The 105,949-nt window shown below is 46.2% G+C and overlaps 4 protein-coding genes and 1 long non-coding RNA gene across 7 annotated transcripts; 2 read left to right on the top strand and 3 right to left on the bottom strand.

Moving 5' to 3' along the window:
* Window positions 1–7,398: 7,398 nt before the first annotated feature.
* zswim5 (zinc finger, SWIM-type containing 5) lies at window positions 7,399–54,651 on the top strand. Its single transcript, XM_060059062.1, has 16 exons — window positions 7,399–8,065; window positions 37,055–37,242; window positions 38,124–38,292; window positions 39,951–40,099; window positions 40,564–40,714; window positions 41,517–41,693; window positions 42,107–42,286; window positions 43,462–43,608; window positions 43,996–44,133; window positions 45,559–45,710; window positions 46,020–46,122; window positions 46,571–46,706; window positions 47,686–47,843; window positions 48,422–48,585; window positions 49,569–49,650; window positions 50,008–54,651. Exons 1-16 carry the CDS (start codon window positions 7,534–7,536, stop codon window positions 50,868–50,870), a joined length of 3,489 nt encoding a protein of 1,162 aa, XP_059915045.1. The 5' UTR covers window positions 7,399–7,533; the 3' UTR covers window positions 50,871–54,651.
* LOC132463120 (uncharacterized) lies at window positions 22,024–28,396 on the top strand. Its single transcript, XR_009526969.1, has 3 exons — window positions 22,024–22,526; window positions 23,004–27,214; window positions 27,689–28,396. It is a non-coding gene; the product is annotated as an uncharacterized LOC132463120 (long non-coding RNA).
* Window positions 54,652–63,123: 8,472 nt separating the features above from the next.
* Window positions 63,124–68,378, bottom strand: urod (uroporphyrinogen decarboxylase). The gene is made up of 10 exons (XM_060059061.1): window positions 68,219–68,378; window positions 66,924–67,036; window positions 66,522–66,601; window positions 66,166–66,228; window positions 65,660–65,857; window positions 65,268–65,429; window positions 64,822–64,956; window positions 64,524–64,624; window positions 64,024–64,090; window positions 63,124–63,634 (listed from the first exon to the last, which is right to left on the bottom strand). Exons 1-10 carry the CDS (start codon window positions 68,239–68,241, stop codon window positions 63,470–63,472), a joined length of 1,107 nt encoding a protein of 368 aa, XP_059915044.1. The 5' UTR covers window positions 68,242–68,378; the 3' UTR covers window positions 63,124–63,469.
* Window positions 68,379–68,752: 374 nt separating this feature from the next.
* lyn (LYN proto-oncogene, Src family tyrosine kinase) lies at window positions 68,753–83,739 on the bottom strand. 2 transcript variants are annotated; one of them, XM_060059059.1, is made up of 14 exons: window positions 83,561–83,739; window positions 82,241–82,341; window positions 80,635–80,773; window positions 80,288–80,333; window positions 79,837–79,942; window positions 78,606–78,704; window positions 77,022–77,122; window positions 76,662–76,811; window positions 75,596–75,748; window positions 73,564–73,746; window positions 73,005–73,081; window positions 70,755–70,908; window positions 70,085–70,216; window positions 68,753–69,771 (listed from the first exon to the last, which is right to left on the bottom strand). In XM_060059059.1, exons 1-14 carry the CDS (start codon window positions 83,609–83,611, stop codon window positions 69,569–69,571), a joined length of 1,695 nt encoding a protein of 564 aa, XP_059915042.1. In that variant the 5' UTR covers window positions 83,612–83,739; the 3' UTR covers window positions 68,753–69,568. The 2 variants fall into 2 exon arrangements, with proteins under 2 accessions (XP_059915042.1, XP_059915043.1); XM_060059060.1 differs by lacking the exon at window positions 82,241–82,341 and having other exon boundaries at window positions 83,561–83,718.
* Window positions 83,740–84,900: 1,161 nt separating this feature from the next.
* LOC132463115 (cAMP-dependent protein kinase inhibitor alpha-like) lies at window positions 84,901–89,694 on the bottom strand. Of its 2 annotated transcripts, none has more exons than XM_060059058.1 (3): window positions 89,356–89,694; window positions 87,245–87,446; window positions 84,901–86,744 (listed from the first exon to the last, which is right to left on the bottom strand). In XM_060059058.1, the coding sequence occupies exons 2-3, from the start codon at window positions 87,405–87,407 to the stop codon at window positions 86,671–86,673; spliced, it is 237 nt and encodes a 78-aa protein (XP_059915041.1). In that variant the 5' UTR covers window positions 87,408–87,446; window positions 89,356–89,694; the 3' UTR covers window positions 84,901–86,670. The 2 variants fall into 2 exon arrangements, with proteins under 2 accessions (XP_059915041.1, XP_059915040.1); XM_060059057.1 differs by having other exon boundaries at window positions 89,352–89,674.
* Between the last annotated feature and the right edge of the window lie 16,255 nt (window positions 89,695–105,949).

Here is a 105,949-nt window from a genome sequence, read left to right as displayed (position 1 = left end):
GAGTAGTGCCGGTCCATTGTCCCACACACACACACACACACACACACACATATACGAGTGCGCAAATACACAAGCACTCGCCGATGACCACATCAATCACACTTTTGGAAACAAATACAGAAGTAAACGCGTGTTAAGAAGTACACACATACACCCAAACACACAAGCGGGCACGGTCACACTTAGCGGTGGGCCCACAAAACAAAACCACACACACACACATGTAGACAGATGGTTACACGCAAGCTAGCTCACATTAGCAACACATTGTGCTGACGTGCACAAATGCTCATGTGGGCACGCAAACATGACATGTACACAAGCACGATGCCTACTCACCCCGACACACACACACACAAACACGCCATTTTTCAGACATTTGTGACTGATGAGACCATAAGGCCTACTGGGTGTGAAATTACCCCTCTGTCACACACACATACAAACACACTGATGTACACACTCTCTCACACACACACACACACACACACACACACACACACACACACACACACACACACACACACACACACACACACTTATGCACCAACACACATTAATGGAACCTAACGCACACACATTTACACACTTCGAAACCTAATTTGAAACAGCTCAGAAAACATGCAAACACACACACATACACACACCATTCTTTCTTATTTACTCTATCTCTTTCACCCACAGACACACAAACCATACACACTCACACACACAAACAAATACACTTCAATCAGGGTTTGATGAACCCCATGCAGTGAGAGCAATGTGCTGAGAGAGAGAGAGAGAGAGAGAGAGAGAGAGAGAGAGAGAGAGAGAGAGAGAGAGAGAGAGAGAGAGAGAGAGAGAGAGAGAGAGAGAGAGAGAGAGAGAGAGAGAGAGAGAGAGGGAGGGAGGGAGGGAGGGAGAGAGGAGGCAAGACAGTGCTAGAGATAGGGATAGAGGAAGGTATAGAGATGGAGAAGTAGGAAGAGATAGGGGGAGAGCTGGAAGGAGGAGAGACGGGGAATAGAACAAGAGAGAGGATGAAGAGGGAAGAGACATAGGGGAGAGCAATTGTGAGAAAAGAAGGGACAGAGAGATAGATAGAGGAGAGATACAGAGGGATATGAGGGGAGATATAACGAGATAGATAGAGGAGGGATCAAGGGAAAAGGGTAGAGGAGAGCTATTGGGGAAGACAAAGGGGCGATAGAGAGATAGAGGGAGAGGTTTTACGAGGAAGAGAACTCTGGCTCTCTCGTCACACCTTTCCCTCTATCCCTCAATCGGATGGGTGATGAGAAAGTGAACAAGAGTTACAAAGATGACAGACTGGGAGATTTCTGAAGCATGGCAGTAATGTCAGCAATTTATGTGACTTGTGTGTGTGTGTGTGTGTGTGTGTGTGTGTGTGTGTGTGTGTGTGTGTGTGTGTGTGTGTGTGTGTGTGTGTGTGTGTGTGTGTGTGTGTGTGTGTGTGTGTGTGTGTGTGTGTGTGTGTGTGTGTGTGTGTGTGTGTGTGTGTGTGTGTGTGTGTGTGTGTGTGTGTGTGTGTGATGTAATCAAAAGAAGCAGGAAAAACGTCTGAAATCAGAGAGAAGGGCGAGAGTGAATATTTCGGGAAGATTTGGTGGGAAGTCTTGGTGTCATTTGAGGTTTTGGCAGATTTTCCAGTTAATCACTCAATCATACTGAATGCCATCTCCCGCATGATGATGTAACAAACCAAAGGTAGCGACTAAATCTGGTTGTTTTGCTAGCATGATGAACATGTAGCCATTGTGATGAACAAACTTGATACAACACCTACATTCGTACAAGCATTAAACAGACGGTGACAATCAATAACACTTCATGTGTTGAAGGAACACCAAGCACAGCTATCAATAAAAGATATTGGACATACACAATTATAATTAAATAATATAATGTTATATAGCCTAACTGTTCCTTTGTCATTTTAATTATTGTTAATGAGTGATAAATTACTGTTCCTTAATGCATTGTATCATTACAGAGGTACTTTAACACACGTGTTCAAGGCATCGTCATAGTGGCTTTAGTGTTTTTCCTGGACATAGGTCCACATTTGTCCACAACTCCATGATGGCGCATGTCTGCTGTTATTTTCTCTATATCTGATTCATGTGTGTCTCTTTCGCCACTCGCAAACACACACACACACACACACACACACACACACACACACACACACACACACACACACACACACACACACACACACACACACACACACAAACCCACACACACACACACACACACACACACACACACACACACACACACACACACACACACACACACACACACACACACACACACACACATACACACGCACAAACACAGATACACACCCTTTCTCACTCTCTCATCTTACTCACAGCCTTTTCTTTGTGTTTTGTTACTTCCTGTTTCACTTCCTGGTGCACACTTTTTCTTCCTCTGGTGAATTGATCTCTTCTTTTCGCTGCTGTTTTTCCTTCTGTCTCCTACCTCCTTCTCTTCCTGCCCATTATTATCTTGCATCCTGCCTACTCTCTTTTTCTCTACACACATCCCCTAAACACCCCACAAATACACACTCAAACATACGCACACCCAAATACACACAAACAACTGCACACTCACACATGCGCATTCACAACACACACACACACACACACACACACACACACACACACACACACACACACACACACACACACACACACACACACACACACACACACACACACACACACACCACACACACTACTACCCTGAAGTGTGGTTTCTTTCGAGTCCTCTCCTCCTGGACATCCTATTGTGAATGGTAGTCTCCAAAAACAGAAAGAGAGAGAGAAAGAGGGAGAAGGAGAGAGTGGGAGAGAGATGGAGACAGGGAAATAAACAGAAGTAGATAGGAAGAGAAAGAAAGAGAGTGGGTTGTAGGGTGGGTGGACTAAAGAGTTTGAAAGAGAGAGAGAGAGATTGAGAGAGAGAGAGATGAAAGAGGGAGAGAGCACACCACCAGAGCTTTCTACAGAATGAAGACAGAGGTCGAAAAACAGGTAGAGACGGATGAAGCAATAAAGAAAGAACAAGAGGAGATTGAGTGAAGAAAAAGAGATGTGTTTGTGTGTGTGTGTGTGTGTGTGTGTGTGTGTGTGTGTGTGTGTGTGTGTGTGTGTGTGTGTGTGTGTGTGTGTGTGTGTGTGTGTGGTGTGTGTGTGTGTGTGTGTGTGTGTGTGTCCTGTATCTGTGTGTATGTGTATGTGTGCGTGTGCGTGTGCGTGTGTGTGTGTGTGTGTGTGTGTGTGTGTGTGTGTGTGTGTGTGTGTGTGTGTGTGTGCATGTGTGTGTGTATGTACGTGTGCATGTGTGTGTGCATGTGTGTGTGTGTGTCTGTGTGTTTGTGTGTGTGTAGTGAAACGAATGGGTAAGTGTAAGCAGGAGTATAAGTATGAGTAAAAAGCCTCTGGCACCACTCAACACATACAACTGGACTGAATAGTTGTGTGTACACTTGTGTGCACATGTCTGTATGTGTGCGGCAATGTTTGTTATTTGGACAAGAAGTAATTTCTACGTGCAAAAAACACTATCCCCCCCTTCTGCTGACACACAGACATCCACACACATGCACTTGGTACCTTAACACACATACTTATAAACTCCCTTAGTGCGCACACACACACACATGCTGCCAGGCCAATCAACAAGCAGCTTGTTGACGCCTCAATCCTAATCATCACCTCTGTGTCGGGGTGACAAGCCCCCCCCCCACACACACACACACACACACACACCCACCCACGATCACAACACCCGTCATCCATTTTGACACCTTTGCTGAAAGTCGTTTAGCTTCACAATAGCAGCACCTTAAAGACACGGCAGGTCTGCAACCAATGTCATTTATTTCTAAGAGTCCAGGCCAGTTTTAAATAATAATTTGGGAGGGGTTAGAAGAAACAACATATATATTTTTCAGTTCTTTATTTTCCTCACTTGTTGCTACAACTTCTCTTGAACCTCGCTGTAAGACTAGATGAGTGGGAACGGTCTTTCTATTCACACCACCACAATACCAAACCCGCACACACCGCATTGTTCGCTTCACAAACAAGGACTTGTATGGGGAGGTATCGCCGCTGGAGTGGATAAATAAAGAGACATTCTTTAGGTACACACAGCTCAAAGTACTACAAGAGGGAGGATTATTTGGCCCAGAAAAGGAAGGAAACAAATCAAATCCTAGGCAACTGGATTCCCTCGAAGCAATGAATGTCCTATTTTAAGGAACATAACGTCACACGCTTTAAACACTTACATTTGGAAGGGGAATATTGAACATCCAATGGCATTACAAAATAAAATACTCGTTCACACTACACCGAGGAAAATCGGGTGAAACCGATGGGACGTGTATTTCCTTGTTTACACCTGCAGTCGACACACAACACACACAACACAACATGGTTCCTTCTAACCTGTGACAGAGTGAGGGGATCAGAGGGAAAAACAGAAGACCACTTCCAGAATCCAAGCCCATTCAATTTAATTCTGCTTGATATTCCCCATTCATGTGCACAATAAGCGGCCTATGCCTGGAATGAGAAATGGCTGATAAAAGGTGGGGAAATTGAATTGATTTTCCCCATTAGGAAACCAGAGCGAAGGGCAGGGAGGGAGGGGGAGGGGGGCGCTGAAAGAGCGGAACGGAATTCAATAAAGTGGAATGGAACAGAGTGGAGCGGAGTGCTTATTTGGAGGGCACGGCGTTCCTCCAGTTGCAGGCAGACTCCCCCTGGGGTTACCAGGATACTGTGAGACCAATGCAGTGTGTGTGTGTGTGTGTGTGTGTGTGGTGTGTGTGTGTGTGTGTGTGTGTGTGTGTGTGTGTGTGTGTGTGTGTGTGTGTGTGTGTGTGTGTGTGTGTGTGTGTGTGTGTGTGTGTGTGTGTGTGCGTGCGTGTGTGGGGGTACTAATGCACACCCCTTTTTTGTCAGGCAGTGTGTCATCCTCGCCTTAATGTCCCGGGACAGAGTATCGTTCAGTCCTGTGTGTGACCTCACAGTGAGTGTGTGTGTCTGTGTGTGTGTGTGTGTGTGTGTGTGTGTGTGTGTGTGTGTGTGTGTGACCTCACAGTGCGTGTGTGTGTGTGTGTGTGTGTGTGACCTCACAGTGCGTGTGTGTGTGTCTGTGTGTGCATCTGTGTGCGTGTTAGTTAACGTGCTTTGATTATTTGCGGGTGCACACAGATGACTATAAATAGCCCACGACTGGGAAGTCCCCCCTGCTGCGCAGTGATGCAACAGACCAACTGATGTACAGAGAAGCAGGGGCGAGAGACCCTGACTCAAAGCCAGAGTGTTGGAGAGAGAGGGAGAGGGAGAGAGAGAGAGAGAGGGGGGGGGGGGGGGGGGTTGGAGATAATCAGTTATATAATAAACATTTACAAACATTAACTTTGAAACTAAACTTATTTGGGCTAGTTCTTACTTGCGTAATAAGAGACATATAGAGGGAAGGCTGAAGAGGGTAGGAGAAGAGATGAGCATCTGAACGAAAAGCCGGGATGCATCAACAAGTCATTTTTAATCCCAGATACACAACACATGCTGTGTTCCACTGTCTGCCATGAATTAATCTCTCCTCCCTGGATCTCTTTCTCTCTCCCTTTGTCTCCCTCTCTCTTGCGCCGTCATCCTATCAATCTTTTTCCAATTACCTGCCCTGTCTATCTGCAAATCCATCATAATCATTTCCATGGCAACCGCTTGCATCCTTCACAAGACCACGGCCCCATTGTTCAATATAATCATGCACCAAAAGGAATCTTTCTTTATAGCGGGGAACACAAAGGGAGGAAAAAGAGTGACTTAACAGCTTGGGCAAATTTCCCCCCGACCATCGTTTTAACATCCAGAGCCGGCTGCCCCTCCCTGGGGACGGTCTGCTAAAGGAATGTGTTAGACTACAGTTAGACTGATTGAGTGAACGTATCCACGCTGTGTGCTTGCTCTGAATACTCCGGCTACGACCGGGCTGCCAACAGGCTTGTGAAGCGGCTTGGCTGGAGACGGTATGATGTTCTGAATCAACCCCGACCGGCAGTGGGCACGAGGCTTTTGTTTTAATTGTCTCTGAGAACAAACCCAAACCTTGAGACGTCTGTCTCTCTGTGGTGTCGGATGGATGAATTCACTGAATGTGTTTCTCTTCTGTGAAGGCTTGCACCAATGGAATTTGAGGTATTATCTGAAGCTTGGGCTAGGCCTACTTTTATTTTGAACATTGAGACTTTACTGTAGCCTAACACGCATTAGGCCTATGGGCTAAACAAATACAGTTGGCCTCAATAAAATATACTTTATTGTAGTTATTTTACAAGTCTGCTCTACATTCAATTGAAAATGTAACTTCAAGTCCATGAGCTTCTTCAATTTCTTTATTTCAAGAAAAAACAACCAAATCCTGCGTCCAATACTTCAGCGACATGTTTAATGGAAGACGTCTCACCATTCACCAAAGGGGATTTTTTAATATACGACGGCCTACTTTTTCCACTAGTCACACAGAAACAGACACACACGCATTCATGTGGGAGTCCCGCAATCACAGACATGTAAACACAAGCAGTGTGTGTCTTTACTTGTTGTGGATGACACAAACTTTCCCCTCTGCTCAATTTCTTGGTTTCAATTATGATCGCGTGTACAGAGCGATACAAAGAGAGAGAGAGCGACACACACACACACACACACACACACACACACACACACACACACACACACACACACACACACACACACACACACACACACACACACACAAGCAGACAGAGCAGGCAATGGAAAGTCAGGGGGAAAGAGAAAAAGAAAGAGAGATAGAGGGTCTTGATCATTGATAATGACCATGTCAGACGTTTGGTCGACCCGATGAGGGAGGAGACCATGGACGTTACTTTAAAAGGATGTGTATTTGCTAGCTGGGCGTAATTGACATGTATCGGCCACGTAGTAGTGTGAATCTAATTTGCAATACAGTGGCTTTGTTATGCGCAATGATCACGACAACCGCGATCATTATCTGCAAAGAAACGCACACATAAAGGAGTAGGAAGAATGAGAAAGAATAGGGTTCAAGATATGGCGTGTTCAAAGGAGGAATGACGTGTGTTATTGATCACTGCGAGTCGAGATGTATCCTTTTCCCATTTGAGAAGTTGTCTTTGGCCGGATAATAATCAGCTTTATAAAAACAAAAAACAAAAAAAAATGAAAACCTGAAGTCAAACCTGTCTAGGAAGACCTATCGGCCGCGGCTGATTGGGGAGTGTTCTGTTATTGTATGGTTTAGTGACGTAGTAACCCCCCCACCGTACACACACACACACACACACACACACACACACAGGACACCCGCCGCAGCCGCCTCCTTCCCCCTCTCCGTGTGTGTGTATGTGTGAGAGAGCGCGAGTTGTGTGTGTGTTTCCTGTGGCTGCTCGGTTGCCCGTGCTTCGACACACTCAGTGTTTATCGGCTCGCCATGGCGGACGGACGCAGAGAGCTGCCGCCTCACCTCTCCCTACCCCCGGCTAGCAAGCGACCCTGCTTCCGCCCAGCACCCCGTGGTCCCGGGCCGGGGCCCGGCCATGGTAGCGGATTTGCGAACTCTCGGTACCGCTCACCGGAATCCCTTTTGGATTGCGCCGCGAAGGCAGTGGCGGAGAAATGGGCCTTTGAGAGAGTGGAGGAGCGCTTCGAACGGATCCCGGAGCCCGTTCAACGTCGTATCGTGTACTGGTCTTTTCCTCGCAACGAAAAGGAAATATGTATGTACTCTTCGTTTCAATGTCGAGTCGCCGGCGAGGAGGGGCCGTCGGCGGCTACAGGAGCTGGGGCCGCTGGGTCTGGATCTTCTACCAGCGCTGGTGGTGGTGGCGGCGGCGGCGGAGCCTCTGCCGCTGGCACCACGTCTAGCGCCGTAGCCGGAGTGGTGGGGACGGGGGACGGACTCCCCTTCCGCCGGGGTATCAGGCTACTGGAGACAGGCTGTGTGGAGAACGTTTTGCAAGTCGGTAAGTAAAAATAGTTTGTGCCAAATGGCCGGATGAAGCGAATTGAGTCACACTTTGGATCGCATTCAACTGTCGGTGTGTTGGGGTTAGGGGGGTGGGGGGTGTGATTGATTGGAAGTTTTGTGCACCCGCGTGGAAAGTCTGCTTACCACGGTTTTTCTCAGTCTGAACTAAATATCGACCCATACATAGTTTATCAGCGCTATAGGGACAACGAAACATAACATTTTGTTTTTATTTTTGTTTCAGTTTTAGCTCTCAATTTCGGAGGTTGCCAGATTGGTAAAAAGGGAAGCGAGGATAACGCGTAGCTTTTAGCAGCAGCTGTTTAAAAATTAAAGGGCAGCCAGTCGGCTTGTGTATTGTGGCTGATCATTACAGCGTAGCCCTGTCCCAGTTAGCATTTTACCGAGCCTTTCTTTTGGGGTTGAAGTGTCACTTTATGGTCATACGACGCAGTATGGAGTCGCTTAACATTGGGTTGTTAACCCCGGAGAAGGTGTGTGTGGGTTGGCAACTATCAGCACTTTTCCTCTTTCCATCGGCTGCTCGTCGATGACTGGAGCGGCGCTGGGAAGGGGGGATGGAGGGGTTGACAGACGCGTATACAATAGACCAAGCGGAATAGCGTCCGTTTTTCCTCAATTACTCGTCGCAGAAGTCTGTTTTAATGAATTTTCCATCGGTTTATGTGGGTTTAGATTAAGAACAAAGACTGTTATTGGTCATCTTATTACGATTAATCTCGATGTTAATCCGTCTTGATCCAAAAAACGCGTAGCTTTTGTTTATTTGATGCACTCGGACAGGACAAAGAACCCGGAGCCACCAGCGTGGAAAATAATGACTGGCGTGTATAATAAACCGCGCATGTGACGCCAGCGTTTTTTATGTTCTGGTCCACTACACCCCCCCCCCCCAAAATGCTACTTGTGATATGTACAAAGTGGTCGTATTTGTGCTCGGAAACGAAGTGTTTTACAGCCTCTCTTGTCTTTCGCAGTACAATAGCCTTCCAGTTCAAATGATCGATACGCGTCTCGCGTTTCCACCGAGGCAATCATCGGTGAAAAGGCACCACTGTGGTCTATTTTCAAACAAAGGACCATTTCGCAAAAAGCCCCGCATCCGTTCAAATTCTCCATTTCATCTGTGTTCATTCTAATGAAAACGAACCAGCACAATTAGGAAGGGGCTTATCTTCCACAAAAACACTTTTTGTCCGACAGCGCGTTTTTTTTTTTTTCACCGGGGCCATATGGTGAGATCGGTGGAGCTTGTCTGTGGTTTCAAGTTGCTCCAAGACGCACGAGAAACTGCACGTGATAGCCTCGCAGTTTATACTTTAAGTTTGCTTTGTGATTGTGAGAATTGTAATGTTAGATGAACTGGGGGTTTGAGGGGATGGTTGGGTTTGTCATCTGATAACTTTTACCACGTCCTACCCTTTATGGTTTCTGCAAATGCATCGGTGGATGTTTGGATGTCAGTAGGCCTGTTTGACAGATTTTGGAGTTTTGGAATGTACTCCAAATGGGTATTTTAATCTATATGAAAGTAGGCGCTGCCTACTTTCAGTAAAGTAATATAAACGAGATCACCAGGTGATCATGGTTGTTAAAGTTACTATGAATTTCCCTTTTTATGGGCATGGCACACCTGGCCAGGTTAAGCTGCTTTGGGTGATAACACTGAACATGTATTTGAAGGCAACTTCTTTATTATCCTTCATCTTGTTTGCCTAGTTCAAATTACATTGATGTGGAGTGACTTTAGCACAGGGATATATGGTGATAGTAAAAGTAGATTGACAGAAGTAGGCCTGCTTCAACTTAAAGGTTATGCCCCCATAGCAGTTGCACCTGCATCCCCAGTCATACCTGCCTTGCCTGTGACCCCCCCCCCCCCTTCAAGGTCAGTCCAACACACAGGTTTGTCTGTCTGTCAAGAGACTACCAAATAGCCCAGAGCCAGAAACAAGATAGGGTTTTTAGTGCACCCTTGTGTGTGCCACAGGGGTTTTCACTGCAGACAACCTGAAGAAACCGGTTACGGTGAAAGCCTCTGCTCGATGACTCACCGGTCACCAATCTCCAGTCGTAATTAATAAATAAACGGCTCGAGAATCCTGCACCTGCTAGCATTTTCACAAGGGGGTTACCAACTGTGCGCACAAAAATAGTCATCTACGTACACTTTACCACCGACACTGTAATTTCACCACTGTTGACATTACCATTTACATACAATTACATAATCATAATCAGCCCTAAGTACATAGCGCCGTTATTTTTGTTTTTGGCTTTGGCTTATTTTGGGAGGGGTGGTCATACAACAGTGGCAAGGTAGATTATGGTCGACTCCGGCTAGCTTGCACATGTGGCCGACCCCAAAAAGGCACCGGCGGCGGTGGAAGTAGCGACAGGGCTAAAGGTAGCATGGAAGTGTTTAATTAAAAGCCAGAAATAATAACGATTAATTAATAAACACCAACATGCACACATTTTCATTTGTCAAACTTCCAAAACATCGGACACAGCAGGTATAGCAAATCTAACGTTGACTGGGTAATATCTGGATTTTAATCTTTGAGTTTACTCATAAACATCGAAGTTCTTATCTTCAGACTGCGCTGGCACCAAAACATTAGCCATTAGTTGGCTCAGGTGACTTGCTAATGGGGGGGATTTTCTACACGGCTGCCTTTGGTGAATTTGGAGTCCGGGGGTCAAGCAGAGTTTATGTCTGTGTAGACTTAGCATAGCTAGACTTAAGGTTGCTCCCCCAAACCCCCACCGAATTGGGCATCATATGTATCCATTAACTGTATGGTTCCGGCCCAATGTGGTGAATTCCACCCTGTTAATTAGTCTGATCCAGCTCTGTTTTCCGACAATGTCCCCTACTAGTACATTCCCAAAGATCTGTGTGCGATGGTGAACCGCAAACGTTGCAATGCTAAATATTCTTATCCTCTCTGAGATTTTACACCCACAGAATAGAAAGTTGCTTTGTTTGTTTTTATACGAACAAACAAGCCGAAACCGAAAGCAACAAACTACCGGTCTGGAACGGAGTTTGTTATGGAATGGACACAAGTATTCCTGGAAGTAGTCATCACACACACCACCCCACACCGTGTGTGTGTGTGTGTGTGTGTGTGTGTGTGTGTGTGTGTGTGTGTGTGTGTGTGTGTGTGTGTGTGTGTGTGTGTGTGTGTGTGTGTGTGTGTGTGTGTGTGTGTGTGTGTGTGTGTGTGTGTGTGTGTGTGTGAGTGAGAGACTGTCAGGCCTGGTTAGCGCTAACGCGGCAGGACCTTGGCGTGACAGGCGCTCATCAGCAGCTCATTGGTCCGTGCGTTTATTCCTAATCTAGCCGGCGCTCCCAGTCATAATTAGAATAATCAACGCTAAGTGTGTCCTGGGTTCGTTTGTGGAGCCCCCAGCACACCCCTCCACCCGTTCCCAAAACACACACACATGCCCGCACACACCCCCACATATAGCCCCACCCTTCCCCTGCCAAAGCTGAATAAAGTCTTCAGAAACAGGGTGGGGGAGGAGGGATTGTGTTTTAGCCTTGAGTCAAGCGTTGGGATTATGGAGACATGCTTTGTTACTCAGCTGTAGAAAACCGTGTGTGTGTGTGTGTGTGTGTGTGTGTGTGTGTGTGTGTGTGTGTGTGTGTGTGTGTGTGTGTGTGTGTGTGTGTGTGTGTGTGTGTGTGTGTGTGTGTGTGTGTGTGTGTGTGTGTGTGTGTGTGTGTGTGTGTGTGTGTGTGTGTGTGATAATCTGCAGACACAAGTGTCGTCTTGATTTAGCGTTTGCTTGAGCTCGCCTCCTCCTTCCCTCCCTTCTCCCCAACCTGGTGTTGGATGAAGCAATAATGGGCCCCTGATGTGAGGCCATTTTGAATATATGGCCACTTGAAATTAATATTATTTTAGCAATTCAGGCATAGCGTTCAGTGACTGGATGTTCACCTCCCTCCCCACTTTCAAATGAAAGAAAAATCTTTCATTTGATATTTTCAAAGTAAAGGGGCCTCTTAGTTTATGGGGGCCATTTCTAAGTCGAATGAAGCCTGGGGGGGGCATGAGGGTGGAATACATTTTTTGATTCAGTTTGGTTGACTGCACCGTCAAACGTGAATGTTATCCAATCGTGTGTGTGTGTGTGTGTGTGTGTGTGTCATACGGTTTCCTTGTGCAATGTGTGTGCACGCAATCGATTACCCGTTCACCCCCCTCCTCAAAAGACAGACAGTGGCTCGATAGGGAATTAGAGAGGGTGTTTTGCGGTGAGGCTGGTATGATGTCACATCACCGAGCAAGGGCTGAGGTGGTCATGTGACATCGGCTCCCACTCCACCTGCGTGCCAAAGAAGTGTCCGGCCATTCGCTCAAGTCCCGCTCAAGTCGCTCCTCCTCAAGTTGTTGTCGTCTCTTCTTCCCGCTCTTTTGTTGGTCCGTCCCTTCCAGCTGTCTTGTCTGTCTGTTCCACCCTGTCCTTCTCTTTCCTCACTCACTCACTCACTCTCTTCCTCACTCTCCGTCTCTCTTTCAATATCTGTCGGTCTCTCTCTTTCAATGTATGTCTATCTCTCTCTCTCTCTTTCAAGGTCTCTCTCGCTCTCTCTCTCTTTCAAGGTCTCTCTCGCTCTCTCTCATTATCTATCTGTCTCTCTATGTGTCTCTATCTCTGTCTCTTCCCCAGCCCTTTACCAGTAGAAACATTTGTAAAAGGATCACTGTTCGATTTGATTCCTGCCCCTCCCACGCCATTTTAGACCAAAAAGGATTTCTGCTGTGTGGAATCCTCCTTCTTGAGTCTGTGATGATGCCGTCCACGAACACCCGCAGCACACACTGAACATTTTCACCCCTGTGTGTGAGGGGTATTGATTGGACCTCTTAGGGCTGACCAACTTCTGAGTTTACACCAATCAGCGTCCGGTAAGCTGGGGGCGGACGCTTTTTTCTGAAGGCTCGGTGGGGCCATTCTGGCTCGGCTGGTGTTTGACTTTGAATTAGTCGGTCGGTTTGTAGCGCCGGGCCTCATTAAAGTCTGCCTAATGTTGTGAATGCGACGTGTCAAGAGTCTGAATAGTTTGCACATTCTTTAGTCTTTTATGAGTGCAGGCCGTGGCTTCAAGTTAAGTGGAACACTGTGGGCCTTCTCCAACTCCAGCGGCCATCTTGGTTCCAAACTTTAGCTGTGGAGGAGGGGGGGGGGCAGACACTAAAGCCAAGACACACGGCTAATGTTTAGAACCAAGATGGCCACTCTTGAGTCCCATTTTGGTAAATAATGCACAATGCATTAGGGTATGATTCTTAAAACCTGTGTTAATCCCTCCGATGAGTAGTGTCTGTCCGTCCGCCTTTTACTCCCGCTGTCCGTCTGTCACTCTTCTCTCCAGCTTTCAGGGGGGGGGGGGGGGGGGGGGGGAGGGGGGGGCGCAACACGCAGTACATTTATTTTGCCACCAGAACACACAGAAACACACGCTCCGTCTGTCTTCCGCTTCCTTTTCGTGGCGCATCCAGACGGACAATATTTAATCAAGGTAATTAATTTCATGGCGGCTCCTCCACTCCAAACGCGGGAAATCAGGGGAAAGGATCATCAAGTGAGTCTTATGAGCTCTGACAACAGACGGGAGGGCGTGCGCTTTGTTGTCACGTTCATCAAAGGAACAGGCACCTGTGTGTTTGTGTGTGTGTGTGTGTGTGTGTGTGAGCGGTTTACACGAAGAATTATGAATCGGACATGATGGTGTTACCGCTTTTGTTTGCCGGGGAGAGCACTAGGAACCCCTTATCTTCCAGAATCCTGTCTCTGTTGAATGCAGGAGCAAAAGCATAGTCTTCAACCACTGTCGCACAAGCTAGAGGACTGACTAAACTAGCTAAGCGGCTAGTCGCTAGGCTAACGGCTACCCGTACACCCAGTCTCTCCTAAATAAGGTGGGTGGGTGTGTGTGTGTGTGTGTGTGTGTGTGTGTGTGTGTGTGTGTGTGTGTGTGTGTGTGTGTGTGTGTGTGTGTGTGTGTGTGTGTGTGTGTGTGTGTGTGTGTGTGTGTTCACACATTTGTCCATGTCTATCCCCTGTGTATGTGTCAGAGGGAGAAAGGGAGAGGGATAAAGGGAGGGAGGGAGGGAGAGCCGGCCCACTTAAAAGAGAGAGCTTGGGCAGACAGCCCTATTATGTCCTCGTTTGGTTGTAATTGCCTAACAAATGTTGGATGAGTGGATAGGGAGAGGAGAAAGACAGGAAAAGAGGGAGAAAAGGGATAGGATTGGGAGGCAGGGGGAACGGGAGGGGGTGGGGGGGTTGACATGCAAAATGGAGACAAATCATGCCATTTGTGTAGGTCAGAGCCATTTTCTAGCCTCATCACATGAAATGGAAAAGGCTTTTTTTTGTGCCGCAGCCAGGCGTCCAGACTGGCCGTGCAGGAGAGTAATGACACCAGACGGCTCTCTGATGCCAGCAGAGTCCTGTTTCACTGCTGCACACGGGCTGCAAATGGACGTTTGCTCTTACACCAAAACAGCATACTACTCTTTCTCCCCCCCCGCTATAACATTCATGATTCGAGGAAAACACACACTTATTATTTTGTTGAAGGCTGAATAAAATAATGGTTGTTCATTCGCCAGACAGCGAATGAACAACCCAATGTGTATTATTCCATTATTACTTTTTTTGTGTTGCTGTTCTCATTACAGCAGACCTCTGCTCATCCAATGAAATGGGATTATGTGATGACATCATTGTCTGATGACACACCTCAATCAGAGACCAGATCCCCCCCCCCCCCCCCCCCCCCATGGCCATGGCTACGATGGGGCCCAGCGGGGGGGTTGGCCACAACAAACGTGGTTAGACTAACTCATTTACAAAGAGGGAGAAAGACACAAACAAAAAAATATGTTTTCTTAGGAAGAGAAGCGACGGTTGCTACAGTTTCACATCGACTCGGCCATCTTGCTTTGGGTTATACAGTCGGCTTAGGCTATATTGTCTACATATTGGCAGATATTACACATCATGAGATGGGCAAGCCTAGAGAAATGGAAGGACGTGGACGGCCCGATAATGATAGAAAATATATAAATAGGGTCCAACCTTATTATTTTACATTGGTGAACATTTTTGGAGCTGAACCTGAAACCAGCCAAACCAATCACCTTCCTCGCCCCGCCGGCTTCCTCCTACAGTGGAGGATGACGGAGACTCATACAGCCCTCCCCACCCACCACCACAAAGAGGGAAACTTTTCCTTTGAGCGGCCTCTGAGAATAGCATTCTTCAAACAACCTGGCCCTCTGCTTTTAAACACGGCTCCTCTCCACCGGCCCATCCATCGCTCGCTGGCTTGAATAGAACTCACTCAAGCGCAGGCCTCTCTGTGTGTGTGTGTGTGTGTGTGTGTGTGTGTGTGTGTGTGTGTGTGTGTGTGTGTGTGTGTGTGTGTGTGTGTGTGTGTGTGTGTGTGTGTGTGTGTGTGTGTGTGTGTGTGTGTGTGTGTGTGTGTGTCATCTCTACGATTTTTCTCTTCCCCCATAGGCTTCCTGATCCTTTGCTAATTCAACTTCTAATTGTCCCCGCCCCCTCCACCGTGGCAGCCTAGCGCTTCACGTATGGATCAGCTCGCGCTCACGTCCCAGAGGCAATGGAGCCAATTAACCATGAGAGAGGGGGGGGGGGGGGGGGAGGGGCTAAGAATAAATCAATCAATCAAGGGAATTAGAGTCCTGTGATTGTCTATGTGAGCTTAGAGAGAGGGGGACAGAGAGAGAGAGGATGAGGAAGGGAGAGAAGGGAAGTAAAGGAAAGGAGGGGATGAGGAAGGAAGTAAGGGAAGACGGGGGTAGAGAGGAAGAGGTAGAGAGGGATGGGAAAGAAAGAAGGAAGGAAGAGGGTAGAGAGGAAATAAAAGGAACTGGAAATGGGGAGATAAAAGGGAATAAATTGAGAGGGGAGGATAAATAGGGAAATGGGGGGGATGGGAAAGAGCCGAACTATGAATCAGTGAGTGTTTCTATTGAAATCTCCTTGGCTGTTAGTTCAGATTTGACCTTTAAATATTTCTACACCGTTGGAGCCCAGCCCTGCGTTCTCATAAGTAGCCTCAGATCCGTGCTAGTATAAGCTAATGGCTGACGCGCACGCTTTTATATATGGCACCAGCATGTTGTTCGTTTCATGCATGTAAGTGGAACATCTTTGTTTGTAGTAAATAAATACAAAAGATTAGCGAGTAGGCTGATCCATTTTATATGGATCATTCCTGTGGTCTTGCAACACCTATACAGTTCCCTCTCCTCCAAGAGACGAGCGAGGCCTGATGGTACCCGGTTCATTCATCCTCACTATCAGCCGTGAATGGGTCCTTCTCCGTACCTTTTTGGTCCCGGCTCTGTTGGTTAGAACCCTGAGGGGGAGCAGAACCTGACGTTTTCACCGCAGGTCATTTGGATTTAAATAGCGGCTGTGGCCCATCTCCTTGGAGACACGAGGGTGCGCGCTGGCCTCTTGAGGGGTCCTTGCAGGTGGGGGGGTAGTCCATGTATTGGAGTGTGATTGGTCAATTGGTCGGGAAATAAGCAATCTTCTCCCTCTGTTTTGCTTTATTTTGCCGCCCTCTGTGTTGAGAACCCACTTCAGATCCCCACTGACCCACTTGTTAACCTATTGTGCCATGTCACTCGGACAACCCCAATTTATCCACCCGCGTTAACACACAAACACACAATCTGATATACACACTTGCACAGGTTATAGACGCCTGTGTCAACATCTGTGTGGGTGTATAACAAATGTGAATTCTTGTTTATGTGTGAAAGTCACGGGATGTTTTATCCTTAACTTTTCTATCTCACTCACTAACTCATATATTTGACCCCCTGTCATTCTGTGTGTTGTCACGTTTACCCTACGCTGTGTTTCTGCTAAACTAAAGCTTCAAGGCCTGGAGTAAAGTTACGACGGGATGCTCATGAGGGCACAAATAGAGGAATGCAATTCAATTGATTGTAGTCAGTGCAGCATGCATTGTCACACGCATGGGGCAAAAGAGGACACTCACTCACTAACTCCACAAGATTAATGTGGTCATCGCTCAGTAAGCCATGGTACACACACACACACACACACACACACACACACACACACACACACACACACACACACACACACACACTATTAACATCGTCTCACTGGGTAACTGAGGACAGACACGCACACACACACTGCAGTTTATTCACAAACACAGTGTTGTGTGTTTGGGAATAAGCCGATAGAACTCGCTGACATCACCTCCAGCGTCCTCGTCCTCTGGATTGACTAAAAGAAAGGGGTGGGACTTGGGCCAGGTTGTCGAGTGAAGGGTTCTTACCTACAGCCTAAACCCATTCTGGAGATAGTGTGTGTGTGTGTGTGTGTGTGTGTGTGTGTGTGTGTGTGTGTGTGTGTGTGTGTGTGTGTGTGTGTGTGTGTGTGTGTGTGTGTGTGTGTGTGTGTGTGTGTGTGTGTGTGTGTGTGTGTGTGTGGCCATGAATAGCGGGAGTCTAGTAGGTGACACGCTGTAACAGGATTAGCTGCCCTGTGGTGGCGTGGTCAATCTAGGACTAGTGGGGTGTGTGTACTTAAGGCTCACGGCCCATTGATGGAGTTTGGGGTCCAAGGAAGCACCAGCAGGAAGGACTTACCCGCACATACACACCCGCAGGAGAGGAAAATTCAAAGTATAATGGAGATTTAAACATGCTATAGTCTGCTTTCTGAGGTCTGTCTTCAGAAAGACCAGTGACTGAGTATAGCTTATTCATTATAGTCCAATAGATACAGTGCACTGTTTAAAATGCAGGAGTCCTACGTGCAAACTTTTGTATCAACAGCATTATCAAAGGCATACTTAATTGGGAAATCACATTGAAAGTGCAGAGTTCCAACCCCCCTCACTGGAAAAATCTCGACTAGCAGCAATCTGCATATTTCCCAATATCGAGTGAATTTTTCGAGTTAAATTTCGTGTGTGTGTGTGTGTGTGTGTGTGTGTGTGTGTGTGTGTGTGTGTGTGTGTGTGTGTGTGTGTGTGTGTGTGTGTGTGTGTGTGTGTGTGTGTGTGTGTGTGTGTGTGTGTGTGTGTGTGTGTGTGTGTGTGTGTGTGTCACGATAAGCACTTTTTTCTGCTACAACAGCAAGAAAGGAAACGTGAGTGTGTACGTCTGCGTGAAATCAGTGTTCAAAGTGTTGCTGTGTTATCGTTTGAGGTGGGGAGGGGGTGGGGGGGCAGCCAGGGTAACAAAAGGATTAAAAGCAGCCAGGATAAAAAGAGCAATTATAAAGCCTTATCTTATCACATCTCTCCGCTGGCATGAACAGTACTGTCACCTCTCACCAGGCCCGCCCTCTCCACGCGTCCTCTCCTCATTGGTGGGCTTGGTATTTTAGTCTCATTGACACTTCTTATCTGTTTGTTTCACTTTGTCTCTGCTCCCCTTTCTCCTCTGTTCTCCTCGACGGTCGGCTCTTATTTTTTCTCTTGCCTCTCGTTTTCTCTCTGTCTTCCTCCCGTCCTCGTTACCCTTGTTAAAGAAAGTAATTCAGACTAATAGTACCTGCGGCCATTACCGCCTCTATTCTCTACGGAGACAGGAAGAGAACAAAAGACCCCTGCCCCCACCCCCTACCTCAACTAACCAAACACAAGGGAGCACTCGTCGGCCCTCAACCAATAGGGAGAGTTGGACGGAGGACTGGCTGGGAGAGGGAAGGGGTTTGGGCGAGGGGGGCTGTAATTGGGAGGCGGTCCGTCTAGATAATTTTCTTTGATTGGACTCATTCTCTCTCTCCTTCTCTCTCTCCCTCTAATGCATTGTAGACTGTTAGACTAAATTTGTCCTTTATGTCCTCTGTGTCTCTCTCTCAAGACCTGAGGTTGATATTAAAGAGCTAGTGTGTGTGTGTGTGTGTGTGTGTGTGTGTGTGTGTGTGTGTGTGTGTGTGTGTGTGTGTGTGTGTGTGTGTGTGTGTGTGTGTGTGTGTGTGTGTGTGTGTGTGTGTGTGTGTGTGTGTGTGTGTGTGTGGGGCGTTGACAGTGATGACCGAGGACTCAACATTGCCGGGGGTGACGCTGGACACATTTCTGTTCACCAAAGAGATTTCTAGATAAAGGTGGCTTCTCCAACCTTATTTAATATCATGCCCTTCATTTCGGTCCACCTGGGACCAGCAAGCGCATTCATAGCGTGCAGCGATAAACTCCTAAAACACCCCGACCGCGACCCACACAGGGGGAGAGTGAGTGAGTGTGGTAACCGACCCACGGTGGGACGGCTCCAGGGGGTTCCCAGGGTATTTAACCACCGCACGTCCTGCCTCTCGCTACGGCGGAGAATGGCACAGCTTTTTCTTTTTTTTAACACTCACAAAGAGCATATCTGTTGGAAGCCAGTGGTTAGCAAGACCCTAAGGCGTGCTCGCGTGCGTGCGTGTGTGCGTGCCTGTGTGTCACGGTGGGGGGATACCTAATGACTATGATCAGTCCTTCCCCCCCCAATTGTCCGTCCCTCTCCCTCTGTCTCTCTTCTTTTTCCCTCCCTCTCTCGCCCCTTACCTATCCCTCCCCCTCTCCCATCCACTCCTGCTTGTGAGCCATTGTTTTGCCCGCCTCTGTCCAACAGGGTGTCTTTCATGGGGAATAAGTAAGGCGGCAGCTAGAATTACAGATCAACAAAGCACATAGACTAAGAAGAAAAGCGCATACTTTGCGATCATATGCGCAAGTATAATCACGTTCCTAAGCAGAACACACATTGTACCTGTGTGTAATGGCCCAACCCCTCAAATACTGTTCTTTTTTTCACTGTGTACTTTATAAACACTGGGATCGTGGAGAAGAAAACTCCCTTGAGTGTTGGAGTTTTGTTTCTTCAAGTCAACGACATGTGAAACACTTTCTCTGTGTGCTCTTTATTATGGTTCCCGGGGCTGATTATTACTGAGCTGTTTTGGAGCGTAGAGTGCAGTTATTAAACGGCAAATCACCAACACTAAACCCCCCAAAAAACTGTCCGATGTCTCTTCTCAGAGGCAAGCAAAGAGCAGAGATAGCGTGTTGCTATGCATGCCACTTTGTGCTGCACTCACCCTAAGTGCTGACTCACCGTAGCTAAGCCTGTGTGCCTGTGTGCCTGTGTGCCTGTGTGTGCCTGTGTGTGTGTGTGTGTGTGTGTGTGTGTGTGTGTGTGTGTGTGTGTGTGTGTGTGTGTGTGTGTGTGTGTGTGTGTGTGTGTGTGTGTGTGTGTGTGTGTGTGTGTGTGTGTGTGTGTGTGTGTGTGTGTGTGTGTGTGTGTGTGGACAGATTCTGGACAGCTGAATAGACAGCGCTTCAGAGGTACAGGCCCAGCAGTGAGCAGAGGCCTAAAGAATGTGTTTGATACCCAATACCGCTGCTAGCAAGAGAGAGAGAGTCATCTCTCCGGCGGACGCACAGGGCTAGCGCCGCGGCAACGTTAAGCTAACATGTGTTTTCTCGTCAGGAACCTAAAAACTAGCGATGTCTGCAGTGCGTTTGTGTGTGAAGAGTTTGTCTGTGTTTGTGACGGTTGGAGTCTGTAGTGGGACGACCAGGACTATTGTCTTAAGGACAAATGTAAAACCCAGTGTAGCTTTATGCAAGGCGTACTATCTTTGTGTGCTAACAGGCTTAGCAAAGTGCTGAGCGATGATTTGCTGATGAAACTGGAGCGACGTGCCGTTTCGTGTGCTAGTTCCCTGTCTTCTGCGTTTTAACTTTTTCCCCATTTATTGTTGTATGACTCTCTTAATGTCTATCTCTTTTTCTGTTTCTGTATCTTATCCATTCCCTCTCACTTGATCTTTGTATGTCTTCGTGTCACCCTCTTTCTCTTTATCTCTTTGTGCCTCTAGGTCAATCAGAATTCTAAGTAAGGTTATATCATGAAGCTTCTGGAGATAGAAGGGGGACTTTCCCCATATTCTTTGTCTGTTAGACAGGTCCTCAGACTGAGATAGCCGTCTCCCCATTATTGTGTGTGCGTGTGCGTGTGTGTGTGTCAGACCTCCCTGACACATCCAGTGAGTTCAAAGCAGTGCTAGGGAGTGTTTGTGAGACAAGAAAGTGGCAAACTGGATCTTGATGTCATCAACATGCACATGCGGGTGAACGCTGGTGTGTGTATCAACCAGAGAATCCCAGATACGGCCAGTTCGCCTGTGTTCTGGCGTCACCACAATAAATGTCCCTCGGGCAACAGAACCCAATATCCAAGCTCTTATTGTTGTAAGACAGTCAATGGGCTTTGTAATTTACACGCACATTGACACACATGTCCAAGATGCAAGAACAGGTTTTATTTTTACATACATACATACATACATACATACATACATACATACATACATACATACATACATACATACATACATACATACATACATACATACATACATACATACATACGCAGCCACATACATCATGCATTTCAACGGCTGGGCTGTAATGTCAGCTAAATGTCTGTCCTTTACAAATCAAGCTATTATGGAATTTAAGTTTTGGCACAGCAGAGAAGTTTTCTCAGTGTGTTCCCTGCCCAAATCATAGTGTTCTCCCATGTGGCTTCTAAAGTAGGCCTGTGTATGTGTGCGTGTTTTCTTTGGTGTCGAAGAAGAAAGGTATTTTTATTCAGACAGGGTGTGAGTGTTCTAGAACAACACACACACACACACACACACACACACACACACACACACACACACACACACACACACACACACACACACACACACACACACACACACACACACACACACACACACACACACTAACATCGAAATGGGTCCACCGACTGATATGCTGCAGTGCACTTTGGGACTGTGTGTGTGTGCTCTGCTTTGATGAAACAGTAAAACAAGAGTCATCCTCTGTCCCCTCCTACTTTGTTCCCCATATAACTGCAGTGTTCTCTTTCTCTCGCTCCCCTGCTCTCCTGTTTTTTTTTTCTTTCTTTCATATATTAACGAGCTCCCCTCCCAATTAGGAGTTAGCAGTCTCCCCTGGAGGCTGTTTGCTCAGGTAACATACCTCATTAGCATATCTGATGGATCAACCTGCTGTGTGTGTGTGTGGGTGTGTGTGTGGGTGTGGGTGTGGGTGTGCCCGCTTGTGAAATGGGTTATCTGCAGAGGAAGGTGTATGAGAAGATGTGTGTTTGGAAGGTTGTGTCTGGGTTGTTTGTGTGTCGGCATTAGTCATTGATTAAGAATAAATCCCCACCCCCCTGTCGCTAGAAGAGCAAAAACCTCCTCCCCCCTACCCCATTGGGGCTCTGAGGTGTCAATCAAACCAAGAGCGGGGGCGGAGCCTGCTGTATTTGTCTTGGCAGCATGCTGCCGGGTCAGACCACGGGAGTTAGCATGCAGGGCAGGTGCATAGACATCTTATATGATAGACGTAGCATCGAATGCTACCGCCTACTGGCGCTGACGAGACGCGGGGCCGCCATCTTGGAGTGGTCATCCGCTCCACTCAGTGCAATCCGTTTGGCTGGAGCAATGAACTGTCAGCGCATTTAATTAATCATACCTCACTGAATACCACAGATTTTCATCTGTTTTTTTGTCATACGTGTAGCTATGATAAAGGCCACATGGTTTGCCGTGTTTTATTATTCAATACTAATTATACCAATAGTACGGTAATGTTAAATCTTGCTTGTGAAAAGTAATCCCCCGATTCCTATTATGGATTGTCCGCCGATTTGAGCAGGAATACGCTGAACAACAGCCCGGCATCCTGTTTCTGCTGCTGTTGCTGCTCCCGGTTGACCACTCCAAGATGGCGGCCGTATTTCTCGCGTCCCAGCAGCCAATGCTCCGTCTATCTATAAGATGTCTATGGGCAGGTGCACTGTGTGCCCATGGCTGAGGAACAATGGTGGCTCTCTCTTCCTCTGCAGCTAAACTAGTTTGGAAACATTGTTGGACGACATTGCTGCTATGTGTTCAGGCTGGGTGCACACGTGTTGGTAAAGCGTTTCAACGGTGGTGTAAGACTGGCGTTCAAAAATGCCCTCTATGATTTTAGATGTGTACGACGTACCACGCAACATACATATTAGTAACTCGTACATTTGTATCCTCAAATCTTCTAAATGGATGTGGGGAAAGGCATTGGATCGATATAGATGTGGGGTTGTCGTGTGAGTGGTGCAAGGGGACGTGCTTAACAAGAAGTGTCTCCTCTGCTGTCCTTGTTCTTCCTTCATTTATCCATTCACTCATTCATCTCTGTCTTCGGACCAAGATAACAGGATTACTTATCCATGCATCCACTAAGGGAGAAGGGGGAGATGGAAAGCGAGAGGGGGAGAGGCACTTAGAGAGGTGGAGGGACAACCAAGCCAGACCTGTGTGTGTGTGGGGGTGGGGGTGGGGGTGGGGGTGTGTGTGTGTGCACTACTTGCCACCAAGGAAAAAAAAAAAACGTCACAGATACACTATGCAAAGACACTCTCTTTCTCTCTCTGTGTGTCTAGCTATCTCTCTCTATCAATTACAAACTCTGGCCCCTCCCTGGTATGAGCTAGCCTGGTCCTACTAAACTCGCGTACTTCATTTCATTTGCACAGAGAGTCTGGACCTACTAAATTGACAAACGTTAACTCACTTGAAGGCGGGTGTCTGTTGAAGTTTAAAGCTATTGGATCTGCCCAGTGCCACTCTGGATCTGCCATAACCAATTGCTAACATTTGGCCGGGAATCACTTTGCGCGCAGGCTGTAAACAAACCAAACACCGTGCGTGAAGATGTCTGTCAACGAGAGCTGACTTTGACGTCATTGTTTCCAGCCACTCCCTCTGTTCGCTGATTGGACGCAGAAAATTTGGAAGGAGAAAACCAACTAACATACCTCAGACCAAGACCAAGTAGGGAAATCAAAATTGAGCGGAGGTACTTAGGCGGGCGGGCGGAGCCAGGCTAGGTATGAGCAAAGGGGCTGATTTTATTGGTCCAAGGCAAGCCCCATATTCCATGTCCCTCTCCAGCTGATTTCCATGATTCGGGAAGCCTTGACGCCTGACATGTCGGTCAAAGAACTTGCCGTTGCTGCCGACTGAGATCACACGCTAACATTTCACCTTTCGGAATCTTACGAAACTCTTTTCGCCTTAAATGAACGGTTCAAAGTGTTGGAAGTTTACTTTTCCTGGCAATGGTGAAACGCTGCGGTAGCAGGGATTCCCAACGGTCACTGAATCAATATTAATAATATTTAAATATAGCTGTTGAGTGTAATGTCAAGGATCAGCCCGGTGATGTAATTCAGTTGAAATGGGCTCGCTCTCGGCCTGGCGCTCTCCATCCATCAGGAATTTTGTCTGTTGAAGACCGCATCAAATATGGCGTTTCTGTCTAAGAAGTTCTCTAAGTCCATCTTTTTTAAGTCGTCGTGTTTCTACTGACTTTACACTTGAGTTATTTTACTTTAGTTAACTCTTGGGACTTTGTGTCTCTACCTATCACTTTCTTTCTTTCTCTCCCTCTGCCCACCCACTCTCGCTCTCTCTCCCTCCCCCTATTCTTCTCCCTTCTCTTTTCGATGAGGCCGGTATACTCCTCTGTTGTTGCCGTGGAGATGTGGGCAACATGCGTCCCTGGAATGTGACGACTAGCATTCCGACACACACACACGTCCTCACACACACATGCACACACGCACGCACACACACCCTGTGCCCTGCCAGCTCGGCGGGTCGTTGCATTTGGCACGTGGCCATGGTCTCCCCTACATTTTGAACACACTCACACACACACACACACACACACTCTACTCTAACACACACACACACAGACACACACGCTCGCCCCCTGACTGACTCTTGCCTTGGCAGACAGCTCCTGCTGAGTAAGGAGGCTCTCCCTCTCTCTCTCTCTCTCTCTCTCTCTCGCTCTCTCGCTCTCTCGCTCACTCACTCACTCACTCACTCTCTCTCTGTCTCTGTGTCTCTCATTATCTGATGGGGCTGTGCACTTGTAAGTCAGACACACACACACACACACACACACACACACACAAACACGTCATCTCTCCTTACTGGATGTGAAGCCTTGGGGCCTTTAGTCATTCCTTTTGCACACACACACACACACACACACACACACACACACACACACACACACACACACACACACACACACACACACACACACACACACACACACACACACACACACACACACACACACACACACACACACACACACCCCTACCTTCCGTCACCACAACCCCTTACATTTTCGACCAGTAGCCTGCTAAACCGTTGCACTAGGAAACAGCTTCCTATCTGAAGGTGTGGCGGTGGCTATCGGACTCAGCCAGCGTTTGTTCCTTCCTCCCATCCACAGGCTGATTTTGTATTTATTTTCCGCAACACTGTCGCGAGATTGTGATCTCTCTGGGCCTGACCCATCCATGCTAGCGGGGGTACTCTTCCTTCCGGGACTGAAACCCGCCCGACGACCAACGCCGCGGTACGGTGTGCCAAACGCGGCGCCCACTTCAACACACGCACACGCACATACACACACTGTTGCGTGGGATTGATAACAGACAGGGGATTAGTAATACTCATGATTCACCCGTTCAAACATGCATTCCTCCTCAGTACGTTTGTGTATTTGGCCGTAGCCTTACACTGTCCCAGCTTGCATAACCCAGAGGACTCACACACACACTGTGTACATCACACACATACGCACACACATACACATAGATACATTACACACACACACACACACACACACACACACACACACACACACACACACACACACACACACACACACACACACACACACACACACACACACACACACACACACACACACACACTGTACAATGCATACGCCTACACCTCCAGGGCTCCGGCGAGCGATCTGTGCATCGAATGGGGAGCTGAGTCACTCGGACAGCCACTAAGCTGTTTGCATACAGTAACCATACAATGACTACTGTTGTGCAGGCTATAGGGATAATAACAGTATTCAGACGCAGCCATGGAGGAGAGCAGAGGGAGTGGGGGAGAGAAAAGACTCTGTCTCTTGTCTGAGCTGGTTGGACTTGCTCACCCCTGGGCACATTGTTCTGCTGCAGCTGGGGGCACAGATATGGTCCGCTCCTATTGAGGGGCTTTAGCAGATGCTTTTGTCCGGTATGGCTAACGATGAGCGCGTGGTGAGCGACGTGTGGCTAATGAGCAGGTAGTGGCTGAGGGGGCGTCCTGCTCAAGGGAGCCTACAGGTGGGCGGCTTCAATCCCGACGCGATCATCTAACCTCTGAAACGGCCCGTCCACCTGACCGCCCGTTTCCTTTAGAGGCTGTGAATTCTGAGGCCAACGGGGTTGGTGGTTCACGGTTCGAGCTGACGGCAACACAGACACTGTTGTGCATCTGGTTTTTGGTGTTCCACCGCATTCGTCGGGCGGCCCCTGTGCTCTGCCTCGTGCCTGTTTTGCATCCCATTCTCTTGACGACCGGGTTCCCAAGTGTGTGTGTGCTTAACAAAAGGCCTTGTTGTCACGTTGAAGTGTCGCCGGGGGCTCAGCTAAGTTAGCATAGCACGCACCTGCGGGGGATGGCTGTGACTTTTCTGTTTGTGTTTAGCTTGGCTTCTCAGCATGTTTAGCCCTTGTTTAGCCTGAGTGGCGTTTGCTGTTGGCTAGTTAAACGTTGAAGGTGCCAGAGAGCCGCCTGAAGGGGCTTTAGGTGGAGAGGTGACGGAGGCGTTCATAAGAGGCTTTTGGATACCTGCGTTAGCATGGCACTCTTGCTCATAGTTAGCTTGATGTGAACCTTCGCCTAAGGTGAAAACACCTGATATAGGGTCATGGTATGATAGCATCGTGTGTGTGTGTGTGTGTGTGTGTGTGTGTGTGTGTGTGTGTGTGTGTGTGTGTGTGTGTGTGTGTGTGTGTGTGTGTGTGTGTGTGTGTGTGTGTGTGTGTGTGTGTGTGTGTGTGTGTGTGTGTGTGTGTGGAACACTTGCTGCCTCATTGTCGTGCTAAGGACATGCCAGTGTGGGACCAATCGGTGACCTCGCCCTGGGTTCCAAGTAGGGATGCAAACAATTAATCGATTATCGATTAATTGTCGATAAGAGATTACTCGATTAAAATAAATTACTTGCAATTAATCGCATTTTTAACCCGTAATTCCCCAACCGTCCACGTGAGGGCGCGCTTGACGCCAGACGTACTTGACGCACACGCGGGAACACAAGCGGGAACACAAGCGAAGCAGGACAAGACAAACGAAAAGCGGGACACTGACACGATGAAGAGGGTAAAACGGAGTGCAGTATGGAGCCACTTTAAGTTGGTTAATGACGACAAAATATGTGGAAGTATTTTAAAGTACAACAACTAAACGACTTTGTTGAATTACCACCTAAATGTGTCACATTCAGAAGGAAATTCAGCTTCTCAGAAGAATTGCCGCTTATCAATTAATCGATCATCGATCGATAAGATGAAACAACTATCGATTAATGAATTACTCGATAATTTGCATCCCTAGTTCCAAGTAGTGACACGCTGTGCGTTTGTTGGTCACCCATCACCTTACCAATTGCTGTGTCCCACAACCACTAAGTAATGGAAGCACATGGAATTAAGTCTAAAATGTTTGAGAGACGGGGAGGGAGAGAGAAAGAGAGAGGGAGAATGTGTGTCACACATTGGTGTCTAGCACTAGAAGCCCCTGCCAGATAGCATTGTTGTTTACAAGCCTGCTTCTTTTGTGTGTGTGTGTGTGTGTGTGTACGTCTGAAACACCATTGGATCATCGCCTCACCCCTCATTGACTTCTGTGCTTGCCTGCGACACGCCTCTGTGTGCACACACCAGTTGACATCGTGTGTGTGTGTGTGTGTGTGTGTGTGTGTGTGTGTGTGTGTGTGTGTGTGTGTGTGTGTGTGTGTGTGTGTGTGTGTGTGTGTGTGTGTGTGTGTGTCCGCAGAAAACAGTTGGGCTTATCTCTGAGTTGAATTTGTTAGGTGTGTGTGTTTTGCATTATGTGCAGTTTGTTTCCTTGTGTGACAGAGTTTGGTTAATCGTTGGTGTCCCAACAGGTTACCGTTCTGAGGTTAACCCTTGTCTGCCCCCATCAACGGGGCCTCCGGTTGGGCCATGTCTTGGGTCAAGGCAAAAGTTCTGCGTATTACTCAAAAGTCTCTGAATGACTTTTCATTATTTCGCTTTGACCTATTCTTTTTTTGCTCATCTTTTTATTTCTCTATCTTCCTATTTTATAAAGTATCTTCTCCCAGCGAGCTTCTGCCGATGCCCCCCCCCCCCCCATCACAAGGGTCCACCAGGCCTAGTCTGCACTGTGCCGGCCTGCCCGCCCCCCGCTCACCCTTTGTGGGCTAACAATGGCAGGCGAGGCCCCTGCCTCAAGGCCCCTGGCAGTGGAAGAGGGTGGGGAAAGGGGATGTGTGTTTTGGGGGGGGCTGGGGGGGTTCCGGGGGAGAGGTAGGGGTGACAAGAAGCAGGTCACGCACAGATTAAGGCTTCCAACGCGCATCACGCCCCTGTGTGTGTGTGTGTGTGTGTGTGTGTGTGTGTGTGTGTGTGTGTGTGTGTGTGTGTGTGTGTGTGTGTGTCAGCACAGCAGTGTACTGTTGCTTGTGGGCGGAGCTAGTAAGTAATAGGAGCTCTTGAGAGAGAGACATGGAGAGGCAGAGAGAGAGAGAGAGAGACCCCCTGACAGTGTTCCCCTTCAGCTGATCGGAGCTGAAGGCAGCTGAACACACCTTGGGGCGGTTTGTGTGTGTTACTGTGTGTGTGTCTGTGCGTGTGTGTCATAATGCATGCAGCACAAAGCTGGCTTGGCCATGCATGCATCCTTTGTGCTAGTGTAGTATTACGGGAGGGGGTCTTATGCATACACTCACACAATCACACACAACCCCCCTCCTTCCCCCCTAGCATGTCCCCTGTCCCCATATGGCCGTCTGGCTTGATGAGAGCTAGATAGTCAACCAGAAGTGTGTGTGTGTGTGTGTGTGTGTGTGTGTGTGTGTGTGTGTGTGTGTGTGTGTGTGTGTGTGTGTGTGTGTGTGTGTGTGTGTGTGTGTGTGTGTGTGTGTGTGTGTGTGTGTGTGTGTGTGTGTGTGTGTGTGTGTTCATTCTTGAGCAATATGTATAAAAAAAAAATCTAATCTGCTATTGCTTTCCAGCTAATGGATAAATTGTGTGTGTGTGTGAGAAGAAAAATGTGTGTCTTCTGTAGATTGGTGTTCAAGCTGTTTTCATTAGTACATTTCATTATTCATGTTTCATGCATGATTGGTCAGGGGGCGGGTTGGGATTTGGGTGTACTGGGGGAGGGTCGGGGTTGCTTGGTGATTAACACGTTGTCGTGGCGATCATCTAACAAGAAGCTAAGGTTACCGCCCTCATAGTTCTGACACCTCTGGGTTTGCAACTAGCGGTGTTGTTTTTTTTTTGTCGTTTTCAATGATGATTGAAAACATTGCTTGTCATTTAAGAGCTGATCGTACTGGTTCAACTGACACACGCACCCACATTTTCAAGCTTCAAACGTTCTAATGCACACACCCACCAACCCAAGTTCTTTGTGTTAATTGTGTCGTTTCCTCCCGTTCACAAGTATCTATGAGGGCGACCGGCTCGTTACCATAGTAACCGCTAATGGGCCAATCTTTGATATTGTCCAAACCGCCCATTTTGTAGCACAAGCCATGGTTTTATCGGTCCTTGGATTAGCATTGGATCTGTTCTTCAAGGCCTTTTATTTAGCATTAACATTTGTTTGTTGTGTTCATGGTCTTGTAGCTAGCATTAGCAATATTTGGCTGGGTCCTGTAACGTTAGCATTGGATCATGTGTTCAGGATCTTGGAGCTATCATTGGCTGTGGCCGTCTTATTAAGTTAGCATTTGAGATCAATCTGTTGTATTCAGCATTAGTATTGGGTGTGTTCAAGGGCTTGTAACTAGCATTAGAGTTGGTCATTTTGGTCAAATAAGGTTAGCCTTTAATGGAGCTATGCTCATTTGTTTAGCAATAGAGGCTAAAGCTAGCAAAACATCATATGTGAGGTAAATGCAAAAATTGTAATGTTAAATGTGTGTTTACAAACACACACACACACGCGCGCGCGTACGTACGTAAACCTAGTTACGTATTTTTCTACAAAATTTGATGTGCCCAGTCACCTTTGCAACGAGAGCGGCCATGTTACCTCAGCGCAGACGGTTGAGATCATTTTAAAGAGGGTTTTAAGATGCTCTGCTGTGGCTTTATTAAGCACCGATCACAGTCTCTCCCGCTTAAAGCTCTACAGTGAAATCGAAACAATCCTCAGATGCACAACTAACGCCGTCGTTATCGTTGACATCCTGTGGTGTGTGTCTGAACGTTGCAGACAAAATACAAGTCGAAAACTGTGTGTGTTTGGAGGACAATGATCAGTAGTTTTTCTTTTCCCACGCTCCTTTTATTCCTTCTCATCTACCTCCTTTCTGTTCACACAGACTCCCACGCTACAAATGAAGCCATTTTATATTTGTCAGTTGTGAAATGCAATTTAATCCTCTTAAATGCATACTTATCTCGCCCTGCAGTCCACGGTGTAGTTGAAGAACAAACATTCACAGTGTGTACACACACACACAAGCTTGCGGACACACACATGGCCAAGCTTGCTGACGCACAAACAGACACGCTGACACACGCACAGAGACACACACACACACACAGAGACACAAACACACACAGACAAAAAGAGGAGCATGGGTTGCCGACCACGGCAGCGTGCTCAGGGGCAGATGGTTGATCCTATGAGTTCCACGACGACATTAGTAGATGAGATAACTCAAGCCCAAAGGCAGAGGCCTGGCTGCTGTCTGGAGGGCCTTGGCTGGAGGGAGGGATGGACAATTGATGATTAATGGCAGTGGAGAAGACGGAGACGAAAGGTTAAACAAGACGCATGCATTGCAAACACACACACACAGACACGGACGGACAGACACACATGGACGAACACACACACACAGACGGACGGACACACAAACACACCCGGATGATCTCCAGGTGTGTGTGTGTGTGTGTGTGTCTGCATGAGTTGGGACATCTCTTGGAGGTCCCTAATTCTCAAGGTTTGGTGACGCTCACATGGAGACGCATCTCTCGCTCTCTCACTCTCTTCTCTTCCTCGATCCACAGATTAGTACGCCATCGCTCCACATTAATCTCTCAGCTTAGCCACCAGGAATACAGCTGCCAAAACTTTGGTGACACCTCTGCCATGTCGTCATGGAAACCTTACCCTGTCAACACTTAGCCACTGACGACAAAGACTTGGAACGGAAATTACACTCTGTCCCCTCCGTTATTGCAATGCGTTTGTGATAGCAACCCCACGTTTCTAACCAGTTAGCATATGTTGCAAGCCAGTATGCAGGAAAATGCACTGTTTGCCTCTGTTGCTAGACAGATGGTGTACTTTGCTTTGCTATCCATTAATCACACAGTTTGCATACATTGCTAGTTGCTGTATGTGCTTGGCGCTCATCGCTACCCAATAAGGAACCATTGCTAGATAGTGTGTCTATGTTGTTGGCCAGTTAGCATGCAGTGCTAGGGACTTAGAATACGTTGTATTGAAACGGCACCTCAGGATCCTCCGAACAAAGACAACAAAAACCATAAAACGACTTCAATATACAGAATACATTAGTTTTATATAATATTATACAATATTATAAAGGTTTGCAGTAATGGCTAACCGTGACACAATCTCATCCCAATGCCAGAGTCGAAACTTCAGGGTTTTAAATTTTGCTGAAACGTTTTCTTTTTTTCTTTCTTGTTGCGTTTGTCTTTTGTGAGTCCTGGCCACATGCGGCTGCGCACAACACTTTCTACCAACTGAAAACATCTTATCTCTAATATAGCCTTGGGTTTTTACATACAGCACGTTAGACAATGTGACACACACACACGAGCACACGCACAGGGCCGAACCAAGGCCTTTCCTGTATTTGCATTTTGCAGCTTTGTATTGCGCATAATACCTTTCTTGCTTTTTTTGTTTAGTAGCCATTTGCAAGCTTTTTTTGCGAGCAAACACACACGTACACACTGAATAGCAGCGGGCCGTCCATCTGTGCCAGTGTGTGAACATAGGTGTGGGTGTGTGTGTGTTTTGTTTACATCTATTCAACTTTTCATCCTACTGTTGAAGGCTTCCTTTTCATTTTGCGATTGGCCCTCACACACACTCTCTCACGCACACACATGCAAACAAACACACACACACATGGCAGTGAGCGTGTGCTCCACCTCATCACGCTCATGGTGACTGCCGCCTTGTGCTTTAATCCTGTGTGTATGAATTCAAATCGTAGCTAGGATGCCGCACTCATCTCCGTCATCATCCCTTCATCTTCTTCTCGTTGGTTTTATCTCCCCGTGGTCTGCGGGCTCTGGTTAGATGTCGGGACTAGCGCTTGGGGTCTGTGGAGGACTTGTCAGGACTTAATGGATGTGTCTTGTAACCAGGTGGAGAGAGAGAGACCGTTATTATTTCGGTCTCCGTCTTTCTCTGTCCCCCTCTCTGGTTCTCTCTCTTTCACTGTCTCTCTCCTTCCTTCTCCCTGGTGTCACAGAGCAAAATGGTCCAAATCATAGAATCAATTGAGTTTGATCAAGACAAATGACTCCCCACAGTCAACCAGGATGTGCACGTGCACATGGGATTGACACGTGTGTGTGTGTGTGTGCATCTCTTTATTCGATCTAAATGGAATAGAATCAGGGTCCAGTGCTCTTAACACACACACACACACACACACACACACACACACACACACACACACACACACACACACACACACACACACACACACACACACACACACACACACACACACACACACACACACACACAGGGAGGGAGGTCTACTGGGAACTGGCAGATGAATTGATCACCTGTGATCAAATCAGCAGATCCTGGTTATCCCACACAGTGGGAGGGAGGGATTGAATGGCAGATTGATGGTCTATTAAGCTCCACTGCATCAGTGCATGTGCATGACGTCTGAAAATGGGGGAAGAGTGGGAGTGGGATGCATAAAGAGAGGGGAGGGAGGGAGACATAAAGAAAGAGAGGGGAGGGAGAGGAACATAAAGAGAGGGAGAGAGAGGGGGAGTAGGAAGGGAGTGGCCCAGTGTGTTAACCTTGGGAGATTTTCTGAGCAGATGGGAGATGAGAGAAGGCTTTTGAGATGAGCAGAATGGCTTTAGCTGTGGCCCACTCACACTTCTTGGTTCCGGAGCCAAAGGGGGCGGGGCCTCAATAGACTTGCTTCTGGAATGAGTGGGCAGAGCCTAGTGTGAGGACGTAGTGATTGGTCCTATTTTTTATTTGTTTTTGGAGAAGGCGGGGAGGATTATTTTTAATTATTTAAATTTTTGTTAGAATTTGTGTGGATGAGGATGCCTGGCCTTATTGAATTTGTCTTGGTCTGAGATAGACTTCAGAACAGACGTGGATAATGCTTACTGGCAGGATTTATCCAATAGTAAATCCTAAATTATTTATTTATAGAGAGTAATACATTTACTGAATGGCAAATATTGTTTGAGTAGTCTGTTAACTTTGAAAATAACATTCAGATGCATTTTATTTGTACCCAAAATATCCGACAAACAGGAAGGCAAAAGAGATTAAACAGTTGTGCAAAGCCGTACGCCAAAATCTGTTGCTCTTTACTTAAAATGTCTTCAAGGCACACTGTTAATCAGCTCCAATCAAAGCTGGGTTTAGGTGCCAGTACTTTTAAAGTAACCTCAGGGCATAGTCTGGAGGAAGCACCACATCAAGGTTACATTAAACTTGAAACACTGTTTCGTCCCTAGTTTTAACCCTTTTTCCTGCCAACATGGCTGCCAGCACAGGTTTCTTCTCCGACTAACCCACCAATCGATGTTTGTATTCAACTGCTCCCAGCATCACTCGACCCCCTACCGCAAGCCTTTCTTACTGTCGATTTGAAGCGGGATGTTAAAATTTTTTTGTGTTTACATGCCCTGGAAGACTCCCGGTGGAGGAACTCAATAGCCAGTATAACTTCTTGTGGGGGTGGGATTCAAGAGGGGGATATCAAGGTTACCACGGTGACGGGACGGACCAGACTGAACATGACCCTGATGAACCCATTGTGATGGGGGCGGCAGCAGCAGCTGCCTAAGTGCGTGTGTGTGTGTGTGTGTGTTGTGAGGGTAATGGACCTTTTCAGCATCATTTTTGCACCAACATACACTTATGCATATATGTGTCGGGAAGGACGACATACTTTAGTTTCTTTGTTCAGTGATGTTGGCAAATTGCCTGCAAGGAGAAGCTGTGGATGAGCCTGTGTGTGTGATGGTCTGCACGTCTGTCTGTCTTGTGTCTGAGCAGCAGAGCTCATCCCCCCCCCCAGCTGATTAGGGGTTAATGGCCTTACCGCACTGATCTCCCTGCCTTCTGATTGGACGACGGCAGTCTGTGTGGGCGGGGCTGACCGCGAGTGACAGATGGCATCCAAAGAGGGAGGCTCGAATGAGTGTACATGGGAGGGATGAGATTCAATAGATTTCTTCTCCTCTTCCCTCTCTCGTGTGTGTGTGTGTGTGTGTGTGTGTGTGTGTTTTAAGGCTAGAGCGACCTGATTGTATATCTGTCCTCAAATCTAATTTGTTACAACTACATCTCTCTCTCTCTACCAATCTACCACTCTTTGCCCCCAGTTCTTTCTCTCCTTCTCTCCCCCCCCCCCCATCTCTCTCTCACCCTTCATTCACCTCTGTGAGATATTCATCTGTTTAGCCGACTCACTCCTCCAGCTACCGTGTGTGTTTGTGTGTGCAGAATGGATTAGCATTCCGCAGTGATGAATATCGGTCTTGGTTGTGTTGTTTCATGGTGGCATTAAGAACAAAAGCAGTGACCTTTCTCTCTCACACACGCACACACAGCCACCATCTTTGATATGTGCGAGAGAGAGGGAGAGAGAGAGACACTTTAGGGTTGATTGAATGAGAAAAGAGCAACACAGGCATAACACACACACACACACACACACACACACACACACACACACACACACACACACACACACACACACACACACACACACACACACACACACACACACACACACACACAAAGGTAAATTAATGAATAGTTGGAGTGAGTTGGAGAGACTGAATAAGGGAGGAGATAAGGGGAGATGGGGTGTGTCTAGGGGGGAGTGTGTGGAGGGGGCAGGACACTAAAAGAGCAAAAGGGAAGGGGGTTGACTGCTGGGGTCATTGAGTACACAGGAGAGAGAGAGAGGCAGAATCAATCTCTGTGTGTCTATCGCAGGTCTCTATCTCTCTCTCTCCGTCTATTGAAGGTCTCGATCTTTCATCCTGCAGTGGTTTGATCCACACACTATATATTACCTCTGATCTCCCTGCCCTTTAAAACATCTCCAAATGTGTGTGTGTGGGTTGAAGCAATACTTATATGGAGCATCTGCTGTGTGTGTGTGGGGGGGACTGGGGGTGGGGGGACGGCTATGTCTGTGTGACTAATATGCGTAATAAGACTTAAAGCCATCTTTTACAACACACGCACGCACGCACAGGCTGGGAGTTGATGTGTGGGTTGATTTACGGATCAGCTGGTTTTATGTCTCGGTCAGAAGGTTTAGGTGGTTGAGTTATGGTTGGCGAGGCCAGACGAGACGTTTCATATCATTTAACAAGCTCGTTGGTTTAATCGGAGGACGACATCTTTATTGTTGAGGGTTAGGGGTTTAACGGCCCTGAAAGCACTTCCAAATATCATAGTTTTCTCCTCTTTCTCTGTGGCGGTGTTGCCAGCTGAGAGGCACTGGATTTGAACCCTATGGTCCCAAGCCTACCTGTAGGCCTGGATGAGACTGATGCCCTTGCTCCTCAATGACGTGTGTCGGAGTCCCCTGAGTGTCTATGGGTAACGGCGTCCTCTCAAGGAGGAGGATGTGAATACCTTCAAGGTTATTATATACCTGGATAGGTGGATGTAAGCTCTGTGTCTCTGCCAAAGCTGGGGAAATATGTTTCAGTTTGATCCAGTCAACACACATACACCCCTTGCCTCATGAATAATTGACCCATCGCATTGAGACGAAAGGGCAAACTTTCCAGCCGATATGCCCTCTCTCTGTCTCTAGTCCTCTCTTTCGGTCTCTCTCTTTCTCTCTGTTGGACTCTCTTTCTCTGTGTTCGGCTCTTTCTCCCTCTCCCTACTTTCCATCATGTCCTCCATCCATCCTGTCTCCAGTTGCTCCTCTGAGCTCTTCCTTCATCCCTCTGTTCTCCTATCGTTTGTATTCTCCCCCTCTCCCTTCCCTCTGTCTCTCTCTGCCTCCCCCTCTCCCTTCCCTCTGTCTCTCTCCGCCTCCCCCTCTCCCTTCCCTCTGCCTCTCTCCGCCTCCCCCTCTCCCTTCCCTCTGTCTCTCTCCGCCTCCCCCTCTCCCTTCCCTCTGCCTCTCTCCGCCTCCCCCTTTCCCTTCCCTCTGCCTCTCTCCGCCTCCCCCTCTCCCTTCCCTCTGTCTCTCTCCGCCTCCCCCTCTCCCTTCCCTCTGCCTCTCTCCGCCTCCCCCTTTCCCTTCCCTCTGCCTCTCTCCGCCTCCCCCTCTCCCTTCCCTTTATGCCGTCACCTTGTCCTCAGACCTGACGGGACAGAGATCTATTGAGGACATGTATTTATTTTCTGGCAGTTCATCCTCACGATTCAACACTCTAAAAAGCATTCGAGACAAGGCTAGCTGTCCTCAGCTTTCACACACTTGCTTCCTCGAATGTACCAAACTAACCCCCCCCCCTTCCCATTGTGTTCTCTGCAGGGTTCCATCTGAGCGGGACCGTGACGGAACCGGCCGCGGCTTCGGAACCCGAGGTCACCCACAAGGTGGCCATCAGCTTCGACCGCTGCAAGATCACCTCGGTGACATGTGGCTGTGGAAACCGCGACATCTTCTACTGCGCCCATGTGGTGGCGCTGTCGCTGTACCGCATACGCAAGCCCGAACAGGTCAGGAAATACTGTGTGTGTGTGTGTGTGTGTGTGTGTGTGTGTGTGTGTGTGTGTGTGTGTGTGTGTGTGTGTGTGTGTGTGTGTGTGTGTGTGTGTGTGTGTGTGTGTGTGTGTGTGTGTGTGTGTGTGTGTGTGTGTGTGTGTTGTAATGAATTGACTTGTCTAACAGGATTTTCCATACAAACTATTCAAATTGTTAAAATGTAGGATGGTATGAATGTCATACACATTGAATCCCTGTTTCCGATAAAATGCTGAAATAATCGTAACTTTTCGTATTACTCAATTTTTTTTAGTAAATCGAAGTAAATCGAAATTTGGGAGAGCTCCCCCCTGGTGCTTAATGAAAAAGAGGACAAGGAACATACATAAACAATATATACAGTATGATAAATAAAAAATAAATAAAACACTTATATATCTAACTAAAACTAACACATCTAATATAAATCTAACTAAAACTGAGTTAAAGTGCAGTTGAACGACTTGAAAAAACAGTCCTTAGAAAATAAATAAATATTTAATATAATAATATAAATGAATAGATAAATAAATAGATTGTTCGAAGGGAATTGCAGAGTTCCCCAATAGCTGCCACATGTTATGGGCGTGTGCGTAATAGTACAAGGTCAGGTGTTGGCAACGTTCAACGCCTGTATGGCCCTGGGGTAGAAACTAGATACAAGTCTGTTTGTCCGTGCAGCCATAGCCCTTATTGAGTAATACGAAAGTTTACACCTTCCACTGCACAGAATACATAATATGAAATAAACCACTGTAGATGTTCATCATTCACAACGGCGAAACAAACAAAGTTTGGCAACAAGAATGTAGTAGAACGTCTTGACATCCTGCCACCCCGCGCGCGCCCCCTGCAGGTGAAGCTGCGCCTGCCCATCTCGGAGACGCTGTTCCAGATGAACCGGGACCAGCTGCAGAAGCTGGTGCAGTACCTGATCACGGCCCACCACACAGAGGTGCTGCCCACCGCACAGAAGCTCGCCGACGAGATCCTCTCGTCCAACTCGGAGATCAACCAGGTCCACGGTGAGAGCCACCGGCCATAACGTTCTGGGTTTGAACCCCCACGACGGCCACAGTCGCACCTAGGCATACTGGCACGCAGGAGATGGATACGAATTAGAGAACAGATCGGAGGCAAGGCCCTCTCGTGGTTAGGGTGTTGGACTCCCAGCTGAGAAAACCTAACGCCTGCAGTCAACCTGCAGCTGTCCCTGAGCAAGATGTGTAACCCATATCTGCTCATTAAAGACATGTATAAAAAAAAACAGAATGGAAAAAGCTTAGGGAATAGACTGGGGAAGTCAGGGGGGAGGAGAGAAAGGAAGGGGAGGAACGGTTCACAGAATGCGGGGAAGAGAGGATACTAGGAAAGGGTTTAGGAGGGATTAGGATCAGGGGAGCTTGTGTAGGGGGCTTGTGGGTTTCAAAGTGTCCAAGAGAAAGGTTACTCCTACTCCTCTTCATCATCCCTGGGTTGAAGTGTTGACATTCCCTCCATTAGCCTTCCTTTACACAGGAAGTCCTGTGCTGTGCTTCCTGTCTGCGGAATCCAGCCCCCACAATTCCGCCTTGTCAAACAGTCAGTCAAGAGTGCGGGTGTAAACTGGCGGAGGAACAAGGGTGGGGACATTAATTTTGACAGACACACACACACACAGACGGTCGGCACCGACCACTTTGCTAGGTTGTTTTGTCTGAGCCGGGCGTCCGGCTAGATCAAAGAGCGCTTTACGAGTGTGACGCCACTTCCTCCGTAGACTTCCATGGGAAAAGTCACAGAGACGCACCAAATAACCGAAACACTCACATGGGCGCTCGCATGATCGATACACTCGAACGCACAATGTACACACACACAGGCAGTGGGTGGTTGTGGTGGTGGGGGGGGTGTTTAAGCTCTTCATGACGCCAGCGGGAGACTGAGGGGGCTTCTCAAAACGGCGGCCCATTTCCTACGCTCAGCGACTGTTTGTTTGCACAGGGGTTGGTTTCGAAACAGGAATAGGAAGTGACGGTTCTTCCCACTGTTTATCCAAACTTCAGAACAATCCCTTAGAATGGATGCCAAGTAAAAAAAGGAAGATTTGGCTTTTTGTCTTCCTTCAATTAGTTTTTGTACTTTACATCAAGGGCTTCTTTAAAGGTTGTATCAGCGATTCTAGGCTGAAACGTAATTCTTCACGTTCATCTGATCTTTCCTCACGATCCGCTAGTGCCAGCCCCATAAGCAGGCCATCAAAAAAACGCGTCTCTGTAGGCATCCTATGCTCTGAGATTGTACACCAGCATAAATGTTACTACCCACCACTCAAAACCAATATAAATAGTATTCCAACCAATCATCGACAAGGGGTGGGTGTTGTGGGGGTTTGCGCTGCGTTCGTGATCGGATTTACTGGATGCACGAAACACGGAAGGGAGGGGCGAGCTGGCTTTCTTGTTTTGGAATCTCGCTTCAAATACCAACAGAACGTCAACAGTGACGTCAACCACATCGCCGATACAACCTTTAAGCCATATGTGTGTTCCACTAAGATAAACTTGTATAATTAATGTGTGTGTGTGTGTGTGTGTGTGTGTGTGTGTGTGTGTGTGTGTGTGTGTGTGTGTGTGTGTGTGTGTGTGTGTGTGTGTGTGTGTGTGTGTGTGTGTGTGTGTGTGTGTGTGTGTGCGCGCTACAGGTGCGCCGGACCCTACGGCGGGCGCCAGCATCGACGACGACAACTGCTGGCACCTGGACGAGGACCAGGTGAGGGAGCAGGTGAAGCAGTTCCTCTCCCAGGGAGGGTACTACGGCTCGGGCAAGCAGCTCAACTCCATGTTCGCCAAGGTAAGATCCCCCCCCCCCCCCAGTCCACCACGGCCCCCTGGGGCTTCATACTCACAGTTGCCACGGGGCATTGATGTCCAGTGGGATTTGTCACTCAAAAATGTCACGAACGTTGGCAACATTAGCAGAGATTGGAGATTAAACATAAGCAGGCATTTGCATCTGCTCAAATGTGAGACTTTAGTTAACACCGGTAAACATTTACTAATGAAGCAACTAGGGCTGTGCAATTAATCACATTTTTATCGATATTACGATTTTTGGGTCAAACGATCTCCAAACTAATATAATCGATTTGAAACAATTTTTTGGAGAGAAATTATGAATAAATGCATCATGTTTTCAAGCCCATTTTTTTTTTTTCATAATCGAGCAGGCCTAGTAGCCACTATGGTGAATGTAAGCTAGCATCCTCGATTTTTAATCACGTTAACACCATGTTGATTGTCTCCCCCCTCCCACAGGTGCGCGAGATGCTGCGAATGCGAGACTCGAACGGCGCCAGGATGCTAACGCTGATCACAGAGCAGTTCATGGCTGACCCTCGCCTGTCGCTATGGAGACAGCAGGGCACGGGCATGACGGACAAGTGTCGACAGCTGTGGGACGAGCTGGGTAAGGATCCTCTCTCTCCAAGGACTTTCTCTCTTTAAAGAGCTTAGCCCCGTCCTCATGGGAGTTAGCCTTGCTGCTAGGATCTTTTTTTTTTGGCCAGCAATGATTTCAATATATGTGGGCAGTTGGAACTTTGTCTTCCCTACAGCTGTTAACCAAGTCAGGTTATTTGATCAGTCAGACAGCTGGTAGATGATGGCTACTCCTTCCTCTCCACTCTCCTCCTCTACTCTCCTCCTCCTCCACTCTCCTCCTCCTCTACTCTCCTCCTCCTCCTCCACTCTCCTCCTCCTCCTTCACTCTCCTCTACTAGGAGGAGGGAATGATAAGGGCCTGGGATCAATAAGGCTGCCTGGTCTCTCTGTCCTCCAATCAATGTCAACGTTTAGAGGGTCCGTTTAGCTGCTAACTTCCTCAGGGATCGAGAGGGAATGGAAATGGGAGAGGAGAAGCAGACATGGAGAGGGAACGTGAGAGGACAGGAAATGGAAGTGGGAGAGGAAGACGGAGGAAGAGGGATAAAGGGAGAAGATAGGGAGGGAGGAAGGGATTAGAACTCTTTGTGTGGGAGTGTCATCCAGCCTCGGGTAGTATCACATGTTAAACAGTGTAAAAGTGCAGTCTGTTCCTGATGTGTTGGATACACTTTGCATCATTTCATCCACATGAATCTACATAATAATGCTCTGTGTCTTATGGATTTTTCATGATACCATGGCTGAATAGCTCTGAGATAAGAGTTAGGCATGCTCTACTTCCCAGTATGTTTGACCTCTGTCCCCCCCCCCTCCCCTCTGTCCAGGTGCATTGTGGGTGTGCGTGGTGCTGAACCCCCACTGTAAGAGCGACGAGAAGAGCAGCTGGCTGCGGCAGCTGAAGAAGTGGGGCGACATGGACGTGTGCCCTCTAGAGGACGGCAACTACGGCAGCGAGCTCCCCAACATCACCAACGCCCTGCCGCAGAGCAACCTCGCACAGGGTGGGTTAGAGACACACACGCTTACGGACGCACGCACACGTGCATGCACACACAAACACTGAGCACACGCACGCACTCAGGAAAAGTGCTATATATAATAATAAAACGTCAAATATAAATGTTGTGCATTCTTTACTTTGCATACTTCGGTAAAGAAAACGGGAACTTTTTAATTACCGCACAATCTTCCTCGCACCGTACATACCGAGAGAAACTCCTAGCTTCGGTCACCGTCAATTATTCAGTTGCACACAAAAATGCACTCCCATATTCATCAACTAATCATCCCAGAAAACTGGATTTCAACTTTTGATGGCACTAAACTTTGTGTGTGTCTGTGTCTGCGTGTGTGTCTGCGTGTGTGTGTGTGTCTGTGTGTGTGTGTGTGTGTGTGTGTGTGTGTGTGTGTTCAGACTCCCTAGCGCGGCCCCGGCGCACGGTGTTCAGCCGGGCGATGGAGGCGTGCGAGCTGCACTGGCAGGACAGCCACCTCCAGAGGATCATCAGCAGCGACCTGTACATGTCCCCCGCCTACCAGAGGGACCAGGGGGACAGCCTGCTCTTCAACCCCCAGGGCCTGCCCCTCTGGCTGGGTACGCACACACACACACGTGCATCGATTCATTCATTCACTACCGTTACAAAGTCTGGGCTCACCCGGACAATTTCATGTTTTTCATAAAAGCTCATTTTTATTCAACAGTTTTCAGCTTTGCTAACATAATTGCAGAAGGGTTTTCTAATCATCAATTAGCCTTTTAATACGATTAGCTTATAAATGGGGAACACAGGAGTGCTGGTTGCTGGAGCTGGGCCTCTGTACACCCATGTACATATTCCATTAGAAAGTCAGCCGTTTCTAGCTAGAACGGTCATTTAGCACATTAACATGTCTAGACTGTATTTCTGATTAATTAAACGTCACCTTCCTTGAAAAAAAATAAGGATATTTCTAAGAAACCCCAAACTTTTGAACAGTAGTGTACATTCATACTCATTCATTCATACTCATTTGTTCATTTATTGATTTACATATGTATTAATTAATTCATGCATAAATACATAGATATGCCTTCTCAGATACACATACGGACAGACAAGCTTGATGCTGTTCACAAGATACTCACACACAGCCATAGATACAAATGCATAAACGCAATAGATTCATGGACGTGCGACATGCACACAAACGGACATACAGGTGTGCTAAGATATTTGAATACATACACATAGATGAATATTTATAGATACTATTAATACACATGCATATATGCGCATAGCACACGCACAGATGCAGAAATTGATATACACACGCATGCACACACACATTTCTCCAAATCCATCAACCGATACTGAACTGATTCATTCCAGAATAGGATAACAGAATAGTTGGTCTGTGATGATTGCATGTAGTCTGTGATTCTACTTCAAGACAACTCAGACACACACACACGCAATTGTGCTGATACTGAGCCAGGCATCCACAGTAAGCCGCTTTAAGCTAAGATCTGTCAGATTCGGCAACTTAAGCCGGCTATCACTCTTGAACATGCGCGCACATGTGCACTGCTTTCTGCTGAGACTGCAGCGAGCGCGCACGTATGTGAACGTTCCAAATCTCCACCCTCCTCCCTGTATGTGTATTCAGGTGCATGTCGATAAACCTGCCATCAATATAAAACGTATGCTCCATGTATTTGTGTGTGTGTGCGTGTTCATGTCTATAAAGACATCGTCAATGTAACCCTCTGCCCCCCCCCCCCTATAGATCACGTGCCCACGGCGTGCGCCCGTGTGGACGCGCTGCGTTCCCATGGATACTCCAGGGAGGCGTTGCGGTTGGCTGTGGCCATCATCAACACGCTGCGGCTCCAGCAGCAGCGGCAGATGGACATCTACAAGCACCAGAAGAAGGGTACGCGTTCGCCCACACACACGCATGCATGTACATGCACGAGCACACACACATAGACATGCATGTATACACACGGCCACACACACACACATGCATGTATACACACGCACACACATGCATGTACACATGCCCGCCCACACACACACTTACACATGCATGTAAACACATACACGTACACACTGTGCATAAGGGTACATTGATTTACCACTAACCAAAAATTGGTTTATGCAGCAGTAAGCATTAATGAACAGTTAACTAACATTCTTGTACTAAGTGACTAATGGTGTTCATGTCAACTAACGTGTATTGTATGCATCATCTGGTAGGGTGAGGGTTAATCCAGACACTCATCCCAAGCCCCTCCGTGTGTCCCTTGTCTCCCTGCAGAGCTGCTCCACAGGGGTCTGACCTCCACCAGCACCCTGGAGGGCTGGGTGGGCCACCCGCTGGACCCCATCGGGTGCCTGTTCGCCACGCTGACGGAGACCTGCCGCATGGACGACGACAGCGGCATGGACACCGGAGGTACGCACGCAGCTCCGCCGCCACCGAGTAGTACCGCTTCCGGGCAGAATTGACCCTCCTGCTGTATCCGTTTTGTCAGACGAAATGTCGGTTTGGTTTTTTTATTGGTAGATACAATGCAGGTGGTCATTGGAATGGAGGTGGTGCACTATTTAGCAAAGAATATTCAGTGATTTCTGTAGCCGTCTCTTTATTTAGTGAAGATGATTCATTGATTCCCATAGTTCATTGATACCCCTGTCTCACTTTTTAGCAAAGATAATTCCTATGGAGAGGCTTCACCAGGCTACTCTGCACTATGCCACGTTGTGTTTTTTAGGAGCATTTTGCTGGCTTTAATGTCAACAATAGCGAGCACCATTTTTATCTGTGCTGGGCCACAGTAGTAGTAGTAGTAGTAGTAGTTGCCAAGCACTAGTACAAAACTCCATGGCTACACTGCAAAACAAAAAAAATAAAAACACACATACAGACACACAGACTGCCTTAAACAGCTCGTTGCGGCCACGGTCTAATTTCCCCCCGGTGGGATGGCTGGGGGGCTCGGGGGGTCATCAGATGGCTTGTCCCAGTCAATGGAGCCCTGGCTGGGCATTCTCCTGTCCAGACCGGCCCTATTGTACCCCAGACAGCCATAAAGTACCACACATGAATAGACTGAATGGAGCGCTATGGGGCTGTAGTCTGTGTGTGTGTGTGTGTGTGTGTGTGTGTGTGTGTGTGTGTGTGTGTGTGTGTGTGTGTGTGTGTGTGTGTGTGTGTGTGTGTGTGTGTGTGTGTGTGTGTGTGTGTGTGTGTGCGCGACCATGCATGAGTGACATCGTGTGAATCAGATCTGTGTGTGTGTGTGTGTGTGTGTGTGTGTGTGTGTGCGGTTTCCATCGCCGCTTGCCTTTTCACCTTAGCTGTGCTCTTTTCCAGCTGCAGTCAAGGCAACTAGAATAGAGCAATAGAATAGAGTTATAGGACAGAAGAGAGAGGAGTAGAATAGGGGCTGGGTCGGCAATTGTTCTCCCGAGGCTGCAGGGAACTATTGTCAGAGTAAACAATGGTGTGTGTGTGTGTGTGTGTGTGTGTGTGTGTGTGTGTGTGAGAGACTGGGTCTTGTGCTCACGTTCTGACCAATCATCGACTCCCAATCACAGTGATCCGTTCAAACGGACCAATGGGGATGTGACTGTGATTAGAAAAACAGGACGTAAAACACAATCACACACATAGTGGAAGAGCCATTCAACAGCATATGTTTTGTGTGTTGGCAGAGTGATAGATGGACACATTAGACGGACACATTAGATAGATTGATGGATATGCGTGTGTATTTCATGGATCGAAACTTAATCTTTATTTTCCCCACTCTCCATTTCTCCCTCTCTCTCTCTCCCTCTCTCTCTCTCTCTCTCTCTCTCCATGTCTCCCTCCCAGAGGGGGAGCCACGGCCCCCGGTCTACCAGCATGTGTCGGTGTGGGGGTGCGGGGAGGGTGGGGAGTCCTACCTGGCGCTGGCCCTGGAGGTGGCCCTCATGGGGATGGGACAGCAGAGGATGATGCCCGAGGGCCTGTACGCCCAGGACAAGGTGAGCAGACACACGCGCACGCACACGCACGCACGCACGCACAAATCCACCAACACACGCATACATGTATAGACATACACGAATACACACCCACACCCAATGAACAGTAATCCTGCATGCAAATTAATTGAAAACACAAGACACAACCACCGGCCAAACACACACGCACACGCCAAACAGTAAGACGGTAAGAATGTAAGACTATAAGATGGCCCAACTACACACCAGGCCATCCGTGTACTAGTGTAGTTTTGTGTGTGTGTGTGTGTATGTATGGCGGTGTGTAACCGTTTGGGGGTGGTGGTGCAGGTTTGTCGGAACGAGGAGCAGATCGTGGCCAAGCTCCAGGAGCTGGAGCTGGACGATCTACTGGTCCAGACGCTACGGAAACAGGCCCTCCAGCTGCTGGAAGGTATGGAGAGCACCGCTGTTACTGCTGCTGACATCCTTCTCTCTCTCTCTCTCTCTCTCTCTCTCTCTCTCTCTCTCTCTCTCTCTCTCTCTCTCTCTCTCTCTCTCTCTCTCTCTCTCTCTCTCTCTCTCTCTCTCTCTCTCTCTCTCTCTCTCTCTCTCTCTCTCTCTCTCTCTCTCTCTCTCTCTCTCTCTCTCCCCATCTCCTTCTGTCAATTCTGTATGAAAATCGAGAATTTCTTCCTGACCTTGAAGGAAGTAGCTATTGCTATTCATGGCTAATTATTCTTCCCTCTCAAACTTTGACAGCAACTATTTAACAATGAAGTTGTGAGCAATGTGGGACTTAAATCTCAAGTCATTGAAGCTATTAAATGAAAATGACCGTTCTGTCTCCATTTCTCTCTCTCTCTCTCTCTCTCTCTCTGTCTCTCTCTCTCTCTCTGCAGCGGGTCCGTTCAGCGGCCTGGGGGAGGTGATCCACCGGGAGAGCGTGCCGATGCACACCTACGCCAAGTACCTGTTCACCGCCCTCCTGCCGCACGACGCCGACCTCTCCTACAAGCTGGCCCTGCGCGCCATGAGGTAGGACTACAACCACTAGCCCCCTCTACACCCCCACCCTCCCCCCAGCACCCTCCCCCACCCCCCAGCCTGGCTCCACACCTCTGCTCGGCCATCAGTAGCCTCAGTGATGTGGGGTGTCGGTCGTTTTAAAGGTGACGTATTATACCACCAGGTGTGAGTGGGATTAGCCGTTACAAGGCGTTTTGAAGATCTATCCAGAACACATCGAGGTGGAGACTCCCACTTGTGATGTCAGAAGAGGCAGATTTTTTCTAAACGGCTTGTAACGGCTAATCGTAATCATAATATGTCAACCTCTAAAGCGGCTGAAGAGGAAGGCTTGGCTAAGGGCTGGGGAGGCCACCAGCGGTTTTATTCCAGAGTGTTGGTGTGTTTTGCACCTCTCTCCTTAATGCTGGGTTGTCTCTGGGTTAGAGAAGGCTCTTTCATGTGTTCAGAGCTAGCCGGTTAGGGCCGGCCGAGAGCTCGGCTGTCTGCTGCTCAGCTCGTTAGTGGGTCGTGACTCGACACGCACGCTCTTGGAAATATGTAGAATATCTTTCTTTTTTTAATGATTGCCTTTTTAATGATTGCCTTTCTTTAAATGCAAGTTCTTCCTTTGAGAAGCACTATGAAATGGTATGTGTCTGAAGGGTGCCGTGTGAATAATGACCGGGTATGGCTGTGTTACGGTTTAGCTGTAGGTCCACTCGGCGGCTCGCTAACTGCTCTGCTGTGATGTTTCGAAGAGTAGTGCAGGCAGTACGTCTCCGGCCAACTGATTGGTCTTTCAACCAGCGCTTGGCGCTGTGACGTTTCATCCTTTAGTTTAGTTTCACTTTCATTTGGTTTGTGTAGCTCCACATGGTTCGGTTCCCACCAATGAAATGCTTTCATTAATGTGGAAAGACAAAACTGCTAAACCAGTAAGAGAGAAAGAGGCGTCAAAACCACACAGACGACGCTCACACAACACCCTCCTCCGATCGACCAATAGGCTGCCGGTGCTGGAGTCGTCGGGCGGCTCAGGGGATGTGGGCCACCCCCACCACGGGATCTCCATGGTGCCGAGCCGGTACCCCCGCTGGTTCACCCTGGGACACCTGGAGTCCCAGCAGTGTGAGCTGGCCTCCACCATGCTCACCGCCGCTAAAGGTAGCGTCACACACACACACGCGCGCCGCACACACACACACACACACACACACACACACACACACACACACACACACACACGTACACACACGTACACGTACACACACGTACACACACACACGTACACACACACACACACACACACACACGCAATGCGTACACGCATACTGTTTCAAACATGTGCTTTGATACACAGCTGCACACAAGCTTGCGGACGTAGACACGGATGCATGCTTACGCACGCACGCACAGTCCACTGCTATTTGCCAGAAGCTTTCATTCAAAGCGACTTTAACATATGATAAATGTTATCTTGCATCAAAGTCCCTTTTCTCAAAATCCGGCAGCTAAATTCACCCTCTCACTCTTTCACACCCACAGGAAAGCACATATGGACAATTTCACACATGGGCACACACACCAGCATGAGCCAATACTGCTGCTATTATTTGGTCATTTAGCAGATGCAGCAGACATGCACATGTGCCTGCTTTCACGCACGCGCACACACACAGACTGAAATCACAGGCAGTGTATGCTGACGCATGTGTGTGTGTGTCTCTCTGGCGCCCCCCCAGGTGACATGCTGCGGCTGCGCACGGTGCTGGAGGCGGTCCAGAAGAACATCCACTCGTCCTCCCTCATCTTCAAGCTGGCCCAGGACGCCTTCAAGATCGCCACGCCCGGTGACCACCCCCCCGACATCACCCTGCTCAACGTGGCGCTGGAGCTGGGACTGCAGGTGTGTGTGTGTGTGTGTGTGTCTATGTCGGTCTGTGTGACTATGTGTGATATGAATGCTGATTTGCCGTAAACAAAATAATGTCAGCATTGTACTTTCATGCAGAAGAATTTATACTGTGGCCCAATTCACAGAGGAAGCCAATAAGGATGCACTCTAAAGACTCAAAGTTTGATCCTAAATATATCTATTTCATTTTCTAAACAAATCTCGAAAGTGACACCATAGATGAAAATAATTGACAGCAAAAGTAAAACCAGCAGGCAGGGTAAAACAAAAACACACTGTAAATATTCACACTTTCTTATGCGTGTTTTTTTTAACACATCCACCGAGAGACAGAAATGTGTGCTATTGCGAAGCATTGATTACATATAATCCCACCGGCAATTCTCCGAAATCATGCCATCGCACCAAAAAAATCAGTTGTGATGTGCATCACTTAGCACATCACTAGCAACTGTGTCCCCAGTCTTGTAATTTCTCGCTAAGAGGTGGCCACAACATCCCTTTTAAATCCTGGGTGCAAATTTGCAGCCTTTCCTCACAGTTTGTTTAAACCGGCCACCACATAATTAAGGCTTTTGGGTCAGTGGGTACAACTCAAAGTATTTTTCGAGGCAGCATTTTGGCTTTTATGCGGTTTCACAAAGATATATCCAAGGGCTTTTTTTCACAGCAGCGGCTAATTGAGATGGATGTATGTGGGGCATGTCTTGCATGGACTAGAAAGCTGTTGTTTTTCAACAAATACTTTGACAGAGGCTTTTAATTAAAAAAATACACTTTCTTTTCAAATGTATTTTATTATGGGCCTCTGAAGCCCTTTGAGGTTTGGGTTTTGAAGAAAGGCCGGGACCATTTGGACCATAGTCGCTTTAAATGTCTAGTTTTCTACAACTGCCCTTTAGAATAAATGTGTAACTCTTCCTCCTGTGTGTGTGTGTGTGTGTGTGTGTGTGTGTGTGTGTGTGTGTGTGTAGGTCATGAGGATGACCCTGTCCACCCTGAACTGGAGGAGAAGGGAGATGGTTCGCTGGTTAGTCACCTGTGCCACCGAAGTCGGTACGTACCAAAAATAACCACTTCCTGTCCACCTCCAGGCTGTGTCATCAAAGCCCTTCTCTCCTCTCTAATTCTTTTCAGTTATTTTCAGTCAATCTCTTCTCTGTCTAGTTTTTTGTCAGTAATGGTAGTTTTCTTTCTATTTGACTACTTTCTATTATTTTCTTCACTTATTCTGTCCTGTAATTTCCCCTCCTTTTATCTAAAATGTCTCCTCCCCTCCTTGTGTACGGTTCGTCCTACAAACCCAGCGTGCGGCGACAGTCTCCAACCAACCCCCCAACCCAACCACCACCACCGATGGCTCCCCTCTCTGACCTCTCTAATCCCCCCCCTCTCCTCTTCCCCTTCCTCCAGGCCTGCGGGCGCTGATCAGCATCCTTCAGAGCTGGTACACGCTCTTCACACCCACAGAGGCCACCAGCATCGTGGCGGCCACCGTCATGTCCCACAACACCATCCTGCGGCTCAGCCTGGACTACCCCCAGCGGGAGGAGCTGGCCAGCTGCGCGCGCACGCTGGCGCTACAGTGCGCCATGAAGGACCCGCAGAACTGCGCCCTCTCGGCCCTCACGCTCTGCGAGAAGGACCACATTGCCTTCGAGACGGCGTACCAGATCGTGATCGACGCGGCCTCCACGGGCATGACGTACTCCCAGCTGTTCACCATCGCCCGCTACATGGAGCACCGCGGCTACCCGCTGCGCTCGTTCAAGCTGGCGTCGCTGGCCATGACGCACCTCAACCTGGCGTACAACCAGGACACGCACCCGGCCATCAACGACGTGCTGTGGGCGTGCGCGCTCAGCCACTCGCTGGGCAAGAACGAGCTGGCGGCCATCATCCCCCTGGTGGTGAAGAGCGTGCACTGCGCCACCGTGCTGTCGGACATCCTGCGGCGGTGCACCATGACGGCGCCGGGCCTGGCGGGCATCCCCGGCCGCCGCAACTCGGGCAAGCTGATGTCGACGGACAAGGCGCCGCTGCGGCAGCTGCTGGACGCCACCATCTCGGCGTACATCAACACCACGCACTCGCGGCTCACGCACATCAGCCCGCGGCACTACGGCGAGTTCATCGAGTTCCTGAGCAAGGCGCGCGAGACGTTCCTGCTGGCGCAGGACGGGCACATCCAGTTCGCCCAGTTCATAGACAACCTCAAGCAGATCTACAAGGGCAAGAAAAAACTCATGATGCTGGTGCGCGAGCGCTTTGGTTGAGCTACACCCCCCCCCCCTCCCCCCCCCGCGCCGTCTACGAGCTTTCTGTGACCTCTTCAGACATCCCTCCCCCAAACCCTCCTCACCCCCCCCCCCCCCCCTCCCCCCCCTTGACAACCTGGGACTTTTTCGTCGAAATTTGGTTTCTATTTAAGTTTTTCAGTTTGGTTTTGTTTCTGATTCTCTCCGGGACGTCAAGCCCTCCGGTCCGGTGGGTCGGTCGTTGGTCCAGTGTGGGGGAGTGTGGGGGGGGAGACGAGAGGCCCTGGGAGGGAGGCTTTTTTCAAAGAAACCAAACAATTCCCCCCCCCCCTCCTTTTATGGAGTAAAACCAAGGTTGGGTTCGGAGGGAGGACGTGGACACCAAATGCTTTTTAGTCCAGCGGGGAACGCTCTCTCACTGGGGGCCGGGAAACGTGGAAAAGATGGGAGGCTTTTATAAAGACCAAGATCAAGATCACGCACCTACATGGATGCCGCAAACGCAAACCCAGTGTTATCATACTTAAACACACCTGTGTGTGTGTGTGTGTGCTTGTGTATGTGTTTGTGTCTGAGTGCTCACAGTAGAATCCGGTATGTGTAGACTGAACTTAAGCCGCCTGCTACTACCCCTGTGAGTGGGCACACACGCAGGGCGGGGCATGAGTGTGAGTCGCCTTGTGGGCCAAGGAAAGCCCTCTTCTGGGGGGCTTTTCCTGTCCGGCATCTGCAGAGCACACAATTTAAGGCGAGGTGTACGAAATATGTACCTTTATGATAACGAAAGGCATCTTTACCTAGCCTCTTCACCACTGATGATGTGTGACACGTGTGTTTGTGTGTGTGGGGGGGGGGAACCGTGAGTCAAATGACCACAATCCCCATCCCCAGATCACCACTATCGCTATATAGTTGCCTGTGGCCAAAGCCTTATTTTCATCTTCTTCTGTTTAAGCCTCCAGTGATTCAGCTCCAACCTTCTTGAACAAGATTTAGTCTCTTAGCAATATTAGCCAGATTGCTTACTGGCGGGAATCGCTGTGGTTGCCTGGCAACGTGAAGCTTTGGGAACCGCAGGAGGCCTGCCAGGGTACAGTGACAACAGAGTCCTGGGAGGGGACCAAACCTCTGCTGTGATTGGTTGGTTTTGGTGAATGCTTCTGCTCTCTTAACACGTTAACGCAAAAAAAAACATACTGGACGGACACACTCACCCTTTGTGCATCATGTTTGATTCCCCCTTTTCAGTTCCTTTGATATATATATTTTAGCTAACAGCAGTGTAAAGTACAGCAAAAGCTTGGATTTTTTTAGCGGTAGGACTGCATGTCGATGCGCAAGCACTTCACACATATACCTCTCCTCCCGAGTGCGCTCTGTCCTTTCCTTCAACATTTACTTCCAGAAACAGCTGAGCGGAACACCGCAGAACCAACGGGGCTAGCGTTCAACGGGAAAAGCGTTCAATCGGAACAATCTCTCGATTGATTGCTTTATTTTCGTTTGTTTGCGGGGTTTTTTGGAGGAAAATGAATATGGAAATGAAGGTCAGAGAAAGGGAATTTTATAGAAAGGGTAACTTTTTTTTTTTTACATTCCATGGGAATTACCTTCACCCGCCCCTCGGGTGCAAAGGTCACCGCTTTTTTTTTTATGGAAAGAAGGACGAAAAAAATAATGAGGGAAGAGGAACCAAGCAAAGGACAATAGTAAACAAAGAGAGGGAGAGACTAAACTCAGTTCTCAGGGAAAATCACTTAAAGAAACAAAATGAAAAAAAAATGTAGTAGCATTAAGCATTTAAAAAATATTGTAAATACTGAAAGTGTCAATTCAAAAAATTGTAAAGTTATAATTATTTATGATCAGTACGTTATTATTTTGGCTTTGTGTTTTGTCTGTATCCTGAGGGGGACGGGGAGGGATTACTTGAATTTGTTTTATTCTTTATTTTTCTGTTGAATTCTGGCGGGAATGTGGCGATGTTTTTTGTATTGCGCAAAGGCTTCAATGCATTTCTCAGGTGCTTCTGTGTACATTTCTCCTGTGTTCTGTTTTTCTCTACTATTATTATTATTAGTATTATTATTATTATAACTACTATTTACTGGTTAACTAACCGTTAACTACTATTATTTGTGCCGTTTAGTTTTTTTGCAATTTCAGTTTTGGTAAAAAATAGAAAAGTCAACGTTTTCTAAGGAGGGAACTTGTTATTTGTGGAGTTTACGGTTTGACTGAGGACGGTGTTTATTTTTGAACCATACAGAAAACCTTTTTACTATGCAGAATCACTCCAATATGGCCGTTGTCCCCCTTAAACACAAACACTCACACACACATCGACTGGAAAATGGGAAGAGACTAAAACATACAACCACTACTTAAAAAGATGGACACACAAGTCTCTGAAATAATGTGCTGTAGCTAGTTAGCTTAACGCTATAACCCTTCAACAATGGGGAGGGGTGGGGTTTGAAAACTGTGGAAAAAGCCTTTTTGACCGATCAATGTACAAAGTTGTGTTTTTTGTTCAAATTCGTTTTATACAATATTATTATTACAATTATAATTTGTTTTCAATCAGGACTCAAGCCTCCAGTGTCTTCTCTAGCTCAATCGTGTCTTGCTCCGACACGGTGTTAAGAAAAAAATGATAAAACAGAGGAAGAAAGAGAGAATATTGAAAAGGAGAACATTGCATTGTGCAGAAGGAACAGTCAGAACAGTCTCCTCCCTAACAGCCATCACAATCCGTTAAGTTTGATTGTCGTCTGCTTGCAAGGCAAGCAGACGAGGCAAGATGTATTCCATCGTCTTATATTCTTCCGCCTCATTTTTGATACATATATCCCCTCTTCACGTGCGCTCGCATTTAGCTTGTTAGCACGCTACCCCATTAACGCTGGTGCTTGCGTGTAAGGGTCAGCAGATGCTATGCGGTTATGCTATACAACATCATGCTATAGCATGCCAGCTCTCATGCTTGTTGCTAGGTTGGGGTGCTATAGGGCCCACGTATTTTCTTAAGCCGCGTTCATTCTTTTTTATTTTAAAGTCCAGTTCCACTGCTTTTCTCCCCTTCCCCATGAATTCCCCCAAAAGCGCAAAGGTCCAATGTAGGGTTTTATTTATTGATCTGCTTAATAATGATCGAAGAATTATAAAAATATATAATTTCACTTTTTTCACCGGTTTAATTCTTACCCAGTCCCTTCAAACAGCCTCTTCTGTATTTGACAGCCACCGATTCAAATACGGAATCACATAAAGAAAGGACTTCACCCCCTTCTCCCTACTGCCTTAAACTCTCTCTCTCTATTCCACTTCTCAATCCTTCTCCCTTCCCTCCATCGCTCCGTGTATTACCATGTACCAGTTGTTTCGCTTTGGTTTCTAATTTAAGTTCTAATTTGTTTTTTAGGAAAAATTTATAAAACCTGCGCTCGTTCACCAACTGTTCTCCATCTCTGTTCCAATACCCCATTTTCTCTGTTTGTATTTTGTCTTAACTTAAGGGAAAAGTTGAAAGTGTTTGTTGCCTCTTTGTGCTACTGATTATATAAAATAAGGTATTTCCAGTATTTGTTGCCACAAGTATGAAAGCTCACCATCAACGCGTTTGTTTTCTTTTTTTTATTCCCAATTTTGTTCTTGAGCGACTCTTCTTGCGACTCCTTTGAGCAACACTGTCTATAAAGCGAGAATTTATTACTATTTATGTAACGCTACTACCATTTTATATTGATTTGTGTTGAAATCTCAGTGCTTTTCTATGAATAAAGTGTGAAACACGTAATATACTTTTGTATCTTCTAATTCTTAGCAGTAATGTCCTAAGAATGAAACAGGAAAATGCTCCCGTAGGGAAAGAGCGGAAAAGGTATTCCGACATGTTGTTCCGCTAGCAACAAAGATTTACTGCGGGAAATATTCCTTCTCAAAAAATAACTTTGAATCTCAACGCTACTATTCGTCACAAACGATGAATAATTCAAATCGCCTCTTAAAGAAATTGTCATTATTTCAATGTTGGAGCAGGCAGGCTGGCTTCATGATTAGTAGATGAATGCGCACAAAGCAGAGCTGGACGTGGATGAAACCCTCACTAATCCAGGACCCTGATGGCATATTTCATCACGCTGCCTCAGCACATCTCTGTTCTCCTTAATTAGTGTATTAACAGAACTGTAACCACACAGCAAGGAATGGACTGGTTGGTTGATTGTGTGTATGTCTTTGTGTGTATCAGTTTGTGTGGGTTTGTGGTAAATGCGCTTATTCGTGTTATCTGACCAGATTGAAAAGTAAAAGCTCATGTTGCAAATCGTTACCTCCTACTTAAGTGTGTGTGTGGGGGTGTGTGGCTACGGTTGGACTGCATAAGTAGGCCCATAGACTCATATGATACCTTTTACAAGTATAAAGGAGAACACACACGCATAGATACACACTTAGGGGAATTGGCCTGCTCCCTATCCCAAACAAAATGACACGGGCCATCTGTGATTTATATCCCATAAGATCCTCATTCTGTGTGTGTTTGTAGAGGCCGTCCCATGGTGCATTGCGTCTGTAGACAGAAGCCATGACCTGTTGTTCGTGGTTGCATTAATACGCTGTAACTGAATGGCCCCGTGTGTGTAGGTTGTTGTATGTATGCACTTCTTCACTGTGCTAACCTCAAAGTACCAGTCTTCCCTTTGCTAAGAGTAACTAATGCCTGAATCCAGGGTTTGATCCACGAATGACAGGAACTGGGGTTGAAGAACACACGGCTAGATAAAGAGGAACATTAATTAGGGGTACATTAATTAACCATTAATTAACATTATTCAATGTAGCAATAATCATTGCATACCAGAAAGTCAACAGTTAACTCATGGTCTAGTAATCATTTACTAATGGTATGCATGTTGTTGTACGTTGCTATGGTTTCTTGTGTTCAAGCTGCTTGTAACTAGTCTGAGTGGTATTAATAAAGTTGTTTAGAATTGAAGTTAACAAAGATACTGGCATTGACTAAGGTTTTCATTCATCTCATCTCATCTTCATCCGTTTATCCGGGGTCGGGTCGCGGGGGGAGCAGCTCAAGCAGGGGGCCCCAGACTTCCCTTTCCCGAGCCACATTGACCAGCTCCGACGGGGGCTCCCGAGGCGTTCCCAGGCCAGTGTTGAGATATAATCTCTCCACCTAGTCCTGGGTCTTCCCCGAGGTCTCCTCCCCACTGGACGTGCCTGAAACACCTCCCAAGGGAGGCGCCTAGTGGGCATCCTTACCTGATGCCCGAACCACCTCAGCTGACTCCTTTCTAAGTAAAGGAGCAGCGGCTCTAATCCGAGTTCCTCACGGATGGCTGAGCTTCTCACCCTATCCCTAAGGGAGACGCCAGCCACCCTTCTGAGAAAACTCATCTTGGCCGCTTGTACCCGCGATCTCGTCCTTTCGGTCATCACCCAGCCCTCATGACCATAGGTGAGGATAGGAACGAAGATCGACCGGTAGATCGAGAGCTTTGCCTTGCGGCTCAGCTCTCTTTTCGTAACAACGGTGCGGTAAAGCGAACGCAATACCGCCCCCGCTGCTCCGATTCTCCGGCCAATCTCACGCTCCATCGTACCCTCACTCGCGAACAAGACCCCGAGGTACTTGAACTCCTTTACTTGGGCTAAGGACTCATTTCCTACCCGGAGTAAGCAATCCACCGGTTTCCAGCTAAGAGTCATGGCCTCAGATTTAGCGGTACTTATCCTCATCCCAGCCGCTTCACACTCCAGTGAGTGCTGAAGGTCACAGGCCGATGATTCAATGAGGACCACATCATCTGCAAAGAGCAGTGACGAGATCCTCAGACCACCGAACTGCAACCCCTCCCCACCACGACTACGCCTCGATATCCTGTCCATGTATATCACAAACAAGATTGCCGACAAGGCGCAGCCCAACACCCACTGAGAACGAAACTGACTGGCTGCCGAGGACGCAAACACAGCTCTCGCTTTGGGAGTACAGAGATTGGATGGCCCTGAGGAGAGACCCCCTTACCCCATACTCCCGCAGCACCTCCCACAGTTTCTCCCGGGGGACCCGGTCATACGCCTTCTCCAGATCCACAAAACACATGTAGACCGGATGGACATACTCCCAGGTCCCCTCCAGGATCCTTGCGAGAGTGAAGAGCTGGTCCGTAGTTCCACGTCCGGGCGAAAACCGCATTGTTCCTCTTCAATCTGAGGTTTGACGATCGGCCGAACCCTCCTTTCCACCTTGGAGTAGACTTTACCAGGGAGGCTGAGAAGTGTGATACCCCGGTAATTGTCACACACTCTCTGGTCCCCCTTTTTAAACAGGGGAACCACCACCCCGGTTTGCCACTCCTTTGGCACTGTACCCGACTCCCACGCAATGTTGAATTGGCGTGTCAACCATGACAGCCCCTCAACACCCAGAGCCTTTAGCATTTCTGGCTGGATCTCATCAATCCCTGGGGCTTTGCCACTGCGGAGATGTTTGACTACCTCAGTGACCTCCACCAGGGAAATTGACGACAAAACACTGTCAACCTCGAGCTCTGCCTCCAACATAGAGGGCATGTTATTCGGATTCAGGAGTTCCTCAAAGTGTTCCTTCCAACGTCCGATGACCTCCTCAGTTGAGGTCATCAGAGTCCCATCCTTACTGTACACAGCTTGGATGGTTCCTTGTTTCCCCCTCCTGAGGTGCCGGATAGTTTTCCAGAAACACTTTGGTGTCGACCGAAAGTCCTTCTCCATGGCCTCTCCAAACTTCTCCCACACCCGCTGCTTAGCCTCCGACACGGCAGCAGCTGCAGCCCTTCGAGCCTGTCGGTACCCTGCAACCGAGTCAGGAGTCCTCCAGGATATCATATCCCGGAAGGCCTCCTTCTTCAATCGGACGGCTTCCCTGACCACCGGTGTCCACCACGGTGTCCGAGGGTTACCGCCCCTTGAGGAGCCTAAGACCCGGAGGTTGGGGGCTCAATGCCCCCAACCTCCACAGGAATGCCAGAAAAACTCAGCCGGAGGTGTGAGTTGAAGATACCTAGGACGGGGGCCTCCTCCAGACGTTCCCAATTCACTCGCACTACTCGTTTGGGCTTACCAGGTCTATCCGGAAATTTCCCCCATTCCCTGATCCAACTCACCACCAGATGGTGGTCGATTGACAGTTCTGCCCCTCTCTTAACCCGAGTGCCCAAAACATGCGGCCTCAGATCAGATGACACGATCACGAAATCGATCATCGACCTTCGGCCTAGCGTACTCTGGTACCAGTTACACTTATGGGCACCCTTATGTTCGAACATGGTGTTCGTTATGGATAATCCACGACTAGCACAGAAGTCCAATAACAATAGATCAGGGAGGCCGTTCCTCCCCACCACGCCTCTCCAGGTGTCTTCATCGTTGCGCACATTTGCGTTGAAGTCTCCCAGCAGAACTACGGAGTCCCCTACCCCATTCAGGACTCCATTCAGGGTCTCCAAGAAGGCCGAGTACTCTGAACTGCTGTTTGGTGCATAAGCACAAACAACAGTCAGAGTTTTCCCCCTTACAACCCTTAGGCGCAGGGAGGCGACCCTCTCGTCTACCGGGGTAAACTCCAACACCGCGGCGCTCAGCCGGGGAGTATCCCCACACCCGCCCGGCGCCTCACGCCCTCGGCAACTCCAGAGAAGAATAGAGTCCAACCCCTATCCAAGAGTACGGTACCAGAGCTGAGACTGTGCGTGGAGGTAAGCCCCATCAGATCGAACTGATAGCGCTCCACCTCCCTCACAAGCTCCGGTTCCTTTCCCCACAGCGAGGTGACGTTCCACGTCCCCAGAGCCAGCTTCTGCCGCCCGGGTCTGGTCCGTCGAGACCCCTGACCTTCGCTGCCACCCATGTGGCTGCGCACCCCGACCCCAACGGGTCTTCCCACAGGTGGTGGGCCCATGGAATGAAGAGAGGGGGGGTGCCACGTAGTTTGTTCGGGCTGTGCCCGACCGGGCTCCGTGGCAAACCCGGCCACCAGGCGCTCGCCATCGAGCTCTCCGTCTGGGCCTGGCTCCAGACGTGGGCCCCGGGCTTCCTCCGGGCCGGGTCACATCTCCTCTTCTTTTGTTATTCATTGGAGTTTTTGGTTTTCATTTATACATTATTAAATAGTGGTAGGGTTATAGTCACAATATGTAAGATTGGTTAATTTACCCTAACCCATATGCTATAAAATAATAACTAATTACTAAATGATCTGGTAACTAATGTGTTACCAGTTTGTGCTCCTCCACCACCTTTCTGCTCTCCTCACCTTGCAATTCTCTTTAGCGAGATGACCTGTGGTGTTTCACAGGTCATAAGGGTCATACCTTGTCCCACTCCTTTTTCAACTCTTGTCCGCTGTAGACACTTACCAATGCATGGGCTATCATTCAACCCTATGCTGATGACACTCACCTGTACATTCAAACTGCCCTTAATCCCTCTGTGCCTTGTCACCTACCCTGCACAGCAAGTGAAGGATTTTGAGATCGTCAGCAGAGTCTCTCCTGGCAATAGATGCTGCACTTCATCAGCTAGTGATTGATGTCCGAAGTGTTTCAATATCTGGTAGATAGTACGCACTCAATCAGCTGGGAATGGACACTTGACTCAATAATCAAGGGTTGAATGTTACCCCATTCGTGGTCCACCAACGTCAGCCCATGACGGATGATTTGCTACTGATGATAGTGATTTATGCGTCTTCAGTTTCGTTTTTCTTTTTTGGTGCCGTCAAGTCATTGGACGATCATTCTCTGTCAGCGTGGATGCCTTTTAAACAAGTTAAAATGAACACGGTTGATACACTCATGTCACTCGTCACATTAACCGGGCAATGTAAACGGCTAACATCGAGGGCCTGGGACCATTTGGAAGTGATTTCCTTAAATCGTGAAATAGTCCTTATATTCCTGAAATAGTGAAATGGTTACACTGTTAAACATGGTGAAGTGTTGCAAGATTTCAGAAGAGGTCTTTATCGAATATCCCAACCTTTGAGTTGTCGACTTGAAGCATTGGAAAAGCTTTAAACAGATCAACAACTTGATACAAATTAATAAATAGAAAAAATTCCACACTCTGTTGGTGGTGAGGGAAGCATGGCATTCTGAAATGTGACGGAACAAGTAGCTTTTCCAAAACAACATGGTATGTAACAGCTGCTGGCATCTGTTAGCATGTTTTAAGCATGTTGCCTCCCCCCCAGGACCACTAGCATAATGATGACCATCATTCACTGTCACCGAACAGAGACCGTTTGTGTGTGTGTGTGTGTGGGTGTGTGTGTGTGTGTGTGTCTATTCATGCATGAAGTCATTGATAGATAATAGTGTGTGAAGGTGTGTGTGTGTGTGTGTGTGTGTGTGTGTGTCTATCTATTCATGCATGAAGTCCTTGATAGATAATATTGTGTGCAGATGTGTGAGAGAGAGTGAATGTGCATGCCTGTCTCTATTCACGCATGCAGTCATTGTTAGATAATATCCTGTGCAGACGTGTGGGGGTGCGTCCTTGTGCGCATATTTGTGCAAATGTTTTGTGTGTGTGTGTGTGTGTGTGTTTGTTTGTGTGGTCTCTGATAAAGCGCTGATAGTGTCCACCTCTGTCAGATGATGTACAGCCTGCTCGCTCTGACCAGATTGGATTCTCAGGCCGGCCGATCGGCTACGAGATAAAACCTGGACACACACACACACACACACACACACACACACACACACACACACACACACACACACACACACACACACACACACACACACACAAACATAATCTCTCACACACGCATACATGCACGCCAGCACACACTTAGAATTCTATACCTTGCCAGGCACAAGGGCAGCATGGGAAAATAGATCTTCTATATATCTTAAGAGTGTTTATTGTTCCCCTCACACACACACACACACACACACACACACACACACACACACACACACACACACACACACACACACACACACACACACACACCGTGGAGCCCTGTGCTCTGAAGCCCAGATGGGCCAGCCTCTTCACTCCTGCAGGGTAAATGTCTCCAATCAACCGCCATTGATTTCTGTCTCTCCGCTCTTAATTTCTTCTTCTGTTTGCCTTGCCACAAAAGATTTACCCACAATGCACAGGTTCTCTCTTGCTCTCTTTCTCTCTTGTCTGTTATTTCGCTTATTCCGTCGCTTTCTCTTTCTGAATTTCATCTTTCTGTGAGATTGTGTATTTGTTTGTGTTGTGTGTATTTGGGCATCTGTGCACCAAGGTTAGGGATCAACATGCCATGACATGCTGTCAAAAATGCATTTTGTTGTTCTCCTGACCTTTCCTAATGCCTTCCTGATATTTCAATACTTGTGTGTCTGATTACAAGCACTCTAATCAGAGTGGAACAGTTGTGTCACAGACCCTCCCAAAACTCTGGGCCTGCCTCCTCGATTGGTCCTCATTTCCTAAAGCCACTGTTCATTGGACGACACACATCCGACAGTACAGGCGGGCAGAGTAAGCCTAATCTTTAAAGGCTTGAATGTTATGCTTTTTCATCGGGCATACGTGGGTTTAGAATTCCATAATAGGTGCCTTGCTCAAATGCACTTTAATGATCGAACCCCGATGCATCCACCAACATACCTTGGTATATACAGTTTTACATTGAGATTTTGTCTTTTAGCAGACACGTTTGTCCAAAGTGACTTGCAGTGAATTCAGATATATGGTAGTGGTTAGGGCATCGCATGCAACGATGCTTACAGGTAGGCTTTAGACAGTGGGGAGCGAACTCAGTACCTTTGGTGTCATGTTACTAATAAAAAACGGCCTCAGAATAGCATTAGCAGACCTGACTCTCCATTTAAATCACAAACACGATTGTGTCACGTGATGTTATGCTTTTTATCTTTGTGTTTGTGTGTGTCGGACCTTCCAACAAAAACAACAACATCAACAGGATTTACTGCAGTCTCCTAATCTTCTGCTGAGCTCGCTCGAACATCAAAACACCATTCGGGATTAACCGATTTTTTGCACCATAATTTGTGTGGGATCTCCTTTTGAAGGAAGTAATAGCGCAGTGGTTTTATTTTAATCCAAATTATCTCTTGTATCATGGAAGTAGTTTTCACATAGAATTTTCCTAATGTGTCCGTTGACATAGTAACAAGGTCTTGGCTGGATGTTGCGCGAGAGGCGGGAAAATGTATTCACTAATCCAGCATCCCATTGGTAGTAAATTACCAAGCAACCCTACTCGCACAATTCAAATGGAGAATAGGCCTATTGGTGCAGTCAAGTCTAGTTTATGCTCGTCAGTATTTTGCACAATGTTAACTTTTGTGCTAAACTTAACTGCACACTTCTGCCTTTGTTGAATTTATTGAACCAGATATATTAATTTTTGTACATGCACGTCATCCCTGGTCCAACATTATTAACTATGCTTAGAGCACACACACACACACACACACACACACACACACACACACACACACACACACACACACACACACACACACACACACTTCAATTCTATAATGAAAAAAAAAAAGCAAAGTTGCTTTAAAATGCAATCGATCTCTTGACCAAATAGAAAAATTGGCTGAATGAACAGGGCTTTAACATGTTTATTTTTAGTAATATTCCTCTGGATTTATAGTGTGCAGCATGACACCTCCCACCCATTCTAATCAACTCATTCACACACACACACACACACACACACACCGTAATACGAATCATAAACCATGTTCTTACCATTTGGACAGATGTCAAATCAGAAAAAAAAGACTTCAAAACAAAATTTCTTTCCCAGCTCTTGGTAAAATTGTCCAACTGTTCTTCTGAAAAACAATGAGGACCAAGACAATTGTGTCTTTAAGAAGCAGTAAACCTGCCAGATGTTAAATAATTAGTGCTCACATAGGCCGCACTGCCCCCCCCCCTCAACTAATCTTCAAACTAAACCCTTCTTATGGATTATCAGTAAACTAAATTGTCCTTAAAGAAATCCTGTGATACTCCAACACAGGGCTGGACCTTGTGTGTTGTAACAAGACGACGGTGTTGGTGATCCATGGGTTACATGCTCCGCATCATGGCTGCGTTCCTTCTGGCTTGTTGGCCATTGTGAGCCGCGGCCTCGTCTCTGAATGCCGTCTTTGTTGTTTGGTTGGAAGAGAGAACATTGGTGACCGACCAAGGGCCGAGACGAGCCAATGAAAGACGCACTCAGGTGTTCTGAATCAGTGTATTTTATTTTATTAGAGCTGGGTCACACAAAGTGCGAGTTTCCCGTCTGTGGAACAACAGGCTGGATTACAATCCCGGTGTCCATGGTCTGTTTGACCTTTTATCTTGACAATACGAAAAAAAAAAACGATCTAAGCCATAGCCTCAAACTATTGCAAGTACATCACATGTTAGTCGCATTTGGTGTTTTTTACTGATACAATATACGCCCTGCGGTATAAACATCACAGCTTCTTGCAATCCTTCCGCTCCCTTTGCAGTAGCGACACACGCGCTTCCGCCATGTGACCCGCGGTCGTTACGTCCACATGTGATCATCACATCCAACGCCGTCACTGCTGCTTGTTCATCTGCCGCGAGTGCTTGTGCACGGCCTCCACGAAGGCGGCCACGCTCTCGGGGTCCATGTCCGGGTACATGCCGTGGCCCAGGTTGGCGATGTAACGCTGGGTCCCGAAGCCCTCCAGCATCGTCTTGACGATCTCAGAGATACGCTCCTGGAGGTGTGGTGGGGGGAGGCGGTAACACATTCAGAATAACGATAATCACAACCGTTAGGGGGGCCGTGGTAGAGTAGTTGGCGTGGTTAAGGTGTTTGAATCCCAGCCCAGTAGGTTCTGGGTTCGTTAGCATATATAAAAATAGATGTTGATCAATAATAATAATAACAATAAATAAATGATCAAAACAGTAAATCGTAAATACTGTCATGCCGGTTAAGTTAACTATCACTGCAATAAACCAACAACAAACAAGTGTTCCTGTGCTGTAAACTATAATCCTGTGTCTAAATTATAGTGTGTATATCTTGGGATTGTCAATTGTGTTGTAACAGCAGGTCTATTTTGGGGTCTTTCATTGTTAGAGAGTTATCTCTTGTGTTTACCTTGGGAGCATAGAGCGCACAGGGATCCATGTTGCCCTGTAGGCTAACCTTTCCTCCGGTCTGCTCGCTGAAAACACAAGGACCACTGACAGTTGGTGGTGAAACTGGAATGTGTGTTTCAAGGATAAGCCAAATGGGAACAATGCTAGCTGTTCATTACGAGGTTAGCAGGGAGGGTTAGTATTGACCTGTTTGAGCGAAACGGTCTCGTTACTAACGGTCCGAAAAACGTATGTTTGCTTTTTTTTCTTACATGTTTGTTCACAATCTTGGAAAAAAAGTTGAATTGTTCAATTGTCAGTTTCAGACACTGATAAGTATGTTTGTGTATTCATTGTAATCATCTGCACAAATTACAAGAAAGGAAGACGCTTTTAGCAAGCAAGGATAAGCAAGTCATGTGTAGATATGATAATGAGTCATAACTACACACAGACAATATGTGGAGACAGTTGGGCATTATTGACGATTGACTTCCAGTGTATGTGTGCATTTGTTACCGTGCCAACCGCGGGTCAATGGTCCAGTCCAGACTAACGACGTCATAGTAGGACTGGGACAAGTCCTCCAGGCCGTAGTGAGCATCTTTAGCAAACACAATCTGAGACACACGCAAACGTTATAGCAGGGGCAACAAAAGTCATCTTTCATAAAATGGCTCCCTCTGCTGGTGGACAGCTAGTATTACAACAGTCTCCTACACGAACATGTGTTCATGAATTTAGCAGATACTTTTTTTCAATACAACATACCATGTGAGGGACAATGCCCTGTGGGCTATGAGTGAGTGGGTCTCACCATGGGTACGTCCTGCCCCGTCTCCTTCAGCTGGTCCTTCACCCTGCTGGCGATGTCCCTCAGGTAGGGCAGGCAGAAAGCCTTGAACTCCACGGGCCCCAGGATCCCAGCGTGGCTCTCAAACACCTGCAGGGCCTGGTGCGTGAGGAGAAACGGTAACAATATTACTGCTGGTAGCGGTCACGCATCTGGCTAAGGAGGCCTACAGGTTCTGAGGTTCATTACTTACGTTTCCATAATGGTACTACTGACTAACCTACTACTGATCAATCTCGTTTTACACTAGGTTGTTACGGCTTGCAGTGTGAGCCTGTACCCAATTGCAATACAGAGATTATATACATTTAAAAAATAAGGATGTTTTTCGTATTTCACACACTTTGATTTTTTCGCCCTTGATAAACAAGATTACACTTGAAATTCAAGTGTAATCTTGTTCGACTCACCTGTGCGCCCGCGGCCACCTGGCACAGAAGGTAGTCCACGATGACGTCGGTGAGCCTCTTGAGCAGCATGTGGCTGACCTCTGGGTAGCGGTAGAGCCAGCTTTTGACCTTGGAGAAGGTCTTTGAGCCCGAGCCTTCGATCATGTAGGACATCAGGGTCCACTGGAGAGAGGGGGGAGAGAGGTGAGAGGCAATGGCAGAGCAAGAGCAAGAGAGCGATTAGGATAAAAGAGTTTGGCTCCTGAGTGGTCAGTACAAGGTGCATCATGTCAACCGGATACCATCTGGTCTTAAAACCTATCGGACCGTTTTTAATAAGCTTCCTGTAATTCACGGATTCATGAGTTCCTCTGTCTGTCTGTCTGTCTGACTGTCTCTCAGGCGAGTCTCACCGGTGCTCCAGTGAATCCGATGAGCGGCACCTTCCCCTCGATCTTGTGTCGGGTCAGGGTGATGGCCTTGAAGACGTAGTCCAGCTCCTTCTGGACGTCCACCTTGGTCTTCAGCCGCTGGAGGTCCTCTGGGTCTTTCAGGGGATCCGGGAAGGTGGGGCCCTTCCCGGGCACCATCTGCACCTCCATCCCCATGGCCTGGTGGAGCACCGTGGATGGAGGGAAAATAAACAAACAAACAGGAGCAAACAGAACGGTAAACAAAAGGAAACCAAAAGTATGTACATCACATGTACAAACATATTTCTATAATATCTGGCATTTCTGCTGATGAAATAAGTTTATATCTAGGATATACTTTAGCAATTTGAAGAAATTAAGGGACTCCAAGACAGAACCCTGAGTGACACCAGATTCAATATTGTGCCACACATAACAATGAGATGGCACTTTTATGAAAACACATTGTACTGTATAACAAATGGATGTTTTAGTATTTACGTCACCTGCGGTACAACCAGGATGTCTGAGAAGATGATGGACGCATCAAAGTCAAAACGTCTGAGAGGCTACATTAAGAAAGAAAACACTACAGTAAGAATTAAGTATGATGTACAAAGCAACAGTGAGAATTAAGTATGAAGTACGAACTTACAGTAAGAATTGAGTACTAAGTATGACGCCTCAGTAAGAATTTAGAACGAAATACCAATCCACAATAATAAATTAGGTAATTAAGTATGAATACACAGAGCCATGGATGTTCATGAAGGAAGGTAAACATTATGATGAGAGGATTTCAATGTATTGAACGATTGAATGAAAACGTTGTAAAGAAAGACTAGAGAAATGGCGGTGGAACCTGAAGAGTGAGTTCACAGCAGGCCTCTGGTGAGCGGCATGTATCGAAGAAGTCCTTCCCTGCCCGGAACTCCCGGAACTCTACACATGCACACACATAAAAGTAGATACATTATTAACACATGTTCGAGTATCATGCTATGATGAGGGAAATCTTTTACATGAATTGCTACTATTTTTTGCAGACTGGCTGATCTCTGTTGTAACTGCATTTCTTCAATACTCACTTTTCCATAACGCTTACTATTGACCTCCGTGAGCTTGATTTAAATGTATGGGCCACAGTTTGTCTGTCTGTGTGTTATGGGAGAATTTTACTATACCCTTTAAAATCAATATCTTGCCTTGTTTGCCAGCCAGCCTGCCTGCCTGCCTGCCTGTCAGTCTCTCTGTGTGTCTGTACCTGGAAGGTAGCGGCCAGCCTGTCTCATGCACCACACAGGGACATGCTGGGTCTGTTCTCCCCGTGCTGCCCGCAGGAACGTGTCGTTCTTCAGCTGCGGGAAGTCTTTGGGTCTGGAAGAGGGACAGAGCCATGCGATGCAGCATGTTGATCAGCAACTAGAACTGGAGTAGGTGGGAACCCAGGAGCATACAACAGCACCAAGGTATACGCTGCCCTCATATGTTGAAGAACTTGAAGGACATTTTTAAATAAGCTACAGATGGAGACACTTTTCGGTTGCTTGAGTTTTTTTGATATTTTTGATAGTTCAAATCATCAAAAATATCTATAATTTAACAATTTATTTTCAGATATTCAAATATGATACACCCTTCTCTTATCTTACTGCCTTATTTTCCCGCCCATCACACCAACTGAAGAGAAAAGATAGCCCTCCCTCTCTTATCTCTTTCTGGCAGCGATACAACCGTTGAGTAACCCAGAAACACGCAGCAGGAGAAACATGTTTCCTCACATTTTTCCTGCCATTTCAACTAGTTACGTTAAGGGCCCCCAACAGCATGGAAGTCATGTATGATTTCGATCATATAGGCCTTACTTAGCGCATTTTTTTAATTCAACCATGAGCAATAAACTCAACAATAATGTGTTGCAATGCATATTTGATTCATTATTATCCTATCGATATGTGAAGAACAACATATTGCCACCCATCACGGCTGCAGTGATTGGGCCAGGTTACTTGATGGGAACACCTGGCCAGGTGTTTCGACGTTTACATACCGAGGGGCGAGGATAAGCAGGGAATCTCCCTATGTGAAGTTTAATTTTGAGCAAAATATTGACACGGACGTGCTTCAAGGTGAATTAAATCGTTTGATCGTTGGAATGCGGTTGACCTTTAAATGGGATCCCTATGTAGCCCAGTAGGCTGGGTCACCGATGGAGCTATGGGAACCAGTACCGTAGTGCGCTGGGTCACCCGTGGAGCTATGAGAACCAGTACCCTAGTGTGCTGGGTCACCAATGGTGATATGACAACCAGTACCATGCTTACAAAAAGCAGAGATGCTAAAACATCTGCAGAAGTTGAGAAGTAGTCTATCTAATTTGTACTTTAAAACCAAAATAACATTTCGAATTACACGCCCAATCGAAATTGATACTTTTGAGTCCAGAGAACGATCAGGGTTATGTGTTTTTATAATGTCCTCATATTGTGCTCGTCAGTCTCTTTATCCTGTTGAAACAGTAATAAATAACATGCGTGGCTCAGCGTTAAACATACTCACAGAATAAGCTCGTCCTTGCTCATGGTGAAAAAGATAAGTTAACAGTCTTCTTGCTCGGGATGTCGCTCGCAGCCTGCTGTCATTCAGACTCACTTACAAAACACTCGAGTCGTTACTACTGAGCTACAGGCAGCGGCCATGTTGGCAAAAGTCATGTGACATGTGGTGGATGCGCGGAATGGATTTCAAAATAAAATATTGTCTAAAGAAGTTAAAGCTCGATGATTTTCAATCGTTTCAGAACGGTCAATTAAACTAAGACTAAGCCATGTGTAAGGGCATAAATAAAGATAAACGGCACATTCAGTTTAAAAGGGCAGTGTAGCGTCTATGTTTTCCAACGTTTAACCTACAGGTTCTGGTTTACGAGACCCAATTCCCATAAATAGGCCCCTTGGCTATATGCCAAACCCAACCTGCCCGTTATGACATAAAACAGAATCAATTGTTTCTTTGGATACATAAACAGTTAAATATGTTTTGTAGTTAGATAGGATCTAAATACTACATGGTAACAGAAAAATACAAGCTTAATAACAAATACCGCCATATATTTATTAATATGTACATAGTAGTTCAATGTAACAGATAGATAGATAGATATATAGCCTACTTTATTAATCCCGAGGGAAATTCAAGAAGAATTCAGAACGCATCATAAAAACAATACCGGTATTTCATGTTCTGTCACAACGATTTCTTGAAACACTTTCCCTTTTGTACTAAAAAAATTAAGGAAACATGATTGGCATTAATTCATCAAACTGATACAAAATAATTCAAACTGATAAAATCTAATAGCAAATCCATGACAATATTTAACAATCTCCATGCAACACTATATACATACTTCAATATGAAGGGATCATAACAGGAGCCCAACCACGTTTTAAATACAGCACATGAAGACAAGATTACTTTACCATTTACTCTTATATAATCCTATTTTAGCTGAAATATTATTATTGCAATGCAGTATATCATAGTATATATAGAACACCATGTAAGGTATTACCATATATATTTTCTAAAGTATTTTTCGTGTTCCACCAACGGTGTCAACTTTGCACTGTAAATAAGTCTGTCTCTATCCTGACATTAAAGAATCTGAACTTTTTATCCTGACCACCTATCGAGTTCTAACCTGTTTCTAGTGCTACAATTATTCGCTGCGTATTCACTCACTCACTTTCACTCTAATTTCAAAATAGCTTTATTGGCGATATGAATTGCCAAAGCAGTTTAAAAACTCTCTCTCTCATCCTATTCCCACCCCAGACTCTCACTCCCCTTTTCTTTCTTTCTTCCTTTCTCTCTCTGTCTTTGGCTCTTCCGTCTCCCTGCCGCCCCCTAAGGCTGATGTTGGTACTGCGCCTCAGTGGCAGTGTAGAAGTCATCCAGAACACTCTGCATGAAGTCAAAGGTGGGCCGGTCGTCGGGCTTGTTCTTCCAGCATGACATCATGATGTCGTAGAGTTCGGTGGGGCAATCTGCAGGCTGGGGCATCCGGTAGCCCCGCTGTATAGACGACATCACCTCGCTCTTGTTCATGCCTTTTTTGAAAGGATATAAGAAGAAAGAATATCAAAATTGTACTTGAAATTGGGATGCCTTGGTTAATGTTAAAATCAAGGAAGACTCCACATAAACAAAGTTTGAACCTTTCTTTTTATCGCCACCTTTTACTACTTCTAAATATTGTCTCTACCCAGCAGAACTATTAGGCCTTATCTTCATTCCAAAAACTAGACTACAACTTTAGTGTACTTTGGACTCGGTTTTTATTAGGCCAACTACTCAAGCAAATTGTGGGATTCTGGTAGTTGTGGTTTTATAGGATTTTGGGAGATGTAACGTGGTACAAACCTGGATAGGGGATCTTTCCTAAGGTGATGATCTCGTACAGCAGAACTCCGAAGGACCACATGTCTGACTTGATGGTAAAGCAGCCGTAGTTGATGGCTTCCGGAGCGGTCCACTTGATGGGAAACTTAGCCCCTGACACACACACACACACACACACACACACACACACACACACACACACACACACACACACACACACACACACACACACACACACACACACATTTAATTCTTTATTTGAATCCACCAATCACATTACAAGAGACAAGATTCAAATATTTCAGAGATAAGATAAGTCATTGTTCAAGGGTACAAAAAACATCTCCTGCGCCACACTGCCAGGCTGCCTATCACTGCTGATATGGAGCAGAACTTTGCTAATTGTTTAGATTTTCTGCTGGAGAGCCCAGCCAGCCTTAACCCACTGAAAACACGGTTGTGGACATGCCCCAAGCTTCCAAAAATAAACACACACACACACACACACACACACACACACACACACACGATTGTGGCGCAAACATAAAGAAAAATAATGTTTTGAGGAAGTAAAATTAAATGTTACGCAGTGTCAGTCTCAGGGAAATTACATTGCTAAAAATACAATGGCATTCATCATGAAACATATTAACTCCCACCCCTCCCTCACCCTCCCCCTAACCCCCCCTACCTTCTCTGGCAGTGTACTGGTCGTCCTCGATGACCCGGGCCAGGCCGAAGTCGGCGATCTTGCAGAGCAGACTGTCGGAGACCAGGACGTTAGCCGCTCTCAGGTCCCGGTGGATGTAGTTCATCTTCTCGATGTACGCCATGCCCTCTGCGATCTTCAACCCGTAACACACGCGTCAGTCTCAAAGGGCTTCGCAGGCCCGCTTCACACGGCAGCCAACTAGTGGGCCACTTCTATTGACCCAAAACCCCACCCCAATTGTTTGGGGTGATAAAACTATGAAAGTGAAGCATACCTACCTCTCTCATCTTACTCACAGAAAACACAGGAAAAAACATGTTCAGAGGTTGTGCAAGTAAGGGGCGACCAGAGACTAAAGTTGATCATTTTTATGTTCAGTGTCTGATTCATGAAGTTGATGCATTTCAGCTGAAAACAGGAGTGTTCCCTGTCCGTTGTTCAAAGTTGATCATATTTAAAACATCACAACACATTTAAAACATCACAACACATTTAAAACATCTTGAGATAATCGTGATCGATTCTAAGAAAAGAATATTGGGATCTTCATTTGATCAAGAATCGTGAAGCCCTAATGTGGCGTCTATTTTATTCAAATCAAAAACGTATTCTCAATCCGTTGCCCCAATGTAGCAGTGTGGTGATAGCAGGTGTACTGTGAAGAGGTGGCAGGTGACATAGAGGTATGTTGTAGTGCTATTATTTTTGGTTTGTTCTCCACAAATAATTGTGTGCACTACAACAATCAAAACAATATTTTGGTTATTTACCTTTACTGTGTTTTAACATAGATTCAGTGGGAAGAAAATTGCTTGCTACATGCATGCTTCAGTTGGGAATCAAACCTGGGTCTCACAGATGGTAGGTAGAAATGATATTCTACCTCTCACCCTACAATGATTGCTAACCTTGCATTGGCACATGACTCAGTGGTCATGAAAATGTATTCAGATTTAGTGTTTTGAAGATGCATTCACCTCATGAATAAGGACAAACTGCTCTTTACTGCATGAAAATACACATGGCGCTTTGAATTTTAGTAACAGGGATTCTTGTTGTGTATTACTTGGTATCGGATCGAAACAAACTTTTGCAGTATCGCCGACCCCCTAATGAATAGGCATGAGGACATTTTCTAACTCAGATAGAAAAATACAATAGCTCGCCTACAATTTAATGAATGTACTGCCATGAAAAGATTTGTCTTCTTATTTGCCATGAGAAAATTACTAGACGATATGATCAAATGATGATGACGTCCTCTATTGACTCTTATTCCCCTTTACACTGTCCAAGCTCAATTGTGCCATTGCTTGTTCGCATACATATTCTGCCAAGTGGCATATCTTTTCGTTAGAACGTCCTTGTTGCTTCCCATCCCGTAACTTTCTTGATTGGTGACCTATTTGTAAAAATTGTGGCCTAGGTTTATAAGATAAAATCAAGTGACTTGTGAACACAGCCAGAGAGACGTCTCGCTGGTGTTAGTGGTTCTAGAGTGTGAACCTTTGATGAGGAAGTATAAACCAATGTAGGACACGTTTGGTTCCTGCTAGTGACGTAGATAGGGGAACTTCAGAAGTCAGATTGCCGAAGTAAATCATTTTCAATTTAAGGGAAACGTTGTTCCTTTTATTATTCTCTACCATGTTCAGTTCCTGGGAAAAATAAGTGACTTAACTGTTTCCCAACAATGCGGGAAAACCCAAACAAGTGATGTAATTTATTTATTTTATTTTTATGGAAATTATAAAATGGATAGTTCTGGTCCTTAGTTCTAATAGCTCGAAGCCGTTGTAAAATATCCTACTCTACAGACACACACCTGTGACTGAATTACAATTCATTATTAGTGTCGATGCACCACCAATCTCAAAGTATACCAGCCTTTGTTGCTTGGCAACATTTTGTGTCTTGATTTACTACATTGCTTGACGGATAAATTATGATTTATTTACAATTGTATGTTGCTGTGTGTAATACTTGGTCCTGATTGGTCCAAAACGTGGCATTATTTTTCATTAGAATCATTAATACATTAAAAACCAGGGTGATAGATTAAAGATGAAAGTGACTACTATCTCTGCATTGGCGGATACTGTGGTATATATCCCCCCCACCCCCCCCCCCCCACACCCAACCGTGTGGTAAATTATTATGCAACAATGGGACACCCCGTGGTTATCCTCATGTAGGCCTGTTGGACGGTGTGGAAATTGTGGAAATCACCTGTGCTGAGAAGTCGATGAGTTTGGGAAGTTGCAGTTTAGCTCCTGCGCTGCTCTTCAGGAAGTCAAGGAGACTGCCTGAAGAAGAGAGACGATGGAAAGAGGGAAAATGAAAACTAAGGTGTTTGGCCTATTCTACCCTATTCTTTAACTAACTTAGTTTGGGTTTAAATGATTGTGCAAATGGGAATGTACAGTTCTCTTATCAGCTGCTATCAGGTTTTAGAGCAGACTATGTACTCAGACCACTGACAATTTTAGCAGTGTTAACCACCAATCACTCCGAAATGACGGAGGGATGATTGTAAGTCAACAGCTGTGTGTGTGTGTGTGCAAGCGGGTTTGTGTGGGTGTGCGTGAGCACACACTGCTTTTTGTCTGTGTGTGCTTGTGTGTGTTTGCAGTTGCGTGTGTGCGCGCTTGTGTGTGTGTATTCACATGCGCGAATATGGGAAAGCACCCACTCTGAGGGACTGAGTGCAACTGTGCGCGTGGGTGTGTGTGTGCACCTGTCTCTCGCATATATGTTCATATCCTGTCCGTCCCTTCTGCTTGCTCACCGTTGGCCATGTACTCGGTGATGATGTAGATGGGCGGGGTCTTGGTGACCACGGCGTGCAGCCGCACCAGCCGGTCGTGCTGCAGGGTCTTCATCATGTTGGCCTCGTCCATGAAGGCCTCCGGCGACATGGTCCCCGGCTTCAAGGTCTTCACCGCCACCTTGGTCACGTTGTTGTAGTAGGCTGGAGGGGGGGGTGGGGGGAGAGGGGTGGAGGGATGGCGGGTTAGATGGATGAGGGGTGAGGGTTGGATGGATGGATGGATGGAGGAATCAGCGTCAGCCTATTGGATGTAAAAGGAGGACGGTTGGATGGATGGGTGAGGGGAGAGGTCGAAGGGATGGGTGGGTGGGTGGGTGGGTGGGTGGGTGGGTGGGTGGGTGGGTGGGTGGATGGGTGGGTGGGTGGGTGGGTGGATGGATGGAAATATAGATATGAGAATCGCCAGCTGAATGGAACAGCAGAGGAGCGTTGGGGGGGGGATGGTTGTCGGATGAATGGATGAATGCACGATTGGGTCCACGATGGCTCAACGGGGGCTTTGTTAGGTGGATCGCGGGACTGGGTGTTTGAATGGCTGGATGATTTGAGTGGATGGATGAGTTTGGGCAGATGAATGGATGGCTTGAGTCGATTTTGATGGCAGCAGTCGTAGCAGTACAGCACAAGGTGGAGCAAGCCTTGGGCTAAGCCAGGCAGAACAGAACAGCAGGAAGTAAAAAAAATGTGTTTGTTGTTTAAGCTTGAGAGGACACAAAACCAACACCAACTCTCATTCACATCTCTGGGGATGAGCGGCCACTAAGAAACACACTTTAGGATATTAGTGGCTCATGGTGAACCGCGATGTGGGCGAATGTATTCATTATTATCACAGGACCTTTTCGGCTAATCACTGAACTAACAGTAGAAGCATACAAACAAAAGACATTGTGTTTTTGTTTCAAGTACTATCTACAGTATCACTGCTGTACATTTAAAACAACACAGAGATAGCTGTCAATGATGTGAGATATGGAGAGAGGTTGCATGAGGAAGAACAGAGAACAAAAAGCAAACGGAGATTAGAGGTTGCCGATGGCAACTGTTTGGCATAGAGCCTATAATATGGGGATACAGTCTTCTCATTGGTAAGTCCTAACAAGGCGTGGGTGTATGTGTGTGTGTGTGTGTGTGTGTGTGTGTGTGTGTGTGTGTGTGTGTTGAGTATGCTTGAGTTAGTCCTGGTAACTCAGAATGCAAATCTCATGGTCACATTTGTCTCATTTCCTCTCCATCAAAACAAGGGAAGCCTGTGACCTGACTCCACCCGATCACGCTTCCACGTTAAACACACACAACAATGCACTGTGTTACGTTAAACACACACAACAATACACTGTTACGTTAAACACACACAACAATACACTGTGTTACGTTAAACACAGACAACAATACACTGTGTTACGTTAAACACACATAACAATACACTGTTACGTTAAACACACACAACAATACAGGGTTACGTTAAACATACACAACAATACACTGTGTTACGTTAAACACACACAACAATACACTGTTACGTTAAACACACACAACAATACACTGTGTTACGTTCACAGCTCATGTATTCCCCTCCGTCTCAGAGTGTTGCGGATGCACTGTTTGTGGTTTTCATTTGTTATGTCCTTTTTGTGTTTCCATTCTGCCACTGCACTCACTTAAGTCAGAAGATATAATAACACAGCAGGACATTCCTCATAAGTGCCTCCTAACTACACATGTCATGGATTCAGATCACAAGACTATTGTCCGGAGTCTTTCCAAGACTGTGTTTTTCAAGCCCTGACATGTATATACTGTACACTTTTTGAAACCTAAGGTATTCGATAGGTGTGGTCTGGCTCCATCCCTCTGTGATATGTTCAGGTTATTTGATGTTTCTAAATCCTGTTGTCCATCACTTCAACGTTACATGTACCAGATGAGGTAATATATGTATACAAAGGTTTGTGACATCGTTGTACGACGTGTGTGCTTGCTTCCTCACCCATCCAGACTTCTCCAAACTGCCCGGCTCCCAGCTTCTTCACCATCTTGATGGAGGTCTTGGAGATCTCCCAGGCGTCCTTGTCCCACGGCTTCTGGGCTCGGGGCTTCTTGCAGGGATGCAGCGGGCGCCCGCACAGCCCCTCTGGTTGTTCTGGGGGAAGCAGCGGAGAGGAGGTGAGGACCTGCACACGCACCCACGCACGCACGCACCCATGCAACCACACACGCACACAACAACGCAACCCGCACGCACGCACGCACGTAACCATGCCCGCACGCATGCAAAGACACAAGCACGCAACCACGCACACACCCATGGGTGCATGCATGCACACATGCATGCACGATTCTTTTTTCTGTCTATAAATGTCAATAAATAAATAATCATGATGATTATGATAAATAATATCAAATGCACATCATAAGTTCCAAGAGCGTTAAGGGAAGTTGTGAATGTGCTTGCTTTCTCTGACAAGCAGCCAAGAAAAAGTATCCATAAAAAAAAAGAGGATCCATGAAACAAATTATTTGAATGTTCATTTATATGTAAGCAAATCATTGGTAATTGTACTCTGTATTTGTATTTGATTAAACTAACTTGAAAAAGCAAAATTGTCTTAATTTGATGATATAAATTTCGTACAGACTAATCGCTCGCAGTCCTAAAGCCTCACTGCCAATGTCTTATTTAGAAGGCAACACACTATCGACTCAGGTTGGCAAATGTTTGCTTATAATCTGTTGGTTGCCAGTTTGAAAACTCTGCTGCGCTGGTGTGATGTCAGAGAAATGGTGATAGGCAGGTTGATGCTTACACGCACACAAGACATCGAAATGATGACTCCAAACACATGGGTATAGAAGCACCCGCATGTCACCTGGGTTATAGACAAGGTGATATACAGATATAATGTGTATTTAAGTACACACAAATACAAATATGTAGGAGAAATATGCATGTAGAAGGTTAAACAAGGTGGGTTGAAAATGTACAAATTGTACACATTATATCTATATTATGTGTGTGTGTATATATATATATACACACATAACCTTCTACCCACCCTCGTAATATCGGACCATGCTGCCGATGTCGGGGAAGGTGATCTTGGGTGAGATGTAGCAGCCACCGTTGTCCAGCGCTCTTATTTTGAAGTGCTTCACTATGTCGCTACCCTGGGGGTCGACATCCCTGACGGAGAGTGAGTAACTTCCTGTTTCAGAGAAAGAGAGTTAAAAACACACATGCTGGCATGCACACAAACATTCACAAACGCACATACACACAGTGTTTTGGTCTTTAGTCCAACATCTCTCCGTCTGTATATCTGTCTGTCTCTCTCTCCCGCCCCCCGCCCTCTCTTTCTTCCTCCCTATCTGTCCCTCCCTTCTATCTCTCTCAAATGTGATTGCTATCGCCCCACCTTTTACGGTACTCTCCCGGATGAGATACGAGCCCGGTCGGTTGGCAGGACTCAGCAGCTGTCTCTCTGCGTCCTTTCGATTTATGTCCTTGAAGAACCACCTGTAGGAGACAATCATCAGCACCCAGATCAGTTCCATCAGCACCCTGTTCACCAGCAGCCTGTTCACCAGCAGCCTGTTTACTACTATCAACACCCTGTTGACTACCATCAGCACCAGGCGCGTCAATATGGGCAGGTGGCACAGCGAACTACTTGCAAAAGCATTCTCCCAAAAAAAATATCCTCAGTAAATCATTGCTCCAAGTCTATTTTTAATAATGTGATTGTCCCATTAACTATCTATAGTTTCTGTAGTCTTCTGACAATTATTGGTCTGTTGACATCAAATGTTGGATGATGGTGGCGATTCTAGTTGAGTTTAACGTGTCATGCGATGTTGGGGCAGGGCAGCTCAGTGACTGCGTTCCTCCGTATGTTTATCGCATAACCCTACAGGGTGCAATAAGAATTGTAATCCGCGCTAAAAGACGCCTATATGGTCACAAAGTAGTCTGCCTCATGGTCATATTCTAGAACTGCTGTTTTAACTCAAATTATACCGCTAGTATCTTTTTTCGTTTCTATATCAGATGCAGATATGGCGAGTGGTGTTGCACCTCTGATTAACAGTGTTGAGTTTCTGTTAAAAAATCAATTTGAGAGGTTAAAATTGGAAGAGAAGTTAGCCATCATACAACTTGGCCCAGACAGACCAGACATAAACAGTATCCAACAAACAAAGGATAGGGGGAATACTTACAACAGAACTTTCTCCCGGGCATGGTATGAAAAGAATTAATGGCTATGTGGTTGCTCAAAGAGAACTGTTTTTTTCCCATGTCTACTTTTTCGAGCAAGTGTGTGCACAGGACAAGGGGATATATGGACCACAGGTGTGAGTGATGTGAAGCATATAATAATATCGAATACAATATTCTATGTATATAATATATGCATATGAAAAAAAACAACAGTATTTTCTGCCCCACTGAGATTTAGGGTCACTGATCAGCACCCTGTTCACTACCACCAGCACCCTGTTCACTACCACCAGCACCCTGTTCACTACCACTAGCACCCTGTTCACTACCACTAGCACCCTGTTCACTACCACTAGCACCCTGTTCACCATCACTAGCACCCTGTTCACCACCATCAGCACCCTGTTCACTACCAACAGCACCCTGTTCACTACCAACAGCACCCTGTTCACCACCATCAGCCCCCAACGGGTGCAGCCCTCCAACCCCATGCTGTGGCCGGTGTTTTGTTTGGGCAAGCACCGTAACAGTTTGTTTTTTATTTAATAAGTAAGTAGGGTCGAGGGTGGCCTACTCATGGATGCTTACAAACAAACTGCAGATTTATGGGGGGGCTTTAATAAATACAACCTTTGAAAAGTCTTTCAAAATGAAAGTTGAATATTAACAAGAACATTCTCAGAAGAGCTGTTGGATCTCAAATAGTCCCTGACGTTAACAGACCAGACAAAATTGTTGTACGCCCAAGTATTTCCCGATAAAACCGTAGATAGGCTCTTACTCCTCAGTCTCCATGGTGTTGTCCTGCGCCACGTAGTTGGAAGGGATGAACCCTTCTCTATTGCTGCTTATGGATTTGGCCCTCCACCATTCTCCACACCTGGAACAACAAAGTGGTCAGCTACATCTCTCGTTCCCATCGCTCGCGGTTACACATATTCTGTAGGGCACGTACATCGCGACGTCACATCGCAATGACCACAGCCATTTGAAGAGAATTGGAATGTTAGTTATTATGTTGGTAGTAACAGATGCAAGGAATATAAGGAAACGGATGGACTGAAGTGAGGTGTGATTTCATGGAACACAATTTTCTGATGCTTAATGCACATCGGGATATCCCTTCATAACATACTGAGAAGAACGTGATGCAATTCAATAGAACATATTTTATCTTTTGTTTTGTTTAATTTGCTTGTTTGTTTGTGTCAGCATACCCCTGACGCTTGTTTGGCATATGGCGTTGGATTATAAAGAACATCATTCATTTTAGCATACATAATGCACCTAGTCCACCTCTGCTGTGTTTTAAATACAGGTGTGGCTGAAAATGCAACTTATTGGTATAGTATATTCCATTTTATGAGAGGGGAAATGGAAGAGCTTCATTATCTATAAATAATTTTTTTAGATAGTTATAATGAATAAATTAAATACGAATTATATGAATAATGGATACATATAACATAAGTAATTATAACTCATTAATTATACATTAGACCTTTATTAGGTTATTGATGTTTGTCTTCTCTCCCTGCTGTGACGGTAGGTTGTCAATCCATTTAGTATATGTTCCCCCTGCTGACTCTCTGCTTGAGGTCTCAAGCAGAGAGTCGAGTTTCTGTTCCTGTTTTTCATTCTCCTGGTATTTCTTATGTTGAGGTTGTATTGCAAAGCTAGCTGGTCATTATTAAGAAATAAACCCAGATAGGGTGATGCAGGACTTCCGCTATTACACGGCTACATAAAAAAAAAGCAAAGGAACTAAAGGAACTAAACATTTGACCCAAAATATAACAATACATTTTTTTTCTATTGATTTGAAAATGATGAGCGGATCGAAATGGTTACATCCGTTAGATTCTATGGTTGGAGAACTGCTTCCATAATAACAGTTTCTTATTCATTGCAGAGTTCTGCTTTCAGGAGATACCGAAGATATACAATTCTAGTACTTTGTGAGAAAAAGTGTGAGAAAATAAGAGTGTAATAAGGGTTCAGTTGGGACTCACTCCTCCAGCACCATCATGGTCTCTCCCTTTTTGAAGCCCAGGTCTTCTGGGTGGATGGCCTCATAGGGGTAGAGCGCCACCACCACCTTACTGCTGTCTCCCTGCTCTGAGATACAGAACAAACATGGATCAGGGATAACAGATCGGACAAAATGAAACTACTGATTTATGTATTCATGTTCTTGCATTGTATTGGCAGATTATTTTTCAACAAAAGAGTCTATTAATAATAGTTGTATTTATAAAGTGCTTTTGTAATTATTCAAAGACATTTGAGAGACAATAACCATTAAACCTACAAGTCTAAAAATAATATCTATTAATGTCAACTTGAAACATTTCAAAGCAAGCAGTTCCTGAACAAAAAGGTGAGGAGAGTTTGATATTAAAAGCAATATAAAAGGTGTTATGAGTGATGCTTGACATTATATAATCTGCGTCGACGCCATACCTTCCAACTTCTGAAAAATCTGCCCGGGAAGAAGCTCTGATGGCTTCTAAACGTAGGAAGATCATGAGTATGCAATTAGAAACAGTGTATGAGCACGCTCTCACTCACTCATCACTCACTCACACACACAGTCCAACTTTGTCTTGCTGTTGCCTTGGAAATTAAAAAACAAACTTCTTATAGTGTAGCAGTGTAATTCAGTGATGTAATCCAACTGAATATCCCTGAATCACCAATCTCTGATTTCATTGTAAGGCACTATAGAAAAAAAAACAGACTGTAATACTGACTGTCTGTAATAGAAGCTTGAGTAGCTTGTAACCTTCTGGTGCGTTGTTGCTACTTACTCCAGGTTTATTTCTGTTTAAGGTTGGGTCGCGGACGTAGACAGTGTCGGGGCTGCGGTCGGGTGGTGGAGGATCACACTTCCCCTGGCTAAGCCTCTCGCTTAGCTTAGACTTCTTACAACCCATCCTCCTCCTTCTCCTGGTGGAGGGGGGGGGGGGGGGGATCAGAGAGGGGAAGGAGGAGAGGGGACGAGGAGGTGGAGGCGAGAAGAGGGGGAGGAGGAGGGGAGAGGTGGGAGAGGGAGAGGGAGAGGAGAGGTGGAGGAGAGAGGTGGAGGAACAGGGGAGAGAGGGAGAGAGGAGATAGAATGAGGAAGGAGTTTGGTAGAGGTGGTATGGGGGAGGGCAGAGAGCACAATAGTGGAGAGGAGAGAGCAAGGGAGAGGGGAAAAGGAGGGGAGAAAGGTAGATAAGGTGAGGAGGGACAGGGGAGGAGACAGAGGAGAGGAGGAGGGGTGGTGGAAGTGAAGATAGAAAAGGAGAGAGATTGAGGTGAAGGCAGACAATGCCTGATACACAAAGTTCAAAGTAACATTACAACAATATGTTATGGTGGCTGTATTATCAGCATGATTGGAAATAGCATTTGACTTGAGGAAAAAAAAGAAATGCAGGTGCAGTCACGAACGGTTCAAGAATGGTTTCATTTCTGCGCCCACTTCTCTTCTCGGTTTGGTTTGTAATGTGGTTGGCATTCTTCATCTGAATTTCTTTAAGTTTAACGCCAGACAGCAGCTGTTCTGGACACTGATAATAACCTAAAAGAAGCCTACTTTACTAATTTACTTCAGTCAGTTTCTTTGTGTTCTGTTTCTTTTGTGTTTAGAGCTGTTCTCTTAACCAGCAGGCAGCTTTGCGTTGCACTGACACACACACACAAAGACAAGGACACACACACACACGCACAGTGAGACAAGGGCATACAGCCACATACACAAACACACACACACGAAACTCGAGACAAGGTCTAAAAAAGCAATGCACACTCACTTACAAACACACACACACACACACACACACACACACACACACACACACACACACACACACACACACACACACACACACACACACACACACACACACACACACACACACACACACACACAACCACCACAAAATCACACATTGAGATAAGAACATAAAGTCACACGGACACTGTCTTACACACACGCTGACACCCACACGCAGAAACACACGATCTATGGAACTTGTGACCAGTTTCCTTTTTTAGAGCTTTACAAAATCTAAATATTTCCGCTCATTACAAGTAATATGGTTCTAAATAAAGCAGGGAACGTGCTTAATGTCATATAGCCTCTCCTTACAAGTACTGTGGTTCTAAATAAACCAGGGACAGTGAATGCCATCTAGCACTCATTACAAGCAGGCTACTGTGGTTCTGAACACACCAGGGACCGTGCTTAATTCCATCTAGCCAATCACAATACTCAAGTATTGTGGTTCAAAATACACCAGGGACCGTGCTTAAGGTCGTGTTTCTTAAGTCCAGAACAGTGACGTATACGTGTTTTTTTCCGGGCCTCATTGTATTCTGGCAGTATGAAGTCACGCTGGGAAGGTTACTGATGGCCAGTGGTCAAACCTGTTCTCATGTTCATGGATCTCATTTGGGTGAATTGAAAGGAGAGATGAAGAGGGAGGTGGAGAGATGGTGGGAGAGGGAAGGGAGAGGCAATCAAAGAGCTGAAAAGAGTGTGAGAGGGAGGGAGGGAGAGAGATAAAGAGAGGGGGAGAGAGCGAGAATGGCAGGAAGAAAGAGGGGAGGGTGGAGAGTTGGAATATTGGACTACAATATTGAAATATGTATTTTAATTACTTTGGATATTTTGTTTTTTCCAGTGGGTATGTGTCACATGACTAGACGTATCGGGGCCGGCGGGCGTTTGTGGTCGCCGCTCTCGGGGCCTGAAGTCTACTATAGTCAACTGTTTTCCCTAGTTCTGAATTTAACAGGGCAGCAGCCTTCTAGAATTAATCAGTAGCCTTCGTATTTGGACTAATGTTTAACAGTAGCAGTGCGATATTGACCCAGGTCACTGTGGAGGTTGGTTTCATACTTCCACCTTCGTCTCAGCTTACCGCGCTTGCCTCGCCGCGATGACAACACGGCTGAGCAGGTCGATCGGAGACTCGTGGGTGGCGGAGATCCACACACATTTGCTTTCGTGCAAGACAATAAATATATCCAGATTTGACTGGAAGTGGGGACCTTTTGCAACTTTTGGTGGAATGCGCTCAGAATCACTGACATAATGTATGGACGGATGGGAGGATGATGGATGTTGAAAGGATAGATCGATGCGTTTAAGGTAGAAACAGCTGTTTATACTATTTAGCGTTCAAGTGATCAACCAACAAGAACCAAAGTCATTGGCACCTAAAATATTGTTCACGTCACATTTCGTTCACAACACGTATAGCCACCGCACATTGTGAAATGGTTGCTGTAGCCTACTGTGTCGGCATGCTGATGACTAGTAAATGGCCAGAGTGCAAAGATAATATATAAGTTGTCACTCATCAGAGCCGGCATCAGTTCACTAAAACAGAACAACAGTGCACGCTCACTGCATGGAGGAAGGAGAGGGAGATTATGTTAAAACAAGGGAATGGAGGAGAGGAGTGGAGACGGCAGTGTGTTGAAGTGTAATAATTCGCTATAAAAGTCCAAATGTCTTTCTTTGGGGGTTTTTTCAACTGAAAGTGCACTATTCCGTTTGCTGAGACGCAGCTTGTGCAGTGGATACACGTTTTTACCTCACTATAGAAATACTGACTCACTTTTAATCTGAATTTCCAAACGATAACCTCTGACGTTTCCACAAACACATTTCGGCTACAACATGTACCGATGACACAACAATTTATACAATAAAAAGTTAAATGTTGTAATGCCACTTACCTTCCTTTGATTATAAATATTCCTAATATTTGACCAGTTGTTTATCTTCATATATTTCGTCCGTACGTTTTTTTGTGGTCTTCTGATTTCATAGGACTTGATAAAAGAGACGCATCGAGCGAATGACGAGCTGGTGGAGTCGTGCAGTGGCCAGCTCTGCCGCAAGCTTTGAGCAAAATAAATGAGGAACCACAGGGGACTTTTTTTATTTTTATTAAACCGACACTTCCTGGTACAGCTGTCTGATGGTGATTTACATCTTCAGCACAGACACACGAACACAGGCCCGGAATGGCTAATCGGGAGGACCGTGACAATTCCCGGTGGGCCGGTCTGACTTTTGGGTCGCGAGGGCCGGTGTTCAATTGGTCCACATTGAAATGTATTTTGGGCCGCGTTGCGGGGGCACCCCCTAGTGGTAGGAGCCTCACTGCGCCCATTGCCCACTCGCCGTTTAAGGTCAGGCGATGAGCAAATGCCCCCCCCGCCCCCGCTCCCTCCTTGCCCCCCCCCCCCCCCCCCCCCCCTTTCTCACACTTAGAAGCAGTGTGAGAAAGCTACAGAGACAGTGCGTGGTTGTGGTCCAAAGGACAGAAATGTAATTTTATACTGCAATACTCAAGCTTAACCTCTATTTGCGGTTTTCTTTCTGATTATCACACAATTTACCAAGTAATGAGTGCACGTAGGCCTACTGGTGAATAAAGAGGTAAAACAATTTCAAGGCTGTCAAAAATGCAGAATCGCAGAAATGTTTGTGAGAGTTTGCAATTGTTTTAACATTGTAGGTATTATAGTCATAGTTCTTCTTTAGTGCTAGCTCAGCTCTTTGTTCAACAGGGTTGACTTTGAACAAAGGTAGTGGTTGGATGATTCAATGATTAAAGTGGATCTCTTCGTGGACAGATTATAATCGTGCATGTACACACACACACACACACACACACACACACACACACACACACACACACACACACACACACACACACACACACACACACACACACACACACACACACACACACACACACACACACACACACACACACACACACACATATGTAAGCACAGCATATGTAAAAACAAACAAACACATGGCCAAACATGCATAAATTCATGAATTCAAGAGCAAAATAGCAGTAAAACACACTCACACGTATACATCCTTTGGCAACCTGTTCAGAGTTATTCCTCTGTAATTTAAGCCTAGACTGTATCATTCGGGAGACCAATTTTAACAATGACCATTTGAAACAATCCGTGGGTTGTATAGTCTTCGACAGCGACATCTGTTGGAAAAAATATCATAAAGGTAGAAAAATAACAAGCATGATCAAATATTCTCCTTTAACAGTCCTCCACCTTTTATTCAATGTTTATTTTTTAACACAATAAATAGAAAAGTGAATGAAACCCGGGAAAGCTCAGACAAACGCAAGGACAGATTGATAAAAAAGCATGCAGTCATTTTGTACATGCATCATTGTTAATAGCTTAAATATGTAGTACATAAGCAACAAGTCCAAAAGCAGAAATATTTAATTGACATTTGAAATGTATTGTTTACTATGAACACAAAGAAAATGTGTTCCGTGTGACAATTTCACTTTTTAAGGAAGACGGTCAATTCTAAGGCAAGAAAGAAAGCGCAAAAATGTCACAGTACATCAGAAATAACAATGTCCATACGGTTACACTCGCGGTTCAACAAGGCTTTTGTGAACCAATCACAAGGGTTGAAACACATTGAAACAACAAGTGTACCCGGGGCCCATGTTACAGTGGAGGATAATATTAAGAGTATGGTAATTATGGCATGCGTGGTGAAAACTGTGTTTTTACATTTATTCAGCGTCGTGTGAAAAGGGCAACAGACCTAAAATGGCCTTCCTTCGCTGGGTAGTTTCAGGGACAAATGACGTAAACATAAAAAAAACTGTTGAAGATATTTAGATATTTTCCCCTTTTTCTGTTTTGTAAAGTGTACCGTGCCCCGGGAAAAGGTGCTCTAAAAGATATCCATAGATACTATTATCATCATCGTCATCGTCATCATCGTCATCAAATTATCATTATTAACATTATTATTATTAATGTGACACAACCACAGGCAGGTCCAGGGAAGTCTCTCAGTTCAACCGGGTATTGCGTTGCTACATACTCTTTTGGAGAAAGATTGATACATAAAAAAATAAGTAATTCTTAAAAAGCGATCTCTCTTGCAGTCCTTCAGTTCAAAGTTAAACCACGGCCCCTTCAAGAACATCAGTCGCTTGCTCGTGTCACATAATATAGATTAATTGTTACACGAGATGTGTAGCTAAATGACTCCTATGTCTACGATATGATGCTTGCAGTTGGGAAACGGTATTGTTACAGTTCTGCCTTTTACAGAATAAGCCTATACATATTATTGTTGAATAATTAACAGTACATTTAAGCACTTCCTGTTTTTCAGATATTCTCAATTGCCATGTTTGGTGTGATTATTTGAGTGTGAGATGTTGACTGAGTGTGTGTGTGTGTGTGTGTGTGTGTGTGTGTGTGTGTGTGTGTGTGTGTCTGAGAGGGTGGGGGGGGGTGTGAAGTTTATTTTGGTGTGTGTGTTTGTGTATTGTTATTATTAAGCAATGAAAAGCTATTTATCCCATGTTTCTTCCTCTTTATCCATGTTGCATCGGAGAAAAATCAGTTAGTGAGTTCAAACGTTGCATGAACCTCCCTGGTCCTTCGCTGGAGTTCAGAGAATCTTCCAGAAATAAACATCCTCAGGGTGCTCTCCGTTACACTAGACGGGCAGAGACGCTCAGCAGTTCATATCCTGGGACATTAAGGTCCTTCTCATGGGCACATGGGTAAGGGCGGTGAGGCTAACCTTACTGCCGGCCTAGGCTAGCCTTACTTGGCTAGCCTCAAGTCCTTTCACTGCCTCCCACACATCCACACTAACACACACACACACACGCACCCACACACACTCACACACATATCATCGCTGACACACACACACACACACACACACACACACACACACACACACACACACACACACACACACACACACACACACCATGCCACCATGCATACAGCAGTGGAGAGGGAGGTGTGTGTTAGCTGTTCCTCTGGGCCATCTCTCTCTGGACCGACGTTGAGGAGCCCTGGCTGTCCTCAGCATCTCCCCCGTCTATAGGGAGGGAAGGGGAGAGAGAGGGCGAGAAGAAGGCAGGGAGGGAGAAGAGATGACAACGATGATTTAACAAGCAGTTGGGGGAACACAATAATAAATTAATATTTAAATGCCAGGAAATAAAAGTAATGAATTCCAACAAACAATCAAACTTTCAAGCTTGTTGAAATAAATAAAGAATAGTCAAATATTTAAATGTATTTAGAATCGCAAAAGTCATGTTTTGTACGTTTTGTAAATGTAAACCTATTTAACTTTTCCACAGTAGCTATTTAATAGTTAAACAATATCTTATATGATACTTCAATAGATAAATAAGATAAACAATAAGACATATGTATATATATCTATAACCGTAGCTACAACTCTAGCCACTAGAGGCCGCTAACTGTAAAACGTACATAGTGCAGCTTTAAAGCGGCCTGACAAGCCAGATAACTATGCACTTCTGGTGTTAGCTTAGCGTCCCGTGCTCCCATCTCCTCCCCCCTGCTCACCTCTGCGGGCAGTGTGTATGTGCAGCTGGGACAGGGACAGGCTGAGGGGCAGCTGGCCCCCCTGCGGGTCGCTGGGGCTCTGCAGGATGTCGTGCATGGCGTTCCTCCGGCCTGTGCGCCCCGATGCGATGAAGTCGGCGTACGTAGCCTCGACCTCTGCCATCCCTCAGCCCTCCAGCATCCTCCGGTACTCAGCCAGCGGCTGAATGTGTGATTGGGGGGAGAGGGGGAGGAGGGGGGGGGAGAGAGAGCAGGGGAAGGGCAGAGATGGATAGAGAGGGAGGAAGAGGAGAGAGAATGAGAAAGAAAAGACAAAGGGAGTGATGGGGGGGAAAGATACAGAGGTAGAGAAATAGAGAGAGGGATACATGGAGAGCAAGAGGGATAGGAGACAAAGTGAGAGAATAATATTTTAACAAAGAGATGGGGAGAGACAAAGAGTGAAAGATAGACACAAAATTAGAGAAATGGAGAGAGGGAGAGACGACAAAGAGAGAAATAATATTTGTTAAACAACGAGACAGATAGGGAGGGAACAGAGGCAACAGAGAGGAGGAGGAGACAAAGAAAAGTAGAGAGACACAAAAAAGCAAGAGAAAGCGACCAAGAGGAAGAGACAAAGACAAAGAAAGAGAAAGGGAGAGAAATACAAAAAAAGAGAGACAAAGACAAAGAGAGGAAGATTTTAGTTGAGCTTATTGGTCGTACAATGACCTTTTCTCAAGTTCAACTATTTTCCTACTGTAACCTCTAATATTTTATAATTTCTCTGCGCTCCTTTGTGACTTTAACCACACTCCATTTTGTTTTATAGCATCAGTACAAGGGGGTTTTGCTGACTGATGGCATTCTGCTGACTAGCCCACTTCGAATGTCCGCTGTAAAGTAAATCTCTTTCTGACCTCTTAATTACCATGCGTCCCTTCCTGCCTGTAATATTTAGATCCTAAACGCTTTCTGTGCCGCACCCCCCCCAGAGCTTTTAAAACGAAAAGGTCCTTGGGTTTCACCTTGGGTTCATTTAGCTTGCCGAGTCTGGTTCCCTTAACACTCTATGGTATTTATGATGTCACCACCAAAAAGTTCTCACATGTAGATCTGCACACACTTTTAAAATGTGAACCACATATACCAAGCTCACGTCAATAGAGTTCAGCAGAAATTTGAGGTCACTGTTTCAGCACCAAAAAGACCTGTCTGTGCCACGCACGCACGCACGCACGCACGCACGCACGCACGCACGCACGCACGCACGCGCACACACACACACACACACACACACACACACACACACACACACACACACACACACACACACACACACACACACACACACACACACACACACACACACACACACACACACACACACCTGCATATTCTGCCTAAAACATATCACAAGCTCATATAGTTTTGTTATAGTTTGGCACAAGTGGATATTAAAGAGGTGAATATTTAACACTGAAAGACCCTCTCATGTAGGTCTTAAAATCAAACAAATGTAACAACATATTAAAATGTTGAAACATACATTTGAATCATGCAGTAAAGGTTTGTTGTGTCTTATGCTGTACAGGGACATGTGTGGTGTATTTGGCTAGAGAGAGAAGATTTAAAAAACGACTTATACATCTCAGAATAAACAAAATACTTCACAATATTCCCTCAAAACACAGAGGGTAGAATTAACAGGGTGTAACTATCAAGATGCCCTAACCAGAGATTAGCCGTATGCCAATAATTTACAACCCTGGGCAATTGCCATTACTATGGAGAACTAGTAACAATGGAGAACCACTGAAGGTAGGCCTACAAAGGAATGTGCAGGTAGGCCTGATTGAGAAAACACACCTTGCCTTGTTGTCACACACAGACATTATCCCCATTCCCTGTAAAGCTCAACTCAAAAAAACGCATTGTAGACATCTGGCATGTTAGCATTTTATTTTTCTGTGTTATCGTTTCCTTTCACTGCTCTTGGTTTTCCAAGAGGATGCATGCAGAATCTTCTTCATGATAATTGCGCCAGCATGCCAAAAAAACACCGAATATTTTCTACATAGTACCGGTATTATACTTGGTGGGGTAGTTCTGCGTGTGCTCTTACCTACTATGACAGTTGCTCCGGTGTTGCAAGCCGAAGCTACATCTCCACCACCGAGGGAGTGACTCGTAGGAACGGTAACCGTGGGCCCGAAATCACAGCAGACGGTTTAAGAAGGGTCTAGAAATGGTCGTTCCAATAACGTAATCCAAATATCTTGACGCGTCAGCTACGATGGAAAACACGCAACCCAAGCGAATGACAGCTGGGTTATTTAATAGGGCACACCGCTCAGTGTTTAAACATCACCTAGACATCATCAATCTGGCTCAGCCTCGTATCCATGGCGGTAGCATCTTCCTAGTTCGCAACCAATAAGCAACCAGCAAACTCGTATCTGAACGGTGATTGGTCAGGACACACAAAGGATGAGAGGAGAGAGACGTGGTCCTTCCTCTACTACATCACCTAATTTACAGTATCTGGATTCAATTCCCTAAAAACGTTGTTAGTTTCGCATTTTTACTCAGCAGTTTAGTTTATAGTTCCTCGCCACGAAAGATAACCATTACAAAAATATCATACCCTCAAATAGTTTTGAATTTCAAGAGAAGTTAGTTGTTAGTTGTAAAATATTGTGGGCGTGTTCTTCCAACAAATATTTCCATAACAGAAGTGATGATACAAGATTCTTGATGAGGTAATGCAAAGGAACATTGTGCAGTACTACCTTATACCACTGGGAGGTGCTGCTATACCAGGGAGTCACTACCTTGGCGACACAAATTAGGTGATGCGCTGATTTGATCATCTGACCAAACGATTTGTTACCGTTACTCGAACAACGTGGCACATCAAATACCATGTGGAAGCTGGCCTCGATTGATCCTCCGAATGTTAAATTTAGACATTACTCATGCATGGAATGATGGAACAATGTATTAATTAGCCTCATGATGCAATTATCCTGTAATCGGAGGTTTCACACTCTTCTGACATGTTAGCAGATATATACATCAATGCATGGCTCAATTACATCAACATTCATGACGTTTCACACACGTTAAATACCAATAAAAACGATATAACAGAAATATGTCAGCAAATTCAATGACATCCAATGTCAAAACGAAATCACACCAAGACAAAATATGCCAATACACACTCAAACCAAAAACAGAGAATAAAGATCCTGCAAAATCAGGCCTTTTTTCAATGAAAGTAAAATGCTGACATCAAGACAGCAATGATCTCGGTTCCCCTGAGAACCCGTCAAAAAACAGGTACAGGAAGTTGCTTACGAAAGGATGATGTCAGGACACTTCAGTCACTTCCATCATCACAACTTAAAGATCCCTACATAGTTTATCTCTAAGCTATGTCCTAATTAATCTTGGTTAGGATGAGTAGATGGGGGAGTGGGTGGATGGATGGATGAGTGTACTGATGGATGGAAGGATGTGTGTGTGGATGGAGGAACATTTTTAATGGGTGGATGGAAAGATGTGTGTATGGATAGATAAATGGACGTGTGAAAGGATGATGGATGGACGAATTAATATATATGGATGAGTGGGTGGATCGATGCATGTGGGATTAAAGCATGGATGGATATGGATGGTGCATAGATGGATGGATGGGTGCACAAATAGATGGACACACACACACACACACACACACACACACACACACACACACACACACACACACACACACACACACACACACACACACACACACACACACACACACACACACACACTGGCGGAAGAGTAGACCTTGCAGAATGTCGGAGTCAAAAGTGTTTAGATTAAAAGTTGGAATTGTAAATATGCATTGTCGTGAAGTCACCTAAAAGGCACATACAAACGACAAGTTCCTTCCCAATCGTGGCAATTGGTCAGTCGTTATCGGGATCCGGTGCGTAGCTGTTGTTACTCTGGACGCCGAAAGAGGGCGCGGCTGAGAGTGGTACCCATGCCGTCTGTCCGTCTGGCTGGATGGGGGATGTTGGATTGTGAATCAGGGGAGCGTTGGAGAGTGAGTGAGAGCAAGTGAGTGAGGGAGGGAGGGGAGAGAGGAGAGAGAACCTCTGTGGCTGCTACTGCTGCTGCCGCTTCGCCAGCCTTCTCCTGTGCGCAGTGCACTGCCTGCACCGACCGCTCCTTCCAGTTCCATCCCGAGCCGCGTCTCTCCTACGGCGGATTGGCGGATGTCGGCTACCCCCCTGTTTTCTCTCATCGCGTAGCCTACTTGCGACGATGCGAAGAGCCTTTTAATACTTCTTCCAGACGACTATTCTCGAGGAGGGGGAGGTTGGAATGAGAGCGTTCCTGTCTAACGTGCTTTGATGATACGGGATTCGCAGATTCAACGGGGGAGTCGAGAGGATCGGGGATATTTTATACAGTAAGCGGCTGGCGCAATGTCATCTCTATGTGCTCACTCCGCCGTGAGCTGTCACTCATTTGCATCCGCTGGCCCACCATCCATCCAGGATGACTATAGATGGTTCATCACGTTTGTTTGTGTATCCCGTAGTCCCTGCCTCATTTGCTGCAGCGTTTTCTCCCCCAGATGTTTCGGCGTCGGAGGGAGAGGTTATGAATTGTGTTTTTCCGCTGAAAGGGGGCTGTGGTGGTGGCGAGGCTCCATTGATTGTAAACTGAACATGGAGCCTCATCATTTCAGCTGGATGCTCGATCCGAAGGAGGAGGGGAGGGGAGAGGCGATATAGGGAGGAAGAGGAGGGGGGGGGGAATGGATGGGAGAATTGCATTCTCCGTTTGACCTAATTTCAGTGATATAAGTGTACGATTATGAAGGTAGTCGACAGCGGCTTATCGCTGGCCAAACCGTCCTTTTAATAGTCTTTGAATGGGGGCGATATAGCCCGTTTTTGGAGGCATGCATGAGGTGTTTATGGTGCGAGCCGTCGGCCAGAGCTCCGTCTGATGCATCTTAAACGCCTGATCATCTGACGGTCTGTCCACTTAAGCGACCCGTGGTTATAATAAAGTCCCCAGCCTGTTTGCTTTTGTGTTTCGTTCGGTCTCAAGGCGGTTAGAATCAACCTCATTCATCAGATCAACGCGTTTCTACACTGCATGCGATCTCACTGGATTGTGTTTTATTTCCCCCCACAACAAGCAACAGCATTCCACGGACGGATCTTGCAGGAGCGTGTTGTTGCGTATGTGAACGGCCCCTGGTGCTGCTCTGTGACCTGGCAACACGTCGGGGTTGGTTCATGCTGAATTACTCATACTGGCTGTGTATCTGGCAAGTAGTTAATGACTAATGTCTAATTTAATGTAATCACATATTCCCTTCTCCTCGAGGCGAGCAGGGCATGGTGCTTGCTGTTCAAATACACTAGCTGTCTTTCATTGATGTAAGGGGTGAGTCTGACGGAGGAAGCCAAGGGACCTGGTCCCCTGAAGTATAGGCCTACAGCCTACGGATCTGTCGCCTGTGGATATACATCCAACACGGCAATTGGTGATTAAAGTGGCGTATAGCCTATCGCGTTTCAGGAAACGTATAGTCACGTTGCCAGATTCGTTTATTTAGAATTTTATGAATTGTTGTTTGCCAGGGTTTCCGGGAATAGAGTCCCCATTCACCAAACAATCCCAAATGCAGAGGCGCTGTCTCCCTCTTTATCTAGGCTATATCAAATTAAAATAGCACTAGATCAAATCGTTGCCTCCATGACTCCTCCCGGTCCAAGACGAAATTCCACTGAGCCGGAAGACTCAATAAATGACTTAATTGGCTTGTACTAACTCAATCCAACTGTTGTTGAAAAGGGGACTGTTGTCCATGTCTTCCCAAAATTTGTGAAACCAGAGAGTACATATTTTCAATTATTAAAGGAAATTTGAATGTTGAGCGTTAGAATGCAAGGGATAGCTGAAATTAATTTGCCATTGCCTTTGCCCTTGATCCCTCAACGCCAGGTTCTGTCCCTTTTCACGTCTTATCTTGACCGTTCAAATCACAATGCATTAACTTTTTGCCACAGAAAAAGCTGTTTATCTCTTCCTGCTCTGAGGCGCTATCACGAGAGCATTAGCATATTTACAGTCTGATCCCTGTATGCTAACACATTAGCGCTGCGCTAGCACATTAGACGCACGCCGTGTGTTCAGTGAACAGATCAGAAAGTGGTTGAACTATTTTTATGTATAGAAATATATATTTATTTACATCATCCCAGAGGCAATCGATCGCATCAAATACTGGAAACTTGTTTTACAGTTGAAACTTCTGCCCATTTTCTCATTGCGCCCCGTTAAGCTAATTAAATTGCTTCAAAAGTTTGCCTGTAATATTTCAATTTCTTTATCTGTAGTGTACACAGATTACAAGGAGAAAAAACTGTATTTTAAAAAAGAGAGAGAGAGAGAGAGAGAGAGAGAGAGAGAGAGAGAGAGAGAGAGAGAGAGAGAGAGAGAGAGAGAGAGAGAGAGAGAGAGAGAGAGAGAGAGAGAGAGAGAGAGAGAGAGAGAGAGAGAGAGAGAGAGAGAGAGAGAGAGGATTGACACAGAGAGTGAGTGACATGTAGACAGAGACACAGAGAAATGGACACAGAAACAGAAGGGATGGACACACATACTCACACACACACACACACACACACACACACACACACACACACACACACACACACACACACACACACACACACACACACACACACACACACAATGATATTTGGATGGTCAAACTCTCACCCACACCAACCCACACACACTCTCCAGGTAAACTTGACTTGTAATTCCCGGTGGCTCTACCCCAGTGAAACCAGCACTCTGTGGCTCTCTGGCTCCTGTCAATAATACATGGCTGTGAAGCAGCAGCGCTCTCCGCTTAGAGCCGCAATGACTGGTGGAGTGGCTTCTGGAGGAGAGGAGGGACACGGGGGAGGGGGCAGGGATACAGGGAGGTAGAGGTACAGGGATAGATAGATGAATAGGTAATAAAGTGGGCTCTACTCAAGGCCTGAAGAGAGGAAAGAGGAATGACAAGAGAGAGAGAATTCAACCCCAGGTTGTTGGGTTTGTCTGGACCTTTCCGGGTTAGAGTGCACCTTCCCCCCAAATGGGGTATCTCTCTGGCTTCTGTGAGGGCTGCACTCAGCAGACATCTTCACCAAGGTCATGGCCATGAGTTGCTAAGCACAGAACCATTACTTCCCCCAAAGAAAGGGGGCTCTGGTGGGCTTTATGTGAAATTCCACATGTACTCCAGTAGTCCACGTCCGTTTGCAGGTTGTTTGTCTTTTTCTTTTGGGTGGGGCACAAATTTCTTTCGCAGGAGAAAATAAGGATTTAAAAATTGCAAGTTCAGTGATTGGGTATAAAGTGAGAGAGAGTGAAGCGAGTGACAGGGAGTGAGAGAGCGATAAACGCTTGTGACTCATAGGGACTTGTGTTACACCCCGGTGACTCTGCCGCAAAGGGCTTTCACAACCTTCCTTATCATGTCGATAAGTGGCGATATCAAATTAAACTCGCTCTTCAACATGTATCTGCCTCCCTTCTTGCTTTCCCAGCCGAAACCAGAATGCCACCATTGTCCGATGGAAGTAATGCTACGCAGAAGTGGCCAAATGTATGCAGCATTTCGGTGACACCTTATGAATGCATAATGGCGTGAGGACGCATATGAGGTTATTTGTGGCCCCTCGCTCCTGAGTCACTCAGAAGTGGGCCTTGTGGGGAATGAACCAGCTGATCCCAAGAAGAGCGGGGATGTATTTTCTGAAGTATCGCCCACAACGCGCCCGTATATCAAATGGGAGTAGTGAAAGTGAAAGTAAAAGTTGAGGTGAGGGGAAAGTGTAATCTTTGATCTCGGCTCCAAGCCAAGAATTCAATCCCCTCCCCCACTCTTTATTTCCCCCAGCATCCCCTTCACAGAGGAATCCCCCCTACACTCACCTATACCCCCCAACCTACCGCCCCACCCTTCACAGAGGAATCCCCCCCTACACTCACCTATACCCCCCAACCTACCGCCCCACCCTTCACAGAGGAATCCCCCCCTACACTCACCTATACCCCCCAACCTACCGCCCCACCCTTCACAGAGGAATCCCCCCCTACACTCACCTATACCCCCCAACCTACCGCCCCACCCTTCCACAGTCTCCCCCTGAAGGACCTCCCGATCTAGCACCATCCATTTTCCCACAGAGCAGGATGTTGTCATGTGGTTGCCAAGGGAACCATGGTTGCCACACACATGATACGCGTGTGTGCGCGTGTGTCCTCTCTCAGCCAAGGAGAGGTTTCCGGCATTTTTCGACTCTCGCCCCAATCAAGGGCAGAGATCTTGTTAGCAATAACCAGAGCAGGTTCTACGCTGTCATGACGACCGCATCCAAGACTTTGAACGGTTACAAAGATTCTGGAAGCGCAGAGGTCCGCCTCGCACTGATTGGCCGCGGCTCGTGTTTTGTCCTGATAGGGCGCGTCGACAGCACCTCCTTATCAGCAAACCGTTATGATGACATTATGATTTTATTTTTCCTTGCATATAGTTTAAGGGGCCTTTATGGAACTGGACAGTGGAGAGAGACAGAAAAGTGGGGGGCAAAGCGAGAGGGAAGGACATGTACCGTAGGACAACAAGTGGGAATCGAACCAGGGTCGCTAAGAGGCGCCTGGACAACACGGTTAGCAGCACACTAGCGTAGTCTGAGCTCGCAATATGTTTGCAAGGTACAGCGCAATGCCGGTGAGATATGTATTGTGTTGTGTCATACAGCACATATTGTGATAGTGTGTAGTGACACATTAACCACAATATGATGTAGTGATTAGACAGACAGATTGTTTTGCTCTGGTGTCCTATCATATCATATACATCCTATAAATTACTGCAGTTCGAACTGACGGGCCCTCGCTACGTTGTCCTTTTTATATTTAAATGTGTAATCACATGGTCACAACATTCCCTATTGACTTCTAAAGGTTCTAGAAATACTATTCGTGACTCATTGTTGTATTGATATGCCTGGATGTAAGTGTGTGATATCTTAAAGGTGTTCTGGCATTGGTCATGTAAGCAATGTGAGCAATGAGATTGTATCTAGGATAAACTCTGAATTGGATTTGGCATCAGCTCGTCGATTACAATTTGCATAAATTTAATGCATTTGTTTGTGTGTGTGTGTGTGTGTGTGTGTGTGTGTGTGTGTGTGTGTGTGTGTGTGTGTGTGTGTGTGTGTGTGTGTGTGTGTGTGTGTGTGTGTGTGTGTGTGTGTGTGTGTGTGTGTGTGTGTGTGTGTACGTGTAGGCGTATGTGTGTGCACGTTTGCATGTGTGTGTGTCACATGCCAATGTGTGTGTTCCAGTGCACGGTGGGAAGCGTTGTCTGGCCAGTGAAGTCTGGCTATTGTCTGGTCCTAAAGCCTTCCCTGTGTTGGTCCTGATTCGCTCTTTGTCATAACAGCCCACTCAGCAGTTTACTGGTTGACACCACCACCACTTACACCACCACCACTTACACCACCACCACTTACACCACCACCACCACCACCCTGCTAGAAGATAAGGATTTTGACGCACAAGTCCAGACACGGTCCTGCTCGAAGGCCAAGCCGACCGCACACTGCCATGGTTCTGCCCTGCCTCCGCTCTGGCTTTCACTTGGACCTCTTGATCAACTGTGTGACGGGGGATTTAGCGCCGCTGACGTCTGAGCTCAGACGAGATGTAAGATTCAGTGCGTCGCGGTAGATTACAGGAAAATCCATGCTGGGAATGTAATTTCAGAATCTGCTGAATAATCAGAGGTAGTTGTTCATATTGATTGGTGGAATATTCATTTGCAGGAGGAATCTCTTTGGTGTCTGTGTGCGGTTTGGAATAGAGTTTGTGTCTGAAGCGAAACGATCATATCTTCCTACTTCAGTTCATCTCCATCGTTTTTTTCAAGTTTTACAAAATGGCATCAAAAGAACCGTTGGTGGAATAAAAATATAATTGACCAACCGACAAGTCAAAGACAAAGTATTGTTGTTTTGCATCCTTTTGTAGCACGGCCAGACATTTGAGCTAATGATCAGCCCGAAATCCCCCTTTCCCTCTCTATCCCCTCTCCCTCCTCACCTCCTTCTCCTCCTCCTCCCCATCTCTTCTCTGCTCCTCCTCCTTATCTTCTCTCTCCTCCTCCTCCTTATTCCTCTCTCCTCCTCCTCCCTATCTCCCTTCTCCTCCCCACCTCCTCCCCTCTCCTCCCTACCCCCTACACCTCCGCTCTCCTGCAGCAATAAGAGTCTCACAGGCTGCGGTATCCTTGCCTACCCATGTCTTTGCTTGTGGAGTGTGTATGTGTGTGTGTTTGTGTGTGTGAACCTGCAGAGTGTCAGATAGACATCTGTTCAACTCACACGTCGATAAGTCTAACGTGGTGGGATGATTCCTGTCCCACTAGGTTTTGAGCGATGGGGATTCGGATCTCTGATTAGTTTGTTTCGGTTCCTTAAAAAAGGGGCCAAAAGTTAAACTCGTAATAGGATTGCAGTTCACTTCCTTTGTGTCGCATACCTTTTGCCTCCCCACTACGCAACACCATCTCTGCATTTTAAACAAGACGAGAGAGAGAGAGAGAGAGAGAGAGAGAGAGAGAGAGAGAGAGAGAGAGAGAGAGAGAGAGAGAGAGAGAGAGAGAGAGAGAGAGAGAGAGAGAGAGAGAGAGAGAGAGAGAGAGAGAGAGAGAGAGAGAGAGAGAGAGAGAGGTGAGAGGAGAGAGAGAGGAGAGAGAGAGAGAGAGAGAGAGAGGTACTTACCTCCGATCTCCAAGCGACGTACGAGTTAGCGATTACGTTACTCTCGATCTCGGAGTGCTGAGGAAAATCATTAGCGCACCTCGAGCCCCGGTGGTGAATATAGATTGAACTTTATGAATACGACATGCAGTGAGAACGTTGTTTGCTCTTTTTTGGTCAATCCACCAGGGGATGTGAGGAGCATTGAGGTATTTTAATCATCTTTGATGTCAGGCAGAAGAAGAAAAGGGAGGAAGAAACTGTGCGTTGAAACCATACACGTGGGAAAACCGGTTAAAATGGAAAATTCGAATCAAGAGTTTACAGGTTGTTGTTTTCATCAATCGAAGCATATCAACCGGAATAATGCACACGCGTTTTATCAGTGGTGCGAACTGAACGCCGGTGCGTGTGTAGTAGCCTACGCTTCGTCTTCTGCGGAGCGGAGAGCCACCACATGTAGTGGAACAGTGAGGGACGTGTTGCGGGCTTTTGAACAAATTATACATGGAGAATAACCATAGGAGAATCCTGAACCAGAGACACAGAACTCATTTGACACAGACCTCACTACACAGGATTGTGTAGTGATAGGGAGTTCCACTCCCAGCCATAAGCTACTGGGTTCGATACCCAGTATCCCTAGAGCCTACCTGTAGGCTCCCTTGAGCACGATGCCTCACACCCCCCTTCTCATTGATGACATTTGAGGTGTACCGGAAGTAGGCACCACCGGCTAAATGACTGTGAATGTGAATTCTAGGGAATAGTTAATGTAAGTCATTATATTAATCTTCTCTACAGCAATGCGCAGTTTCATATTTTATGCATGTTTAAATATGCCTGCAGCATCGATGTGAATCAGATTAATAACAAACTAGCTGGAGGTGATAAACCATTCCAGGGATGTTAACATGGCTAACAACATGGGGGGTCATCCCTATGTTCCCCAGGTCCTATGTTCCCCGGGTGCAAAGGGTTAGGGTCAGGTTTAGGGTTAGGGTAAGGGTTAGGGTGAGGTCAAGGGTTAACCCTAAACCTAACCCTAACCATAACCTATCGGAGGAGAGCCATTCTAACCAATCACAGGCGAATCAGAGGCGAAAAAGGCGGTACTTGCTCCTACCATCCTACGAAAAAAGATTTGCTCACAGGGTCCTATGTTCCCACATACAAAGCGGGGAACATAGGACCCGGGGAACATAGGACCTGGGGAACATAGGTACGCTCCCACAACATGGCTAACAGACTGGCTAACAACTGGCAGGGCTCGTTGGGCAATATTCATTTAATTACCACAGGCTGGCCATTGCTTTCACTCACTCTCACTCCGGGAATGTGACGTCTGTTCTGATTGCTGTTGGACCGGTCGAGCCAAATTGAGGTCCCTGATTGTAAACCAATGATATTCTAATGTTGATGCTTCACAGATGCATAGTCTGTGTATATTGTTCCTTTGTTGCTCTGTGCAGACCAGGGTAGTAAACAAGAGGTTTATGTGCCCCATGTAATAGGATTTGGGAGCCTTTTGGATAATTTCCCGGGCAATTTTATAAAATATTGGGAAACACCAATCTTTTCTAAATTGTATGACTGACCAATATTCAATGTTCCTATCAAAAAAATCTGGACCGGCTTTGCAAACACACAGAAGTTAACTTTTTATTAATGTTTTTTTTATGGACAGATTTGCTCTCGTCTTCCCAATTTCCAGGGCAATGACATTCTGTCAGGGGCAAAATGCCCCCTTGCCCCCATTAATTTCTGCCCCTAGCGCAGACCCAGGTCTAGCCAAAGCAAGATTTACACTTGAATAACATCAAAAGGCCTGCAGCGGGTCTCTCACCTGGAGTAGCCCACCGAGGGCCGGCCTCGGAGCCCATCGGCTCCTCTCCAAGCGTGTAAGACATCAGGGCGACGTCCCGCCTCATCTCTGCTGCTACGCTTATCCGGTTAATTTCCACCGACGTGGGGCAGATCAGAGATCAGATGAGACAAGGATGTTTGGAGATTTATTCATTTGAAAGACACATCGTCTCCACATTACACAGATCACCCGATGTCACTGGATTTGCACAGAATCGCAGACGCAGAACCATGGAAAAAACAGGCAGCCGTGTCGCCGACCACCTACCATACTCCATGTACGCCGTCTATTGGGCGCAGGAGTATAACTCAGACTTCGGCCTGGATCGGTAACGCGGCTCGGTTGAGATCAGGAACATCCAGGATACGGTTCAGTGATTATCCAGCGATCAATAAGCTCTCCGGTCGATAGTGATAATAAATCCTGATGTTGTATTGCACTGGAAGTGGGCGATGTAAATTTTTCTCTCATCCCGGGTTGCCTGTAAAATACGCAGAATACATTACCTTATTAAACTCCTATATATTGGCATGATTAGTGTTTCATGGTTCTAACAGGCCCAGGGTTCCCATGCAGGAATTCAGCGCATATTTCAAATCAAGCATCGATTAAATGAGGTAGAAATAAGACGAAAGAAAAAGAGCAGAGAAAGAGCGAGCAGGCAGAATGCTAAATTAAATATGATTGAATAAAGGAGAAAAGGAGAAACGAGAGGACGGAGAGCTGAAGTAGGGACAAGAGAGTGATAAAGTGTAGAGAGCACGCCAATAGAGAAGGCTGGATGTGAAAATGTGTTACCACAAATTGTATTCCATTCCAATGCATCTCGATTTTGCTTATGACTTTAAAACATCATTCTAGTTAAGTATGGGATCAGATGTAAACAGTTTTTGTTCATTCTCTCCCACGTGCCACGTATAAACAGGGGGTTAAAAAGCGTGATTGATCACTTGAGGGGCTTGTCTTTTCATCATAATTCACATACTCTACGCGACGCGCTCACCACGCCATGTCGATATCTTTACTTCTTCACCATACAATACCACTCGACAAAGACAATAAGCGATAACGTAGCAAGTCAATTAATTACAGAGTGGACGGAGGAAGGGAGGGAGCGATGGGTGGGTGGAGGGGTGGATGGATGGATGGATGGATGGATGGATGGATGGATGGATGGATGGATGGATGGAGCGAGAGAGGGAAGACAGGACACAGGAAAAGTGAGGATGAGTGAAAGACAAAACAGGTAATTAAGGGGCGGGAGGGGGGAGAAGGACAGGGAGATACGGGAGGTGAGGAGAGGGTAAAACAGGTGAGGAGAGGCAGGGGTGAGGAGAAGGGTGGGTGGAGGAGAGGAGAGATACAATGGAGATGGAGAGAAGAGGGTTTAATGCACACGGAGAACATTCTTCAGCAGTCACCGAGAGCCACTGACACGCAAACTACGAGAGACAGAAGCACTCCGCCCTATTTATAGCACCGCCTGAGAAGAAGAGCGAGAGATGGAGGAGATGGTCTGTACGTGAGAGGGAACGAGGGAGAGAGAGAGAGAGAGAGAGAGAGAAGAGAGAGAGGAGAGAGAGAGAGAGAGAGAGAGAGAGAGAGAGAGAGAGAGAGAGAGAGAGAGAGAGAGAGAGAGAGAGAGAGGAGAGAGAGAGAGAGAGAGAGAGAGAGAGAGAGAGAGAGAGAGAGAGAGAGAGTGAGAGAGAGAAAAAGAGACAGAGAGGGGGCCAATGCCACAAAATCTCCGGGCGAGGTTGGCATACATTTTTCATTGGCTAAAGGGGAATAGCACCCCATTTTAGATGCCACCGCAAATCTTACTCCCGGCGTCGGACAGCCCAATCGACGATCATGAAATACAGCGAGGGGTCCTTTGAGAAACCCCCTCTTGTCATGTCCATCGTGCCCGTTTCAGACAGACCCATGTCAACACGGCGCCACCGTGTGAATGACAACTTGGAACGCTTCAAATTGAAATATTTGATCTTCGCTGCACCTAGCATGCTAATGTGGTTGCAGCAGTGGACCCCGCGCTGCGTGGGCATCCTGGTTGACAGGTCCCATCTGTGATGTCACAGCTGGGACTATAGCCTGCAGGTGGCTCTTACACAGTCTATATGGAGTAGACTCAAAAAGGATTGCACGTTAGTAACATCAAATTATTGAAACCTTCCATGAAACCCATAAGCATGTGGAAAACCACTAGATACATATCGGCATCAAACTAAAAAATGCTATTGTGAACATTAACAGATCATTTTCAGTCTTTGAATATAGGCTACATTATATTTATATATATATATATAGATATAGATATAGATATAGATATAGATAGAGATATAGAGATATATATATATACACATTATTTTATCATATAGCAAGTTTTATCATCCCGATTGGTTGCACTATTCATCGTTCCCTGTGCTAACGTTTACCTGCTTGAATTGCCAGGCTTAAAGAAGAGCTCCAGAACCCATGTGAGGAGGAAAGTACTGAGGGTGTGTTGATATGCTTCTTTTCAAGCTGCTCAGTAGGAGGGCATCTTTAATGATGCCCCTTCCACTGAGGAAAGCCCTTTTACGGTCAGTCTAATGCATTATGTAAAGCGCTACTGTAGCTAGCGCTAGTGTGCTAGCAAAGATGTTAGCTTGTAATGGCTGCCGCCAAGGCTTTCTGGGCCCAGAATAGCAACAGTGGAGAATTATCTATTTACAGTTAACTGACCCTTCCACGCTATGTATGCTAAATACTGCATGAGGTTGGATGCAATATTACTGTGCTATACCGTCGTGTTCAGACATGTATGTAATTCAGCAAGGATCACAATATTTCTTTGTATTTAGGTTTGAATCATAAATTAATGCTAGCTACACGAAGAACAATTTAAGATACTTAAGAAAGTCAATATTACACTTATTATTTGTCAATATTTGCCATTAAGATAGCTATAACCTTTTTTTCCTTTGAGTGAGAGCCAAGATAACAGCAGAGGATTAAGAGTGGAAAACTCAGTGCTAAGTGAAGCATATTTTCTTTGTTTGAAGATAAATATTTGCTTGTACCAATTCCAGACAAATACTGGTAATCTCCTAGCATCTTCTTTTTATTTATCCCTATCTTCCTCTCATTTTTATCTATTTTTTTTAACTTTTGTTGAACCAGATTGATATCTTGAGATTAGAACTCTATTTTGCCAGAGAGACCAGGCCAAAAACAAGCAAAATTCACATTTCAAACGGTGTTAAAACGTTTAACAGGAACTGGAAGATACAAGTTTTAAAATCATTTGGATTCCACGTTAACTTTAGAACGATTGAAAGTTTCTATAATGTAAAATGTATCCGGAATCTGTTCCATGATAAGGGAGGCCAACATTTAAAAGCCTTCTTCACTAACACTGTGGACTAATTAACACTCTGCTCTGATCGAGGTCATTCATTATGTCTCACAACGACTGTCTGTCACACTCACACCCTATGGTAACACAAACAATCCAGCAATACTTGAAATAATAGAACAGTAAATACTACACTCTACCCCGAAGAAATCTTTCTGAATACCAAACATTCTATCGCCCACTATGTCCTGAATATGCTTTGTGAGCGGTTTCAAAAGATTTCCACTGAGGGCAGTTTGATCATCTCTCCACACATTCTGCTACCACACTAGCTGGATGTCGTTATACCCAAAGGACATAGCATACAGCTCGGTGTGTCAGTGGAGACCTTTAATAAATTCATAAAAGTCTAACTGTGACTTTACACTAGGCACTGCAGAAGTAGTTGAAGCAGTAGTAGTAGACCTTTTACCATTTAAATGATATCCTGCGGAAGTCACAGCGGCAAGTATTATCATCTTTGCCCTCACAGGGAAAGTGGTGTTCGCCTGGGTTAGCATAGCTATGGTTTAGCTGGTCACTCACAGAGGGTGTGGGATGCATAAGGATAAAGAATGCATGCGTGTGCAAGAGATCGGAGTGTAAAATTAAATGTAGCCAAAAGCATTAAACGTTAGTGCTCAAAAACAACACATAATACAGTAGGATGACAAATATGCAAACTCCATGGTGACCATATGCAACACCCTGACATCCATTCACAGCGCATTCTGTTTTCTGCTGTTTTGATTTCAGATTCTATGTCGGTCAGCCCACATTTAATTAGCATGCACTGTGTTTACTTCTAGCTTGATTGTGTGTGCATGTCTCTGTAATTAAACCCTGCAATGCCTCAGCCGCGTAGCGTAGCCGCGGTAGGAGCAAATGGAGAAAAAAAACAACATGTATAATTCATGTTGTTGATTTTATTTTTATTTTTAGCCTCCCCTCCTCTGTGTGCTGAATACAGAGCTGTATCATTAGGTGGAGGGTGGTAGGGGAGGAGGGGTCATTTATAGAGATGTGTCCACACGTTGAGCGCGTGCACATGATCCTCTTTCTCCCTTTTAAGGGTTAAAGTCAACATGAAGTGGAAGTTTCATTTTTTGACTCTGGATATTAGCTTTAGATAAGGACCTCTTTAACAAGACATTACAATTTTTTGGTGGGAACCCAGGAAGTCAAATGACATGCAGACGATTGGACAAACCCAAACCAATAGACATACACTCTAAACATTATGTTTGTGTGTAGGAATGTTTGTCAGTATGTCAGTGTGTGGGTGGGTTGGTGTCGGTGTTTGTGTGTGTATGTGTGTGTGGTGTGATGCATGCATGTTATAAATAAAATCTCATTGCTCTATGACCCTTGGCAACAATGATGGGATTGTAGCGTTACGTGGTGATAACATGGTCGCTGTTGTGCGCCTTGCGTGTCTGAGAGCAACAGAAGTTTGTTTCATTTGTTATGTTGATTCACATTGTGTTGCGTCATGTGGTCGTGTTGCTGTGTTGTCGTGTTGTCATGTTGGTGTGTAATGTGTTGTCGTGTTGCTGTGTTGTCGTGTTGTCATGTTGGTGTGTAATGTGTTGTCGTGTTGCTGTGTTGTCGTGTTGGTGTGTAATGTGTGCGAAGTGGCCGGCCATGTTCCCCGCTTTTGCCATTTGTTTACTGTTGGTGTCGCAAAAACGTTTTTAATTAGCCGCCTTTGTCTGGCCCGTTGCACTCTATCTCACTCTCTTGTTGGTTCATAATTAACAAGAAAAACAAACACACACACACACACACACACACACACACACACATACACTCTTGTCTACACACCTTCCAGTCAGCCATAGCAGATCATTGTATAACCAATAAGAGGAAATGCGTGTTTGTGTGTGTCTGTCTGTATGCTGCGTGTGGACGTGTGCGTGTGTTGGTCTTTTCTGGTAGTGAATGCATCAAAAGCCTTCATATCGGTTGAATCGGAAAAACTGTCAGGAAGGACATTATTTCAGCCATGTTTCCGGTGAGCTGCCCTAACAAAGCTTGCTTTATATATAAATCAATATTGGCAGTTGGAAGCTAAAGACTGGAATAAAAAAAAAAAAATCTTGACATTGTCTACTGAATATTGACAGTGTAAGGAGGTGGCCAGGAGCACCATAGCCACTATAATATTGTATTTTTTGTTCTTGACACAAATGTCCTTGTTGGCAGGCGTCCAATGATGAATAATATCGATTTATATTGATTACCCTGTTGGCACGTACTCTTTAGTACTGGCACTATTGTCAATTTGCCAGATCCAAACATTCTCCATCCCTTAACCTTCTTCCTGCATGTGTTCAATCCGATTCATAATATCCCTTTATTGACCAGGAGATGAGTATCTTCTCCATGTGTCAACTCAAGCTATCACACAAGTACTGCTGACTCTCTGTACTGTCCAACCCCTACCTGCTCCTTGATGACCAGTCTCTGGACTGTCTAACCCCTGCCTACTCCTGAATGACCTGTCTCTATATTCACTGTGTAACCCCTAGCTGCTGCTTAATGACCTGTCTCTATATTCACTGTGTAACCCTAGCTGCTGCTTAATGACCTGTCTCTATATTCACTGTGTAACCCCTAGCTGCTCCTTGATG

Source organism: Gadus macrocephalus, chromosome 8 (assembly GCF_031168955.1).
Source record: "Gadus macrocephalus chromosome 8, ASM3116895v1".
In the NCBI taxonomy this organism is placed as follows: Eukaryota; Metazoa; Chordata; class Actinopteri; order Gadiformes; family Gadidae; genus Gadus; species Gadus macrocephalus.
Note: the sequence above shows the minus strand (reverse complement) of the source record. Positions and strands in the feature narration are given on the sequence as shown.

Bases quoted from the DNA above. Each gene is read 5' to 3' on its own strand.
- zswim5 (XM_060059062.1), top strand. From the start codon at position 7,534: ATGGCGGACGGACGCAGAGAGCTGCCGCCTCACCTCTCCCTACCCCCG. The intron at 8,066-37,054 runs GTAAGTAAAAAT...TGTTCTCTGCAG, and splicing joins GGAGAACGTTTTGCAAGTCG to GGTTCCATCTGAGCGGGACC. The intron at 46,707-47,685 runs GTAGGACTACAA...ATCGACCAATAG, and splicing joins CTGGCCCTGCGCGCCATGAG to GCTGCCGGTGCTGGAGTCGT.
- urod (XM_060059061.1), bottom strand. From the start codon at position 68,241: ATGAGCAAGGACGAGCTTATTCT. The intron at 67,037-68,218 runs GTGAGTATGTTT...TCCCTCTTCCAG, and splicing joins AGCAAGGACGAGCTTATTCT to ACCCAAAGACTTCCCGCAGC. The intron at 66,229-66,521 runs GTTCCACCGCCA...TTCTTAATGTAG, and splicing joins GCTGTGAACTCACTCTTCAG to CCTCTCAGACGTTTTGACTT.
- lyn (XM_060059059.1), bottom strand. From the start codon at position 83,611: ATGAAGATAAACAACTGGTCAAATATTAGGAATATTTATAATCAAAGG. The intron at 82,342-83,560 runs GTAAGTGGCATT...CACTCTTTTCAG, and splicing joins ATATTTATAATCAAAGGAAG to CTCTTTGATTGCCTCTCCCT. The intron at 80,774-82,240 runs GTTTGACCACTG...CCCCTCCACCAG, and splicing joins ATCCATGAACATGAGAACAG to GAGAAGGAGGAGGATGGGTT.
- LOC132463115 (XM_060059058.1), bottom strand. From the start codon at position 87,407: ATGGCAGAGGTCGAGGCTACGTACGCCGACTTCATCGCATCGGGGCGC. The intron at 86,745-87,244 runs GTGAGCAGGGGG...CCCTCCCTATAG, and splicing joins CATACACACTGCCCGCAGAG to ACGGGGGAGATGCTGAGGAC.